The sequence below is a fragment of the Notolabrus celidotus genome, chromosome 10 (assembly GCF_009762535.1).
Source record: "Notolabrus celidotus isolate fNotCel1 chromosome 10, fNotCel1.pri, whole genome shotgun sequence".
Classification (NCBI taxonomy): domain Eukaryota; kingdom Metazoa; phylum Chordata; class Actinopteri; order Labriformes; family Labridae; genus Notolabrus; species Notolabrus celidotus.
The window spans coordinates 22,349,827-22,478,423 of NC_048281.1; the positions used below are offsets into that span (position 1 = coordinate 22,349,827).

Genomic DNA, 128,597 nt, shown 5'->3' on the forward strand with positions numbered 1-128,597 from the left:
TGATTGAAAATAGTAGAACAAACTGATGAACATAAACATGTAAATGTGCTTGATTGTAGTCAAAGACCAGTTTCCTTCCAATGTCCATGGGTGGTTGGTGATACACACATATATATGAGTACATTAAGCATGTACATAATCAAAGATTAAAAAAGATCTGAAATGTAGTGATTGTTTCATAAAATGACATCCCTCTTTGGATTTTTTAAAGATTGTTCTTTCATTTTTATGCAAAATTAAAAGCTTTTCATGTTTACCTAATCTCTCAGCTTCATTTGAATATCCCCCTCCAGGAATGCCACTATAAATGTGCATAAGCTTTGCTTGCAAGCTCACATGAAGACAAACACAAACACACACACACACACACAGAGACATAGACACACATACACAAACAGTAATAAAAGGATTTCTATGCAGGGAAGAAACTTATACCTGACTCGACTTTGTATGGCTGAGATGTGTCTGGGTAAATTTTAATCACCTTTCCAAATTTTCTTTTTTTTTTAAACTCATGAGTCAGACACCATTTATCTGTTGGGTATCAACAAAACACCCCACACACACACTCCACAAACACACGATGATTCATTTTAAATTATCATCAAATACTTAAAAGCACCAATTATTGCTTATTTTTATCAGAAGAAACAGAGTTATGTGTGTGTGTGTGTGTTTTTTGGATAAACATGCTGGAAAACGGCCTCTTCCTGGCTACACAGGCCTGCCATAGAACAGCTCAAAGCTCTTAAAAAGAGCTGAGTCTGTTTTTTTGAGCAGCCAATGTCAACACACACGCAAACACACACACATTCACACACAAACAGAAACACAGAAATATGCTCACAACGGGTTTCTATGGTACCTCACTTTCTTGGATGTACAGTCAAACACAATCATATTGCTGTTTGTGGTAAACATGTGTTTCCAGATGTCAACCCAAAGCAAAGAAATTGGGTCAGCCATTGCCAAAGTCAACGAAAAACGCATGCACGCACACGCACACGCACACACACACACACACACACACACACACACACACACACACACACACACACAGAGGGAGTGAGATTTATTTTCTTTCTCTGCTTAGCGTCAGCAAGGAGAAATGGGACTGTACCTAATTGAAATATACAGTGGGTCTCTATCTTTATGCTGTTCTGCACATTTTCAACTTACACATGAAAAATAGGAAATGTACAAAGCAAGAGTAGTGCAGAAATTTAATAATCACGCCTTTGCTGAAAATGTTAACAAAAACGGGACACAGTAATAGAAACAGTCCAGCAGAGCAGACTATCGCTAACATAGTTTTTTTCATTAGATCTCATTGGGACTAGCCGCAGTAAATTGGATGGAAACACAATGACTTGGAGTTTTTTTCTTTCAAATAAATCTTTAGGAAAGGCTTGTTCATTTTTCTAAACATGGAAACATCCTTTGTTTGCTGTAGAGGTTTGAGAAAAGTGCTTCTTGTTGGAAACACAGATGGCACATGGGCATGAAGACCACCTGGAAATGTAACCCTTTTTGCAACGAAAGGATACAATTTAGTTGTTTAGTTACAATGAAAACAATTTTTAAATGCATGAATAGTTAGTCCGTTTTGATGGTGTAACTAAAAATGACCCGCCGTGCTTAGCAGCCAGTTGATTGTTGTGGCACCTCTGAGGTAATATTTAGCTTGGTTGCCTGTGTGTTTGTGCAGTGGTCAAATCAAACATTCCTCATTTGGATGTGAAAGATGACCTACAGCAGTGATGCATGTGTGGTGTGGTGTTTTGGGTGAGTTGGCAGCACCATGAAAAAGCATCAAAAAGTAAAATGGTGATTATTATCTACTCATCACAATCTTCATCTTTTATTTAACACCCCACAACTGAGGCCAGTTGTTATTCAATCCTAGTACACCCTGACAGCAGTGTTTGTAACATCAGACATAGACACCAACACATTAGACACACCAATCGACATGACAGAAAATATCCACAGAATTCCAAATGAAATGATATTCTTATGTTTAAGACTGACACAGATCTATTTACTCCTGAAGTGCCCTCCGTGAAGTCTTTGTTGTTTGTTAGTCTGCTAACACACTCAAGCTGTTTCTGAGATGTCTACATTTGAACTAAATGTTGAGCACACCTCAAAGAACAGAAACCTGTGATAAAGCAGCGTCCTTTTTGCTACAGCAGTCACACTCACCAGCTTATCTTAACACACACACACAAAGACACACACACATGGAGCTCTGCTGGGGCCATCTCAGGCGAAGCTTATCTTACATCTCTGATGTTTTGGTTGATTTGATTTCACATGGACAGACAAAGAGCTATTGTGACTCGAGACTGTCATGTAGATGACTGAGAAGCTCATACAGCTGGGGCTGGGGTGTATGTATTTGCATGTGTTTCGTGTGTATGTGTCCATTAGGAGTGATACACAACACCTTGAGTGTTCAATGAAAGGAGGAGTAATGAGCACATGGCGTGGGAACAGCAAATTAAAAGCTAATCAACCTGCTGACCGAAGTTTGTCTCTCTCCTTCATTTCTTTTCTTAAGTTACCGGTGTCTGGCAAGTAGAAAACCACTTGAGCTAACTCTTGTGTAAATAAAAAGTAAATACATTAATAATAATAATGCATTTTATTTAAAAGGCGCCTTTCTCAGCACCCAAGGTCACCATACAGGGCAGAGTCCAAAAAAACAATATCAAAATTAAGCTGATAAAATCAACAAGGCATGATCCAGTGCAATTAATAAAAAAAAATAAAATTAACAGGATTAGATACAGTGCAGTGAAGAGGTGTAATCAGAGTGAATATGACAGTCTAAAAATAGGTCTTGAGATATGATTTAAAAATGGAAAGAGAGTTGATGTTCCAGAGGCTGGGGGCAGACCGGCTGAAGGCTCTGGACCCCATGGTGGTTAAGCGGACGGGAGGTGTAGTGAGGTGAATGGAAGAAGACCTGAGAGTGCGGCTGGGTGTGTTGATGTGGAGAAGTTCGTAGAGGTATGATGGAGCGAGGTTATGGATGGCCTCAAAGATGAGGTGCAGGATCTTGAAATCAATGCGGGTCTTGACCGGTAACCAGTGAAGCTGGTTCAACAATTGGAAAAGAAAAATACAATCACTATAAAATATTAGAAAACACCTTTTAGTAATAAAAAGAAAAGAAAAACACAGATCACTTATAAATGTTTCAGCACATACCAAATGAGATACAGTTTGTGTACACAGAAATACAAGATATGTAGGCCTTACACAGCTCTGTATTCAAGAGAAAGTAACAGACATGCATACTGCATGCTAATACAAAGCAAAAATCTTGGACAGATGGGGGCCTACCTCTACTCCTGAAGACACCTTACAGAGCTCATGAGGTGCATTTCGACCAAGAGTTCCAGGGTCTTTTAGCCCCCAGAGCTACTTACTGTGCCCCCATTGTTGTCTGCGTTTCGACCGCGTGCTGAAGTCCCAGGGAAGATTGTGCAAATCAGACCAGTGACGTATGGAGAGAAAAAATTATATTAAGTAATATTTTGAAATCTTATTAAAAAAACTAAACTAGTATGCATTCCCAGGAACTCCCTCTGTGTTTCAACAACTGTGTAAACTCCACAAACCAAGTTAAGTTCAACCTAAAGTCCCAGGACTTTTGAATAGTACTTTACTAGGGATAGTAAAGTCCCTAGTTCTGGGGTAAAGTTCCTGCGGTCTAAAAGCGCCTATAGTGCCCTATTACCCCCATAGAATGCTCCAGCATGCAGGCCTGCTTGTCGTACCTAAAGTATCTAAAAGCAGTATGGGAGGTAGAGTCTTCAGTTATCATCAGGCACCTCTCCTTTGGAATCATCTACCAATCAGGGTCCGGGAGGCAGACACCCTCTCTACTTTTAAGAGTAGGCTTAAAACTTTCTTCTTTGATAAAGCTTATCAAAGAGCCGGCTCAGGATTAGATCAGTTCTTAGTTATGCTGCTATAGGCTTAGACTGCTGGGGGAACTGGCACACTTACACACTGGGATCCAATCTGACCCCTCTCTCCCCTCCATCTCTTACTTTAACTCTCACTGTCCCATTAAAGTTACTAACCATAGACCTTTCTGGAGTCCCTGAGCTCAATTGCAGGTTCCTCTGAGTCGCTGCCGTAGACGGCTTGCTGGTGTGGACATTCCAGACTCCAGCTTCTGCTACTATTTGTCCCATCACTTTCCAACCCCAACTCGTTCGAGGCAGATGGCTGGCTAACATGAGTCTGGTTCTGCTCGAGGTTTGTCCCTGTTAAAAGGAAGTTTGTCCTTGCTGCTGTGTAATGCTCATGGTGGATTAAGATGAGATAAGACTGAGTCCTGTCCTGTCTGTTTTGATGTTGGGTCTTTGTTAATAATTTAACATAGAGTCTAGACCTGCTATGTTTGTAAAAGTATTGAGATAACATTTGTTGGGATTTGGCGCTATACAAATGAAGATTGATTGATAGACAATCAACAAACAAACAGATAATGAAATAAAACTGAATGTATAATAAAACCAGCATTCTATTTCTATCTGTTCTTTATTGAGATTCAAACCAGTGTGATACTTCTAGGAAGAAACGAGGCTGTTCCAGATCTTGAATAAGTTACATTTGAATTTATTTTTAGGATTATTTCTTAGACATGATGCAACATTTCCTTTATGTTTCCTTGTTCTTGTAGTAGCTTGTTTTACGTTACCTTATGGTCAGAGTTCCTTTATTATGGATTGATGATCTTAACCCTCTGTTTTTTTTAAGGGAATATTCTTGAGTAACTTAAACATCTTGCTGGTAGCTTGGCAGTGGCAGGAACGCCAAGCTACCAGCAAGATGATTTACCTGGTGGCAGGGTGATTTATAATTTCCCTTTTATCAACTCAGAGTGGAAAGAGTTACTTTAGATTTATAATAACAGTGGCAAAAATAACACTCAGCTGCTTCAAAGTAGAACATATTCTCACATGTGAGTTCTGTGGAGAAGGAAAGAAATGTCCCTTGAGTTTTCTCCCTTTTTTATTTGTGTACCTGGCACATCTTTAATGCCCACTTATTCCTGCACTGTGGAATGTGTTGCTGCATTGGTAGATAGAGAAATAGTCATGGCAGAGTAATTCGCTTAAGGCTGGATAGCTTTGCCAGGAGAGTGTACACATGATGCCAGCACTAAGCGAGTGCAGGTAACTGGGTCAACAAACCATAATTTTCTCCTTCAACACTTTCCTTCATTCATTCAATGGGGGTAGATTTGGGGGACAAGGTGGACAAGGGAACAACAATCTGAACAGAAACTCGTAGGGAGAAATGATAGTCTATTTCTTTGTGTATGAGGTGACTCAGCAGCAACAACAGCTTCCCCTTCAGCTGCAGAGATTTCTTTCTTGGTTTTTTTCCTTAACATAAATATATCCCCATATTTTCAAACCCTTCTGTCCTCATAAAAATTCAAATTCAAGTTTTCTGGCATGCAAACCTCCTACACCATTAAGAGCTTCAAATGTATGCAGACGTTTTTTTTTTTCACTCTTACTTTGCTAGAAGAGGCGACCATAATGAGACTTGAACTCTCTATCCGTCTTTCTTCCTGTTCCACTTACTTTATATTCAGTCCCATACTCTCCCTGTCTGTCTCCTTTTTGCCTTAATTTCTCTCATCCGCTCTGGGGACTTATAGCTGAGGTATGGGCAAACTATCAAACTGTTTGTGTGTGTGTGTGTGTGTTAGGGGTGTGTGAGTAGGAAGCTGTGCCAACATAAACCTGCTGACCTGCAGCTCTGACAGGCTCTCAGCTTCCTCCCTGCAGATGAGCTGAATGCAGGCTTTCACTGTAAGATACAACCAAAACACAAACAAATGTTTATTATGGTTTTATCACAACTCTGTGATTTGCATAAATAAGCAGCAATTCTTCAGGAGAGGAGCAAAGTCAACGCACTGCTGGAATACCTGGAGAAGTACAAAGCAGCACACCAGCAGCTCACTGACAAGTCCACATCTGATGTTCTTACTGTCTGACAGCGGGCTGAGAACCAGAAGCATCAGTTTGAAACAGAGATCAAGTGTTACTCTGACAAGCTGACAGAATGCCAACCGATCATCTCCCACCTGAGGGCCGAACAGGATGCCCTACGTCAGAATTGCCAACAGATGGAGAGCTTCTATTTGAGGAAGCTGAATGAGTTCAGCTCTCTGCAGCTCCAACTAAAAATCGAGATCTCACAAGAAGAGTCCAAGTGCGAGGTATGAGGAGAATCCAAAGCTTCAGCCATACCTGGAGAAGAGCAGGTATGATATGTCAGCATCTGTGAAAGAGATCTCCCCCCTTTCCTCCTTTCAATATCCCTATCCCCCTCCCCAATCTATATGATTGACCTTTTTTACAGGTGTTCTGAATTTACATAGCATGTCAATCGAAATTATTTGCTGTCAAAAAGGTTTATCTAACATGGCCGGAAAAACATTTTGTCATGTAAGGAGGGCCTGGTGGTGCAGGGGCGAGCACTGTTACCTCACTGGAAGAACCTGCCGACCAGCTGATACCTTCTTGTATTGAGTTTTGTTCTCCTCATGCCTTTGGGTTTTTCTCCAGGATGCTCCGGTTTCCTTCCACACATCGAAAAACATGCAGGATAGGTTCACTGGCTACTCTAAATTGTCTTTTAAATTACAAATTAAAAAAAAAGCATCTAAAGTTGTACTCTCTAGTGAAAAGTCAGACAGTAAAGTCTTGAGACCTTGATGTCAAATGTAAATCTATGTTACAACATTTACAAAAACTACTGAAATAATAATAATAATAATAACAATAATAATAATAATAATGATATGCAAACATTTTCAGATTTGAAACAATTTATTGCCCTTTTTTAATGAACACTATAGTTAATTTCCCATGTCAATGCAAAATATATACATCCAAAAACTATTAACCATGTTTGATCAGTTCCCCGTACCTTCTTATTCTAGACATGTTACAAAAATATATAAGACTTGGTAAGAAAAATAAAACAAATACATCAATTCAGTCAGGTTACAGCCTTTTACACCTCCAAATAATGTTGAATTAAAACAAATCATTGCTTTTAATTTAGGTATATATATATATATTTGTTTTGTGGCGAAAAGTGCATTATCATATATAACATTAGCTGTGATAGACAATACATTGAATGCTGTATGTGACAGACTTTGATTGGCAGTGCTATAATATGTTTGAGTTGTTGTCACTTAGCTCAGACATGCAGAACACGTGTACTGTCAACTCAAATATGGATGTAATGGAGGCAAGGCATTAACTGAATACCGTTTTGTTATTCATGTACACATGTTACATTACACAGCAGTGGTTGTTATAGCAAAAATAAAATCATTTTATCACGCCACACAGATTCGGAGTGTTTACATTCTAGGAAAAGTTGAGTAGTAATACAGTGCACATTAAATTGACTAATGTTGAAATACGAGAAAATACATGAATGATCTTTTTAACTTTCTGCTTGTTGTTTGATTAGGAATTTCAGTTTTTCTACAGGTTTGCTTTAGTCCTGAGAAAAGACTGCTATCAATAGCCAGTAACATCAGAGCTGTACAGTACTGTGAATTCAGATGCTCTCAAAGTAACCTAATCATGTGGTTGTCATATATTTGAACTACAAATTTAACATTCTCTGTGTGTCTTTGTTTATTTATTATATCAATTTATTATGATTACTACTATCAGTATTATTTCATCTTGACTGTGTATTCATGGTATTTGTATAGAAACCTTTGTACAGGTATGTGAACATGTACTCTATTTTTTGTAATGTCCATATGTCTATCCATACATATTTTATAATATGGAAAGAAAAAATATATAAAAATTTGATCACAATCTTTTTTTTTTTTTAACATTCTGTTTTTTTTTATGTCCTTAACAGCAGAGTGTTGTACACCCATTTCAGATTCAAGTAATGAAACTCAATGGGATTAAGAGAAACTTGCTGATACAAGAAAAATATTAGATTTATTATTTTGCTTGAATCACTAATAAGTAAAGAGTCAATTCAGTAACGGTTACCTGGAAACTGCAGCTCTCTAAGGTGCTTAAAAAACCCAAAACAGGATAATGTTGAAGCCAAACTATCAAAGAATGAAACTAAATGTATTAAAAGTACCTTTTCTTGAAGCCTAGCTAAAACTTTAAAAACATTTTTTAATGGATCTGCATTAAAAGACACGTATAGTGTGATAACTGTTGCATATGCATCTCTTATTTCTTATTCAAGTGCAGTAGTTCATAAGAAAATGGTTCAAGTGTTTAAATTATTTCTCCCTCCCTTTAGCTAAACAAAAAAGAAAACTGTCAGTGCAACATTCTCCCTCAGACTTGTTCATATATGCTTGTTTACAGAAAAGCAAAACACAAATGCTACAGAAGTACAAACCATGAAATATCACAAGAGAATTGATCATTAATGCTTGGCTAAACAATGTACCCTAAATTTATCATTGAAAGTGTGCTAGGGTATTTCCCTTGTTTGAGATGTACCGGTAACTGTCCTCAAATATTACCTATTATTATCAAATATTCATACCTGAGACAGTCTGCTTCTTTGACTTCAAACAGCAGCATCTGGCAGTAGTTAAGTAGATTGGTAGAAGTTAAGTTTTCCTAGATCAATAAATATGAATGATTTAAACTGTCTCAGGAGACTGTAAATATTAAAATATCATTTTTCTTTTGAGAGAGTGTTTTCCCTTTCATTACCTGAACTTTTAAAGGTAACTACCATCTGGCTTCAGTACACTTTTTTTTTTTTTGTCAAAGTTGCTTTTCCTGAGATTCGAAAATGTTTCTTTAAAATCTGTTATTTACAAAATACTACAATTCCTGTTACCAGTTGGTCTTAATTTGTTACAGTTTTATGGAACCAGAGTGATTCAAATCAAGACTTTAATCGCCTGAAGTTTCACAGCTGGAGTGCCTGACCACTGAGAAATGTAAATTACTATTCGCTTGTACCATTAGTTACCATCCCTTTACCCACTTTAAAACCTGACCCCTTCTCAGACTTCATCATGGAAGTGCTGAGTTAGTAGAAGAGCAGAAAAAAAGCACACCTCATACAGTGTTCTTACTGTATGTTTCTGATCCTGTATGCACTTTTGTTAAACCCGAAAAAAAGTCCACAAATAGGGTTTTCTTTAAATGCTTTGGTGATGACTGAACTGAGAAATAGAACCCAAGCTGATGTATTTGAAATGTATTACGTCAACTCAGGTCTTACTAAAGAGCCACACAAAAACATACTACCAGAAACTATTCTGCAAAGATGACACTAGTTTTTTTTACCAAAAGTGAGTGATGTGTTGTGTTTTTCACAGAAAAGCAAGAACTTTGGCGTGCTCCAACATACCAAATAGATAGTCTCTTTACCCATTTTTCTGTGTGGTCACATTGTAGCCTTCAGGTGACCTCCAGTGGACACTGGTGGTTTAACTGTTAATGCTCCAACAGCACCTACTGTATATGTGAAGTGCTGTGCTGTCCCTTGCTTTTATTGCTAATTCCTCTTCTGGTTGTTCGTCTCCCTGTCCCCTTTAAATAGTTGACTCGTGCTGAATCTGGATGTAGCAGGCCTGCAGCGGATACATTTGAAATTAACATAAGGTTCAAGACTATCTTGTATAAAAATGAGCTGTGTACAATGTATGTTTTTGAGATTGCTGTCTGATTTAGAAATAATGCTATTACCTGTGTGTATGCTTGTGAGTTGTGAGTGTTTTGAAAGGTCTCACCTTTAGTGTGGTGAACATCAGTCCCAGCTCTCCGTGCTGAACATTGGGATCCATCAAGTCTTCTATCAGACTGACTTCAGCTCCCAGGTTCCTGATCCTGTAAAGCAGAGCAGCAGAAACACAACACTGACAAAACTACATTTACTTTAACAGTTATCAAATTAATCTAAGTGCATATTTGTGTGTGCGTTTGTGCGTGTGTGTGTGTGTGCATTGCAACACACCTAGCCCTGACCGACACATATAGGAAGAGAGGGAGCAGGTCATCCATGCACCACAGGAATTCCCCTTCCTGCATGGGTTTTACTTCCTGGGTCAACTCTTCAAATGTCTTCTGGATGACGAGGAGTTTGTCTGACGGAGTGAATGTGGTGCTGCATGAGAAAGGGTTATACAAATTATATCAACAACAGATAACCTTGGTAATGCCTTGCTTTTCAGTGTTGTACAAACAAATGTAATATTCACCTAAATAGTAATTATAAATATAACTTTTACTGCTTTTTTATCCCTCATAGTTTTTGCATTGTTGTCATAACAAGAGTGTAAGCAAATACTCCTAATATAAAACAATAATTTGCAAGTGAATTTGCCTCTCAGTCAGAAAACACTTGTGTATGTCTGCCTGTATAAAGCCTTTAAAAAGGCACCACTTAGCAGGGCAAGCTTTACAGCTTTCACTAATAAAAGAAAGCAATTTAACGATGGTATCAAAAATGTCATCTTGAATTAAGAACAGTGTATTACCCTGGAGGAACTACTACAAGACAGTTTTTAATTATAGTAAAAAATAAAAAAACAACAACACAGATTGTAGATTAACAGATTGAGAGCTTAGACTTGGAAACCCTACTGTAATCTTCAGTGGCAGTTCATCTCACATTTAGTGAGATCATTTATTATGACATATCAGGTCACAATGTAGCTACCTGATTTGTTGAAGGGTCTCTACAGCTGAAACAAAGCAGGCATCTTTGCTGCTGGACACAATCTGTGATCAAATTAAAGAACACAAGTTAGACAAGAAAACAAAGAAAATGCAACAGCACATTTTAACCTGATGATGGAGCCTGGATAGACTCCACCATGTGTTTTAGAGATAGAGGGTTAAATCAGGTGTTCCCAAAGTGTGGGTCGGGACCCCCTGGGGGGTCTGTTTGCTTGAGTTTGGTTCTGGTTCTGTTTGCTTGAGTTTGGTTCTGGATCTGTTTACTTGAGTTCAGTTCTGGTTCAGCTCGGTTCTGGTTCGGTTCTGGTACAGTTCTGGTTCGGTTCTGGTTCGGTTCTGGTTCGGTTCTGGTACAGTTCTGGTTCGGTTCTGGTTCAGTTCTGGTTCGGTTGTGGTACAGTTCTGGTTCGGTTCTGGTTTGGTTCTGGTTCGGTTCTGGTTGGGTTTGCATAATTTGGTTCTGGTTCTGTTTGCTTGAGTTTGGTTCTGGTTCAGTTTGCATGAGTTGGTTCTGGTTCTGTTTGCTTGAGTTTGGTTCTGGTTCTGTTTCTGTTTGCATGAGTTTGGTTCTGGATCTGTTTCCTTGAGTTTGGTTCTGGTTCGAATCTGGTTCGGTTCTGGTTCGGTTCTGGTTCGGTTCTGTTTGATTGAGTTTGGTTCTGGTACAGTTCTGGTACAGTTCTGGTTCAGGTCTAGTTCAGGTCTAGTTCGGGTCTGGTTCGGTTCTTGTTAAGTTCTGGTTCGGTTCTGGTTGGGCTCTGGTATGGTTCTGGTATGGTTCTGATTAGGTTTGGTATGGTTCTGGTTCGTTTCTGATTCGGTTCTAGTACGGTTCTGGTTGGGTTCTGGTTCAGTTCTGGTACAGTTCTGGTTGGGTTCTGGTTTGGGTCCGGTTCGGTTCTGGTTTGGTTCTGGTTCAGTTCTGGTTTGGTTCTGGTTTGGTTCTGGTTTAGTTCTGGTTCTAACCCTAACCCTAATCACAACCCAACCCTAACCCTAATCATAATCTTAACCCTAACCCTAATCACAACCCTAACCCTAACCCTAAACCTTAACCCTAACCCTATCCCCAACCCTAACCCTAATCACAACCCTAACCCTAATCACAACCCAACCCTAACCCTAATCATAATCTTAACCCTAATCATAACCCTAACCCTAATAACAACCCTAACCCTAACCCTAATCACAACCCTAACCCTTACCCTAGACCTTAACCCTAACCCTATCCCCAAGCCTAACCCTATCCCCAACCCTAACCCTAATCAAAACCCTAACCCTAATCACAACCCTAACCCTATCCCCAACCCTAACCCTAATCATAACCCTAACCCTAATAACAACCCTAACCCTAACCCTAATCACAACCCTAACCCTTACCCTAGACCTTAACCCTAACCCTATCCCCAAGCCTAACCCTATCCCCAACCCTAACCCTAATCAAAACCCTAACCCTAATCACAACCCTAACCCTATCCCCAACCCTAACCCTAATCACAACCCTAACCCTAATCACAACCCTAGGATCAGGGTGGGAATGATTTTGTAACAGAATAAATGCACAGAATGGGGCAATTAAAAGGCTTCTCATAAAAACACCGTACGTAAAAGGGTTTTCAACACACAAACCATTAGTTTTATCAAAGTTAAGGTAAAATATACGGCTACAAAAGATCCTACATTAAGAGCCGTTCAGGAATCGAAAAGGGCCGGCTCTTCTTTGGGGGCCGAGTCAAAAGAGCCGGCTCTCTGAAAAGAGCCCAACTTCCCATCACTAAAGCACATGCTTACTACCATTTGCACTTTTAGTTGCCCTTGGAACTATTTGTATTGTAAAGAGTATCAATGTAAATACTTCAGACCTGGACCATAGTGATAAACATAACACTTCAATTTGAATGAAAGTAAATACCACTTGTATACTTTAAAACAGAGGGTCATTTCATTCCTTGTGGACTCAACATGACAGCATTTATACTTTTCAAGTAATTGATCTTAAACGCTTTCAGAAGCCAAATTAAATCACTTTGAGGGACGGTGGGGGTCTCGAGTCTTTGGCATTTATATTTTGGGGGTTGTGGGCTGAAAAGTTTGGGAACCTCTGGGTTAAATGACAGAGGGTGGAAGTAATTGATGAACAGTAATGAAGAAATTCAACCTTGGCATTTGATGTAAAAAGTACATCCATTGACTGACCTGCTTTTTCTCACCGAGAATCGACATCCAGACAGGCCAGAACTTCCTACAAGAGGAAAAGCAGACAACAGAAAATACAAGTGTCTTAAATTACCAACCAACCAGATCTGCATTTTTTTTATCTTGACACCAATGACTTACTCCTGAACTCCGAGGAAGCTGAGCAAGGACTGGTCCGGCTGTTTGTTGAGTCTAAGGACGCGCTCCCAGTACTGGGCCTCCTCCTGCTCCTCCTGTAGGCAGTAAAGGGTAAAGAGAGGGGGGTAGAGGCGAGGGAGCAGCAGTGGAAGGAGCAGAGAGGAGCAGCTCAGCACCACAACACTAGAGGAGAGAAGGAGACATGAAGTTTAAAAAGTGATAACATGTCTATATGTCTGTATTTGTGTTGGCACTCACCATTGCTCCGCAAAGGACGAGCTGTGTCTACTTTCAGACTGAGAGGCAGGTAGTTCTGGGATGACACAGCCATCATCAGGTAATCCAGGAAATAGAAACCTGCAGGCAAATATGTATGTTGTTCTGTTAAACAACAAAATGTGTTTCTTTAAATATACTAGAATGCTGTGTGACAAGTTAGGTAAAAAAAAGATTAATATCAGCTGCAGCAGAGGCATTGTTTTCAGGGGATGACTACGTTTTAAAATCATCCCCAAAATCTTCTTTATAAATTGAAAAATACACCAGAATTCAGGAAATAAAACCTTTGACCCTCAAAAGCATGATTACATATAACTACTTCACCCCCCAACACAGAACACATACAAAAACTATAGTTCAAGAGACCAGCTGACGACAGTATATTAGTGTTGTGAAATTTTCATCGTCTTACATATGCATGTAAGAATGTTTAACTCTTGTATCTTTCCACTGTGTCTAAGTGTCAGGGGCAGAGTAACTTCATTCCAATATCATCTGTAGCTACTGGGTGATAGGCGAGACAGGGTCAATGTAGTAATCAAGGTCTTTCTCTCTGTTCCTGTCTTTTATTCAATTTAGCTTTATTGGCATGAACAAAGACATGTTGTTGCCACAGCACATAAGATTCATACATATTTTATAGAGGTGAGTATTGGCAAGAACATCACGATACTTGGGTCATGATACGATAGTATCACGATATATCACGATATCACAATATTGTGACATATCGTGATATTCTACACAGTTAACTAAGAAAAAATAGAGATGGTGTTTATGTAAATAACACAATATTACTCAAAATTGAAAGGACAAATTAAGTCAAAACTATTTAAATGATAACAACTTTTCCACTTTATTGTTTTTGAAATACTGAAGTCGTATTTTAGTTCCAACTCGCTAAAATATGATTTTTTTTTTTTACAAAAAAAAATCGATATTAAGAGTTGAATTATCAATATTATAACGGAGGTCAAAGTATCGTGATACATTGCTGTATTGATATTTTTTCACAGCTCTAATATTTTATACGCATTAATAAACAATGGTGTCACCCATACAGCATATCTCCATGTCCTCACTTCATGCAGTATGTTCATAAAACCTTCACCTAAAATCAGATATTATGGGATGGTGCGTCCCTCAGGCTGTGACAGGCAGACACATATTTAGCAGCCAGAGGAGCTGCTGACCCTTCCCTCAGGAAAACTGACAGTTTCTCTTCTGGGGTTAATGTTGGGAAGTTTGTTACTATTTTAGTAATTTCCCTGTAGTGGGAATCTCTCAGTAAAGAGAACTTGCTGCAGTGGAGGAGAAAGTGCATCTCTGTCTCTATGTCCCCTGTAGAGCAGTGAGAACATAGACGCTCCTCTCTGGGCAGCCATGTCTGCCTGTGTCTTCCTGTCTCTACAGTTAGCTGGTGGTCACTCAGCCTGTTTTTGGTCAGGATACGTCTTTGTTTTGTATCTCTGACACTGTACAGATATTCAGACAATTTATAATCACGGTTTAGGGACAAATTAATAAATTACAATTAATTCTACTTGCTTGGTTTGCTTGGTTTTTCCAGTGTTTATCTGTATGTTGTGACCGACTTAGTCTCTCCAGACTAGAGCACCGCTCTCCTTCCCAATTGTTTTGTTTCCTATTGTACAAATATGGGTATCTAACTTTAGTGTTGTCTTTGGGGATAAAGACCCACACCTGAGGGATTGTCTGGCAGAACTGACTTTGCATTGCACTGCACTCCCCTGCCTGTGTACTGTAATCTTATTTCTCCTTGGCCAAGTTCTACATAAACTATTTAAACGTAAGCCGGGAGTCCCCTGAGTCCTGTGTGTCCAGTGTGGGATGTGTGTCAAAAAAGGTTTGAGAGCTTTAAGTTTACCCAGGAGACCATACTGAAAATAAAGGACTAAAGATCCACAAACATAAATAGAAACTCAGAAGTTAAATCTACCGAACGATGTTGAAGAAATGTGTGAGGAAGGCATGAATTTCGTTGACGGCCTGTCTGAGCAGCCTGCGGTTGGATCCCACACCAACGTAAGTCATCCTGTAAACAGTAACCAGCGTCTCCACCAGCCAACCCAGGGGGTGGTGAGGGGTTTCACACGCCTATCAAACAGAGATGAAGACATAAACACATACACAGATATGCATACTTGAAGTATTATAGCCAGGAAACACAACACACTAAACTACTGGATTTCTTATTCCCTTTTATTGGGAATGTAGTTTCTGGTGCATAAAAGTATATCAAAGGAGTTAACTGAGTCCAGGTCAGTACTTCTAATTTATATGTAATGCTTCTGACCAAACAAATTAATGCAGAGATTATTATTAGAATATAGAAGTACAGATAAACCGATTTTTCATCCTAGCTACTCCTACCTTCATGAGGTATCTTCGTATGTTGTCATAGTTGGCTGTAGTGACTTGCTCTTCATAATGAGGAATGAACTCCAAAGACTCCAACACTTTGCTCTGTGACCTACTGAGGTCTGGGCTACAAACACAAACACAAGCCACTTATTTAGCTACACAGCAGTATGTTTAAGTAGGGTGTGATATGATTTGTGTTTGCCTGTTTTTTTGTGCTGCTCTGCCTACCTCTGTCTTCGTGCAGTTGCGATTGTAACAGCAATGTTCTCCCAGGCTGTGGTCCTCTCTCCTCTCCCAGGAGCATCACAGCCCAGCCGACTCCAACATTCATCGAACACACAGACCCATCGCTGCCCTGCAGGCACCACGTACTGACCCTGCCTGCTTTATATGCACATATTGAAACAATTTTAAAATTACAAACTAAACACCACAAAAAGCTTCCTCCGCATGAAAACATCGGATTCAATAACAAATAACATTGGAGGCATTGAAATGGATACAAACAAATAGCGCTCAGACTTTAGAACTGAATGCTTAACAGACCAAATAATACTTACGTCAAGTGTTTTTTCTCTTTGTTCTCGGGTTCTCCATTGGCGGGTTTGGTGTATGTTCCAACCACCTTCAAACCTGTGGTCCACTCTCCACTGAACATGCCATCCAGGCAGTCACCGTTGGCAAAAGATAAAACACCCTTAAAAAAGGCACAATGGGGAAGTAATGAATGTCTATGAATTTATACTCATAGTATATTACATGACTTGTGTTCATGCAGAAGATACTGTTATGAAGAAGAGAACATGAGAAACATTTAGACACAGCAGACAGATCAAAATAAACAAGATTCAGCCAACCTTCCCATTGACAGTCCAGTCATCCGAGAACTCCCCATGGAGAGCTGTGTCATCATCTGACACCAACAGACCTGGACCCTGATAGAAAACACAATTTACATCACATTTTCAAACATACAAAGTTAAATAAAGGGTGAACACTATTTAGGATTGTTTTCCCGTATTACGCTTGTGTCCACTTTATTCATTAGAGTCGGATAATACAGGCTCTTACATCATCTGGATATTAATACTTGACTTACAAAAAGCTGCTGTTTCCACACTCTTGGTGAAAGTAATGAACAGAGGTGTGGATTTGAGTTACGCAACTTGAACTCAAATCAGATTCGAGTCACAATTTTGATGACTTTTACTCGACTTGACAATATCATCAAAGACTTGGAATTCGACTTGGACTTTGGCATCAATGACTCGGGACTTGACTCGGATTTAAGTCTGATGATACAGAAATATGTATACACAATTACAAATATGTATGGATATGATTTCGCCCAATCACCATCTGAAGCAATTTTTGACCTAAAGTTGGTGAAGGAAAATCAAATGCTGGATGGCACCACCTCCTGTCTGAAGGTGGTACTACATACAAACCAATGGAATATAAGCTGCAGTACATCACCTCCTTTCATTAACACTTCAGTACTTTCGAACTTGCTGTGGCTATATATATATCTTGTGCATGTAGCTCAGAATAACTTGAACTTACACTCATCTTGTTGTCTCTGAAGGTCCCTTCAAAGTAAACACCGTTCTGAGTGACAACCACAGCGCTGCCATGCCGCTGCTCGTCCGACCACAGTCCCATGTACTTCTCACCTCTTGAAAGAAAACACGAAGTGAATGATGACCATCTTCCATCTTGTATACATTCTCACGATGCATTCAATTTGGTTAGGATAACAAAATACTATTTAAGTATCTGCCTGTTTGCAAAAACTATTTTCAGCCCCTTCAACTGCTAAAGACTGACGCCTATAGCTGGAGCTTCTGATAACAAACTATTCAAATTTTGCAAATAAATACATTTCTCAGGTTGTATTCAAAAAGTGTTGATTATTCCCTGCAGAGAAAAATATAGAATGCCAAGAAAGCAAGGTCTCGCTTATCCTCAATGTCTAATCATTTCCTGCTCTGGAAAAATACCGAATGGATGTCTTTCAAACTTGTCTCTTATATTTAATATCGCTTCAGAACCAAGGCCTCTGGTTTCCCTCTTGGCACAACCGGAGAGGACGACATGTGCCTGACTCCATTCAATTGGTGCACACTGCCCTTGCCTTCCTTCTACTGGTAAGATGGAAGGATGCTGCCTCTTTTCTCAACTTTCAACTCAATTGAGCTGAAAGTTTTGAGTTATAACAGAAAAAAAGTGGGTCCCCGGGGTTTCAGAGTAAGAAAGAAGCCCTCAAGCAAAACCATTTAACAGACCTTGTGATGTCATCGTAGACTCCATATCCTGTCTTCTTGTCGTGTACCCACTGGCCGATGAAAACACCAGAGGACTTCTTGTCCAGCTTGCCAGAACTCAGCATTCCATAGCCGTGTCGTTTTCCATCACAGAAACATCCCTCATACACCTCACTGCTGGCATACCTAGGTAGAACCCAAAGAGACATGAACACACAGGAACAGAAAGAACCGTAATCAGTGTCTTGGTAATTTTAGACTACAGGCAAATACAACTTCTTTATCAAATCAGATCTGACTACAAATATAAAAACTGTTATTAAGTACTGAATGGATTGGATTTGAGTGTTGCCATGATGCACTTTAATTACTCTGTTGTGGGTTCAATAAAACTAACTAAAACTAAACTCTGTGATGTGCTGAAGTACTCAAGCCTCTATATTTGGTCATTGCTGACTGTAGAGTTGACATGCCCTTTACACGTATAACTTGTGGTAAAGTATTTTAACTCAGTACAAAAAAAACTTCAAGGTACAATTTTCACAGTATTTGCTACCATTGACTTCCTAAACAATAATTAAAATCATCATACTGACTTGTATTTGCCAAAACCATGGATCTTGCCATCCTTCCAGTGTCCTTGATAGATGTCCGGCTTATTCAGGGCTTTGTGAGGTATCATACACTGTCCAAAGCTGTAAAGACAAATAACAGTTGAACAAAAATATTTCTATTATTTTAGCCACCACTATTTTTATTGTCCTTTTCTGTATAATAAAAAAAAAAAAAAAAAAATAATAATAATAATAATAATAATATTTATTTATATAGCACGTTTAAAAACAAATGTTTACAAAGTGCTTTGACAAACAAAGCGTAGTTCAAATAACCAAGTAAACAATTTGACAGACAGGGAGGAGAACATTTAACAATGCAAGCAAAATGCAACGCAAGAGGTTAAAAGGAATACATGTCAATTAAACAGTATGAAGTGGTGGGACAATAGAACAGTAAATTATTGCTGAGAGGTTTTTCAAGGGCAAATAGATTAAATAAATAAACAAATAAATAAATAAAAATAAATTAATAAATAAAAATGGAGAAGTAAATAAAAGCATTAAAAGGACAATAAAAGAGGATTTCAGAGTAAAAGGGCGACATCACATTGGGAAAATTAGAAAAAGTGAAAATGATGAATTAGGAACATCAAAATAATAAAAGAAAAATAATAATAATAAATCAAAACAATAAATAATCAAATAAAATAATCAAATAAAATTTAAGACAATGAATTAGTTGGATAAAAACAAAAAATAATAATAAAATAGAAGTAAAAGCGGTTAGAAAGATAAAGTCACGTAAAAGCTAGTCTGTAAAAATTAGTTTTAAGAAGAGATTTAAAACAAACATTTAATCTCCTTATCACAGGTCTAACTGAAGGGTAGAGAGATGTGTCTTGTTGGTAAAGTACTTACCCGTCCTCCTGTCCACTCTTAAAGTGTCCACTATAGACCCGTCCATCTGGCCACTTCATGGTGCCACTGTTAATGCAAATATATTTTAAAACAGCTGCTTGCACTTGACCAGTTTTTTATTGAGGGCAATTTTATTACATGTTACCATGAAGAGTCAACTTGAGGCTGAATTGTTACACAGTCTGAAGTCAAGGTTGTATTTATAAAAGCTGCAAATGGTCTGCTCACAGTCAATACTAAATCCACTCACTCTGTGCCATGATTTAATTGCCAAGTAATTTACTTGCTAACCATCCCTGTTTTTTTTCACAGGTCTAGTCATTTGAGTGTGATCCTACTTGAGTTATTAAAACTCGAGTTCATTGTTAGATATTTTGGACATAGGCTGGGAACGGTTTATAGCAGCTTCTTGAATGTTGGATTCAAAAATGACACTCAAATGCTAACACACAATTCAGTATGAACCCTCACCCAAAGACATGTATTATTCAGCACAAGACGGCATCTGTTGTATATAAAATAGACACACAAAAAGGAGAGATGCACAAACATGCACTCTTACCTGCCATGAATTTGTCCTGCCAGCCAGCCCCCGCTGTAACGGGCGTCTTTAAACCGTCCCTCACCAGTGAACTTATAGGAAGCTGTGCGAGACATTGCCGTCAAACCCGGTGACGACCCCTGACTTCCACCACCCAGCACATGATCCAGCGTCTGGTTTAGAGATCGCAGCCACTTGTTCTGAAGAGATGGTGAGAGAAAATACTTGTTTCAAAGATAGAATGACCATGTGAGAAAACACTGAGACTAAGTCAAAGATGATTGTTCCTATGTGTTCTGCTACACTGTTTGTGTGTGTGTGTGTGTGTGTGTGTGTGTGTGTGTGTGTGTGTGTGTGTGTGTGTATGTATGTGTGTGTGTGTGTGTGTGTGTGTGTGTGTGTGTGTGTGTGTGTGTGTGTGTGTGTGTGTGTGTGTGTGTGTGTGTGTGTGTGTGTGTGTTTAGGGGGTTTGGGGAGGTTTTTTTTGTTTTTATCAGGTTAGCCTCCAAAATTGTTCAATATTTGTGCTACTGAATGCACAACAAGGAATATAATTAAAATATTCTCAGTTTACATCTCAAATATCCTACAATGAAAAAAGGAAACCTTTTTAAAAGGAGTCCACATTAAAAAGAAGCAAAAGGGAAGGGAATTCTAAATTCAATATAACAACACAAAAGGAGAATTATCTAATCATTTTGCATGCACAGAAATGTTTGAGCCTGACCCAGTTCAACTTGACTTGACAATTTTGCTCTTTAAAGCAATCATGAAAGGATTTAGTAGGATTTGTAATTGTTTACATCTTTACCGACTACATGTCCTGCTTTTTTATCACCACAATAATAATATGTTAACCCCTGTTTGCTTTGGTTTCACAGAACTGGTTAACAATATTGTACCTCTAGTATCTGCATCCAACCTACAAAAATAAGGTGGCTGCAAACGTAATTCACTAAAATAATTGCTGTGTCATGTCATGCTGAGATGAACACTTTTTTAAAAGTATGCAGATAATAGCAAACACAGATTTAAACTGCTTTTATAAGTACATTAAACTAAGCTGTGACACTATTTTGATGTTAAATTGTTACTACTGAAACATTGACCATTCTGAGACTTTGTCATCTACACATACCAGGGCTAATCATAATGTTCCAACACATTTTATTTTAAAATAATATACGTATTTTACCTCATGTAAGCTTGATTTCACCACTTGATTCAAGTTACAGCTTCAGCTCAAGCCTAAAGTTGAAATAAGTGGCTAAGAGTGTATCACTAATAGATGTACCTTCTCTTGAGGTGTTGATGCTACGATGGTGAAACTCTCCTCTGGGCATGTTATTTTGATGGCATAGCTGCAGATACACAAGAGAGACACAAACATTAACTTCATTCATTTAAAATCCATTTCGCCGAAGTGTTTCTACAATAACGACTAGGAACATGGATTGAGGATACCAGCTTTCATTGATTCTTTTTTGAGAGGTTAATCATAAAAAACAACAATAGGTTGACATCATGAAATATAACAACATTTTGAGTAAGAGGAAGCTCTCAGCTCAGAATCTATGTGTCTCAGGTAAATTCAAAGATCCAGCCACTTGAAGCCAGACATTCTTTGTATCAAGTATTTTTTATAAGCCTCTCTTTGATCTCTGATAGAAACATCAAGTGTCAATAATAGTTCCAAAGAAGACCAGCTTCAGCTGAGCAGCAAATAACCATCCAGGTCAACTATTCACCAGTGCTTGAGTGCCTTGAAATACTGTATACCAGCCTCATGATGGTGCAATAGAGGCGACAAAATAAGTTACAATGGCCCCCCTCACTCCAATACATGGCTGTTTTTGAAACAGCCATGTATTTTTTCAGGTTTCGGAATTTCAGGTTTCGGAAAGCGGAAGTAAAAGGTCAAGCTGATAGCGAAACTACTTCTTTAGCATCACTAATGATTTAAAAAGTAAGGAAGTGGTTAACATGGAATTTAATAATGTCCACAGCACCTAAAAACCCCCGTCAAAAAAAGAAGAGAAAAGAAAAATTGGAACAAGCGCTGTGCATTGTGGGAAACAGTACGCGAGGCAGACTGGTCAGATGCATTCTGTGAAATGTTTCCGAATCAGTATGACATCTGGGGAGTTTTGGCATACTGCAGATTTTGCTCTTGTTCACATACTACTTACTACATACTGAATTTTGGCCAAATCCGTACGTACTGCTAGTATAGTAGGCGGTTTCGAAAACAGCCTAGGTCTGTGGGAAATTAGTTTGTGGTTTGTATTGGATGACAGCTATTATGGTTGCTGTTTTCTTGAACTGCCTCAGCTTCAAACCAATGACCTAACATGGATATTTACAGTTTTATATCAAAATCCAAGACTGGTCCTGGGTTTCACAAGACTGCTCCCATGTCCATGGTATCCATCGGCACAGGTAAAGCTATAGAGTTGTCTAAGTGTGTCTTATTTTCATTATTAATTCAACTATTATCATTATTGTCACTTCATTACTTATTATTGTCACTGATGGCCACATCCACAGCCTTTTACTTGGCATGCTAGTTTTGTCATTTATGACACTGATTTGAAAAAACAACAACAACAACAACTCACAGTCCAGTGCTGTCATCTGTGACTGGTTTCACCCACAGACAGGTCAGAGGATAGACGCTATGTGTGGAGAACTGCAAGTGGAGACAGCATATACAGGTAAATCAAACTTTTCACATGAACTCAAATAAAGCAGGACTGATGTGAGCATAGGAGCAAAAAAAGAGATTATTAAGTGACTCACTATACTTTAATCTTAATTCGGTTAAGCTTCACAAATCATTTATATTTGATTTAACTGATAATGCAAGATATACATGTAGAATTTAAAATTAGGTGTAATGCATAACACAGAGAGAACTTCAAACAACATAGAGAGAAACAAGACACGTCTAATCTCTATCACTAATAACACCACACCACACCAAACAGAGGACACAATATGATAGGAAGCAAACATTCTCTTATTGAAATAAACACACACCAGAGGGAGAGAGAGAGAGAGAGAGAAAGAGAGAGAGAGAGAGAGAGAGAGAGAGAGAGAGAGAGAGAGAGAGAGAGAGAGAGAGAGAGAGAGAGAGAGAGAGAGAGAGAGAGAGAGAGAGAGAGAGAGAGAGAGAGATATGTTAAATGAAACCTTACATGTTGTCCTCCCTACATGCTAACAAAGCTGGCAAAGCTACTGATGTGTGTATTTATTAACCAGATGCCTTTGAAAGCCAGCATGCAGTGGCAAGTTGCACCTCACCGCAAGCACCTTTAGGCTCCAATCCACCATCACCATGACCTCATTTATTTTAACCACTGACTTACAATGTCAGTGTTGTTAACATGCTTTAAAAGACATATACTCGGTAGTCTGATGGTGACAGCTTAAGCTCAAGATCAGCCACCGAGAATTAAAGAAACATTTTAACACAGGAATGTAGCAATGTTAAGGGTTGCGTGCAATAAAGCTCTGAAATTTGGTTTAAAAGTAACTTAATAGACCAAAAAATTAGAAATTGAATCTTAATAACATCATACTGAAAATGTCAAACTGAATGTTAAAACTTCACTGAGGTAGGATTTTTTTTTGCAGGGATCTTAGACTTAACAATAGTTTGAGCAAGATCCTATAAACCTAGCAGTGTATAACTCCAAATTCGTACACAGTTGAAGTCTCTTTAACATTTTTTAGTCCTGTGTTAAAATGTATTACCATCTCTGTTCTTGTAAACCTGTCAGTGTAATAGAGGCCAGACCTCCATGCTGCAGCACAAAGCTTAGCGCAGTGAAACTGGTTGGCTGGAGGATAAGTGGAGCAAACTAATGTCAGATATACTCACAAGGCTCTGTGAGGGAATGGCACCCTGAGTGATTGAAGATACAACAAATATTAACGTTGTTTGCAAAACATGGCAGACTTCCAGAAGCAACAGAAAGACAGGCATGGATATACATGAGTGGATTAACTTGTTAATAGAGGAAGGGATGGGTTAAAAAAAGTACACATTTGCACGCACATTTATATTATTTTTCTTGCTGTCATAACTCTAATGGAAATCGTTAGATGATGCAACTCTTGTCACAAAAAAAAAACCATGGTTCCAAGAAAGAAGAAAGACAAACATGCACTAAAAATAATGTAGAAGCTTGGTCTGATATAAATGGGACCAACATGTTTCTTGGTTTCTTTGGCATTTATTCACTGGATGTTTGTATTTCAGCTATAACACAATGTTGTACAGAGACAGGAAACCTTGTGCATATGTTTTGGAATTGTAATAAATTAAAAAACTGCTTGGGTTCAATATTTGGGACACTCAGTGAAATTGCAGGCTTTGAGATCCCAAGTTCACCTAAACTGGTTCTACTAGGTGACACGTCTGACATCCCTGTAACAAGGTGTAAAAAGGTGGGGTTTATAAAGTTGGCCATGATTGCCCGGAATAAATGCATTGCTCTAATATGGAAAAGCTAAGACCCCCCCCTATTCTTTCTATGTGGCTTAAAGAACTTTCCTCTTACATGGCACTATCACATGTTGACATACACTGCTGGACTTGTTTGGATTGGATGGTACTCCTTTTTTTTTCTTAAATTAACCCCTACTTTGCATTATGGCCTTTGTCTTGGGGTGGGAGGGACTGGTCATCAGGGCTTTTGTTTGTTTGTCTGTCTGTTTGTACTTTCTGAATGTATTTTCATTTATATTTCTCTTTCTTCTCATGGTTATTATCTCATTGTTGTATGTGCAAATTACTTCTGACTTCATTTGTTTTTTGTTCTTCGCTATCTATTTAGTTATTTATTTGTCCTTTCCAGTTGTTACATGTACAAAACTAGTTAAGTGTGTTTATCTGTTTGTTACTTTGTCAGAAATGTAAAACAAACAAACAGAAACATAACTATAAAATTAAATAAAAGAACTTATGGTGTGCATTATAAATGTATAGACAAATTGGCGAGCAATCTAAGTCTGTGGTCATCTCGGTAGCGGCCATTACTGCTGTGGGCAACTCAATGTCTGCTGCCTGCTAACTGTGACAGCAGTATGGATTAGAAATGATAGACAGCAGCTGATCAGGGAACATTAATCAGATGATCTAAAGATTATTTAGAGTTATTATATTGAACATGAGTTACAACAGAGGCCTGGTTACAAATGGAGAAAAAGAGAAAAGAATTGTATCTGCCACATATGTGTCCAGTCACATTAATCAATTATCGCAGCAGCATGTAATCAAAATAGACTAGTTGCATGATCAAATGTATTTTTTCTTTAAATTAATAATCACACATTTTATTTCTTAATTCATTTATTCATTTGTTTGCTACCACAGCTAGATTGTAATGATTACATGCAGCTTCTTAGTTAGCTTTCTAGCGAATAGAAGATTGTTTCATCAATCGCTCGGTGATGAACAACAGAATGCCACAACAGGTCACTCAGAAAGGGACAATATAGTTAACAGTAACAATGTCCTTGATTCACTTCTAGTTAATATTTTAGTCTTCTGCTGGTGAATCTATGTTAAGTGTCTGCTCTCATTCAGGGGGACTCTTCATGAAGTTCAGTCTTGTGTGTTGTGCAAAGTGAACTAAGTCCAAGTTTGTCACGGCTGATGAAGCAGCTGATAATACCACAAGTTCTTCAAAATACCACGTATATCATTGTCAAAAGTAAAGTTACATAGAAAGTGAAAGCAAAAGTAGAAAACTGATCACTTCTGAACACAACATTCAAACACAAAGATGTTTTGGGGAGACCCCAGCGCAGTAATGGTGGCTTGTTAACTTCAGGCTCTTTGTCAGATTGGTCTATACTCCTCACACATCCAATAAAAGCTCTTTAATAATAATAATAGCTTAGTTGCATGGACTGTTTGTGAGTTTGCATGTGAGTACCTGCGTGTGCACCAGTGCATCATTGAACAGTATGAACCAGTGGTTGGAAAACCGCCCAGCATTCTGCAGAGTCAGGGATCTGTTGCGGCTCTCACACACCACGCGGCGTTTGGGGAGACGCAGAACCTCCTGATGAACAAACGATAAACATTTCCTGAACAGAACTTTCAAAAATGTTGTAAAAATGCTCTGTTATTTTTGATACACTCTACAAGAATTCCTGCCTCCAATATAAGGGAAAGATTTAATGGGGATACATGCTGACATTATGAAAATACCTTCCTGAAACTTTCTGAACCACTGTAGAAACAAATCTAATAAGACAATGAACACAGCCCCATTTATGATAAAATGTTTAGGTCTGGATATATGCTTTTTCCATCTGAGCACTATAACACACACATTTGTCTGAACCCCATTACCCCAACCCTTTCCTGACCTTAGCTTGTGAGTAAAAGGATGACCTAAGGGTTAAAGCTTGCTTCCAGGACAAGCTGCTTACTTTGAGAATGATATCTGATCTAAAAGAAGCACAGACCGACACTTTTGGTAAATCAAAGTTTTTCTGTATCCTGTGATCAGGAACACTGTTAACCTGGGTGGTGAAATGTATGTCACAAGTTATTCTGGAGCAGTCTTAAAAATTATACTTGTCACAGCAAAATCTCCCACAAGTTTATCTTCTAAACAGCAGAATCAGAAGAATCAGGAAGACCGGTAGCTTGTGTAAAGAACTTAAGACAGAGTTGTCCTCACAGTGGATTTTCCTGGATGGGCCTTCCAGAAGAGGAAGGTGGTTTCAGCCTCTTTTTTCCTTCTGATCAAGGACAAAGACAGAGTCTCATACTGACTACAGCCCTGATGGAGGGACTGATACTCTGTTGTTAACTGCAGAAGAGAGGAAAAGAAGGAAAGTGTTCAATATTTGCTTTTTCTTTTTGTTTTAATAGCAGAAAAAATGTATATCTACTGCATTAAGGCTGTCAACGTTAATGCATTAATAACAAGGTAATGCAAATTATCTATAATAGCACCAATTATTCTGATGCGTGATTAACGCTCACATGTTCTTTGTTCTCTAATATACAGAATACGTTTATGATTTGAACCGTAGCCAGTTGTAACAGTCAGTCTAGCTCAGGGCTGTAAAACATACGGCCCGCAGGCCAAAACTGGCCCGCCAGAGGTTCCAATCCGGCTCCCGGGAGGATTTCGCAAAGTGAAAAATGTGTAACTGCTATTCAAATTTGTCCTCTGGGGGGCACATACAATCAAATGGCTGACAGAGCTGAACGACACTCCAGGACTTTTTTTCTATGAGGGGGAAAAAGAATATTTGCAGTATGCATAATCTGGTTGAATTCCATAGACTTCTTAGAGCACTTCATTTTTCGGAAGGAACCTCATATCGTGCATGTGCTTACCATACATGTAGGTGCGTCATAGGTGCGCTCCTTCACTACTAACACTAGCGCTACAGTGTCAGGTGACTGGGAAACCTGTGTGCTTGATGTGTTCACAGCAGGTTTCAGTCCTTAAAGAATATGGTATTTGGCCCCACTATGAGACTCGTCATGGAAAAAAAGAAAAAAACAGCTGTTTATGTAAAAAGATAGTTCATGTAATGCGAAGGTTTTTAGAATGTACTTGTACTTTTTTTGCACTAACACAAAGGGGTTGGAGTTGTCGTTATTTATAGGGTTATTATGTTATGATTTTACTGGTCCGGCCCACTTGAGATCAACTCGGGCTGTATGTGGCCCCTGAACTGAAATGAGTTTGACACCCCTAGTCTAGCTGATATAATTATGTTTATAAATGTGTGTTCAATTTAAGATCAAAAGCATTAATTGTTTGATAGAACTAATATCTATTTAATACGTCCTAATTCAAAACAATTCAATTGTATTTATTCGATTTTAAATTCAGGTATTGCATTCATGGCTCCACCTAGAAAAGGGATATAGAGAGTGAGCGGCGATATCTAAACACAACAGAGAATCAGGAGATGAAATGTTGTTTCCTGATTTTTTCACAGATATTATATTTCAAGAACAGACCAACATGCCCACGAGTTCACATCAGGCGATGAGATAGTACCAGATTTTCCGAGAATGCAGCCAAAGCCTCTCTTCATCCTGTCTGCTAAGTTTGTTCTCTCTAATCTGCAACTCTTAAGCAGCCACCACAGAGCAGACTGTTCTAATTCCCAGGATGGCAGGCCTCGACTCAGTCATGGCCTTTTGGCATCTCTATTAACAAACCTTAGCATTTGTTGCAGACAGACATATAACAGAATAGAGGGGAAGCCATGTAACCACTCTGTTCCTGAAAGAGGCTGAAAATAATTTTTATATTATTGTTGTATCAAAGTTGAAAAAAAACTGGTGTCTTTACAATCCCAAATTAAAAGCTGACCGAACACAGATACAAACATTTTCTATTTTAATCCTGCCCATGATATAAGACAGAGTTAGATGTAAATATAACAAGGATTAACTTCCTTGGTTAAAAACTAGTTATAATAGTTAGAGCATTTGAAAATGTACAAATTCAACTATAACAATGATAGCAATACGCTTCAAATATCCAACTTTACTCAATCATGGAACTAAAGAAGTTCTGAAAGGTAGAAAGTGAAAGAGACAGGAAAAAGAAGGAACATCAAAGAGTGAACAAGGCAAAATACAGAAAGAAACACAATGACTGAGGAGGGAATTTAGCCTTACCACGTCATAACAGGCAGCCAGTTTGAGCAGGACTCTGCTGTACTGGTGGAGCTGTTGCAGAGGCCAGTATAACATCGAATCCAGATCAACTTCCCCACTGACAGATTTGTCGGATACACACAGCTGAGTGAGCGTTGTCTGCTTAGAGCCTAAACACTCACTGAACAGAGACAAAAGAAAAGCCCAAAGGGAATAAACCACTCCTGGACCACATGTGTCTGCAGCTTTTTCATTAAAAACACTGTTTTCAGTTGATGGAAGAAGAACCACGTGTGCTGTTGCATAGATTTCCCCTTATGCACAGGGGGTGATGTGTTTTCATCATCACAAGGACTAAAAGTGAACCGTATCTGGACGATAAGCTTGCGTTTGCACCACAAGTAACACCAAAGTTATAGCCAATTGCAGGGACAGTCTTTAATGTTTCATTTATGTACATTTTTGTGAAAACTGTGATGGGTAAGCCAAACTACTTGAGGTACAACATAGATTTAAAAAAAACAAAAAACTTACAGTGACAGTTTATGTAATGCCTGGAATCCACCCATCACCTGGAAGTCACTGACTGAAGAAAAATACCTGGAGACATAACAAGAGGAGGACATCTCTATTACAATTTTCATTTGAAATTCAACATTTTGTATCAATGAAACCAAATTCTTGTAGCTATGACTGCACAAATAGGGGAACTTTTTTTAATGTTTGCATAAAGTCATAAAGTGCAGATACAGCACTTCTCTGAGGCAGGGGAGCATCCAGAACTTTTTGACCGGAGTGGCCCGACTGAGGCTCTCACATAGGTAGGGGTGGCCAGTGCATTTACAAATAAATAACATTTACCCTTTCTGTCTTCACAACCTACTTTCATTAAAGTATGAAACAGTTGTTTTATTCCTTTTGACTTAAAAAAAACATGACAAAGTGGCATAAATCTTCTAAGGTTAATTCTTTAAGTTTTTTCAAAGTCACATATGAGGGCACCAATAAAGAAATCTACTGTCAGCCTTGGCAACCCCTCTGAACACACCACTCCTCTGAGGGTCTGTGGGCTTCATCATTGTGTGAAATAATAAAAGCTGGTGTTTAACCAAACTTCATTTGTAATCATACATTTCCAAAGCATGTTTGTATCTGTGAAATGATTTGTGTTTACAGTTTCTCTAAAAATAAGTGTTTACATTTTTTTTTGTTTTTTTTACAGTTTCTGTAAAAAAAAGAAGGGAGGATATTGTTCTAAGAAAAATGACATGAACACGACATAAGCATGACGATCAATCAAGAAGAAGTAAACAGGGACAATGAGTATAAAAAACATACTCAAAGAGTAATGACTGCAAAAAGCAGGAAGTAATAATGAGTGAATATAGTATAATCCAGAATCAGAATCAGAATCAGCTTTATTGGCCAGGTATGCTTGAACACACAAGAAATTTGACTTTGGTAAACTGTGCTCTCTTTGTACAAGGTATAAGAATAAGACCTACAAATAAAAATAAAATAAAAATAATAATAAAATAAGCTATAAATGCAAAAGAACAACAAATAGGCATGACTAATATGTAGAGGCTAAAATAATATGATAAAGTGCAGTGGTGAGTAGAAGATAAAACAAGAATATCTTTAATGATAAATAGAGTGGCTTTTTGGGAGACAAAAAAAGGGACACTTACTCTTTATAAATGTCCACAAAGTGCTCAGTGTGTGTCAGCAGAAGAAGAGAAGTGACATCCTGTCCTTGCATGTTGTGCAGGAAGTAGCTAAGTGATGCGGAGTGGCGACCAATCAGGACGCAAAGACGAATAAAACTCTCACAGAGAGAGAAGAAGAGATGAGTGCATGGCTCCCCTAACGACGGACAGACACTCTCTGTGAAGGAGAGTACAAACACACACATGCACTAAGTACATGCATTCACTATCACAGCACTAAAAGCTGCTGAAATCAAGCTTGTATTATTTCCTGAACTTATTTGTATTTACATTTAGGAGGAAAACATACACAGATTATTTTTAGAACCACAGTTATAAATGTTAGAATTGGACAGGCAGAGTTGATACAGATAAGGAGCCAGTAATAAGAAAATCTCTGACCTCTGTTTCGTAGCGGGGTGAGCAGGAGCTTCCTCATGCTGCTTAACCAGCAGAAGAACTGCCTCTCTCTGGAGGCCAGTTCATGGACAGCTGAGATGAAACCATTCACGTTCTGGTCTGCCAACACTGCACAGCTTGAACCACCACAACACACACTGCTAATATAACCCATCTACACACAAAGACATACAAACAAGAAAGACATTAAGATTGAAAGAATTCTTCAGAGTAAGTCATACACTGTCAACATTGGGCTGATTTTTTAACTTCTCTTTCAGACATCAAGTCTAGTCGTATTTTTACTCAGTTCCTCTTTATATATATTTCTTTACATTACAAAGCTCTCTCTCAGTTTCACCCTTTATTCAATGTAAATCAACCAGATTTCTTAAAACAAGGTAGCTGAAATGGACTGCTGTCTCTGTGTGATGTATGTCTCTGCAATCTGATCACTGGCTCCGGCTGATAACACAGGTGTAAGTTTTTGTAATTTCATCATACAAAACTACTAACAATATAGGAAAGTTAACACTCCGGTGTTACAGTTAGAAAGGCATCCCATCTGTCCTTGTCGCTGTCAGTCCTGGTAAACCACAAACAGTTTTCTTTCTGTACACAAACCTCCATGCAGAAGGGCAGCAGAGTGGGTCTGACTGTGTAACTCTCTGCTCTGTTGGGTGACCTCTGGCATGACCTTTGACCTTGGTTTAACCTCTCACTCTGCACTGACGCTGGCTGGAGCTGCTGACCACAGTACAGCAGGACTGGCTGGACACAGTCTCCATCAGCCAGGAGGAGCGATTGGCTCTGACCCGCTGAGATGTCCCAAACCCGGAGACCATCAGACAGCTACAGTGGCCCATTAGGGACAAAACACAGTATGACATTAAGAGATATATAGGCTTTGCGGGGAAATGTCAAACAAATATTATTACATTTAATGTCAGTAAATACAGAAGTAAAGCAAACAAACAAAACAGAAATTTTGCTGTGAAATAATGTAAATCAGTTGCGCACAAATGACTAATTGGATAAATGATAAACATCAACAACATATTCTGTACCTTAGCAAGTTGAGGAACTGTGACAGGACTGTTGACGTGCCCAAGCTGTCCACACATGTTACTGCCCCATGAGTACACCTGCAAAATGTACAGTTAAGGTATGGATAGTGCTTCGGAGTGTTTGCACACATGTGGTCTATGATGTCTCCTACCTGACATTGAGCAGTGAGAGCCAAAGAGTGGTGTGAACCAGCAGCAACTTTGATCATCTCCTCACCCGTCAAGGTCTTGATACATAGAGGCTGGAGTCTGGACATAAACATAAACATGAAAACACACAAACACACAAACACAAACAGTAACAAAAGACATTTATTGCCTCATTATTTTTGATATAAAGCCATTAGGGTTGCAAAATTCCGGGAACTTTCAAAGTTGGAAACTTTCCATGGGAATAAACAGGAATAAACCAGTAATTTACGGTACTAAATTGAAGGTTGTCTCTTAATAGGGAAGGTAAATATAGTTGGGGAAAATATATTTTAGCATAATCCTGACTTAAACAACCAGATTTCATGTAAGCATTGTTGAATATCTATGCTATTTCTCAATCACATGCACATAGCACACTGCTTACTGCAGGGCTATTGAGACCACGCCCCCTACATACACTGTGCATGCCTCCATCACATGCACAGATGATTTCTAGAATCCTGCAGAGGCTAGGCTTGAGAAACTTGAGGGAAGATGTTTATTTATTTGCATGTTGAATGGGACTTTGTTGGAGGGAGAGGGGCTCTTTTCATTTAACATTTTGAATGGGACTTTGTGGGGATTGCATTTTTGCTAATTTTTGAATGGGTTGGGTTGGGGGATGAGTAATATTTAACTCAATATTCATGTTTTTGTTCTTCAATGAAAGAATTGATTGTTCAATAAAATATTTAATACTTGATAAAGTTCTACTTACAAATAAATCTGTTTTAATTGTATTATTTTGGATGGATGTCTGCTTATAACAAAACAAATATGTATGCTTGGATATGATACCTTCCCATTTAATTACCCTCAAATCCCAGTTAATTCCCATAATTCCCATGGAAAGTTTCCAATTTTGAATATTTCCAAAATTCCCCAGCTTAACTTCCCAAGGAAATTTACTGGAAACTTTCCACCCCTTTGCAACCTTAAAAGCTAGTATCTTTTTTCAGAATAACAGGGTTATAGCACATAATCAATGTGAAATGAATACACCATGGGGTAGAGGTAATTATAAGTGTGTAAATAAGAAAGTAATGTTAATTTATTCTTATTTTGTCTTAATAAGGGGAGTTTAACCAAAGTACATTCTAATTTACTAAAAACATTTTTCAATTAAATGTAAAGTCTAAAATTTTAAGTTTATATCATAATTATTTGTGTGTGTGTGTATCTGTGTGTGTGTGTGTGTGGCAAGACCTGGCTAGCTGATCTCCATGGCCTAGTTGCCCTTCAGACCCACGGCCCCAGCTCCACACTTCTGTCTCAAGAGATGGCATCCCTTCTCCTGCATCCTCTGGTGCTGCAGCTTGCTTCCGACCCACAGAGAATGGTATGCAAGGACAAGGCCTCTGTCGCCTAGGAGACCCTGAAAGAAAAACCCATCACTTCATGTAAACCCACTGTAAGTGTTTTGCTAATAACTGATAAAATTACCTACTAGTTACATTTGAGTTACTAATTCTTTAAAAAAATCTTTTGTCCTGTTTACATGATGGTGCAGCGATTTCTTGCACTATGGTTAAAGCTTCAGCTTTAAAGGGCCATAACACTTTGATGAACTTGCTTCAGTTATACAGCTAGATGAGAAAAATGTCCATATTGTATACCAACCCTCTTAAAATGAAGATTAAGCTAACAGTTATACTGAAAACACTGGGGAAAAGCTAACCTTGCTTCATTAAAAGTTGAAAAGCTAGCAAAGGTTTATTCATTTACTGGTGGTTAAGCAACATTTTGTAGTTTTTTTATTCAAATACAAACCTAAAAGTTTGAAGCATGTAAACCAACAGATTCCAGTTTCTACACTTCAAAGTAAAAGTTTTTAAGTGTTCACATCAAAGTAGGATTATGGCCTCCTAAATACTCTGAACTCAGGTATTAATATTCCAATCTTAGCCTTGGAAAGAGGGTAAATGAGCACATTTCCAATGTGTTGTCATGTTGTTCCCCCTCTGCAGTTCCTACCGCGGGTGGGTGTTCCAGGCAGAGAGCGTCTCCTGTTTGCAGCTTTCCCCCTCTGGTTTATATTTGTGAGACTTGAGCTCTTCTGCCCCTTCAGTGCCTGCTTCTCTGCTGCAAGAAAAAGCTGAACTTCTTCCAAACACGCTGGGGAAGAGGAGTATGGCATGTCTGCTCCACTGTTACTGTAGGATTTAAGATCAAAGACCAAGCAGTAGGTACACTGTAGGTGAGAGTCATTCTGGTATGTGGATAAGGTGTATCTGCATTCTTACATGTAAAATCTCCAACAAAATTTACCACCACTATAATTAAGCAGCAATGTTCTTCAGCTATTTTAGCAGCAAATTGTCAACATTACTGAAACACTAGCTGGTTGCAACAGCTAAATTCTCAAACAGTGCTTGAATGTGAACTAATCCTATATCTTACTTGTTTGTTTGGCTTTTCATTGCTAACTCTTCTTTGAAACTGGAAGTCAAAAGATCAGTGGATGGAGTTGAAGAGACACAGCTGTCTTCTGAATTGAAAAATGGTAAAACAGAAGGAAAATATAACTGATGTTGAGAAAAAATAAATAAAACAGGCAAATAAACAAGCAAAGCAAAAAACAGAACAGGTCTGTGAACAAATAGATTTTTTGAAAAAAGTATTACAACATATACATTTGCCAAATTAAACTACATTTTTTAACCTGACGTGTAACTGCTCAGTGAGTCGGTATCTCCTGGCCCTGTAATGTGGTCGCATGAGAAACTTGAGTTTTTCTGGACAACATTCTGAAGCTCCATTTCATCAAGGGAAGCAGAGTCCTTATTAGCTCTCCAGACAGGCATTGAGTGGGATAAGAGGCTGCCATCTACTTGAGTGAGTGGGTCAGTGTGCTCATGGTGTTCAAGCTTGGTGCAAGAGCTACTGCCAGCTGGCATTCCACCGTGTTGTAGCCTTGGTCTGGGGCTTCTTCTTCTTGGAGGGGTCTGGGAATGCAAACAAAAAAGGGATGTGAACCACACCACAAAGGCTGATCCTCATAAATGAGCAAAATTACTTGCTGAAAGCGACTGTATGAAATAGAACAGCAAGCTGCTGAAAGATCCAGAGCTACTGGATTACAAAATTAGCTGGTTTTAGAAGTCACCCCCATATATCCTACTGCCTCCAGATTAGTCTACAATGTTGTATCCTCTGATAGCAACATGGCACTGGGAAGGCACATCTCTTCCTTAAAGGTGTGATTTTTCAACTATATTTACCACATCTGACATGACTTTAGTGAGCTCCACCCCTAGTGGACAGTAGTGACCAGAGTCAGCTGCAAACAAGTCATCCCTCTCTGATGCAAAGGGCTGAGGTGACTGGCTCTTCTCCCTTTTCTCAAGCCTCTGGGTATTGTAGTTCTTTGGAGGTAAACTCTGAACCAGTGCCAGACTGTGGTAGGCACCACAAGCCACCTGTGGGGATTCAGACAGTATTTATGGACACAGAACAAAGTATGTTTTGTGATTTTAATGAGGCAGTGAAGATATCAGAAAGGGAAACTACCTGGAGTACATGTCTGCCTGCCAAGTGCTCCACCTGTGCAATAGTATGAACATAAGTAAATAATATGATAAGTGAATCCAGTGGTGTTATCTGTCACATAAATAGAAGGAAACAAACCTTATGTGGTTTCCATACAGGGAAGGTACTGGTGACCAGGCCAAGCTGGCAACCACTTCCCCACGCCCAAAGCTCATTCTGGGCTGAAAGAGCCAGGCTGTGCTCCCGTCCAAAAGCCAGGTCCACTACCTTAACCATTGCTGGAGGAACGACATCCCTGTCCACCACGGGGACTGGACAAGGCTCTGAAACTGATACAAGATATCTCATGTTTTCCCTGCATGTATTAACCAGAGCAGTTCTCAGGTTCTCAACTTTTTCAAGTCACAGCCCCGGGAATAAAACTAGTGCTAGCTACTGATAGATAGATTGATGCTCTCAATGAAGAAGATTTAAGAAGGGACATATTTTGGAAAGATAGACAAACAGGAAGAGGGTAAGGATAAATAAAAGGTTGAAAAGGGGATATATGGTCCAACCAACCTGTGATGTTTGAAGCTGCACCACTCTCGGTCAGCCCACACTGTCCAGCAGTGTTCTCTCCCCACATGTAGATGTTGCCCTGGTCACTAAGGGCTCCGCAGTGAAAGCCACCAGCAGCCACAAGGACCATTGTCTTTCCCAGCAATGAGGCCTCCAGCACTGGTGCAGACACTGGGATGCTTACATCCCTCCACAACAGCTCCCCGAAAGAATACACCAGACCACCTAACAGACAGAAATGACTGAGTAATGACCAATACTGACACAGTGTGTTATATCCAGTTCTATAAAACTGACACACACAGACATATGGTGTGTTTGTGAGAAGGACATTAAGTCAAAATAAACATAATAACTGGAGATAATGAGGGTGTTTCAAAAAAAGTTGACCAAAGTGTTTTAAAACTACAAGTAATATTAACCCTCCTGTTATGTTCAGGGTCAGATTAACCCATTTCAAAATAAATAAAATAAATTGTTAAAAGTTTTTTTTCTGTATGAAACTTCTTCAGCTTGGCTTAATTTGCGTAATCAACATACAAAATAAAAATGGTTCATTTCACTTATTTGCAACCCACCCCCTGCATGTTTATATTACATAGATACTGTGTCGGATCAATTTGACCCGGCAGTCAAGTGGAGTCAGAAGTGTCAAATATTAATGTTTACTTTGCAACTGTGTGACATATTTGACCCCACCTTCTCTGTTCCCATGGGCAAACTCCACCCACATTGAGGGGACACTCAGCACGGGAGGGGCAAAACTTATTTATACAGTCTATGGGCAAAACATATCAAGATTCTCTGCAAGGGAGCCCTACCAACATTTTACTAAGTTTTAACATGAATATTCATGAGAAACGAGTGAGTTATAACATCATTGCTGTAAATCTTGATTTAAATGGTTAGTAATGGAGTTGATAATGAGATTTAAAAAATGTTTATTGGGATTTATTGGGGTTCTGACACTTCTGGATAATTGAATATGCCCCGCGTCAAATTAACCCAGGAACATTATTGCTGTTCCAGAGAAATGAACATAACAGGAGGGTTAAACTTTTAAAAAAAATTAAGCAATACTGTTGGGCAGAGGAGCATTTTTTTTTTTACCTACTCACCTTGTGTAAGCAGGAGTCCATGGTGTTCACCAAGGGCAGCCTGTAGGACAGGCCTGGAAAAAAGCACTCTCTCTGGACAAGGCTGAAGACCAGGGCCGGCTGAATGCCAGATATGGAGCAGTCCTCGCTCCTGTTCTAGGGTTTGCTCCCTCACAGGGCTGTGGTTAACAAACCCAAATATAGTGTTACTTTATTCAGTTTGCACATGTTACATTTGAAAAGCTCTTTGCCTGGCAAGTTACTATTTTAACCCAAATAGCTGAACATCAGTACACATATCTCAACCTTGCAAAATCCTCTTGGTGAGTTCTACGAAAGTTACATTCATCCATCTACCCAATAAATGTTTGCACGGCACTTACAGGCCCTGGCATGTACAGAAGTTATGTTTCCAGGGAGGATGGCAGCAACTGTCAACAAAGGACTTATACTGAGCCTAACACATAATGCAGAGGCTTGGCACTCCAAAGCACTCTTTTAGTCTGGGTCTCATGATCCTGGGGTCAATGCAACTGCATATTATGATACATTCAGCCAACTTAAAGGGATGCTGGTTATGAAAGGCAGCAAATAAAAATATTCAGAATACAGAATTAGTTTTAAATGAAGTCAAATCCAAGTGTTCAGCATACTTTAAGGCATACAGAGTAAAGATACCAGACACTGGATTTTTGTGGCTGATACTGACTGAGACTAACCATTTTTAACATAAACTTTTAAACATAACCCTTGGATAAACACCTCTAAAACATGTAACTTTTAAATCACTTTAAAGTATTTAGATTAAAGGTGCTTGATAGAAAAGTTGCATCTAAATTAATAACATATTCTCATATTGCATGAAGATGACTTGAGATGAAAACAATTAAATTGGCATCTAGCGTTACATCAGGATTTTTCCAATGGACATTCAAGAGTGTGGGTGCTTACCCCTCCTTTCTGTTCTCCATCACTTCAGACCTTCCATTTCACAGGATGTCGAAGTCATCTTTAGAAAAGTATTTCTAGTGCACTGAAGAAAAGAAAATCCCCAATCTTGTTTTGACACATCTTTGGTCCATCTGGCTGCAGGTGCCTCCTTACTGTAAAACATAAATAAATAAATCCTTGTTTAACTAACATCTTGTGTTTCATATGCTACAAGACTGGTATTATTTATGTCAGTTTATATTTGGCTCAGGATAATTATATCTATTATCGTGTTTTTAAAAGGTTAAAAAAAAAGTGTAATCAGAGGCAACAGATGTGGTTCCTATATATCTTTCATATCTTGAACACCACTGGATTCTTAATATCTCACTATGGCACACAACTTTATACGCAGAAATGTTTTGACCGTTTTTTTATATTGTTGTCCCATGCTCCCCGGGAGCTTTACTAGGTGAAAAGTTAAGGCCATGCATTATTTCAGTGTCTATGGACAGGGGCGTCGCCGGGAATTCTGGACTGGGCCCCCTGAAAAAAATATCTCACCACAGCCACAAAATAAAGCATTGCTGCTATAATACTGGCTCATCTGCATTAAACAAAAATATATGCTTAAAACTATCCTGGTGAACTGACTCAAATATAAGCTACATGTCAATATTATTTTTCTTTTACAATTTCTCTAAATGTAACTGCACAATATTGACCAGACTGTCCACCTCTTTAAACATGATTATTTGAAGCCAAGGGACATGTTGATTAACAACAAGGGGGCATTATTTGGTATAATCTAACCTCATGAAGTCAAATAAAACTCTAAAAATCTAAAGTTTACTTTGAATCAGATTCCACCACACCTGATGCTATGAAAATATGACAATGACAAGCTTTTTTTATGCATAGACAGCTGTGTAAATCACACTAATAGCCAATTGTATATGTGTTTTTTAACTTATCAATCGCGCATCCACATTGATTGATCAAGGCTCACGGTCTGTTCCACAGCCGCTGTCCACTCAGCAGCTCAGGAGCTGCCTGCTGCTGACAGACAGCTGCGGTCCAAACGTAAACAAAGACTCCCCTTTTTTCCAGAAAGGAATTCTGAATGTTTGTTTATTTATTCAGACAATTTTAGTTATCTTATTGCAGTTATAACAAAACAAAAGAAAAATGCAGTAGAAAACTTTCAGGTGCATTAGGGGGCCCCCTCCCCACTTGGTCCCTAGGTAGTCAGTCCCACTTTTCCCCCCACTATGACGGCCCTGTCTGAGGACACAGTTCCCCAGATGAACATCACACTCCCCTAACGACATCACCACTATGCCACACATGTATACACAAACAAATACTCAGACACTAACACACATATACACAAACTCATACACACACATACACAGTCACAGACACATACACATACACAAACCCAGTCACAGTCACACACACACACACACACACACACAAACACACAGACAGTCACAGACACACACACAATCACATTCACAAACAAAGTCACAGATAGACACACACACACACACACACACACACACACACACACAGATACACATTGACAGATTAGCTCGTCTATCACGGGCTAGGTGTTAGAGTTGTTTGGCGAATGAGAGTAGAAACTCTTGCAACTTAAAAGCCAATCAAACCTATAGTAACGTTTATATCATACACAGGTGAATTGTATTGTATGTATACTACCTCAACACGGCAGGAAAAACGAGTGTTATCAAAGTCTGTGCGCGTAAAGCCAAGTTAATAAAAACAAACGTTGGCTAGCTCAGTGCTAAAAACTGCTAAATTAGCTAACTTAACTTACCTATTGTAAATCTGAGCTCGAGAGGACGCGGTCGAGATTAGTGATGCGGAGACTCTGAACGGATACCGGCTACTTTGCGACACTGTCAATGCAGAGACCCTGAGCTATGGCATGTTTTTGATATCTCAATCACTGCCGCGCAGTGAAAGCAGAAGTTCACTCAGTTCTGGTTTGTTCTGAGGCATCAGCTCCCTGACGGCAGCCGAGCAGGGACAAACATCACGGAGTTGACACACCTGTCGCTACTGCAGTTCCCGAACTTTTCAGCCTGTGACCCCCAAAATAATAATGCTAAAAACTCGCGACCCCCACTGTCCCTCAAAGTGATTTAATGTGGCTTCATTTAGCTGGTCTGCAGAAAATTTGTCTCCCTATATGAGCATGTGGCTGTGTTTCCTGTGCTGTTATGAATCAACCTACTGCTACTAATGCTTTTGATAATTAACTTTTCACTAACCCCAAACGAAGGAGTCATCTGGCAGAAAAAAAGGCAGAAAACTCATTACATTTTCTATTTTCAAGGTTTTATTTTAAGTTTAGCCACTAATTTTGTCGATATTTTTTTTACTATAAATGGGTAAAATGTACTATTTTTAGATATGTTTTGTCATTCAAAGTATTTTATTGCATTTTTTCAGTATTTCTTTGTTCACCACAAGTTAACACATTATTTATGATTAATATAAAACCAACAAAGGGAAGAAAAAAATATATACAAACAATACAAACATTAAAGATAATAAAGGAATAATCATAATTAACAGTACAAAAAAAAGGAAGATAAACATAGAAAACTAGGTAAATAAACAAAAACAAATAATAATATAATAATATCATTTTTTAGATAAATTAAAAAATATATTATGGAAGACATCACACGACCCCCCATTTGTGTCTCGCAACCACCCAGGGGGTGCCGACCCACACTTTGGGAACCCCTGTTATATGCCACAGTCCTATGTCTGGTTCTGGGGAATAATATTAGCGCGTATCTCTCTGTAAAGTTGTCCAAATTCCAAATTATAATTTATTCTCTGCTTTTGCTTGTTTGTTGCTTCGTATACTCTGGTAAATCGAGGCAACACAGAAAACTGTAATTTATTTTCCAATATTTCCCTCTCAGTAATTACCAAGAATTTAAGGATAACTAATAAGCTCAGTTTCAAAAAGACAACAGGTCATACACTCATTGTATTAGGTAGGTCTAGACCCTAGACATGCATGTTGCCCTGTTTTATATTTTTAAAACCAAGTTATCAAATGAGCTGTACAAAACTGGATGGTTTGGTCTTTCCATTATCTTCTCCTTCTACAGTTTCAAGACAATTGTGATTAATTTGCTGTTTCTTTTCTCGTGATTCTAAAAGCCGAAAGATTTATCCTTCTAACAGTAATACAATACTGTTAGTTCAGCTATTGTATCCTACTGTTTGTGGGCTACAATAGCAGTATTTGACCAGTAGATGTCTCCCTGTCAAAACTCTCCTAACCCTACTTTGAGTAAGCATGTAGGGTGATTTATCCATGAATATGGATATTCATAATGGCAGGTTGAGGAATGTGGGCTGGGTGACCATACCTTAGTTGTAGCATAAGAGAAAGAATGCAATCATTATGGCCTAGGTTTTTGTTTTATGCTAATATGTTTGTAAAAGCCTTCCAAGAAGTATTTCTTAAGCCCTCTTTTCATGTTTTCTTGTTGTCTTATCTTCTTAAGCAAATCTACTTTACCGTTGATCTAGTGTCCTCATGTACAGCCAGCCCTCCACTACCTATGGGAATGTTTGTTTATGAATATGTTGTGAATATTCAAATCCTTGCAGCAGTGGTCCCTCTTAGTCCTCATGTCTCACCAAATTCTGCAATTAATAAAGACATTAATAAAACCTTTATTGCCCCTTGTCTCACACTAAGGGCAAAACCACGAAACCAAATAAAATACACGATTAAAGCAACCCATAGTAAGGGACAGTGAGTGCCAACTTCAATAAAGTGTCAAAGGTTCAAATCGTTTTAGAGAGGTTGTTTACACCTGCTATTGTGAGAAGTTTTTGATATTAAAAACTTGACAAGTGGAGGATCACACTTAACATGCACCTAGGAGCCTCCTGTCCTTGAAGGCCACCATCGCTTCTGGAATTTAACCAATGTGTGGGGTGCCAGGGGAGCATTTTATTCCAGAATTTGACAGCTAGGTGTCACTTAATATTCCTATTTCTACACACAGTGCCTTCAAAGTATTTTTTCTGTTATATGTCTGCAAAGTTGAATAGGAATACTTCAAAAATGCAGAATTCTGAGAAATAAAATCTGATTTGCATGATGCATGATTTGAAAATACGACATACAGTTGTGCTCATAAGTTTACATACCCTGGCAGAATTTGTGATTTTTTTGGCCATTTTTCAGAGAATATGAAAGATAAGAGAAAAACCTTTTTTTCCCACGCGGTTAGTGGTTGGGTGAAGCAAAATTTTTATCAAACAACTGTGTTTACTCTTTTTATATCATAAAGACAACAGAAACTACCAAAGAAACCATAAATTCTGCCAGGGTATGTAAACTTATGAGCACAACTGTACAACACTGGTTGTGTGTCTCTCAAGATGAAGGAGCTTGAGTTTACAGAACTGAGATGTTTTGTGATCGAGCAAGTAAACTGCAGAACTACTGCCAGCAGCTGTAATCTTTAATGTCTCATTTTCAGCTCCAAGCACGCAAATATAAAAGACCATATTTATCTGGTTTCCCTGCCCTTGCTCCTTTTTGTTATTTTCCTGGTTTTACTGCAAGCAATAAAAGTTGAAGCCAAAGCCTGCCGGACAAAAAGCACTAAAACAGCAAACAAGAGCTGATCACGAACATGGCTGAGGGGAAGGGAAGGAAAAAGAAAACAAGACAAAAAAAAAGGACTCTGAATCAAGGTTTTCAGTATATAGACTCACCGTAGTTTTATTTCTGTAAATGAAATACAGTTTATGGCAGAGCGAGACGGTCACTGACAACAGGATACATGTGGCTGAATAGTTTTACAAACTGTTATAACAGTTCAGCTTGAAGAATTCAAAACACTGTAAGTGAAATGTAAGGATACCAAAGGGAACTATGAGATTAGGGTAAACATTACAATTCATACATATAAAATAACAATATACATAATATAATAGCATCAGCTAATCACAGCAGACCAACTTACCTTTTGGTCTGGATATGCACTTTTTACTTCATGAGGAATAAAAGGCATTGCATCCTTTGTGCCACATGGCATTCTGTATTTTAACTAGCTCTCTATGGGGTCACTTAGAACTGAAACTAACATGCCACTAACATCTACCTTTAACTAACATGCGTGATCTAATCACAATTGAAGAACTCTAAATACGAGCATTCATGCTTTGCATTATCATGTGTGTCCAAATGAGTCTCCAGTGACCAGCTGATCGGATCTTACCTTCCCTTCCTGTATGCAAATAAAAATGAAGCCCCAAATACAATTTTAACAAGACAGCAGAGAAACATTCAATCAGTCATATGAGAAGAGGGCGGTCTGTTACTCCATGTAATCGTTGCCATGGATATGGGGAGAGTGGTGGCCCTTAATCTGGCCCAGGAGACTTATACACTGCCAGACCAATGTGGACAATTGGGCCCCAGACCACCGCCATATGTTGCCAGAGGGATCGGATCAGTTGGTCCTCAGGGCACAGTTGTGCGTTTACACCTGTAGCTAAGGATGTCCTGTATTTGTCCATTTTTTGCTGCTGTAGAAACACAGTGGTGCAAGATAGCAGCCTCCACTGAAAGGGACCCGCACGTATTGTAGAAATAAAAGGCTCATTTGAACAAGAACAAAACAGTTTTTATAATTGAGTAATTAGAAATATACTTATGAATATTATATTCAATTTCTATCAAGCATGTTCAGCTGAATTCCACCAAATTCTACACACGGTATATTTAAGAACAAGGTAGGTATATGCATCCAAGATGTGACTGTGTTGTTCATAAGCTTTGGTATCAATAAAAGTAAAAGACAAGTATTGATCAAACATGGACTGAATAACTAGGTGAACTCATGAAACTTCTATCTTGAAGACCTCTTACCATAAGATAAACTTATTTCATCAGGGCAGCTGCTCATCGAATTGTTATTCTGTGGAATTAAAACATCATTTTCAAAATGATCTCCCTTTTTAAAATGCATTTAAAGCTCTCTATCATCACACTTCATAAAACCTAAAGGGAGTTACAGGTAAGACGGAATAGGAAGAACTACTGCTAGTGTTGAAAATGAGCCAAAATGTTACATGTATTTATAGAATCTATTGTGAATGGCTTCAAATATGTTTGCTCATACCTTCAAATCAACAAGTGCATGTGCTTACACATGCACACAAGCACAGCCACTCCATGCCGTGACCTGAGTCGCCACTTTTCTCCCACCCCAGCCCTTGTTAAATTAAACTGCTGCTGGAAACAACAAAACCTAGATTTACAAGACTGCAAGGCAGTTTCTCTCTCTCTCTCTCTCTCTCTCTCTCTCTCTCTCTCTCTCTCTCTGTGTGTGTGTGTGTGTGTGTGTGTGTGTGTTTGCAAGGGGGGAAAAACTGCCCAGGGTTTAAGCCAGGCCACAGCAACACAGCAAGGCTAAGAGAGTGGTTTGCTTGACCACAATGTCGTGAGGAGGAATAAGTAACTCATACAAATGCAGAGTGCTCTTTGATTTATAACTTACAATGTATGTATGAAAAACAATGTTTAAACATTTTTTAAGACATATCTGTATTCAACTAATAAAGTCAATGCTGCCAGTAATTGTTGTTTCGGCAAATCTTAGGTTTTATAACTGACAAAGCAGTTCAGTCATTGTAAATGTTTTTCCACTAAGAGCATGCTTATTCATAGTCTACCTAATGTTTTTTCTTCTTCTGACTTCCATTTTCAGTATCTAAAATCAAGCATCTTGTATCATATAAACTTACAAGATGTTGTTTCACTTGAATACAGAATTTAAAGAGTTAAATGAAAAGTTTTAACAACTCATTTCATCTTACTAACCCACGTTTTTAAATCTATGAGTACTTGTTTAATTCCAACATCTGCAGAGTTAACGCTCCAGCCGCCTCAGGGAAATTTCCAATCCAATGGAGAGAGTGCGTCAGTAAAGTGCACTTTATGCCAAACAACATTGTTGCATTTGTGTGCTCGCCACAGGTGAATTTTCCAAAGTTTACCATTCAAACCTGTGTTAGACAGGAACCACTGTTTGTTGGATTGATAAACATCCACAGTCAGCTATGCATCACTTTATTCTCTCTCTCAATATTTGACTCACGTCTTCAGATGCAAAAGAAAAAAAAGTCTCGAAAACAACAAGGGAGGGGTTTCTATTAAACTATCTGGCACTGAAGTACCGTGTGTTTGTCTACACATTTGCATGCTTGTGTGTGTGTGTGTGTGTGTTTGAGTGTGCGTGTGTGTGTGTAGGCGGAATATTTAAAGAACATTGAAAACACATGTTTGGAGTCTGATAAAAAACACTGGATGCACAGGGTGATTTGGCATGATCTTTAGAGACTCACAATCACGCAAGCATGCTCCCTTGAAAGGAGAAATGTTGACCCATTGGAAAACAACATTTCCTTCACCAGACGTATTTAAGGACTTCAGTAAAAATGTATTTTTATCAAGACCTTAAGTTCAACCTTCTGTCGCAATTTCTCACATGTCATAAAGGTAACTGTTAGATTAAGAATTTGCATCAAGCTTCATTAAACAAACTTATTTAGGATTGCAGTTGACATCATGACCAAAAAGATCAAACTGAATGTACTTTTTAGAAGTCCTATCTATGGCTGTATAACAGGAAATAAATGGACATACAGTGCATTTAAATAACAACTCCACCTAGAGGTGATGTGTTAGGAGGTGTTGCTATAATCCAGAAACAAACACTTTAGTCCTGCACACTGCCTCTAGAGGACAACAGTGTAAATGAAGACATATTTGTCTCTCATTAAGTGGAATTAATGCACATAAATGTTGCAGTGCTAGGCTAATGAACTCGCATAAAAAATAAAAAGTTTTTTTTTAATTCAAATTGTCATAGCCATTTAACGTATACAACAAAAATGTAGAGACAAGCTTATAACAGAAATACATTGTGTAATCTCAGTTGTCATTCAAAATGAGTCATCAGGAGTTTGTGGTTACATAACTGTGTCTTCTTACAGTAATACACAGCCTCCAGTGAAAGAATGTTAGTGATACTTTATTGATTGGGCAACACAATTTCTTTTTAAGAGCTCCATATCTGAATTAAATGCTTTTTTTAAGCGTGAAAAACATTGGCTTAGACATGACAGAGACAGCAGTGACCATCTGGCTCAGGTCAAACTCCCACAGACAATCGCAGTTGATTGTGTGTGTGAGTGGGTGTATGGGTGTGTGTGTGTGTGTGTGCTTGCGTAAGTGTGACCAAGTCCCCTGCTGAGAAAGGTGATGACCACAGCTGTAAGTCTGACCTACAAACTGCAGGAAACCTTTCCCCCTACTAATTCTCATCCTTCCCTGTCCTTGTTTCTTTCCTACAGCTCTTAATCGTTCTCCTTCTGCTCTTTTTATTTGGTTATTTCTGTCCTTTTAAGAATTTTCAATCAAAAAAACACATCCTGAGATGAACAGGGGCCATTCAGAAAAAAAACTTTGGGAGAAACTTGGGAGGGCAGCCATTGTTGCTTCACCTTCTCCATTACTTTGCATCAATTAGCACTTCAGCTCAAAGACCCGTGTGTGTGTGTGTGTCTCTCTCTCTCTCTCTCTCTCTCTCTGTGTGTGTGTGTGTGTGTGTGTGTGTGTGTCTCTGTGTGAGTGTGAGCGTGTCTTTTAGTGTGAGTCTGTGTGTGAATGAGACAGAGAGAGAGGGAGTGCTATGGGGGATGGGTAGTAAAGCTTTATTGTAGTCAAGAAAATGAAGGAGTTAACCACTTTGTTGAACTCACTCTGTTCAACAAAGCTGATAAGAGGAGACACGTAGACACATTTAGCATCACTTCTATGTTATTGAGGAATCTTGAAGTTGAATGTAATTGTAAGTGCCCATGACAATTACTTCAGTACTTATTCTTTGTGTGACTGAGAATAAAAACTTCACCAAACTAACTGTGTTATTGTATTATTTGCCTGTTCTACCAATCGGTTCAATGAGAGCACTGATCCCTGACAATGTACACACTTTTGCCTCAAAAATAACAAAGCAAGCACCTACTGCACATTTGTTTTTATCTTTCTACAGAGCACAAAAATAATTTAGACTGTGTTCAAACAGCCATTCCGGTCAGTGCTCAGAAGAAGTGAAATGTATGGATATTCACTTAAATGCAGCACTAGAACACAGCTGAGATATTTGTATTTTACTCAAGTCTTTTCTTTTCATGCCACTTTCTGCTTCATGTTTTTACCAGGTTATTACTTACAAATGGGGAATTTATAACCATTGTTGTCTAGCAAACACAGCTACATCTGCAGCTTCATGCCTGATATTAGTATGAAAATTCAAAGTGGTAATGTGATGCAATAAAGTTTTTTAGAGACTGATGTTTTCAATAGGAATAAATGAGCTGGTACATGATTATGTACTTATATCTTTATTTCTGACTTTATCATCTTTCCTCTTAGCTCACGAATACCAATCACCCAATTTACATTTAAAACTTTCTAAACTAACTTGAATGAAACATTTTCTGAAGCACCAATGAGGTTTAAAGCTCTGTACATGATCACTCCTGTGACATTTTATCTTCAATACAAGCTCCTATACTTCAAACTGAAGCCGTGCTGTTCGCTCAAGTTTCACTTCCGAGCTTCATATGTCCTCCTCTAGTGATGTCCCTTCCTCTCCTGTCATGCCTTTGGGAGGACAGATCATATCTCCATTCATCTGCTCCAAGCATACAAACAAAAACTCAAACAGGACAAACCAGTTCTACATAACAGTCCAGTGTTGAGTGACCAAACAGTTTTTTGAGATTATTAGAATGTTGAGGGACGTGTCTGATGGTAACGGTATTCTGTAACAGTTACTTTGCTGTAAGTTATATAACAAAATACTGTATGTTAATGAAACTGTACCAACATAATGTGTTGTTAGTCCTGACCCAAAAGACTAGAATGTATGGAAAAGTCCATTTCAGTCACTGTTGGGATCCGTTGCCCCAACTTCTTGTGACATGGACCTAGGACTTGACACCTCACATCATAGATTTGTCCCTGTCCACTAAATAGCAATCCATCTAAGGGTTCACTGCCCAAATGACTGAAAACCCATGCATCATGCAAAACAACGGGCTAGACAACTATGCATTCTTCACACATGGGCATTTGATTACCATACATATTTTTGACTGCGCATCATTTCTGAAACAACAGGATGTTTCTCATGAAATTCGGAAATTTCAAAGTGTTTGTCTCTGTTGTCAGCTGTAGCTATGTTACCCAGTCAAGCAATAGGCATTATTAGCGCATGTAGAGAATACACAACAACCCAGGTCTTGGCCCTAACAACACCAAGCCAGCATTTTGGCAGAAAGTCAAATTCCTATTATGTTATGATGAAACCCTCAACTATGCAAAGGGTGCATAACCTTGTAAAAAAATAAGCAATTTCAAATTCTTGGATGCATATTTCTCCACACCTCCAATAGACTTGTAAGCACAGTAATTTTACTTCGGTGTACCCACTTCTTCAGTTTTCAGAAAATAAAAGAAGTTAAGCATTGCCCTGAAAACCCTCATACTTAGAAACTTGATTTAGCACAAGTTATTTGGACATTGTGACCTAATTTAACAGTGAAAACCAAAAGGCAGCAAATGGCCCAGGCAGGAATCTGAGCCGATGGGATAAGGGCTCAGCTTTAATGTATGCAGTCTATTATGTGAACAACCAGGGTGTTCAGAAACTCAGACAGACACTCCATGGATAGCGATGGAATTGGTTACATGATTGCATCTCGTGTTTGGCTGGTCTCTGCTCGCAACTGCAAGACTCTCCAGAGAGTGATGATTACCAAGGAGCATGGAGCAGACTACTGTCTACATGGGAGCTCCATGCCTTTCAGGACACTTACCACAACTTATGCCACCCAGTGCTCAAAAATTTTCCCTGTGACCATCTGGCATGCTATATCAGTATCAGAGCATGAGCTTACACACTGGTCATGTTATACTGTCAGTTCTTGCAAAACGGAAACCTCCGGTCTTAAAATATTACGCCCAGACGGAAGTGCTAAAAACTGCAATTCATCGAGAATCCACTTGAGGCTGGCTGCAGAAACACCGGAAACCACATACACACCCATTCAAAAAAGATGCTCTTTGCAGCAATATTAAACATGTTTATAGCCTGGTTCAAAAAGTGGTTCAGGTCTGAATAGCTCATTTGGCACACACTGTACAGGGGTAATTATTTTTTATAACTCAGTTTTTTTGGAGATATTAAACTTATGAGTTTTAACTTAATAAGGACATGGCTGACTTGACAGACAGGTTGGAACCATAGACTGTATAAAATATGGACGTAGTATCCGTGACGTAACCCATCTGTTCCTGAGCGCTGTTTTGAAGCCAATCGACGGTGGCAGCCATATTGGAAATGCTGAACTCAACCAGGCAGTGTGACGTAAAGGGGCGGAGTTCAAGCCTCCTAGCCAACAGCTATGCGTTCCCGACCGGGAGTCAAGTCAGTCATGTTCTTATTTGGGAAAAAAACTTGTAATCTTAATATCTTCTGAACCGTTGCATTAGAAAAAAATTCACCCCCATACAGTGTGTGCCGATAGAGAGATTAGCTACTGTAGAGCCAAGACACTTTTTGAACCAGGCTGTAAACATGTTTATTAATGCTGCAAAGATCATCTTTTTCCCATTCATGTCTATGTGATTTCCGGTGTTTCTGCAGCCAGCCACAAGCGGATTCTCAATGAATTGCAGTTTATAAAACTTCCGCATGGGCTTCATAGTTTGAGACTGGAGGTTGCCGCTTGGTTGGAACCCTGTAGCTTCAAAAAGGCTAAAGGCCCGTCCCTTTACCTCAAACTAGTTAGACAGATATTAGGTTGCGTTTAACATTTACAATATGGCACCCGCCAACGATTGACTCCCGAACAGTGCTCCAGGAACAGATTGGTGACGTCACAGATACTATGTCAGTTTTTTTATACAGTCTATGGTTCTTACATAACATTTAAGCCCTGCACTCATGAACATGATACTCAAAATACATAAACTATTATGATTTTGCCATTTATCCAGGATGCACATTAATATCATATTGCCCTGTATGAATCTAATTCAATGTTGCATTTTCAACTAAATACTCCTTTATTCGTTCCACATTGGGGAAATTCATGGAGTTACAGCAGCAAACAAGAAGGCGTACAGTACAAGAATTTCAACAAGAATATATATATATATATAAAAAAAGTCCATCAGAGATGACAGCTTGGCCATAATTCTCCTGTCAGCCACCACCTCCACAGGGTCCAGGACTGAGCTGGCCTTCTTCCCCAGTTAGTTCAGTCTTGCTCTCCTGTATCCTGTCCGCCCACAGCAGGTGAAATCCTTCCAATGTGGCGTTCGTGTCCGGTGTTAGCTCTGTTTGCATGATGCTTCTCTGCCAGTATTCCCTCTGGTGCTGGGTTAGCTCGTCCACCTTATCATAGATAGATCTTACATTCCCCACAATGGTGGGTGGAAGGACAGGTTGATGTCGTCTTTTTTAGCTTGCACCTCAATACCAGCACGTCATCTTTGCTTCCTTCTCCTCAGCTCGCAGGGAACATCATCTAATGCTATAGGCAATAACCATTCTAGTTAGTATTTCAGAGCGCCACTATTCCATACAATGATGATTCAAAGTCGTACACTCAGCAAACCTTTATACTTTACTGATTCCATTATCTTTTTTTTAATTCTAGGTCATGCTGGCTCCTGGGAAGACATTCCTGTTTTGCTTTGGTCCACACTGATGTGATTCAACAAGAATAACTTTCTCATATAAAGTCTAGACAATCAGATCCAAAAACTGTAGACCATTTCAGACATGTGGGACACAGCAGGAGTTTTTTGTGAAATGCATTTTCAACTAGTGGAAAAAGTCTGTTTGGTTGAGCAGAGGGTTGGCGCCTTGGTAGTGCGTAGAACAAGAAGGAGTGGTCAGTGCTCGGGAACCTTTCTCGTTGATATCTCTATAACATAAGGATGTATCCATAAAACAAATATAAAGGTTGGAATTAAAACAAACAGGTAGCTGATGCAAGCAGAAAGGGGTATGAAGCTGATGAAACTTAATGAAATTTGAACAGCATTATCAATACTTCCACTCTGCTTTGATTGTCTGTACAATTGAGTACTGAGTTCACACATCAGCTCACCTGTACACTGCACAGACTTCATACCAGGAAGCAGGCAGATTAAAGTAAGTGTTGATGAATCTATTTAGACATTTCTTCATATACCCACAGGTGCAGTACATCCATGTAAAAGGCTAATGTGTGTGTTCCCAGCCAATAGTTTACAACAACAGTGAGGTCATGGGTTATATGAGCACTCCACTGATCTATATTAGGAGAACAACTTGAGAAAACTCACCTACACCCTCATCATCATGCTAACTTTGACTGTTAATTCATAGGATTTTGTTTTCCATTTGATATTCCCACAACGTTTTATTGAAAATTCACTGCATGGAATTTTTCTGGCAAGACACTCATGGATATAGTTTTTGTTCATGCAGTGTAGATGTCAGTCAGTGAGCTTCCTTTTGCCTGCCCATGGACTAAACACACACTTTGTTGGTCGATAAATTCGTTCTTTCATTGCCATATGTATGTATGTATGTATGTATGTGTGTATGTGTGTATGTGTGTATGTATGTATGGTTGTATGTCTGTGTGAGTGAGAGAGTTGTCCAGAACTGTGGGCTCTCTGTGTTGCACTGACAGACACAAACCAGCTGCCAGCATTCCTCTCTCTCTCTCTCTCTCTCTCTCTCTCTCTCTCTCTCTCTCTCTCTCTCTCTCTCTCTTGCTCTCTCCCTCCCCAACTCTCTTTCCGGCAATTTTTTAAGATTGATCTCCCCTCCCCCTATTCGTACAAATCCCATACATACGTCTGCAGTGCTATATATAAACCAATGCATAGCTCAGACACACACACATACACACAGACACACACAAAGAGAACAGGGAGATGCAGCTTAATGAACACATGTTTCAAAAATAGAGCAGAGAAAGTTTTGTTTCTTTGCATAATTTAAAATGTTTAATCTTTTACAGCTTGCTAAAAACTTTTCTTGTTCAACACTAATCATTTATTCTGCTGTGGTGTAATCCATCCTGAGTTTGGGATAAATTACATCATTTTTATTTTCTGTGGCATATCACACCTCTCTCCCACTATAAGCTTCAGCTGCGGGTACTTTTTCTGTTTTCTCCATTGTTGCTGCCATGACTACCTGCTCAGTGGATGGTACTTTCCCTCTTTTCGGAAAAACTATACATTTGGATTACACTTGCAATAACAGATTTATGTCTCTGACTGACATACTGCAGCATTGGCAAATCACTACCTTTAAACTGAAAGGGAAAAAAAGTGTGTTTTTATTCAATGCCAGTCCAACATATTCACATTTGTATATCTGACATTAAAGAAAGGAAAGGATCCTGTGTTATAAGCCAGCTGGTGACTAACTTAATCAGTCTGCTATTTAGTACAAGAACAGTCGTTTGCAGTGCCATAACTGAGACAGTAAAGTTGCTTGTCAGACTGTTAATTAATATGCTGAAAGCTTCTGAGGGTGCCTCAAAGCAGACTCACGGTCATATTTTTGATGTTTGTCACTTTGAGACCACCTTTCACATTCATGTAGCCTTGTGGAAACTTGTTTTTGTTTGAAAAATAGGAATTACACACCATTAAGTTGCATGTAGTAAGACTGAAACACTGAATGTATTGGACGGGTAATGTTCCCTCACATAGTTCTAGTTCAATATTCAACGAAATAAATCAAGAGAATGACTGATAGACATTTAAAGTCTATGATATTATTGTATTTGTTGATAAAAGATGGTTAACTCATGACCAGGCAGGATGGTTTTTCTTCAACATAATTTATAATCTGGTTTTCACATTGTACTAAATCAGGGTTGGAGTGCAGTTCTACATTTTGCATATCATCACCCCATTAAAATAATGGCCTAAGTCATTTTTTTAAGTTTTTGGGAAAACACAAAAAACCTTGCCAAATACAGAGCATAAGATATTTATTAATCATTTCAATCAAAAAGGCCTTGACAGTGGATGACTGTTGACATACATAGAACGTTGTGTGTCAATTATGTAACATTAAAAAATAAATTGACTTAGGCCCATTTTTGAACATTCTAGTGTGACGTAGGCAACTTTAAACCTGGCTTAAACTGCTCTTTCATTCCATAGTGCAAACTCAAAACTGATATTACCCCGAGTTAAATTAAACAAATGTCAGGTAAATCAAATTGGTCAGGAGGCAGTCCCTTTCCTCACTTCTCCAGGTCTTCGTTGTCGGGTTTTTATTGAACTTAACCCATTTCCAACATACAGTGTTGACAACTTTTTGAAACCTGACTATTAACTGTCCTTTAATTCCATAAAGCAAAATCAAAACGTAAATAACTCGAACCTAAATTGAACAAATGTCAGGTCAATCAAACGCTGAGGAGGCATGTCCCTCTCCTCACTTGTCCAACTCATCTTTGCTGGGTTTTTGTACCTATCCCAGTACTATTCAGTTTATCCCCTGAATCTTCATTCTCAGTCATCTTGATTTACCTAACTATGTGGAAAATTGTCAAAGAAGTGATGACATTCGACAGGTGCATCCTAAAGAATCAAAAATGTTGACTTAGGACAAGAATAAAATTGCCTAAGTCACCCGCTTGACATAGGCCATTGTCCTATAGGGCATAAAGAGCATAATCCTTTCAACTAAGGATAAAAGTGATTTTACCAGAGGTGGCCAGAATCATCAAGAGATGATTTAGGCCAAAAACTCATTTTTTTTCAAAAAATGACTTAGGCCATTATTTTAATAGGGTGATGATATGTAATAGCAAAAACTGCTACTAGAGACTTTACAAGAGATAAAAGGAGCTATTAGGAATTCAGACCTTACATGAAGTACATATATAGTCCACATAGATTAAAACATTACCTTTACCTCTCATGGTGCATTAAAATATTTAGCTTACACCCTAAAAGCACTTAACCTTGGTCAGACCAACTTGGTAAGCCATCGTGTTCTGTAAGCTGTCCTCAAATTAAAAAATCTCCCAGGCCAAACCAAAAGGCTTGTGTTCTCAGCCTCTTCTCCACATCTAAATAGTTATTCGGCTTTGGGTTTCACATGGTAGCTCAAATACTTTGTGGTCACACCTCTGGCTATCCCCGAACTGAGCAAGCACAGTCCAAACCATGTTTTTTTTTTTTTTAAATCTTGGTCTTCTGTAAATATACTTGTTGTTTGTGGATTTTATTTTCTACAGTGGATGTCCAGATGCATCAGACTCCAGTCAAAACAGTCACTGACTGTCTGAAAACCAGCTGGACTGCCCACATCTGCTTGACCACTGTGGACACTTTTTACATAAATACACACAGAGACAAAAACAAACAGCCATCGTTAACATAATGAAGTGCAACCATTTGACCTTGTGTGGCCACTAACTGCTGTTATACACCACAAGTAGAAATAAGGGAGAGGGAGAATCATTTCAGACCGCATTTAAACACAATGAGGCATATTTTAAAAAATTCAAATTATGCTTAAATGCATATATCTTCATTGAATGCATTTCTCTTTTTCTTAAGATTGTTAATAGAATAGCTAGTCCATTCATTCATTCGAATCCTGGCAGCCCCTCAGAAAGACACCCACCTACCCAACAACCAATAATTGTACCTTCTGTCCCTTTAGTGTCTAACATCATGGGTTCTGCAGACTGTGACGAAGGGGCTTTGTCTAATGCTCTTATGTCTAATACAACACTCTTTAACTTCAGAAGTTGTAAATCTTAGCTCAGCTGTCCATTAGCTCTCTAAAGCACAAAATCAGTGAAACCAATCTACTTATCAGAAGCAGCAAATCCAAATCATCTCTCTGGTTGATAACTGAGCTAAACACTATGGGTTTGCCTTTATGCAAATGTATTATGTACAGCTTGTTTACGTTATTGTAATGCCTTTTTCTTATCCCTATGTCTCTGAACAACCACAGACCTTGACAAGTTCTACAAAGGACTAGTTGAACATACTGTCCAGAGCAAAGAGTGACCTAACCTCCAATGCCTTTGCACATCAATTCAATTTCAAGCTTCTTAGAGACCAGTGCATTGTAGCAAGGGGATGCGCATTGCTTCAATTTGACTCTCAGATTGAGTATATGGAAAACAATACTGATCTAATGGTGAGGTGCTGCAACTTGCCAGTAAGACTCAAGACTGATTCAGTCCCTTTTTCGAGCACTCAGGAAAAATGGACTTCATCTTTATTTGTAAGCTGTCAACTCAGAATGATCATTTGAAATGTTGACAGGTTCTGGTGGAAGAAAAACGTACTTACATTTTTTTGTGTGCAATATTTAGACTTATTTTTATTTTAGTGGCTGTCTTACCTCCTTTTTTTGAGTACACACACTATGGACAAAAATGTTGCTTAAGAAGCATAGGTAGAGGCTTGGGAGGATAATATGTTATCCAAGATGCATTCCACAATATAGGGCTGTACAACGATGCATTCCCATAGCACAAAATCTGTCACACTTACATTTACATATACAAAATCATATTTTGAACAGAGTTTCCAACCAAGCTAGTAACTGTGAATGTGCAAACAAAATTCAGAGTGCTTAACCTGCATAACAGATCAGAAAATAAGAAAGACTAGATAAAATACTGAAGGGAATGTGTGAAATTACAAAGGGACAAATATGTAAGACCTAAGATGGATATATTTCCTGGTTCTAGTTACAGGAGAGTAATCTGTAATCTGAGAAACACACTGCACAATGTATCACCAAATAGCAAACTTGGATAAACACAAATTTAATGTTGGCTTACTCCAAAAAGACAAATAATGGCTTTACAGTGTGCCAGAAGTAAAATAAGTATGACAAGTTCTGCATGGACACTCATTTTGATTCTTTCTGTGTTACTAGTAATCAAACTAAGTGCTATATGATAAGTGCTGATATGATATGGTTGACTTTGGTTGTGCACAGCACTGTTATTTTGCGAAATGTGACGTAACGAGGACCACATGAAACAAAAACTCAATCTCCAGCAGTTCATACTGATTTTCTTTGTTGTAAAATGAGACCGTTTTAGTCCAGCCCTCTTTTGGTCTTTAAATGGATGTTACAGTCAACAAAAACTCTTTAGGCCTATGGACATTTAACATAAACTACAGTATTTTCTTGATCACTCTGCTGTTGCTGAAGAACTCCAGATTGGCCCACTAACCCTTTTTGATCTTACTTGCCCTTTTCTTTACAGGCTACTTCACAGCTTGGGACTCCTCTGACTTCTCCTTTTGGTTCAGCTCTTCTTCCTGCTCTCTCTACCTCTCTTCTCCCCCCCTGCCCTCTTCAACTTCTCTGTTCTGCCTGTCCCTTCCCCCACCTCCTTTTATCCCACCCAGGGTGGAAACACACCAAATGCAGAGGGGCCACCAAAGGAACCTCCTACACCTCCCACACTAGGATGTCTGTGGGTAGATTGATCATGTGGTCAATCCATATTAATGCTACTTTGACTGTTGATGCTTATATTTCCTAAACAGATCTGTTCAGGGTCTGCATCTGTTTCTTTGCAATGAAACCCTTAGAGAAGTAAACAACAGGTACTCTCTGTGGTTGAGTGGTAAAGGGGCTGGAGAACATTTGGGTTTCATTTGAGTATTTTCATGGTTTGTTCAGGCTGTTGCAAAGCGTTTTAACATGTTTAGCACAGTGAGTGTCTTTAAGTGTATATTCAATTTGGTGACAGGCATAACTTTACACATAAAACAAAACAGTGTCTTCAATACAACTTTTTTGTTGTGAAGAAACAAATTGTTACAGGATGAAATACTGATGTGGAGGACAAAGCATGGCAGAACTGGAAAAAACAGAACAATTCGATTAACATGTGTTGAATAATACAAAACGAACTTTAAGTCTACAAACATATTTAACAAAAATAATATGTGTATTGAATTGTTTCGAAATAAATGACCCAAAAATGATTAAGTAATCTCCTGTGTAATGTAATAACTGTAAGACGGCTTTCTTCCATTGGAAGTGAAGACCAATCAAGAACGATTCCTATAGGAAAACAAATGCTGGGATTGGCTGAGACGCGGCTCGGTTTCAAGGCACCCTGCGTTCCGTCGAAGGGTCTTGTGAATGGGGGGGGTGCCTGGAAACCGGTGGAATCTGCACTGAGTAAGGAGAGTGAGCCTCTGGTCTTCCAGCTGCTCAGCATGTGAACCGACGCTCTGTGAGAAGTCAAGTCGAAAAAGGGATGAAACGGAGAGATTTTTTAAGGTATGCAATGATTGCTGTTTTATTTGAAAGTAGCTGAGGTCGTAGTCGCACGGAAAAACTCCGACTTTGGATTTTCTTTTTGGAAAAAATGGGACTGAAAGTGTTTTCACCGGATTGGGACTGAGAGTGGACTGCTTGTGGAGTCACTTACAAAGACCATGAAGAAGTCATGACACAGCGAACGTTTCTCTTAGATTTCTCTGCGTAAAAGAGACGAAACACGAGTAATTAACTTCGATTGATTCTTTTAGAACACAAACTTAAAGTTGCGAAAGTTCCTGCGCGTATTTTTTGTTTTTCACCCCCTTTTTTGTAACTCGCCCTACTTGGATCAAAGTTTTTTCTCTCCCTCCCCCCCTCCTCCTCAACTATGGCGTCGGCCAGGTCCACCGCTGGCTCTGTGTTACTACGGATCATGTGGCTGGTGTGCGCCCTGATCTCCTCACCCTCTTCTGCCCAGCATTACAACAGCGAGAGTGGAATATCTGTTCCAGAACATGGATTTTGTCAACCCATCTCAATCCCGCTGTGCACAGACATCGCCTACAACCAGACCATCATGCCGAACCTCCTGGGCCACACGAATCAGGAGGACGCCGGACTCGAAGTGCATCAGTTCTACCCTTTGGTGAAGGTCCAGTGTTCTGCAGATCTAAAGTTCTTCCTCTGCTCCATGTATGCGCCAGTCTGCACCGTGCTGGAGCAGGCCATACCCCCTTGTCGGTCGTTGTGTGAGCGCGCAAGGCAGGGATGTGAAGCCTTGATGAATAAGTTCGGGTTTCAGTGGCCGGAGCGGCTTCGCTGTGAGGCTTTCCCTGTCCATGGAGCTGGTGAGATCTGCGTCGGTCAGAACACATCCGAACCCAGCAGTCCGGTCTCCTCATCGTCCCCCTATGCACCCGACCCCGTGACCCTCCCCCCAAACATGGGCCGACCCAACCAACGCCCGCCTCAGCACAACCAGTACCACCAGTTCTCCTGCCCCTTACAATTGGAGGTCCCTACCTATTTGGGCTACCGTTTCATGGGGGTCAAAGACTGTGGGGCCCCATGTGAGCCCACCAAACCAACCGGGATTATGTACTTTAGGGAGGATGAAGTGAAATTCGGCAGACTGTGGGTGGGGATCTGGTCCATTCTATGCTGTGTAAGCACATTATTCACTGTCCTTACCTATTTAGTGGACATGAGGCGGTTCAGATACCCAGAGAGACCCATCATCTTTCTGTCTGGGTGTTACTTTATGGTTGCTGTGGCGTATGCTGCAGGCTTTTTCCTGGAGGATAAAGTTGTTTGTGTAGATAAATTCAAGGATGACGGCTACAGAACAGTGGCCCAGGGTACTAAAAAGGAGGGTTGCACTATCCTGTTCATGGTTTTGTACTTTTTTGGTATGGCGAGCTCCATCTGGTGGGTGATCCTGTCCTTGACTTGGTTTCTCTCAGCTGGGATGAAGTGGGGGCATGAGGCGATCGAAGCGAACTCCCAGTACTTCCACCTGGCCGCATGGGCTGTCCCTGCAATTAAAACCATCACCATCCTCGCCATGGGCCAAGTGGATGGCGACGTGCTCACGGGGGTGTGTTTCGTTGGGATTTTCAACGTGGACTCCCTCCGCGGATTCGTCCTGGCTCCTCTGTTTGTCTACCTGTTCATTGGCACGTCCTTCCTCCTTGCTGGCTTTGTGTCCCTCTTTCGTATCCGCACCATCATGAAGCACGACGGCACCAAAACGGAGAAGCTGGAGAAGCTGATGGTGAGAATCGGCGTGTTCAGTGTGCTCTACACGGTCCCTGCCACCATCGTGATCGCCTGCTACTTTTACGAGCAGGCTTTCAGGGAGCACTGGGAGCGCACCTGGCACATGCAGACCTGCAAGCGGTTTGCAGTGCCTTGTCCAGTGCACAACTTCGCCCCCATGACCCCGGACTTCACTGTGTTCATGATCAAATACCTTATGACCATGATAGTAGGAATCACGTCGGGGTTCTGGGTCTGGTCAGGGAAAACACTTCAATCATGGAGAAGATTCTACAAGCGCCTCAGCAATGGTAATCATGGAGAGACAACTGTGTGATGTTCAAAGGACAGAAAGGTACTAAGACATGGAGTTTGGATAACATAACCTTCTAAACGAGGTCTTTCATTTTATTGGTATTTTGGACATTTTTTTGTTATTCAGACGTTGGACTAACAACTTCAGTTCTTTCTCTTTTTTTTGTGTATCATTGGACTGCCTACACTCTTGTCTTTTCCATCTTTGAGTTACGAAATGGTTTGAATGGCCATACTGGTCTTTGGACTAATGCCAGGCTGGTGAAGTTATTTGTTACTTTTTTTGATATGAAACTGCCTACATGTAATCTTAAATGTTACACTTTGAATGTACTTCCTGTCTATTCTTCTAAAAAGTTTTTTTGTGGGTTGGGTGGGAAAGCAGTCAAAAGGTCAAAGGTTGATCCCTACACCAGCCACAGTCTTGACTGTAGCTTCATTTAACAGAACACCTACAACATATGTTTAATGTTACTCTACGTGTAGCTAAACACTCACCTTCTGCAGTAAATGCGCGAGTAATTGCAGTTAGCAATTAAGTAAGCCCTTTCAAATATGAGAAATATAGCATTAAGTTGCGGCTCCTCCAACTAGTGCCAAGTTGATACTCAGAAATGGAATCTTTTACTTTTTTATTTTGTAATTTTTTTAAGCTTTCAGACTGTTTAAATACTTTCTCCGGGATTGAATGTTCACTCCAAAGGTGATTGAAGTAAAGTGTTGGTTTGCACGGTCAAACCAAAGGTTATAAAGTGTGAAATATCTGATTCACCATAAAGTGACCTGTTACAAATAGTGAGACCACACACACACACACACACACACACACACACACACACACACACACACACACACACACACACACACACACACACACACACACACACACACCCACCCAGGTCCTCTCCACATTGAGGAAACAACAGCTCATTGTTTGTCTCTGTGTGTGGTCCCTAGAAGGTTGGATCCCTCATCAAAAAGACTTTCAACGCTTTTAAGATATCCAGTGCGCCGTTTCAAGGATCCTGATTTAATCCTTATGGGATGGAAGTGTTTAGTGTGTTATTCCATCTCTAAAAAGATGACCGTACACATTGACGCTTGTATTCCACTTATTATAACTGAATCTGTCTTTCTTCCATTTGATCTCTATATGTCAAACATTTTTCAAAGCGGACTGAACAACTTAGAGTTTTATTTTGTGACTGGATGAAGAGAATATCTGGTCCGTGTTCTCAAATCATGATACATCAGAAGGATGTTAAAGCTCAAAACTTTGTGGGGATGTTCTTTACTTGGAGGGATAAAAGTAGACACAGGCTATGCAGTGCCTTGAGAATAGTGTGATTAATATGATGAATCTCTATCTTAAGGCTTCTTCTGTTACACTGTCCTAAGTTTCTATCAACATTGAAGCATGTCATTGAATATTTGATAAATAAGTAGAATTAATGTATGGTATCACAGAAAAGTACATGGTTATTTTAGTTAGAAATCCCTTGAAAATAACTGATTTATTTCCATTGTTAATTCAATGTTAATGACACACTCATTATTTTGAAATAGAGAATTTCTAATTCCTCTGATCAGATTTTGGGTTTACACAGCAGGAAAGTGTCTTTTAATAGCTCTAAGGCAGCATGTAATTTGACATGCACCATTTTCAGACATCATGTTAATGATGGGCTGAAACATTCTGCAGCAACAGGGAAAAACTGACAAACTGTCCTTAACAAACCTGATACTGTAGTTATTTTTACCCTCCAAAGTGTGTCCCCAGCAAGGAATGTCAAATTGTCTGTGAATGTACAACTTACCTCAAACCATGGCTATTTTTAGTGTAAGAATTGGATTTGGGAACAGGGCAACACTCCACCACCCATGAGTTATTTTTTGGCTGTGACATGCATACCTAACAAGGCAAAAGAGTTCTGTGAAATGGTTTTTCAGGAGCTGAGACTGGACAGCCTCAATGGTACCAGACTGATAATGTTTGTCTTGTAACAAGGTTTCAGAAGGAATATAAGTGTGTGTGTGTGTTTTGTGTTGGAACATATGCAACCCACCAAGTAAACACAATCTCTGTTTTTAAGGCATATTGTATTTAAGAGTATTCTCATTTCTGTCTTTCTTTTTTTTTACTTTTATCTTGAATAAGGTAAGACTGTTTTATGTGTACAGTTTGAATAAAAGCAATAAGGTTTGTAATACGCCGACCTCTGTGGTTTCTGTTAATGATTTCATGTTGAGCTTCACAGTTAACCCTTGACTTTAGAGCCAGTAGTTGACAAAACAGCACCAAACTAGGAATAAGTAGAACTTGAGGTGAGAATGTTTTGGCAACATATGCACTGTTTATTGTAAAATAATATTAGCAAAGGTAAAAGCAGAGGTTTCCTGTATATGACATGATTTACAGAGGTGTTTTTAACACCACCTTTACTAATTTGATCCTCAATGCTTTCACTTACTGCCTGATGCTTATGGTGCGTCATACTTGACACATGACAGTATTGAGAGAAGTGATGGCACACAGACAACATTGTGATGCCGGTTAGCAGGGTATTTGAACAACAAGTGAACAACACAAGCCAAATGTTACTGACGGTTACTTTATACCCTTCAATATCTTCAGTATTTTGTGTTATCAGTATAAAAACTATAAGTGCATTTTTAATTTATTTTATTTAACGTTTATTTAACCAGGTTGTCCCATTGAGATCAAAGATCTCTTTTTCAAGGGAGACCTGGCCAAGACAGTCAGCAGCAAAAAACCACAAGTTACAGACATAGACACACAGAGAACCAAAGTACACTTCACAAGCACGTTTGTCGCAGAAAGAGCCGTTACCTAGGAGGAAGTTGTAACAAGATACACTAAAAACCACCACATCCTAAAGATTCACCTTCAAGGTCTTTAAGTTTAGATTTAAAAACATTCAGTGACACCAGCTCCTTGAGTTTAAAGCCATTTTGAAATAAATTCCAGGCTGAGGGTGCAGAATACCTAAAAGCTCTTTTCCCAATTTCTGTTTGAGCTTATTGGGACAGAAAGCATAAAACATTCCTGGGAATGCAGTGAGTGCTGCCCAGCACTTTTCTGTGTGATGAAGACACAGAGGTAGTGTGGCAGCAGACCAAGTATACATTTACTTTTTTAATCCAAAAAGAAAAAGCTAAATACAGTAAAATGGGTCTCTCCATTTCTGCCCTGCTTGTTCATCAGAACTATCTCAGTTCTGTAAAGAGCAACACCACTGTCATAAAATATTTTTTTTATTTTTACAACACATATGTACAAACCCCAGTCAACTTTTGAGAATATCCATGATTCGTTTTTTAATCTTCAGTGCCCTCTGCAGACAGATACATAGAAATACACAAATGGTTCATGCTTGGGGAAAAGGGATATCTGCTTTTGGTAACCTGAAAAAAGGAGTGGACTGTAAACACAGCTGATGATTCCATCCTATCGAGGCAAATCTAATAAGTAAACTGCCTAGCAGTAAGAGGGAATAGACAAAATAATTGTAATAGTTCAGAGTTTTGATGACACCAGGGATTAATATTTGAATTCAAATAAATTATTTTATCCACTGATTGCATGTTGCTAATTCAAAACAACAAGAGTAAATGATCGGGTTGACCTCCAATCACTTTAAATGACTTTACTTTCACCAATTATTGTACTTGTCAACAGATGTTACTTTAAGTGAGTACTGTATTTCAGGTGCTTTCTGTGTCAGTCTTTTCCTAGCTACAGTAGTATAGTGAGCGATTTATGCTTGCTTAAATTCAATATTAATAGGGATGAAAAGCAGCCCCACTTTTGAGGGTAGATGTTTCAAGGCACTGATTTGGCAACATACTCCTGGAAAGGGAAATGCTTGAGGAAAGTATGATATGGATAATGCAGAACCAGAGACCGTTTATTTCCAAGCATGCTCTATCCCCATCAACATTTGTATACATACTCTGATTATCTTCTTTTACAGCTAACCAACTGTTATTTGTTCAGTACAATAAACTCAATATTTTTCTCTTTTTCTTTATTCCAAACAAAAGGTTTTCATTTTGCATAGTATAAAGTGTTTACTCTAACTTTAACAGGGACAAACTCTTACATGTAAAGTTTATGTTAAATATGATGAAGGCTAACAAAAGAAAAATTATATATATTAATGTAGGTAAACAAACAACAGCTTTACACTTCAGATCAGTTTGTGGTTAAAGTACAATGTATATTTCCTGTACTTTACTGCAGTAGACTTGTTTTCTATCAGTTCACACATACTGGTAATAGTTTGAAAAGATCTGTGAATGATTCAAATTTTCAGCACTCACTCAGATCTGACACTGACCTCTGGTGGTGAAATTAGCAATAAGTACAGGCATGTTTGCTGCGTTTTTTTTTAGCCATTTGGAGTTCTTTTAGGTCAGTTTGTTTTTTAAAAATAAAATAAAGGGGAGGGTTGTGGAAAGTAAAAATAAACAGAATGAATGGGGCTGCATTGTCTTCCCTCTGTGGTCTACTACCCTCTAAACAGATACTTAAATACACAGAGAGCGACCTGTGGTCTGCATTTTCATCTGTTTAGAACCACTTATATTTGATCATTGCAATTAGCACAAGTTTTTATTATCAAAATTTTGGTTTGTCTATATTCTGATTGTTTAAGTCATATTTAATCATCAAGAGTTAGATAAGAACGCGTTTGAACTCTGGATTTAATGATTTATCTCACTGAACTTACATAAATAAAATACAAAAAGTCATTGACTTTATTAAGAGACCAGCAGAGGCAAAGTGGACAGGGCTGCTACCTTTCAATGCAAGGGTCCTGGGTTCAGATTCATACATATAATAATACATTTTCCTCACACTATAGTTTGAAATTTTCACTTTTTCCATGTTTTTTTTTACTTTGGAAGCAAAAAAATCACTTTCTCATGTTTTTCTGGTTCAAAAACAAAATTTAAAATCTAAAAGAAAATTTTGCTTTGGAAGCAAAATCTCCACTTTTTTCATGTTATTTCTCTTTGGAAGCAAAATTATCACCTTTTTTTAACATGTATTTTCGCTTTTCCCTTTGCATAATGGACACGTGAGCCAAAGGAGTCACCAGCTCTCTACTTACAACAGTAAAAGTATTAGTTTCAGTGAACATATCCTATTACAAGGATGAAACCCGCCTGTGGTGTAAGTCTGCAAACCTACAGAGAAAGAGACAGAACAGAGGGGTATAGCTTCCGTCAAAGGCAGGTAAGCAACATTTTCTTTCTTTCTTTCTTTCTTTCTTTCTTTCTTTCTTTCTTTCTTTCTTTCTTTCTTTCTTTCTTTCTTTCTTTCTTTCTTTCTTTCTTTCTTCTAGTCTTGGGCGGACTAGTATGAGCAACAATTTGTGTAATTTCTTGCATAATTTATTTCATAAACATGCTTCGTTTGAGTGTATTTACTTGCTACATATAAACAGACATGGCTTTATTCAAGCATAAGAAGCTTTGTATTGTTACACACCCTTCTACGTATATACTTACATTGTATGATTACAAATACAGTTGCATCTCATCAAATTAGAACATCATGGAAAAGTTCATTTTTTTCCCATCAGTTAAAAATGTGATATTCTAGACTTATTGCACACAAACTACAGTTCTTCAAGCATTTTTCTAAAACAGGTAAAACAGCTGACTTGACAGCTGTCCAGAAGATGATCATTGACACCCTCCACAGGGAGAGTAGGCCACAGAAGGTTATTGCTGTTAAGGCTGGCTGTTCACAGAGTGCTGTGTTGAAGCAAATTGATATTACATTGACTGGAAGGGAAAGTGTCAGGAAAAGGCAATTTGAGAATTTTGGAGCTTCAGAAAGAATGGTACAAGAACTGATGTTGGCCATGCACAAAAGTCACTCCCCATATCCTTTTTTAAAAAATATCTTTTTAGGGATGGGACATTTTTGCCTTTGTTGATAGGACAGCTGCAGGAGACAGCAAATGTGGGGAGCAGAGAGTGGGGGAAGTCATGGTGGTTAAATGGTTGTAGCCGGGAGTCAAAAGTATCAAGACATTTCTGAACCAGAGACGGCGCCCTCTTACCGGGGATAAGGAAGAAAAGAAAAGAACTGGGGTTGCTCCTCTGTTGGTCCTCTGTTTTATCCAAAGTCAATGCAGCCATCTACCAGTAGATTTTAGAGCACTCCATGCTTCCATCTGGTTACAAGTTTTATGACGATGCAGCATTATTACCAGCTTACAGTACCAAACCTCCAATTAAATGGATTGAAATGACTGAAATGTTTGATTGGCCAGCCAACTGGGCTGACCTGTACCCCTTAAACACCTGACCCAAAAACACAGACGACCTGAAGGCAATGCAACCTGGGGCACAGTAATATTTCAGCACTAATGCAAATAATATGTGGTAAAGGACTAAAGCCAAGTTCTGTAGATATGTACATACTTGTTTAGAAGTTTGTAATTTCTGTATTTTAAACCCTTTTTTCCGATTGATCTTATGGAATATTATGATAATTTGAGATAGTGGATTTCATGAGCAATAAGCCATAATCAGCCAAATTTAAAGAAAACAGGTTCAATTTACATGTCAAAACATTTTTTTTCTGTTTTAACAAGTGATGTTTTATTTATTTTTTTACTATTTTCAATTACATATAAGGTTTAAAATTATTTGAAAACAATCAAATTCTGTTTCTATCAACATGTTACACAGCATCCTATCAATCTATCAGGTATCAATCAATCTTTATTTGTATAGAGCCAAATCACAACAAAAGTTATCTAAAGACTCTTTTATAAAAAGAGCAGGTCTAGACCACTCTATGTTAAATTATTAACAAAGACTCAACATCAAAGCAGGATATGTTCCAGTCCCCTCTTACTGACAGGGCTCAATCTTATCTCATCTTAATCCACCATGAGGATTGCACCTCGCAGTATTTAGCTAGTTACAGCAGCAAGGACAAACTTCCTTTTAACAGGCAGAAACCTCGAGCAGAACCAGACTCATGTTAGACAGACATCTGCCTCAACCGAGTAGGGGTTGGAAAGAGGGGATTGTATATGAAAATGTACCTTTCTTTAAATTAAAAGACAGAAAAAGATAACTTTTTCACAATATTCCTTGAGATGCACCTGTGCAATGTAAGCCGAAAGTAAATAACAACTTGTCTTCTTTTAGAGATAGTCCGGTGAAATCAAGATGTCCAAATTGGATAATCCACCATCCTATGAGGATGCACTGCACCATCCAAAGTATGGACCTTACCCAAACCAGCAACAATATGGCCCCCCTCTTCCACCACCTCCATCTTACAGCCCTGGTCCTGGCTTGAGCCCTGGCCCTCCTAGTTATTGGAGCCAGGAGGGGATGTGGGACACCCCTGGATTCTCTCCAACCAGGGTACGCAACGGAATACCGACTCTGTCTGCTGGAGTGCCTACATCAAACCCAGGTTCTCAAGAAATGAGAGAGCACATTCTGCATTATTATTTTGATTAACTCCCAAGTTTATACATATAAATTACTAATTTTGCAGGAGACATGGAGGATCTCCTGAGCACTCAATGGGAAAGCACTTTAATCAGGCATGCCTTTATCAGAAAGGTGCGGTTTTCACTTCATATCTTTTACACATGGTTTAGATATCATCTTTATAATATCTTCAAGAAATGTGGTTAATGTCATCTAAAACTACAGAGATGCCTGACTGCATGTTCAACATAACTGCTTTGTTTTATTTTTGTTGGCAGGTTTACTTAATTTTAGCAACACAACTAGCCGTCACCTTCTCAGTTGTTGCTGTCTTTACATTTGTGTAAGTGTAAATTTTATCCAAGTCTAACATTGTTGGTGGGTGAGGAACAGTCTGCTCTTTAGTGATCAATTATGTCTGCTTTGACAGTACTCCAGTACGGCTGTTTGTCATCAGATACCCTGGCATCTACTGGGCATCTTTGTAAGTTATACCCAGAAACTTCAGAATCAAATACAATCAATCAATCAATCAATCAATCAATCAATCAATCAATCAATCAATCAATCAATCTATCTATCTATCTATCTATCTATCTATCTATCTATCTATCTATCTATCTATCTATCTATCTATCTATCTATCTATCTATCTATCTATCTATCTATCTATCTATCTATCTACTATAGATTTTAATTATTTTCAACATTGTAGATTAATACTGAAGACATCAAAACTATGCAATAATGTGGGTTTGCTAAGGATTACAATAGAGGTCAAATAGGGCTACCCATTGTGTACTAACCCTACCTCTGAACAACACAACTGATGGTCTCAAACACATTAAGAAGGCAAGTCATTCCACTAATTAACTCCTGACAAGGCCTCACCAGTTAATTCAACCATTCGAGAAGACCTCACAAAGCTGAATGAGAGAATGCCAAGAGAGTGCAATGCTGTAATCAAGGCAAAAGAGGGCTACTGTAAATAATCTAAAATATAAAACATATTTTGTTTTTTTTAACACATTTTTTGGTGATTTAAAAAATTCCATATATTTTCTGTCATAGTTTTGATGCCTTCAGTATTAATTTACAGTGTTTAAAATAGTGAAAGGGGACATATCATGCCCTTTTTAAACCATTTAATACAGCACCTTGATGTCTAAATGTAACATCCTTGCCATGTGTCAGTCAAAATGTTATATAAATCAAGCTCCAGAGGAGGTTTTGGACCACCTCTACACCCTTTCTACAAACGTTCCGTTTTTGGTGTCTTTTTAAATCCACACGAGCTCCTTTTCTCTTCTGTGAGGTGTGACCTTGTTCATATTAATTACTAATTTTAAAATTTAAGTATGATTTTTTTGGGTTAATCTTTAAATGTTTTTTTGTGTTTCATTGCTGGTAAATGTTAGTTGTTAAGCAGATATGGCTTCAGAGCTTCTATACAAGAGTTTTATATGACCTGAAGAATATTACCAGCCTAACTGGCCGACATAACAGACAAAAAAACCAACCATAAACTCAGCATCCAGCTCAGCTACGAATCCTGCTCAATAGAATAAACCCTGACAGGCTTTTGGGTGTCCCTGAAGGTGTGGCTCTGGAGGTGACAGTGGAGATGCCAGGTGAGGAGGCAGGTATAATTAGAAAAACTTGCATTGTGACGGCACAAGACGAGCAGTTCCTGAACAGAGCGTCTGATTGTGAGTGATCAGACTCAAGTGGAATACTAATTAAGGACTGAGTGGGCTTATTTCACATTTTGTGTGTGAGTTAATACTCCAGACACCCACGGGCATGTGCAAAATACTGAAAAGGTTGGTTTTCATGATATGTCCCCTTTAAAATAAATAAAAACCCTTGAATGAGAAGGTGTTTCCAAATGTTTGACTGGTAGTGTATATATATATATATATATATAGAGAGAGAGAGAGAGAGAGAGAGAGAGAGAGAGAGAGAGAGAGGGAAGATCATCCAGTACCATGTTTCTCAGTGCTGGTATTCTCATGAAATACTGTGGTGGTAACCATGTGTTTATGTCTCCATAGGGTGGTTTATTTTTTGGTATATTCCATACTCATCTGCTGCAAAAAAGCAAGGTAGGCTATAGTGTCTTGAACAAGTTTGATAATAGTTAAACATTTACAATTTAATGTTACAGATTAATATCAAAACACGATGTATGATATATATATACCATAAATATTTCAAAATGTTGTTCACTATCTGTGCTTAGGAGGAATTTCCCAGGGAATTTTATTCTGCTTGGAGTATTTGTAAGTATCATTTCATAGAGTATGAGTCAATCTATACAATTTGCTAAAAATTAAGAGCCTATTATGGGACAAAAATTAACACTTGAGTTGAGGCCTGGAAAGGGGTAACAAAAACAGCCAATGAGAAAGAGCAAAATCTCCAAAGGTAAAACCTATTTATGACACATTGTTTTCATGTTTTGTCTTGTAGACCCTCGCCTTGTCTTACATGTCTGGGACCATTTCAAGGTTTGCTATTGGCCCCTCAGGCAAAACACAACAATACACTAAGATAAAACATTTTGATCATGATGTGTTAAATTATGTGATTGTTTAACACTTTGTTTCTTTTTACAGCTATTATGACACAAAAGCAGTGTTTCTTGCCATGGGAATAACAGCAACGGTTTGCGTGATTGTCACAATCTTCTGTTTTCAAACCAAGGTAGGTTGAGATGTAAAGTGTAGCTCAGTAGCCAGTGGCTTGTCAGAGTGAAAATACTCCTTTATCTCACATTACAATGGGGTACTGAGGTTCTTAAAATATTCAAAATGTTTTGGGATAAGATGTAAATCCAACTTCTCTGATGCAACAGAAGATGGCTAAGCTACCTTTCATACAAGCCACACATACCCAACATTATAAATTATCTTGGCCTCTCTGTCATGTATCCTGAAGCACAAAACGTCCCTTTCATCCTGTTAATGACTTGTGTCTCATCACAGGTAGACTTTACCTCCTGCGGGGGGTTCCTTTGTATCACATCCAGTTTGCTCATGATCATTGGGATTGTTACAGCCGTTGTCCTCGTCTTCCAATGGGTAAGACCCTTTAGTTAAACTTTTAATATATTCTTTCAACTCCAGTTTCTCAGTGTGAGTATCAGAAGCTTCGTAGAGTATATGTGTGACTGATTTAACATTTAAAAGCTACTCTTATGCAACTCACCAGGTCCCTTGGCTGCATATGCTTTACGCTGCTATTGGAGCCATTGTATACACTCTGGTGAGTCCACAGTGATATGATTTTAAGGGGAGTAATTTGAGTTTGTTACAATTTTTTTTTTTATAACAATAAGCATGCTGTTTGTCTCATGAGGAAAAAAATACAAAATGAAAGCATCATAAAGAACAATTGTTGCCCATGACCCTGTAGCTGGTTTGCTGGCTTTCCTTCCTTGGACCACCTTTGATAGACATTGAGATTACAAGTCTTCCAATGAGAGGCACAGCTGACTTGATTGACAGGCAGGAACACTTCAGCTCTTGGCTAGGAGGCTCAAAGCCCGCCTCTTTACGTCACAATTGCTTGACAGCAGCAATATGGCTGCAGACGACAATTGGCCTCAAAACAGCTCTTCAGAAACAGATAGGTGACGTCACGGATACTACGTCCATATTTTATACACTCTATGGTACTGATCCTTGCAGACTGGAAACACCCCACAAGAGCTGTAGATTTGAAGATGCTCTAACCCAGTCATCTAGTCATCACAGATTGGTCCTCATCAAAGTCGCTCACCTCTTTACACTTGACTAGTTTTTCTACTTCCAACACATCAACTTCAAGAACAAAATGTTAAGACAAGACGTGACTTGCTGACAAGATGGCTGGACAAGACACGGTTAGAGTATAGTTAAGACGCAGTCAAAACCTGTACTTGTAACTTGGGTTGTGTTTGCTTGCAGATGTGCAGTGGATAGCAAAAGTCTACACACCCCTGTTAAAATGAGATCAAGATAAATCATGTCAGAACTTTTTCCACCTTTCCACAAGGTGGAAATAATTCACAAAATTTGACTTATTTAATAAAAAACAGGACAAAAGTTTAAGCATTGTTTTATTCTCACTTCTCAATAACCCCATGGAAGCAAAGAAACCAATGTTGCCTATCTTTTTCTCCCTTTATCTCTCTCATGGTGTTAGTTTTTAGTATACAACACCCAGCTTCTCATTGGAAATCGGGAGGTGTCAATCAGCCCTGAGGAATACATCTACGGAGCTTTGTCCCTCTATGTGGACATCGTCCACATCTTTCTCTTCACCCTACAAGTCAGTGGAGCATCTATTGATTAAGCCCATGCTTAGAGCTCATGTTATTGTCAACTACTTTTCATTTCCAGGGTATTATTTGTTATTATGCATAAATACTACATACACACAAGTCTGTCACATAAGTCGTTTATTACCAGCTGTCAATGTTGAAATTAAAAACTATTGATTTGACTATGATAATTTTTTTCCCACCAGTATTAAGCCTTGCCTTTTTTAGAATGTGGTACTTGTGTTTGCATGCTTGTTGTAGCCATGTACAATAACATTGAGACACTATGTAATGGGCATAACATTTGTAAATAAAAATTCATGAATGTATTACGCTTTAGACTGAACTAGTTACTTGTATCATGTGTTAGCGTTAACAAATTCTGAAGAAGTACATGAGCAAATCATTCAAAAAAGGAGACAAAGTAATTAAAGATTCAAGAATTCTTCCAATTACTTGTGTTTAATCCTCAAATGAGTTACAAAACATGTGTAGTTACAGCCATACAGCTTGTGACCTCTATTATTAGTCCTCAATCTGAAAATAAGTGTGACTAAAAATATGTACCAAGAGTAGTTTTTGATATTCCCATAGAAAAGAACATAGATACACACTCAATTAAAAGATGGTTAAATTGCCCACAGTTTTACAACAAAAATGATGGTAGCAAAATCCTCTCTGTATTATGTTATTTGTTATAGAAGGAGAACCAACCATGTACACCGAACACTATAGTACACCCTACTGCTGATACAGCTCAAGTCCCTGGTCTTGATGGCTATCAGTCTGGTACATTACCTTTGAAAGGGTGGCACTAGCTCTTATTTTCTGTAAATTTCTGTACTCAGTATTAGTATTGTGACTAATCACCAGGATTTCCTTTTGTAGTCCAGTGAATTCAGGTGGTGCCCATGTGATTGAGGGTTCAAGGTGTAAGGCGCTTGGGGTCACGTGGGAACATGGAGGTTTGACGCACGTTGTGGAGGCCAAGGTAAAGCATGCAGACTCTCTCCAGGCCTGAAAAAGAAGACAGTGCAGTCACTATTACTATTGCAACTAAGAGGCATCTTAAGTCAAATTCAGATGCAACATTGTGACAGAATTTTTTTCAAAGAGGTGATTTTTGCTTTGTGGGGAGCCCAAAAAGACAACTTCTTCTTACCAATGCCTCCACCTCCATGTGGGGGAGCTCCGTACCGGAAGGAGTCAATGTAAGACTTTATCTTCTCCAGATCTGTAGTAGAATAAAGAGTAAGTGCTTAGTTGTTGTAATTTACACTGGACATGACAGAGGGACACAAAAATAATATGTCATGTACATCAGTTAACCCTCTAGATGCCAATATACTTCTAGAACAGTGGTTCCCAAACTTTGCCATGCCAAGGGCCGTCATAGAGCATCAGCCTCTGGTGGGGACCCCGTTGCAAAATGTATAGAATTCCTTAAACATAACGACAGCAAATATATATAAAACATTTATAATTATAATAACAGTCTTTGTAATTCCCTCTCTACAATATTAAACAAGAATAGTAACAGCAATCTCGCAACCCATCGGTAACCGTTGTTTACTGTCTGACGGCGACGGGTCTGGTGCCTAGAAAATATATCCAAATCAGAAAACATAGCGGGGCTGGAAACAGGCGACTATCAGAGAGACCACAGTTCCCCCTAAAGAGTTTTGGCAGAGAAGTATAAACCAACCTTAAGTCATCACATTAAGAGACTGACAACAAAACAGATCATCTATACGATAATAATGTGCTTTCAAAATTGTATCATGTCAGGATGCTTGATGGTATAGTGGTTCAAGTGAGCGCCCCATGTGCTGAGAATATAGTCCTAGTCCCAGCGGTCACTGGTCCAATTCCTGGCCACCACCATTTACTGCATGTCATCCCCCAGTCTACTCCCCACATTTCTTGCCTCTCTTCAGGTATCCTATCTAATGAAGCTAAATATGTCCTAAAACAACTCTCTTAGTTTTCATACGTTGGGACATATTTTATAAATAAGAGCAGATGCTTCAGGGAGCTATAGGGTCCAGAGGGTAAAATTCACTGTAACAAAGAAATTATTATTCTCAGCAGTCTTACCAATCTGGTGATGAGTTGCCCTCTCAGTAAGCAGCTGAGCATCATGGATTCTCTGAGCTCCAGAGAGGATCTCCTCACCCCTCATGAACATGTCATATGAGTTGGAGTATTTCTGAACAGAAGCATAAAGAAATGAATACTTAAATACTGTTACAATTAAGAGAAAAGAAGAACTGCAAGTTGAGAGTGGTTCAAAACTAATTTTCAAAATTGAAATGACATTTGTGACAGTGAAATTATTTTTAACGATGCAGCTATCCTTGTATTGTATTAGCAAGTGAAAAGACTTACAGAGTTGGTGGGATCGGGCATTGTGTAGAAGGGTCTTACAGCCAGTGGGTACTTGTCCAGCACATAGAAGTCAGTGTCATACTAAGGGAAAAAAAAGGAGTTATCTTAAGAACTACATGTTTTGACATTTGACAGAAGTACACAACACTCTAACAGGCAAAGAACAATGATATTGACTGGCCTGATCATATCATTTGATCAGATATACTATTTTTTTTAATGCAACTCTAATATTTGTTGAACAAATTGTAAACCATACATCGTGGCTTCTTCAAATGCTGACAGTTAAAGCAGTGTTTCCCACACATAAGCTACATCTGTATAGGCTGAACATTTACATTTTTTTTTACACATATCCATCAGCATCTAAGATTGATAAACCAGCGTGTGATCAGAGAGGTGTGCTGGTCTGTCTCTCCTTAAATGCACTGAACGTAGTATAACCTCTCATGTCAAATATGAACCTTCTAATGCAGTTGTTTTATATCTTTTCATGCAGCCTGTTGCTGTTCATGTTATTTTGCGCTCTCAGATTTGTTACGTCATTAATAACAAGTCTGTTATGATAATAAAACTGTGTGTAAAATATTTGCTTTTTTCCAGTTGCTAAATATAGTAATTTAGAAATCAGGGTTTGGAGAACATTCCTTTATCTCCATGTCTTTTTGCTGTTTTCCTCCTCTTAAGCTTCATACCAGTCCTCCTCAATACTAATAATATTTTACCTTTTAGGAACTCAATTGAGAGCCCAGATGCTTTGAGAATACCTTTTTTTCTTTACCAAGATCTAGTCCCAAATATTTTAAGGGAACACTCTAAGGTCTAGTCTCGATGTCGGCTGTGCGACATGTCTCCCAAGCACTTTTTTTCTCTGCCGCCAGACTGCTTCTGACTTGGTTGCACTCCCGGCTGACAGCTGACCACATACACATCCTTATTTTTCTCATTAATAATGAGTTGGCAGAAAACTGGACACTGAGTCTGAAATATGTTTCTGTTCAGTTCTCTTCTTGCAGTACATCCACATGTTGAAATCTGAGCCTTGGCTTTATATTACTGTATGTCAGCGGAGATTATTTTTATGAGCCTGCTTCACACATTGATATTCAGCATGTTTAACATTTTGTACACCTCAATATGATCTGTAGCTATTTGATACTGTCAGTTACATACATTGTGTTAAAAAGAAACATTTGATCTAGGGGAAAAAATGCATTTGGCATTGATTTTGACATGGAAAATGTCTACGTTTCTTTCAATGATTAATCAATAATTGATCATTAATATTTCCAAAGATCAATCACAGAGAATACTTAAAATTGCCATCCTTAGCACCAATCTGTTGCAATTAATCTTTCAGAATCAGCCTTTGATGCAAAAACAATAATCACAGAATCAGAGAAGAAAAAAATATCTATCAGAAAAACAGCACTTCTACTACTTTCAAGGATTTTTAGGCAAAACGAGATGAAAACACAGAACACAACATCGACATATGAAAACAAAATATGTCAAAAAAAATATAAAAGCTGCAATGGAGAGCTGTATACTTGAGCTGGAAGGTGCAAGATAATCATTGAATATCTTCTTCACATAATGTATTCCAAATGTGATTTTATTTTCACATGCTAACATATTTTTGTAGTCAGAGAAAAATCATGCAACATATGCGTTTTTTTTTTAATACATTTGACATGATGATGATCATACCTTTTCCTTGACAAGACGGCCAAGCAGCTTTTCATTGGGTGTACTACAAGGAAAGAGGTATTAGATAAAACAGATAATTCCATCTTAAAGATCCACATTGTTAATCTGTACTATATATTGAATCAGAATCAGAAATGCTGGTTATTTATGTTTTTTTTCACCTTGTACTTGTGTTAGAGCTGTATGAATAAACTTTGCAATTAAATAAATCAAATGTATTCCATGCGTTTTTTGTATTTGAAGTAACATGTCCACTTTATTTTTTTACACCCTTGTCAAAATGTATCTATATTTTTGGCATAATAAATCTGACAAAATGAAGCTGGTGTGAAAGACAGTTTGTGATGGATTCCAACCTGAGGTCCTCCTCGTCACCCATCTGGATCCCAGCCTCCCGAAGCATGGCCAAGCCCTCAGTGTACTCCAATCTGAGAGTGGGCTCCAGGAATTTGAAGGACTCACTTGGAAACTGCTTGTTCACCATCTGGATCTCTGTCTGAAAGCTGATGGACATGTGTATGCACAGGGGTAAACAAACAAACAAACAAACAAACAAACACATGAAAACTAATATCTTCAAACCAGAACTAAAACGCCAAACTAAGTTTCCCAGTTTAGTTAATTTATCACTGGTGATTTTTGTTATAGACTTGTAGAGTTCTAAAACACATTCAAGCAACAAAAGGTAGTGAAGGCAGCACAATTTGGCACAATCATTACCTTAAAGCCTCTGGTAACCCAAATCAACAAAAACTTTCTAACTATGATATTTATAGTCATCTTTATAAATAATTTTAAGCACCAACCAAAAGTTTGGACATTCAATGAAATGTGAGAGAATGCCAAAAGTGTACAAAACTGCCATCAAGGCAAAAGTGGGCTACTTTCAAGAATCTAAAATATAAAACACACTTTTTTGTTAATTAAATAACTCCATATGTGTTCTTTCATAGTTTTGATGCCTTCAGTATTAATCTACAATGTTGGAAATAATTAAAATAAATAAAAATCATTGAATGAGAAGGTGTGTCCAAACTTTTGACATTTACTGTATATCTGACAATATTAGAATTGAACTTAATTCCATTCTTGAAATATTATCTGTTAAAATTTTTGATAACGTTCTGACCCTAGATTAAAGTGGGCCCAAATAAAACACTAAGTAACGCCCACACATGATAAAAAAAACGACTGCTCCTGCGCAGTCCATCTCCTCAAGTCTGACCGAACTTCTCTCTTCGCCACCTCTGCAATTAGCCTGTTCCCTAATCACGTACTGCCTGTAATCTGTCTGTACAGCTTTCTACCTGCTCTTTGTCACTGTGGTTGTGTGTGCTGTCTCTGGCTACACATCCACCGGTGAAGATGACAACTTGTTGTCAGTCTTCTATTTTCCTAACTCCAGTGGATTCGGCCTCAGCTGCTCTGTGCATCACATGTTCTCTTATGCCCTGAACATGGAGACTATGTAGTAATAAATTAATGAATGATAAGTATTTTGTAACTCAGCACTCAGAAACTGTTTGAAATTAATCATTTTCAGATGCTGGAGTTTTTGGGTCTTCAGATTGGGAGTCAAACGGCTTAAACATGTGGGCTTTGAACACTCTGTGCTGCTCCGTGTTGTGCTGATTGACGTGTCACTCAAAAAGTTAGCTGCCATGCCCAAACAGCCCTGAGAAATGCTCTTAGCTGGAACATTGTTTTTTCACAATTTTCACTCAGATTTTTATTGATGCTTAATTACACATTCAAGTTTGATATTCTATATAAATTCTAAATAATCCAAGTCATGTTCTCAGAAGCTTTAAGTAAAAGAAAAAGAGCTTTAAAAAACATGAGAACAGAAATGCCAACCTATTCCTTTGAGGTTAAGTGCATAAATCCACATCTTACTTGTCTCTCAAGCCCTTGAAGATCTGCACCATTGTGTCAGTGATTGAGTCAATTACTTCATGGTAATGGTAGTTGAAAGCCATTTCAATATCAAGACCCACAAACTCAGTCAAGTGACGGTGGGTGTTGGAGTCTTCAGCCCTGAAAACTGGAAACACACAGATTTAATGTAATTTCAAGGACTGAAAAAAATAAGCAAAACAAGAAAATATAGCCTGTTTAATTGAACCCATCTTTCTGTGAAAAGGGTCAGTGTGCCTACAATCTAGCCACAAAGTGTATCCGTCTTTGATACATTTTTATTGTGTGTTAAAATAAAGTGGATGTAATCAGGAAAGGCTGAGTAACCAGAAGACCAACTTTCAAGAGGTGCTTTATATTGAATTTTGATGCTCTAACGCAGGGGAGTAAAAGGCAAAATAAGAGGTTTAACCCATATGCAGGATTTCTGTGGATATAACGTCTGAAATCTATGCACTGTTCTATAAATGAGACTAAATTAGTCAACATTTTTACAATTACTATATTACTCAATGTTCAAGGGTCTTCAGAATGTTTTAAGAAATCCTATTGTGTCACATAAAAACAAAGCTTTTATTGCAGCTCTGACAACATTGGAAATCAACAGGGGACATTAATTAAAGTTCAACAAAATATATTTTACAGTTCTTAAGACACCCCTTTTCTCCCTTTTTTCACTGTTTCTTATCAAAAAGGGAAATGTGTGAAGTTAGAGGACCATGCAGACTTACCTGGGCCAACACAGTAGACCTTGTCAAAATCGGCACAGATGCACATTTGCTTGTAGAGCTGGGGAGACTGGGCCAGGTAGGCGCTGGTTTTGAAGTAAGACACAGTGAAGACGTTTGCTCCACCTTCACTGGCAGCTGGAAGGATACAAAAACTACTTTAGTCATTTGTTAGGGATTTTTGGTCGATCCGAAGTTGAGACTCAAATCTAAAAGGGAATTGCTCTCTCCATCAGAGCCCCTCAAGTCTATGACGTCTTTTAAACCTCTTTTAAGACCCATTTTTACAGAATTGCTTTAATGTGACTTCATCCTTTTAACTGCTTTTTAACCGCTTTTTATTTGTATTTATTATTTTCAGTTTTCATCCAACTAACTAATCGTTTTAATTTTATTTGATACATTTATTTGATCATTTAATGTTTCATTATTTATTTTTATTTTAATGTTCCTAACCTATGGTTTACAATTTTCTTTTTTCTCCAATGTGATGTCATCTCCCTCTTAAAACCTTTTTATTCTCCTTTAATGCTTCTATTTACTTACCTATTTTTATTTGTTTTATTCATGTCTTTTTTTGAAAAACCTCTTTAACAATGATTTATTGGTTTACTGTCTCACCACTTTATTCTGTTTAATTTGCATTTATTCTTTTTTTTTAGCATTCCTACACTGTTCTGTCTATCAATGGTTTATTTTGTTTTCCGAATCCTGCCAAGCTTTGCTTATCGAAGCACCGAAAACATATGTTTTTAAAGGAGCTATACAAATAAAGTTATTATTATTGTTATTATTGTTATTATTATTACTACCTGTTAAAAAAAGTTTTCACTGACACTGTAGCTTGCTAAATCCTGCAAAGTGCTTTGCTCATGGTGGATTAAAACGAGATTTAATCTGATCTAATCTTGATGTTCAGTCTTTGAAAATAATACAACAAAGAGTAAGGTTTAGACCTACACTGGGTTGAACCAGCTATGCTTGAGTTCAAACATAGCATAATATGAATGTAATTTCTAATTAAGGACAGGGTTTACCTCCTAATGTTTTAGTGACTGCTTTACTTGAAACTCAGGCCTAGCGTGTAAAGTCCTCCATAAAATGCCAGTTGTCACAGTGCATTGTTTTGAGAGATGAGATGATTTGGAGGAGGAGAAGCAGAGGGTTTTATCAGCTGTTTTGTGTGTTTTTTTGTCAATGAGCGAAGATGATTTAATCTGCACAATGATAGATTACAGATATGTTCACATAGGCTGTGATTGAAGATTTTACCACTAGATGTCACTGTTGTAATTTAACACCATATATTAATTCATTTTGTCATAATGCATTGTCATGCCTTTGTATGGCTGTTATTTGATTTAAAGAAGTTCACAGCAGTTATTTTGAGCGGTTAGCCTTTAGCCTGTATAACTGCTATCAGACATGGGAGCTAGAACGTAAACAAACACCCCTTTTTTAAAAAAAGATTGTTATTGGTTGACCAAACAGAGGGGAAGCTTCATTTCCGTGACAATATTTAGTTTGGATTTTTCTCTCTATCTAGTTAAGATGAATGGATTATGTTAAGATCTTTGATTTCTTCTACTAAATAAAACTCTACCATCGTCAAGTGTAACTCTGAAGCTGTAACAAGAGAAGAATTGTACGTCACTAAGTATGTACATCTCGAAGTTAGGCATGCCCAGAAAGAACCCAGCCGGCAGACAACCAGAAGCACTGTTTATATGGGACATTTTATATTGTACTACCCCTCTGCAACCTAATGAGATATTTGATTTGGGCCTGTTTATCCTGATTGAGGTGTTTATATAGAGCATCTTGATTTTAAATGGAATATTGTGCTCCATATTAACAGAGCTTTTGACAACTTAAGTTACAAACAAGCTAGTTTCAACAAATGGCTGAGTGTGGACTTTTCACCCTTAATAAAACACTCAACATATACAGAGAGGGTGCAACAGGCCATGGTTTGGTATTTAAAGTGTCTTGAGATAACATTTGGTATGAGGAGACGCTATGAAAATAAAGATTGATTGATTTTACTAATGCTGCAAAGTGCATATACACATTTTTGACAAAGACAGCTAACAATGTGACCACTTTCTATGACATGTAATTTGACAAATTGGGACCATATAATAGTTCAGCAGATGTTTCAGATGGAACACTAGATCAGCAGCTTAGGGGGTGTGTCCACTGCCGGCAATTTTGGCACAGGCAACGCTGGTTTTCTATTCAAACTTTAATGTGATTCAGCATTTTCAGCGCTCAGCGCAAAAACATTCTCAGCGTCAGCTGATTTTTGTCGCATTGCTTCGAGCGCTCTCAGTTGAAAATAGTTCAACTTTTGGAACACCGCCGCGCTCATCAATGTCACTTCTTGATCACCGACCAATCAGAATCAAGAAGGGATGGGACTTCTGCTATCACGGCAGAGGTCCGTGTGGAGGAGAAAAGTCATCACATTCGTTTTGTCGAGATATCATTTCCTGATTTAGAGCTGCTGCTGATGCTCTTACACGATTTCTGTCAATATTTTTTAAAGTTTCATGTTAAAATGCCATTGAATGAAAGCATGTATGAAGCATACAGAGCATTTTAAAGGCCTAACGGGCCGCGGAAGTGACTACTTCTGTTACCTAGTAACAATAAACGCTGGTGATAAGTGCTCTAAAACTGAGGTTATGGGCGCTCCCAGCACATAAAACGGAAGCAGTGGACACGCCACCTAAATAAAGTTTAATATAACAGCTACCTGACCAACATAACTCTGCCCTAGACCTTCTGACTACAAATTGGTGAACACCAAAAGTCTGTTAATGTATTTGCTTTTAAACATTCATCTAATCATTGATCAGAACAACAACAGTTGTCAAGTACATTTTCAAAAACAAATGACGCCTAACATTATATAAGATGGGCAAGACTTACATAACCCATCTGTGGTTCCCTATTTTAAACAGAAGGCAAAGGGCATTATCTCATTCTCACATCGTCGTCAGAAGGGTGGAGATTCACACAGCACAAACTGTTTGTACGAGTTAAGGGTGTTGGCAGGAAGGAAGATGTGGTTTTCGCAAAAAAAAACGACAGTGTTGATATACAAGTGCCATCAAAATATAAGAAGTGGCAGTTTTGAATGTTGAACCGCCAAGCAGGCTATGCCTGTTATTGGTTTATCAGAAAAGAGGAAGATCGTAACAGGTTTCACAAGAGTTCATTTCAAAACTGAGGCATGCAGGAGGCCAAAAACATAGAGATTTGTGTTTACGTTTTAAAACGTACTGACCCCTCGTCTATTTGGACTGAAAATGGACTGAAAATGGACTAAAAATTGTAAAGCGGATCCTGTTTCCATAATTTGATGTACTACTTACACTTAAGATTATTTGCTCAATGGTAATTCTTATGGGCTTCAAATGAGTCCATCTTTTAGTGGTTCTTTGGAAGCAAGCTAAATGGAGTTGTCTGTTGTGTGAAAGAAAGGCGTTTGGCTTTTTATTACTCACCATAACAGTTTCGTTAGCTTCAACTAAATTTCATGTTTTGTTCCTGATTTGATTGAGTAGAAAACCCAGACAGGGTGTAGCCCTTGCAACTGTCACACAATGACTAACAGGACACATGCGGGGGCTGATATGGAAACAAGTATGAATCTTGAAATAACTCGTTACTTCTGCATAACATACATGAGTCTTACTATTCTCTGGAGCAATGCGGAAAAGAGTCTCTGTACCTGATATGATTTTAGGGGTCTGGATCTCCACAAAGCCCTTATTGGAGAGGGTGTCTCTGAAGAGCTGGCACACTCCAGACTGCAGGCGAAAGATGGCCTGGCTGGTGGTAGTCTTGTGGGAGATAAGCACACAAACCATCAGCCAAACATTAAGCGGCATCAAACAGATCATTTAAAACAAGAGTGGTATTTTCTTTTCATGGAGTTCATATCAACATAAAGGTTAAAACAACCTGAACTGACTCATCTGAAATGACTACAGGATTCCTAAAAACAAGCTTCACTGGCTTTAGATGTCAGTTATGATACAGTCTTGGCTGACAAATAGTTTGCAGATTCTAAAAGATTGAATGTTTAAATACTTGTAAGCCTATTAATCTGCGGACAATGCTTTAAGGCTGTGTGGCGAAGACTCTTCTGTCCATTCTTATTAGAAACATTTTCAAGACAAAAAGAGTGGAGAAAAAAAATAAAACTTCCATTTTCATAACACTTCAACCAAAATGTGTAAAATGCAGTGCACCAGATCGATCATGGTAGCCGCAGAGCTTCTATGGCGTCTGTGTTTGTCTCATGCACTAGGTTCTGCCGTATAGTTGGTGTACCTGACCTATCAGATCAAAATGCAAAAACTAGAAAGAACTTAAAAGCATGTCTCTAGCAGACAGCCTCTTTTGCACATCCTGTTCAAGGCCAGAATGTTACCCAGTATTTGTTGCTTTGTATGTAAGGTACAGAGGCAGAATTGTTATTGAAGTGTCACTCTGTTACAGTTGAGCAAGGAGCAAAGGTAGTTATAAATAAATAAAAATGTTGGTTTAAATTGATCTCCAGAGAACTGATGAGCAAAAATTAAATGATCAACTCTTACTTTACAGCACACCACACCTGTCGCCAGTGCCCACCAGCCTATCAGTGTGTAAAATCCACAAATATAAGTGGGTTGAAAATTGATTCAATAAACTTATTTTGTGGCATTGAGTAATTATATGGGATGACCCGCTCTTTTTTTTCTTCACAGCTCTGGCAATGCGTAGGTGCCTTCCTGTCTGCTATCTCAAAGGTGAGAGTAGCAGATCAAAAGAATACACTTGGTGGTTTAGTCTCTATAGCTGCTTGCATAGATTTTGACATCTCTCATGCAGGATGTTAAACTTAACAGTCACCCTCAAATCAGAGACTTGATTTTAAGATAAGATAAGATATCCTTCATCCGTCTTACAATGGGGGAATTTAAGTGTTACAGCAGCAAAGTAGACAGTGCAAAACAGTATAAAGCAAACAGTAGCCTATAAAATAGCAATTATTAAAAACTTATTAGCAATTAAAATTAAAGTTAAAGAAGTAAAAACCAACATATCTTACAACGTATATACACAAATAAATAAGTACATTTACAAAATCAGTGGCGCAGTGAAAAATGTGCACAGACTTTTTTTTTTTTTTAGCTTTTTTAGCCTTAGATGGACCACTTTGAATCACATATTCAATACAGACATTATCTGCTTTCAACTGTATTAAATACAAAATATTTCCCCTTATAAGAATTTGTGATTTTTGTTTTGTTTACTTTATCAGAGGATAAAATTTTAGAGATTATCTTAACTTTGCCATTGTTGTTGTTATTGTATTGCAACCTTAAACAGGTGCGACATCAAAATTGTAACAAACAAAAAAATGCAATCCAACCACAAAACTACTCATGCCTCCACTGTGAGAGGGCAGACCTTGAAGATCATATATAACATAAGATATTACTTTATTGATTATTCAGTTGTTACAGCAACCCAGACATAAGTACAATCAAGAAGAAATTTCAATTAGTAAAATAAAAATAGATAAATAAAGATAGAATACAATCTAGATATATACAATGTTACCAATGGAATTTAGATTAAATAGCAGTAGTTACAGGCAGTATTAAAAATGTGTCAGTAGTGACAGGTTGACATGGTGCGAATACGGTTTGGTAATGATAGATTAAGCAATAAATAAATAAATAAATAAAATAAATATGGGTATGTAATATGACCGTGAGTTGTATTAACCAATAATAATTTCATATAACATAATATAATATAACAAAGATAATTATATAATACAATGTAATATGCATTATAATAAGACCGATTAATTAATGTCCTTAGTTCATGAAGAAACTTACCCTGAGATCAATCACCCTGTTGTCCAGCTTAGTGTCCTGGTTGACTGTGGCTCTGCCTTCCTGAGGGTGAACAAAAAAACATTCATATTAGCAAACACTCTCCAGTTATTCAAGAATATTCTGCTAATACTCTATTTTCCTTTGAATGACTGTTTGTTTTAGTGATGGTTCATTGATAAATTAGAACTTTTTCACCACCCATCAGGCCAGCCTGACAAACTCACAAGTACATTAGGGGGAAAAAAAAAAACCACACACACCAAAACCAGAGGGAAAATCTCAGCATTTCAAAAAATATGTTCAATTCATAAAGATATTTTTAAGGATATCACTTGGTGAATGTTATAAAGGGCTCCTACAATCTGGAACAGCCTGGCAGACGAGATCAGATATGCAGAATTATTTTATGTCGTTACTCAAGACACATTTTTACAGAAAAGCTTTTATTGTCTGATTTTATCTATTTGAACTCTGTTTTTTAAGGGTCTGTTTTATAAGCTTGCATGCTTCTTAGTTTATATTTCATTTTATTTTTTATCACTCCATTCTGCTTTGCACTTCTTGTTTTTATTGCCCACTAACCTGTATTAAAAAGTGCTATATAAATAAAGAGTTATTATTATTATTTTTTTATTTTTTTTATTGCAAGTACAGCATTACACTGATATAGTAGCAGCACTGTGTTACAATCAGGTGCAGAGGAAAAGACGCCGCTAAAAATAACTAGAAGGGAAAATATCGAAAAAAAGAAAAACTGCAGAAGGGAACACTTTTATAAAACAGCTGGCACCGTTTGTCTCAGTCAACAGAGACTCCGTACTAGCAGCAATATCTCTGCCTGTGAAGACCTTTAGGTGCACAGCAATGATGACTGCACGTGTTACCTTGCAGGTAACCATGGTTAACAGAAAGAGAACAATAATTTCAAGCACCATCCTCCTTTAAAGCTTCCGGTTTAACTCAATTAGCATGACCAAGTGATCTTCAGCCTTGTCCTGGTAAACCCACTCACCTTTGACTGAAATGCAGTGGAAATTGATTTTTTGGGAATTAAGTTCATTTTCATGGCAAAAGGGGACTTCACAACTCACTGCAATCCATCTGATCACTTTTCATAACATTCTTGAGTATATGTAAATTTCCTTTATACAAACTGGGGCAGCAGACTTAATTAATGAAAATGAAAATGAATATTTGGGTCATTCTCAAAACTTTTGTACAATCATTCAGCTCTGTAAAAAATTAAGAGACCACTGTATAATTATCGGTTTTTCTTATTTTTTACAATTTATAGGTATGTGTTTTTCCCTTTTTGTTTTACTCTATAAAACAAAAATGAATTCTGTTGTAGTGGTTGACTTTTATCCTCGCACCCATCCCTTAAATCATCCTTACCTCCTCCCCCTCTCCATCAGGCCTCACAGCGTCCTCCAGTTGAAGAGGGAGACGAGCCTCTGCCTGGCTGATGACAAAAATCTGTGAGGAGGAAGAAACAATTCATTACAATTCGGACAGTGACAAGTGATAGATGTTTTCCATTCATTCTGACAACGGAAAGTAACAGGAGTCATGGAAAGATTTAAAGTCAAATCAAAAAAGTGTTCACAGCTTTATGTGTTTTGACTTCATCTATTCCATTATTCATTGTAATTATTGGAGCTTCAAAGTGAGTGGTGGGTGAGGAGAGACAGCAGGATGGACTGCTCCTCCCTAACATTTCAGGCCTACATGGATGATATGACACTTGGTGTCTAAAAAAAGTTATGACAGAGGTTAAAGGAAAATCTCAAATTGACTGGGGAGAAGACTATGGCTGTTTTCAAAACCGTCTACTATACTAGCAGTACGTACTGATTTGGCCAAAATTCAGTATGTAGTATGTAGTATGTGAACAAGAGCAAAATCTGCAGTATGCCAAAACTCCCCAGATGTCTACTGATTCTGGAAAATTTCACAGTATGCATCTGACCAGTCTGCCTCGCGTACTGTTTCCCATAATGTACATCGCTCCTTCCGCTTTTTCCTTTGTCTTCTTTTTTTGATGGGGGGGAACTCCGTTTTAGGTGCTGTGAAAATTAGTGATGCTGAATAAGCAGTTTCTCTATCAGCTTCGCCGTTGTTTACTTCCGCATTCGGAAACCTGAAATCCAGTGACGTCTGGCCCAGCGTACTGCAACACAGATCGAACAGAACAGCCATACTACAGACGAAATTCAAACACAGTATGTAGTAGGCAGTACCTAGTGCCTAATACATTAGTAGGTAGTATGTAGCAGGCCGTTTTGAAAACAGCCTTCGTCCATAATGTTGAGAGGCATTTCAGTGTCTAGAGAACTAGGGAAGGTAATTAAGAGAAAGTAGGTAGTCTCTCTCTCTCTCTCTCTCTCTCTCCCTCTCTCTCTCTCTCTCTCTCTCCCTCTCTCTCTCTCGCTCTCTCTCTCTCTCTCTCTCTCTCTCTCTCTCTCTCTCTCTCTCTCTCTCTCTCTCTCTCTCTCTCTCTCTCTCTCTCTCTCTCTCTCTCTCTCTCTCTCTCTGGTGTGGTTAACTGTGGTTAAGCACAGTGAAACATACTAATACAAAATTGCATTGATAAGTGAGTCAACAGGAAGCAATGCGAAAGATAATCAACACTCAAATAAATGGGACGTACTAACGAAGACTCTCAAACCAACAACATTAAAGGTAAAAAACAAAGGAAGCAGTCACAGAGGAATAGTCCGTCACGGATCAAAGCCATGTGTGTGTATTACTATGGGGTGATACATCCAGTATGCACAGTCAAGAGCTGGGCCTTACTGTGCTCAGACCTGGTTTGGCCTAGAGAGCAATGTGAGTGCAGGCCAGTGGTTATGAGAAAGCAGTGACTATTTGTTGCCAGTAGGTGGCCTTGTGTTTTTTGAAATTTGTGAAAAGATGGGTGTGTTCAGATGTGGACTTGTGAAGATTTGCTTATGTTTAGCTGAGCTAGAATTGTATGTACAAAATGGCCAGTTATGTCACTATTGAAATTTGATGAAGTACCACGCCCTGGGTAGAGGGATGCTCTTGTGAACTCTTGTATCTAAAAAAACATTTGGACATGATTTGTTTACTTTAATACAAATGACAACTTAAGCTCAATTGTGTGTTTTGTACCTTAGTGTAGTTCACCCTCAACCCCATCTCTTTGCTTCTTGTTATGTCAAGCAAAGTCACCATTTACAATATGGGGACTGCCATCCACAGCATTCAAAGCTCTGCATCAGAGACCAATGGGTGACGTCCTCGAAACTACATCCATGTTTTATATAGGGTTAGTGGGAAAGCGAGGTACTCTACCCGAACTGCCACATAGTTTCCTTGCCAGTTGGGATGTTTTCTGGATTTTTTTTAAGAAAGGATGTTTGTGGACAGTGTGTAGTAATATTGATTTAGTCGGCATAATGCTTTCAGTTTTACTTTTTACCTTTTCACTATGAATTATTAATGTACTCGTTCTTTCATGTACATTTGTTGCACAATGATGGTTAAAGACTTTCTTCTCACCTCCCTATGCTCATGTTTAGAGTAATTTTAAAGAGATGAAGAGTAAAGTCATCAGACTGATAAATGTTTCTGAATCCCATGTACAGCAGTAGTATATACTGTAGATTAGCTTCTGTGTAGGTCCTGGGTGTCTTCTCCAAACAGTAAAATACTATTTGTTAAGTATCTCATACAACTCTACTTAAAGCCCCCAAACTATAAAATATCTACAATGTTTTTTTGTTTTGGATTTGGAAAATAACACCCCCAAAACCGCAGTAAAAAGTATACACACCCTCTCAATGTGAAGCTCCACATCCTGCTGGGAGCAACTCTCGATCTTCTGCTCCACTTTCTTCACCAATGCTTCAACATCGACAATGCTCTCCTTGTTGATGCTAGTGGAGAGGGAAACAAAAGGAGTATTAAAAAAACAAATACGAAGCATTTTCATCACGTTTGATACAAAAGACACAGGCTAGATTTGGATAAGGGTAGATTATTTTGGGAGTGAGCATGAAAAAAGAAACACTTTTATTGGAACCATCATCTATATCAGTCTACACGAGTCAATCGCTCACCTCTCTGCCTTACCTAATGTCTTGCCCATAACACTATCTGATTCACTAAACATTACACGAGTAAGAGCTAATCAACATAGAAGCCTGGATACCACCAACATGAAATAGTCTAAAGCAGTCTGCAGCAGGAGGAAATTCTTCAGTTGAGTTTTGAAGGGAATAACACAGCAGATATTTCAAAAGTTAACTTTACAAGCCCCAATTCTGAAGTCGCAAAAACAACACTACACGCTATATCCGTAATGACAAGCCTACCCAGCTTCCCAGTTAAACAACAGAAAACGCCTCTGTTGCTAATATCAAGCATCTTATTTGAATATGAATGCATTAGCAAGTGTCCAGAAATTAATCAGTTGGTTCAGTATTTAGTTAGATGACTGAAATTATGATAATGCCAAAGCCTTTCATTTTTTCTAGTTTCATTCCATGACTAGCTAAGTTACCTGTTAATTTGCAACGTTGCTGAAATGTCCAGAAGCTGTTTTTTGTAACATAAGAGGGAAATTGCTCTAATATTCTAACATTTAAACTGAGGAATTCTATCATACAAGTTTCACAGACAATATCAATAAAACAATTAGACAATTATCAATACATACTCTGTCCATGAAAGTAACACTTGAAATTTCAAACACAGTTGCTGATCCTGCAGGCAAACTTTTGACCAGTTTGTTTCTGTGGCAAACAAAAGGACTGACAAAAACACAGAATCTTTAAGCACACTAAGTTTGATCCTAATGGCAATACCCAATCCTTTCTTGGGAAATTACACTACAGTTGGACTTGCCTAATGTAATTTAAGACCATGTTGCAAACTCTTTCAAAATCTGTAATGACTCTGTTATAAGATGGTAATGTGTTGCAAAAACTGTTTGACCACAGTATTGCTAACATAATTGGGAAAGTGGTGCATTTAAAATAAAGATCTGATAATTGGATAGTAGGTTGTGTTCTAGACAACATATTTTGTGACTTACAGCAAACACCTTGTGTTTAACAACATGACATGTGTAATTCCTGTCCTTTCTTGTTAGTGCACATGTTTAGTGCAATTTTAGCTGTTGCATTGCATTACACTTTAACAGGGAGGAAATCAAAACAATAAAACCCTGGAGCAGGAGGCGTAAAAACTCAGGGGAAGAATTGCTTTGTGATACAGAAACTTAAAAATAAAAAGGGGAGTTAGCATGTTCAGGCAGAAAAGTTCAAGACTTGAGGGACCAATGAGGATTGGAACATGAAACTGTGTTTTGCGAGTTTGATGGAAGTTAAGCTTTTAAATTAATGCAATTTAAGGTTTATCAAAATATTAGTGGCTTCTGCTTGTTAACATATAAAACAGGCCCCTCTCCTTTGGAGGCAGACGCCCTCTCTACTTTTAAGAGTAGGCTTAAAACTTTCCTTTTTGATAAAGCTTATAGTTAGAGCTGGCTCAGGATTGGACCAGCTCTTAGTTATGTTGCTATAGGCTTAGATTGCTGGGGGAACTGGCACACTGACACTAGGATCCTATGTCACCCCCCTCCCCCCAACCCACCCATCACTTACTTTAACTCTCCCTGGTCCATTGAGAATTAAAAACCATAGACTTTTCTGGAGTCCCTGAGCTCCATTGTCTCGCAGGTTCCCCTGAGTCGCTGCCATAGACGTCCTGCTGCTGTGTACGTTCCAGACTCCAACTGATACGGATGTGCTGGACTCTAGCAGCAACAGCTACTACTGCTACTACTACTACTACTACTGCTACTACTACTACTGCTACTACTACTGCTACTACTACTACTACTACTACTACTACTACTACTACTACTACTACTACTAATCATCTCATCACTGTCATCGCTCTCTCTCTATCCTATTCTCCTCTATCCCTCTTTCCAACCCCAAATCTGTCAAGGCAGATGGCTGTCTAACATGAGTCTGGTTCTGCTCGAGGTTTCTACCTGTTAAAAGGAAATTTTTCCTTGCAGCTGTAACTAGCTAATTACTGCAAGGTGCAATGCTCATGGTGGATTAAAATGAGATAAGACTGAGTCTTAGACTGTCTTGGTGTTGGGTTTTTGTTAATAATTTAACATACATTATGGTCTAGACCTGCTCTATTTGTAGAAGCGTCTTGAGATAACGTCTGCTATACAAATAAAGATTGATTGATTGATTGAGATCTAGCCTGGATTGGAAGCATGTCTTTCCAGAGTAGCACACGAACTACAGGAATATTTGGTTGAAGATTTTTTTTTTTGAAGGAACTAAAATTGGGAAATACAGGCATTCTTTGTAGTAATTTTTTTGCAGCTTTATAAGTAATAAGTCAGTTCGGTTAAAAGTTGAAATGAGCCACATCTTTTTTTTTTTTTTTTTAAATGAACTGGGGAAGATGAAACAGCATAACTCTGTTCTTTCTTCAGATCCAAAAATAACACTGGCAGTTTCTTTTGGCGCTCTAAGACTATGATAACTGTTACTTCAGAGGGGGTTTGTTTTAAATACTGCTGTAATCTCTCCATTGCTTAAGTTCCGTATAATGCAATATAAAAACAGGGTGGGTGTTGCACACTACAAGTACTGTAGTGGTTGTTTTTCTAAAGATAACAATATACAAGGAGGTTCCATTTAAGTAACACAAATGATTGAGATCTATGGTAGTACTGCATAAAAAATATGTTTTCATGTATAGTATATCAAATTAACTTTGCATTTAAGTAAATTACAGTATTTCATAAAAGTAGTTTTTAAAAGATTTACAACCCTTTCACAAAGTCATCCCCTTGAAAAGATCAGTTTTAAGTGGCATTATCATCAGCTTTCTTAAGCCCCTTTACTGGAGTGCATATCTGCTGATGGTTGTGTCTATTCTTATACCACCAATTTAGCTGCTACTGTGAGTAATGATTGCTCTTACTTATTTCTACCTCTTCTATTCACGCTTCTGTTTCTGCCTTCCTAACAGGAACAGCACAATTATAACACTGCTGTATTCCACCCTTTAACAGCTAGCTGGTTTTTTGGTGTCAAGTAGAATATGATTAATTCCCCCCAGCCTCCACCTCAGTCAGAAGAATGTGTGAAAATGGATCAGGAGACGATAAGGGCCAAGGATTTTCCCACCATTGTTTGTGCCCTCCCGAACAGGAAAAGCATTACTGAAACTCACTTTGCTGCAAACTTGACCATCTGCTTGCTGGCACGGTCTCCCACTGCGACCAGTGCCTGCACATTAAACTGCTGTTGACGCAGGACCAAGAAGCATTGTTTCCCTAAAAACAAGGCAGAAACAATAGATAGTGTCAGGCTTTGAAATTTATTTAACAAAAAAAGCATTGGCACTCTGAAGTGTATTTTCCTTCAGTGAAAAGTGTATGCATAACTGAAGATAAAGAAGTATTGGGTCACGTAGGGATTGTTCTTGTCATGCACATGTTATGTTTAAAAAATGTTAACTGTGTATACTGTCTGAAAGAGCAATGTAGGTAGATAGGTTGGGAGTTTCCCTTTGGATGAACAAAAACACCACACAAGCTAAACTAGGGAGAATGATAACGAGTTAGCCAACAGAAATTCAAGGCAGAAGAAAGTTTGACCAAAGAAGTATTTCAATGTCTGTTGTAGAGCTGGGCGATATGGAAAAAAGATGTTATCGTGATAATATTTTTCATATCAGTCGATATCGATAATTTTCACAACAAATGTGAAATAATTCTTTCATATCATTTTAAAAGGCAGATTTTTTTTCTTATGAGTTAAAGTTGAAGAAAGTTTTGATAGCTTGTACCTGATTTAGTAGTCTAGTAAATAGCCAAAATATCTGAACTAATGTAGTTTAGTGGCCTTTCTTGTTGAGCATGTTTTCACTCTGCTCTGAGCTGGTAGGTTTTGCGTTTTCTTCAGTGTCACTGTCGCTCGTTTCAGCTGTGTTAACATTCCACTCAAAACATCTATAAGCCTGCCTACCCATAGACAAATAAAGAGTAGACGCTGCATCGACCGCTACTACCTATTGGCGCTGACGAGCCGTGGGGCCGCCATCTTGGTCTGGTCAACCGTTCCACTCAGTGTAATCTGTTTGGCAGGCGCAGCTAAGTGTCAGCGCATTTAATCAATCATAACTCGCTGAATACTAAACTGATTTTCATGCAGGGTTTTTTCTGCGAATGTCATACATGTAGGTATGATACAGGAGACATGGTTGGCGTATTTTAATATTCATAGTGGGCTTAACTGTAATAGAATATTCTGATATGTGATATATGTGATGTATGGTAGGTATTTTGCCTCATAGTGCTCAGGCATCTTGAAGTCTCTGCTGCTTCAGTTTACATTTACATCATGGGTAGGATGACCGGACCAAGAAGGCGGCCGTATTTCTTGCACCCCAGCAGCCAATGCAGCGTCTACTCTTTATATGTCTATGTGCCTACCTCTTACCCTGCAACATGATTGGCTGTTCCATGCCGTCTTCTTCTTCTGTTTAATGTTGGGTAGGAAATAGCGTTTAGGACACACTAGCGCTTCCTCCCTTTCCAGTGGTTGGGGGTGTGATTAGAGGTTTAATTACATCAACGTTTTATCGTACATTTGTTATAATTATATTGAGAAAAATAATACGACGATAATTATTGTTATTGTTTTGTCACCCAGCCCTAGACTGTTGCATGTGAAACAGGTTTGGGTAGTGGGGATGGGAGTAATGCAAAAATTATCAGTATTACCAGTATTCTTAGGCCTTGCTGTCTGTTTAAAAAGCCCAGAGGTGGAATGGTGCGTCCAAGCCATTATGTGGCTAAGATTTTAATGGAGGTAGTAACTGAGGTGCAACAGTGGCAAAACAGTAAAGCACTGTATATATATGTGAAGTTACATTGTTGTTTACACATAACTCTGCTCGGGACACTGTGTGGTTTGGTATAAAGGCAGAGAAGCAGGGGAGCTTTGCTACACCACTGTGGCAAAAACGTTGTGCAAAAAGAGCTGATGTGGAAGTAATCCTAAAAAACTTTAGAAGAAAATTCACTGATACCTTAATTGAATCGCAAGTTTAACACAACAGAATGGACTTGTGTATTTATAGAGGTGTTATAACCTGGAAAAGACAAGTTGGTTTAATTCTAATGGTGCAGTTCAATGGCAACAAACTGCCAAAACCCGACAAACAGTGGTTATCTAAGCATCCAGGTAAAATCAGCACTTCATATATAGGTACTGTTTGGTTGATGAACAATAAAACTGTTATTTTCTTTTTGTAGAAGTTAGTTTTTCAGCTCAATGATAATCAAAAAGGCCAGTTTGGGCAACTGGTGTTCTTGTTTTCCTCTTTAAAGAAAGGTGTGAGATGGATAAGTGGCCCAAGGGCTGTATTTTTTGTCAGATCTCTTGGCTTAATCCACAAAGGGTTAGCAAGTAGATCATTTGATCTTGTCTAGTTATTCACTCTCAAAGGAGATACTTATTCTGAGCTGAAAAGGAGAACAAAGGGGTTGCCCTCACCTTTGGCTCTGCTGGTGTGGACTCTGGCCCGGATCCAAATCAGTTGGTCGGCCTTCTCAGGAGTAAGGTCTTGGATGCGCACCAATTCCCTGTCTGGCTCACACAAACAAAAACAGTTTTACACACACAGTCAAACACAAACAGTTTTGGGCACAAACACGCACAAGCACACACACACATACAAACAGTTTTACACACAAGCCCACCCCCATCCCCCCACCCCAACACACACACACGCACACGCACACACACACACACACACACACACACACACACACACACACACACACACACACACACACACAGGTAGTACTTCAAAGGACCGAAATGCATCTCTTTTTCCACCTCACGGCAAAACATCTCACTCCCTTTTACTCCCCCTGCAAACTTTGAAAGGAACAAAGAAATGTGAATAAGCATGTATGTGCGTGTGAAGACTAATAGACAATAAAAATGCTCAAATTACAGATGTGCTTAAAAAATGAGACACAGTAAGAAGCCTGCGGTAAATGTGTCTAACTCGCCCATTCTCTGAGGGCCATATGACTAATTGACTCTAGTTTCACCTGTGTCACTCAGGGGCAATGCTTTAAACATATTATCAGCCAGCAGGAAGAGCTGACACAAAGGCTACACATATAAAAACAGAGCCGCCCCTTGGCTGAGAACTCTGGATCAACCCACATGAAAGTCCCCCACCCCCTACATCATAATGGCTGGGTTTGGCATGCAAGTGAGATGCCCCACTTTGTTTTCTGCCGTTCCAGCTGAAAGAGCAACTAGAAAGATGAATGGCTCCAATAAGTCTGTCTGTTCTCTTGTATGTTTAGAGAGATAAAGCATACTACTGCAAATAAAACTGCTGCTACAGTGCTTGTGTTGTCGTATGACAACCAGACAAAGGTTATGTAAGAAGTTCAGGGTGAGACTGACTTCTTATATCTAAACGACCTTTGACTGTAGTTGTAAGTTCTCCATTTCATGACGTCATGTTGTTTCATTTCCTCATCTAGAGAAAATGATAAAGTGGAACATTCCATTAAATCCTTTGTTAAAAAAAAAAATAAAAAAAAATACTTGATTCACTTAACTGTCAAACATGCCCGAGCCATCTAAATAAAACACTTGATTAATTCAGCAACCCAACCCTGATCTTGAACATAACCTTGCTAATCGAGCTTTGTTAACAGTCATGTTTGAAACCTACAAAAAAATAATAATAATTGAACAAACCAAAACTGATGAAAAAAGAAATACATAGACAAAGCTAAGCCAATCCAAAAAACAGGACAAAAATGGAAACTAGGAAATTTAAGACAAAAGAACATGACGCTAATTAAATGCTAAAAAAAAAAAGATTACTCCTCCCCCTCAATCAGTAAGCCATGGACATAAAATATTCATACTTTTCTTTAATTCCATTTTTTATCTATTTTTTTATTTTCAAATATCTTAGGGTGTTTTCAGGTGAGCAGAAATGCAATAACAACAACAACAACAACAACACAAAACACTACACATCACCACATGTCACATAAAATGATAAAAAAGAATAACCCTAGGAAACATTAAGATCATGGCCCGGCTATTTTTTTAACTGTGAAAGGGAGGGTGGCTGGCCGTTCCGTTGTCTGTTGAGTAATAAAAGTAGCCTCCATACTAACCCAGCTTTTGTTGGGACTGGACCATGGCCGGTACACCATATTGGTCCTTGGCAAAATCCTGAAAGAACAAAAGAAGGAAAATTAACTTGAGATCAGATCATTCATCAGCTAAATAGAACATTACACTACTTCTGACGATGAAAATAAACTCTTCAATTATCTGTTGGATAGATCTGCAATAAAAGAGAGACTGAACAATAAAGAGGCGTATAATAATAAGAGGAGAAAAGGCAGTAACAGTAGGTGCATTTCGACCAAGAGTGCCGGGGTCTTTTAGCCGCCAGAACTACTTTCCCTTGAACTAAAAGGTTCCTGTGCCGCCATTGTTGTCTCTGTTCTACAGCGGGCTGAAGTCCCGGGTAGATTGTGCAAATCAGGCCAGTGACGTATGGAGAAAAAAAAATGATATTAAATAATATTTTGAAATCTTAATAAAACTAGTATGCATTCCCAGGAACTCCCTCTGTGTTTCAAAAACTGTGTAAACTCCACAAACACTGTAACGTTCAACCGAATGTCCCAGGACCTTTGAAAAGTACTACCTAGCTGGCTGAACTGGGCTTTACCAGTTCAGCCAGCTGGCAAAGACCTTTCATAGTGTCAGTTTAAGGCGTAGTATTTACACCCCTGCAATATCTCACTTTCAATATGACTGAAGTGATCGTGGGACCAAGCTGTTCCAACGGTGTGCCAGTATCGGAGGTAGTAGACATGGGCAATATTGCAATTGAAATATTGTGATGTCATTTTGAGGCCACAACGATATATATGACGGTACAGAAAAAAAATACAGAACAGGGTTTTAACAGTGATTTTAGCTTTCAGGCAAACAAAATGACTGGTGTTTCTTTTTTGGTCCATCTGCCACTGTGGATTGTGCATTCCATAACCAACCAGCTACTCATTACTTTTACCATCCATTTTTCTAAGCCAACAACATTTTTTATGGTCATAGACTGTGAAAAAAAATGGACGTAGTATCCGTGACATCACCAATCTGTTCCTGATTACTGTTTCTGAAGCAAATTGTCGGTGGGTGCCGTATTGGAACTGCTGAACACAACCAAACTTCATCCGAGCTAGTGTTAGGTAAAGAGGCAGGCCTTTAGCCTTTTCGCTAACAGCTACAAGGTCAGGGTTCCCACTCTTTTCCAGAGATCATTTTCCGGGACATTTCCATTGATGATCAAGCTGGTATGACCGTCTAAATTTAGTTCCTAATTTAGCTCCTAAATAGTCTAATATGTTCCTCTCAGTGGAAGTCTACATTGAAAGACATGTAGTCTATGGCTATCAATGAAATCATCTGTTACATACTTAAAAATGATGGCAAATTGATAATAGAATAATGCAACCACAGATGTACAGCACTTCCCTTAGTGCAACCAAGTAACAATGATGGGCAACTCTCATCTCAGCTTTCTCTTTTCTCAAAAGATATAAAATGAGCTAAGAAAAAAACTAAAGAGCCTGCAAAGGACTCAGGAAGCTGCCTTACTGAAATAAATAAATAATAATAATGATCAGAGGATCAGTGCTTTAATGACCTAAATAGAACTGAATGACAAAAATGGCCACAAATGTTTCTCAACTCAACTCAAAATATACCTGCTTCATCCTGATATTCATCCTGCTAAGTGGTCGATATAAAACAAAGCAAATGTCACATTTTTTTATTTGAGTTACCGTAAACTCTGAAAAAATCGCACCGGTGTAAAGACGCACTCTGTATTTGAAGATCTCTCAGAGATTTAAAAAAAGGTTAAACTATCTTCCTGCATGGCGATGTCTATTATGATCAGCGATGTCTACAACGTGGAGTTTCTGTGCAGCTGTGTCGCTCTTTTTGTTCCATTTGTTTTCACTATTGGGAGTTTGCACTCCTACTAGCTAGAGCAGGGGTTCTGAAACTTTTTGGAGCCAGGGACCCCTTACAGGTGAGAAAATTGTCCATGGCCCCCTCATAATTGTAACACAGATTAAGCACATTAGTGATGTGTCATGATCAAAAGCTGCGGCTCTGAGAGCCGATGCTTTATAGGGATCAGAAGAGCTCGCATCAAGAGAGAGCCGGCTCCCAGTTTTTTCCTTTCGCTGCTTAGCTCTCACAGTGCTCAGCCCCAGCTCTGCTCACAGCAGAACTTGTTTTGATTGGTCAGCATGGCGGCCATGCGGCCAATCATATGTGAGGATATAGGATTCAGGTGATGGAGGGGAGGCTGTGTATCCTGGCTTCATCTGTTCCTTCAGAGAGAGTCTTCTTGAAGACCGGGCAAATACTCACTGAGAGGAGAAATCGGATCAGCCCATCCAAGCTGAGGCATCAGATTTTTCTCAATGCCAACCTGAGGACATTAATAATGTTTGCTTGAGTTTGGTTCTGGTTCTGTTTGCTTGAGTTGGTTCTGTTTCTGTTTATCTGAGCTGGTTCTGGTTTTGGTAGCTTGAGTTTGGTTCTGGTTTTGGTTCAGTTTGCTTGAGTTCGGTTCTGGTTCGGTTCTGGTTCTGTTCTGATATGGTTCTGGTTCGGTTCTGTTCTGGTTCGATTCTGGTTCAAGTCTGGTTCGGTTCTGGTACAGTTCTGGTACGGTTCTGGTTCGGTCCTGGTTCGTTTCTGGTATGGTTCTGGTTCGGTTTGGTTCCAGTTCTGGTTCAATTCTGGTTTGGTTCTGGTTCATTTCTTGTAGGGTTCTGGTTCGGTTCTGGTTCGGTTCGGTTCTGGTTGAGTTTGATTCTGGTTCTGTTTGAATGAGTTTGGTTCTGGTTCTGTATGCTTAAATTTAGTTCTGGTTCTAAACCTAACCCTAATCCTAATCCTAACCCTAACCCTAATCCTAACCCTAACCCCAACCATAACCCTATAACCTTATCACAACCCTAACCCTAATCACAACCGTAACCCTAATCACAACCCTAACCCTAATCACAACCCAACCCTAGCCCTAATCACAACCCCTAACCCTAATCACAATCCTAATCCTAACTCTAACCCTAATCACAACCCTAACCCTAATCACAACCCTAACCCTAACCCAAATCACAACCCTAACCCTAACCCCAACCCTAATCACAACCCAACCCTAATCACAACCCAACCCTAGCCCTAATCACAACCCCTAACCCTAATCACAACCCTAATCACAATCCTAATCCTAACCCTAACCCTAATCACAACCCTAATCACAACCCTAACCCTAACCCAAATCACAACCCTAACCCTAATCACAACCCAACCCTATACCCAACCCTAACCCTAATCACAACCCCTAACCCTAACCCTAATCACAACCCTAATCCTAATCCTAACCCTAATCACAACCCTAACCCTAATCACAACCCCTAACCCTAACCCTAATCACTACCCTGACCCTGACCCTAATCCTAACCCTAATCATAACCTTAACCCTAATCATACGCTTAACCCTATCCCTAACCCTAATCACAACCCTAACCCTAATCACAACCCTAACCCTAATCACAACCCTAACCCTAATCCTGACCTTAACCCTAATCATAACCCTATAACCTAATCACAATCCTAACCCTAATCACAACCCTAACCCTATCAAACCCTAACCCTAAACCTAATCACAACCCTAACCCTAATCACAACCCTAACCCTAATCATAAGCTTAACCCTAATCACAACCCTAACCCTAGTCCTAACCCTAATCATAACCTCAAACCTGTACCCAACCCTAACCCTAATCACAACCCAACCCTAACCCTAATCACAACCCTAACCCTAATCACAACCCAACCCTAATCACAACCCTAACCCTAATCACAACCCAACCCTATACCCAACCCTAACCCTAATCACAACCCTAACCCTAATCACAACCCTAACCCTAATCACAACCCAACCCTATACCCAACCCTAACCCTAATCACAACCCAACCCTAATCACAACCCTAACCCTAATCACAACCCAACCCTATACCCAACCCTAACCCTAATCACAACCCTAACCCTAACCCTAATCACAACCCTAACCCTAATCCTAACCCTAACCCTAATCACAACCCAACCCTATACCCAACCCTAACCCTAATCACAACCCTAACCCTAACCCTAATCACAACCCTAACCCTAACCCTAATCATAACCCTAGGATCAGGGTGAGAATGATTTTGTAACAGAATAAATGCACACAATTGGGCAATTATAAGGCTTCTCATAAAAACACCGTACGTAAAAGGGTTTTCAACACACAAACCATTAGTTTTTGCAAAGTTAAGGTAAAATATATGGCTACAAAAGATCCTAAATTAAGAGCCGTTCGGGAGTCGAAAGAGCCGCCTCTTCTTTGGGGACCGAGTCAAAAGAGCCGTCTCTATGAAAAGAGCCCAACTTCCCATCACTAAAGCACATACTTACTACCATTTACACTCTTAGTTGCCCTTGGAACTATTTGTATTGTAAAACGTATCAATGTAAATACTTCAGACCTGTACCATAGTGATAAACAGATAACACTTCAATTTGAATCAAGTAAATCCCACTTGTATACTTTAAAACAGAGGGTCATTTCATTCCTTGTGGACTCAACATGAGAACATTTATACTTTTCAAGTAATTGATCTTAAATGCTTTCAGAAAATTAACAGTAACAAGACTCACATATCCCTTCGAGCCACCAAATGGTATCATAACAATGGTGTATATGCTGTTTTTAATGACACAGCACAATTTTATGATTTACTAGAAATGTATTCAAATTATTTCATGGACCCCCACGCTATGGTTCGCAGACCCCCAGGGGTCCCAGGACCCCACTTTGAGAACAACTGAGCTAGAGTACGCTAATTGAGCCAAATGTACCATAAAACATAAACAATATACCCCCGTTTTCTGTGAATGCATGATTATGAAGTGAAGGAGAAAAGATGTGAAAAAAGTTGCGCAGTGTCGCTGTTTTTTCCAGCACAGCGTGCACTCAACTTTCAATGAATGGGGATGTGTTTTGTTAATCAGGTCAGGTCAAACGCAGCCATGTTGGAATAATTTTCCAGGACTATATGTGATTTTCCAGGACATTTTACTTTTTCTCCCATTTTCCAGGTTTTTTCCAGTACTGGAAAACTGGTCAACTGTTTTCCAGGCTTTCCAGGTTTTCCAGGACGCGTGGGAACCCTGAAGGTGCTTGTCGTCAATCAAGTCAGCCATGTCCTTATTTGGGCAAAACTCGTAAGTTTAATATCTTCGAAAATACCGAATTACAAAAAAAAATGCCACAGTACAGTGTGTGCTGATAGAGAAATTAGATACTCAGACCTAGAACGATTTTTTAACCAGACTGTAAACATGTTTATTAATGCTGCAAAGATCGTCTTGGTTTTTTAATTGGTGTGTATGTGGTTTACGGTGTTTCTGCAGTCAGCCTCAAGCGATGCTGGTAATGGCGTATGAAGTATTAGAAATAGAATATTTGCAGTTTGAAGTATTAGAGTGACAGGTTGAATTGTAAAGATTAATATTTCAACTTCTATTAAATACTGACATGCTCTTTACTCCACTCGCAAACAGAAAAATCTGTCAATTTATTTTAGTTTATGAGTTTGAGGCTGGTTAGCTCTTCCTATGCAGCCATGGAGGCAGCTGTGGCATTTACCATGTTAATCCTGGCCAAGAGACATTACTACTGATTTGAAAAATAAAATTCAAGAATTTAATACCTCTTTCTGACTATAAGGAGGACAAAAAGCTCAGAGAGTTACCATTATCATACACGTTCAGCTTGCCTTTCATTCAGCTTGCAAGTTTATGTAATGGTTGGGTAACCTGTTAGCCCTGCTTCGGGATATTATAGCATAGTTCTCATACACATCATTCAAGTTGCCACTACTGTAAGCTGAGTTAGCAGATCTTTTGATTTATGTACACGACAGAAGAGAGTAACAAGTCATTCCTACAATACCCAACCAAAACTGTCTCATCTATTCTATACTCATATTACTTGTCCGCAGGGGTGTAGTGGTATTGGTAGTAGCACACCTATGACGTACGCACATGCATGCATGCGCACGATTGACATGGGGCCCCTTTCGAAAATGTTGTAGGCATAAGAACTGCTCCTACTGTGACAAGTTCACATAATATTAGCTTGTCAATAGTCTAATCAAGTTAAGTCTCTTAGCATGATGATGATGTTATGAATCTATAAATATAATCTGTGATGGTGCACCTGAGGAAAAATATGCACATGCACATGCACATGCACATGCACATGCACATGCACATGCACGTGGATTCTTCTCATCTGTGCAGTGCATATGACATGACCAAGCATTCACCCATTAAACGGCACCTAGGGGATGATGGACACAGACCGAGGATGCTTTGCATTTTTACTACCATTAGACTATAAGATTCACTGTACCGTTGTCATACAGTGTATGGTAAATTTTTTTTCTTCCATGTTACTCAGTGCATGATTAGATATCTTGAATAAATCAAGCCACCTTAAAAGTTTAAAATAATAAATGACCACTGCGTACGTTCTTATCGTATATCTTGCATGACATAAACTTTAAGAGTCAGTATGAAATACAACCGGATTATCCCAACTGCAAATATTCTATTTCCCCACTTTGAGAAAAATAGTCAGTTTTATAATATATACATATAATACATTTTGCAAGCATTTTATGAACATACAAGCTTGAGTTTACAGAGAACTCTAGCTGGAGTAACAGCAGTGAAGGGCTGAATCTCAATTTCCTCCCTGAACCCTCAGGCCCTGGACCCTGAAGGACTTAATTGAAATTGCCTGGAAAGCAATTGAGTGACAGCACTTTGGGACCTTCATGACATAATGTATCTCAACTTAGCGGCATTAGGAATTCTAATTGTAGAATTTTTACTTTCCCCAAAACCAAGGCACTTAAGGGACTAACTTGTTGTGTTAAAAGTGATGAACCTCAGTATTAAGAGAAACATACAAAAATTATGAATATTCACATTTTACCAACACATGTTGAGAATTTTATTGTGGATTAAGGCTGTTTTATATATTTATAATTACAAGGCAAGGCAACTTCATTTGTATAGCACATTTCATACACGAGGGCAACTCAATGTGCTTTACATAAAAACATTAAAAGCATTGGAAATATTCAGACAAGCATAAAAGAACCCAATTAAAATGAAAAATATAATGAAACAGAAAAGAAAAGGATAATTAGAATTATATTAAAAGTAAGTTTAAAATTTGCATTTAAAGCAAGTTAAAATAAGCTAAGATAGGAGGGCACCGGCAAATAAAAAGGTCTTAATCTTTGATTTAAAAGAGGTGAGAGTTGGAGCTTTCAGGGAGTGTGTTCCAGATATGTGGTGCATAATGACTAAACCCTGCTTCACCATGTTTCGTTCTGACTCTTGGGACTAAAAGCAGACCAGTACCTGATGACCTCAGAGGTCCAGATGGTTCATACAGTAGCAGCAGATCAGCAATGTATTTTGGGCCTAAACCATCAGCAAGATTTTAAAGTCTACTCTCTGACAGACAGGAAGCCAGTGTGGAGATCTAAGAACTGGAGGAATCTGGTCTACTTTTTTGGTCCTTGTGAGGACTCGAGCAGCAGCATTCTGTATAACAGGCAAACTTCTTTTTTTTTTTTTTAAAGAAGCACCTTCCATGCTTGTCTTGTTCACTGTCACTTTCTTTTTTATTTCTGTGTTATGGTTTGTTTACCCTTCTTGCTTGTGGGCTTTCCCTAAGAAACCCAGGTTTCACGTCACAAGGCTATGGACGATCGGTAAGTCCCTCACACAAAGTCTGCAGATATGCCCACTTACAGGAAGGATGTATGAACAGCTCAGAAAGTCTGCAAGAGTTACCTTGCACACTAGACGATTTGACAGCCCTTAGCCCTGATTTAATGGGCCTTAAAGTCAGTGAGTATGGACATCAAGATTGGGCCAAACTGTCAGCAGTGGCTACACTCAGCTATGACACGTGCCACAGGCACATATAAAACATTGATGCTGCAGCAGTAATGAACACAATGACAAGAATCACAGACAAAACCCAAATATCAGAGGAAAACGTTGTGAAAGTATGTGACATGATCTCTTATTATCAGTCTTTCTTACTGATCTTCCAGTTGTGTAAGATGCTTGATTCTGATTGAACAAAACCCCTTGACCACCCCTTAACAACGGTTGTTAACTTTCACTAATATGAGCAACACTAGAGGCAAACTGGTCACACGTCATGTCAAATCAATCTGCGGTTCAGAGTTCTGGCACATTTTGCTTCTGCTTGTTGACACCATAGACCGTAAGGTGAGGTAAAACTGTCAGTTTCCCTGCGGAAGTGCTAAAAACTGCAGTTCATCGATGATCCCCTTGAGGCTGGCTCCGGAAGTACCGGAAACCACATACACACCAATTAAAAAAAAGACGATCTTTACAGCAGAAATAAACATGTTTACAGTCTGGTACAAAAGACGAGTGTAGTCTGGATAGCTCATTTCTCGATTGGCACACACTGTAGGGGGGGGGTGAATTTTTTTCTAACGTGGCAATTTCGAAGATATTGAGATTACGAGTCTTCCAATGAGAGGCACAGCTGACTTGATTGACAGGCAGGAACACTGTAGCTGTTGGCTAGGAGGCTCAAAGCCCGCCTCTTTACGTCACACTCACTCGACAGTGGCAATATGGCTGCCGCCGCCGACTGGCCTCAAAACAGCGCTTCAGAAACAGATGGGTGACGTCACGGATACTACGTCCATATTTTATACAATCTATGATATTTACATCTTGGATCATGTCCAGCATTCCTAGAAACGAGGGGAGCAGGCTTTGCGTCGTGGTCTTGTCCACCCTGTCGGGATTCTATTTCCCATAACTACCTGCTCACCATACATTATCCCCTTACGGTGTGATCAGGGATGGTATGATATGGCACAGAGGCAAAACAGAATCACTATAACTGGCTGCTGGAACAATATGAAAGTACAAAGGCTTGATGATGGCTTTACATCACTGTTGCAGAATAGCAAAATGAAAAGGGCTCAAGAAAGAAAGATAGGCAGGCAAGTGGAAGATAAGATGTAAATCCTAAGGTATACTTACAGGTTCCTCTGTGCTCTGTTGTTCAGCAGCCTAAAAAACAGAGGGGTGAAATATATTAACAGCATTGAAAACGCCAAAAAATAACATGGAGCTATGAATGAACTTTAACCATTGAAACATTAAGATGTTACAAGTTTTTTTCTACAACAGCTTTATATATTGCCTTTAAAATTGAGAGACATGTGATCCATTGCCCCCCTAGTAGTAAGTGTAGTTAAGTATTTCATTATTCATTGGGATGAAGGGAGAAAATCAGCAATTTTCATATTAGTCCATATCGATAATAATCACGATAAAAATCAAATCATTTCATTTAAATTTAATGACAGATTTTTGCCCCTGAGTGAAGGCTGCAGAAACCAGACGGTTCTTTAGCTTGTATCTGGATTTAGTTTTCTGATAAGCTTCTTGATTTCCTAATTTTTTGACAGTGCTAACAGGAAGTAGGTCTTTTGTGTAAGTCAACATTTTTGGGAAGATAGATTCTTATTTTTGTCAGGTTGAGATAATTTGCACAATTGGATTTATTTACCCACATCCTGAAAGTGTATTTAATTAAGTGTATTAAGTCAATAGTTAACGCAGAGTCAGCACAGTGTTAGACTAACGACTCTGCCTTAAGCCGGTTTCGCGTTTTCTTCAGAGTCGCCATTGCTCGTTTCAGGTGTTTACATTCCGCTCCAAACGTCTTTAAACCCACCTACCTCTTACCCTGCGACATGATTGGCTGTTCAATATCGTCTGTCTAATGTTGGGTGGCATCTTGCGTTTAAGAAACCCTCCCTTTCCAGTGGTTGGGGGGTGTAATTAAAGGCTTAAATATATCATATTTTATCGATCATTTGCTATATCCATATTGAGAAAAACTATATCATCATAATTATTGTTATTGAATTATCGCTTAGCCCTAGCTGCACTGAATAAGCTACTGTTGAACCACATGAATCTGCTCAACATGCTGCTTACTAGGGGTGAGTATTGCCAAGGACCTCTCGATACGATACGCATCACGATACTTTGGTCACGATACGATAGTATCACGATATATCATGATATCATATATTGTGATATATTGCGATATTCTACACAGTTAACTAAGAAAAAATAGAGATGGTGTTTATGTAAATCACACAATATTACTCAAAATTGAAAGGACAAATAAAGTAAAAAGTATTTGATTGAAAAAAACTTTTCCACTGTATTATTTTTGAAATAGTGAAGTTGTATTTTAGTTCCAACTCGGCTAAAATGTGAATTTTTATTATTACAAAAATATCGATATTAAGAGTTGAAATATCAATATCATATTGGAGGTCAAAGTATCGCGATATATTGCTGTATTGATATTTTTTCACACCTCTACTGCTTACATATCTTTCATTCAGTTATGAAGAGAAACCTTCTTTGGTTTATTATAGGTAAAATTAAAGGTTTACTTAAATAATGAAAGCTTTTGACCTCCTTGTAGCTAACCAACCCGCTTGGACCCACAGTGCCCCCGAGAAACAGTATGGTACAGCTTTATCAGCTACGTGAGGGGGCAACGGATGTAAAAGAACAAAAGAAAGAAAATAAACACTGACGAGCTTGGTCTGTTTCTCAGCCTTCTTTGCAGCTTTCTCGGCCTCCTTCTGCTGTTTCTTCAGGCCTTTCTTTGACTGAGCCTGCTGCTCCTCCCCCGTTGCTCTAAAACAGGAAGACACACAAAAACAAACATTTTAGTCAACTTCCACCTACTATTTTTTGTGCTTCCCTTAGGGCATTTTGACTGCCTGGGAATATTTAGTGTTAGCCATTGCCAAATCCGGATTGTAAGTCTTTGCTAATTTAATCCCATTGTTGTGCCCTTGCCTCTGTGATGAAATTGCTGACCACTTGGAGACTAGAAAGATAAACATTACAGCTTTGAGAAGACAGCACTCTAAGTCTTTGTGATTCATTATAGAATGTGTAAAGAATAGAGGGAATGTGTGAAAAAATACTTATAGAGGATAACATGTAGTCCTAAGTGTCTTTATTTGCTAATTATCACACTTTACATACAAAACACATTGTATGAGCTGATAAACATGGAACATTTGCAAGTTTGTTTTATACTGTTGAAAAGCTGCAAAATTATTCATTATTTTCTAGGCTAGGGCAAAGCAGCCTATCTGTACACATTTCCATACAATTATTTACAGTCATACAGGTCAACACAACAGCACAGGCTCTCATTTGGTATTTGACAATCCTAATCTTTTGGCAATTTCATTCATTTATTTATTACAAGTAAAACATACATCAGGACCTGCACCTGACTAAGAAAGATATATACATATATTTTATGTCCGAGACTTAAAGGATGTAAAAGATACGGCTGTAATAAAGCGAGCGGTTTAAAGACTTGGTGCTCTAAAGACTACGACCTTTCCACTTGTCTTATTGGACTTGTTTATGTTGTAAAAGTGTTTAGTGGTTGCAGGTAGTGCTGGGCGATACTGAAAAAGATGTTATCACGCTAAAAATTTTCATATCAGTCGATATCGATAATTTTCACAATAAATGTCAAATCATTCTTTCATATCATTTTAAAGGCAGATTTATTTTCTCTTGAGTGAATGTTGAAGAAACCAGACGGTTTGTTAGCTTGTATGAAGGATTTAGTAGTCTAGTAAATAGCCCAAATAACTTAGCTAAAGTAGTATAGTGTCCTTTCTGGTCGAGCATGTTTTCACTCTGCTTTGAGGGGGTAGGTTTTGTGCTTTCTTCAGTGTCGCTGTCGCTCGTTTCAGCTTTGTTTCCATAAGCCTGCCTACCTCTAACCCTGCGACATGACCTGCTGTTCTATGCCGGCTTCTTCTGTTTAATGTTGGGTGGGAACTAGTGTTTAAGACACTCTAGCAATTTTGGCCAAAATTCAACATTATGGAGTTTACAAACAAGAGCAAAATCTGCAGCAAAACTCCCCAGATGTCGTACTGGTTCAGGGAAATTTCTCAGTATGCATCAGACCAGATTCCCTCACGTTCTGTTTCCCACAATGCACAGTGCTAACCCTCTGCTTTTTGTTTTTTCTTCTTTTTTTTCGGGGGGGCACTTTGTTTTTAGGTGCTGTAAAAATGATCAAATTCCATATAAACCACTTCTTAACTTTCTAAATCACAAGTGATGCTATAGAGGAGCAGTTTCACTCTCAGCTTGGCCGTTCTTTACTTCTGCTATCCAGAACCAGAAATCCAGTGACGCCTGGCCCAGCATACTGCAGAACAGATCCAACAGAACAGTCATACTACATACTACCTTCAAACGCAGAATGCATTGTAGTATGCAGTACATACCGCATACTACATTCGTAGGTAGTATGTAGCAGGTGGTTTCAAAAACAGCCACAGACTAAGGTATGTGGAGCCAGGGATGGTGCAAGCTAACAGTAGTATAGACTTGGGTTGGGCCAGCATTAACACAACACAGTAAGTGAGAAGTTTGAGAGTTCATTTGGAAGCAATTGCTAACATTAGCAAAACTAAAAAATTACTGCAGCTCCACAGTGTGGAGTGCTGTGGGTTTTTTGACAGGGGGTCGTTTGCTTGAATAGGATGTGAAGAGATGTGACATCATTGTTTGTTGTCAGACTGATCCACTGATAGCTGTCAGCTGCTTCCTAAACACACAGTGCTGGGAAGTGTGCCTGGATTAATTGTTCCCAGTCGGCCTTGTATGTGAAATAGCTATTGTGGATGTTATTGTTTCCACGATAAAGACATTAATTCAATAAGTAAACATTCTGAACCAAAGATTGTGCTGTAAAACTCTAAATACAACAAGCACTTAAATTCACGCAGGCAAAAACATTGGCATCTTTTAATCTATAAGTGCATCTTAGGTCTACTTCCCTCTCACCTCCTCACCTACATTGCACAAAAGAGCTCAGGATCTCATAATCTTCGATCTCAGGATCTCTTATTACTATGTGTTCTGAGGGTCAGGACTGAATTTTGGAAAAAAGACCTTCAGGTTTGCTGCTCCATCAAACTTGGAATGCCTTACAAAAGGATCTGAAATTTTGTGGTCGGATAACTTTGAATGCTTTTTAAGCAGTCCTTAAATGCCTTGGAGGCTGATGCAACTGTCTGCAGATGTTTTCTTTAAATGTCACTTATGCTGATTTTCTGGAGGTATTTGTTGTGTAGCTGTTGTGTAGCTGTTGTGTAGCTGTTGTGTTGCTGTTGTATGCGTCTGCTATTTGTGTATTGTCAATTTGTAACTCTGTAACTATGCTGCTGCCTATCTTGGCCAGGACTCTCTTGGAAAAGAGATTTTTAATCTCAATGAGCATTTCCTGGTTAAATAAAGGATATAAATAAATAAATATAAATAAAATTAAATATTATTTTTATGGTTAAATTGTTACATCGTGTTGCATTAGGCAACTGCCTTTACTGAAGAAAACTAGTCATAATGACACACGTCAATCTTTTTTGTAATAAGAAAATACATGGGTTGGAACCAGTTGGAACAGTTGGAGACACACAAACATGTCAGTCTTCTTTAATGAGACACATCAAATCCAAAGTACATCTAGATAAGACTGTGGAAAGAGGAACAATCTGACCTCTACGTAATCCTTTTCAGGGATTTCACTATCTTACACAAGGAAACTTTTCTTACTTGGGATACTTCTGCATGGGTTTTCTATTATTCTAATTCATTCCTATCCCATCAGGGTTGGGTCGAAAGGAAACTTTTAGAGGGAATGTTTGGAGGACCATTAACTCAAGTTAGGAATTATAGGAAGCCGAATAACAGCTTTGCATTGATAAATATACAAGAAGTACGAATTGGAAAGAGTAAAAAAAACTTTTTGACGTTTTGTTTTCTCTTTTTCTTTCATTAAAATAAATGTTTAAACATGTCAGTAATTGTCTGGGCGATTATTCCATATATTTTAAGAATGGGACGTTCAAAGCCCATATTAAGATTGCAGCGAACTAGCCAATAATCCTCCTGTTATATGAGGTAGGCTTTGTATAACTAATAATTCAACATTCTGTAGACAGGTGCACTCTCTCTGTTACCTTCACTGAAACCGTCAGATGATGCAATCTGCTGCATGACAGGGTAATGCTAGGTAGAAGCTATCGGCAGTACAAGACAGCTGAAGCGTTTTTTATAATATCAAAGATACTTTTAGGCATTCATTTTGGCATCATTCTTACCCCTCGACGGTTTCTTTAGTCATGGTGAGAAATGTTCTTAGCAAATGAGGAAAGAAAGTTTCACCGCTTGCTGACAGAGACAACACATCAGCTGTTCACAGCATGGACTTATGCAGGAAGGACTTGTTTTGACGGGGCACAATGTACCGGATATTTTGCGTCCGGCTAGAAACCAATGACAGAAATGTAGATCCGGCTCGCTTTTTTTCCCATGGGTACATGGCTTTCACCGGAGGCAGAGCCGACCCTAGCCCTTTTTATTTACAGTCCATGGCCCTAACCGACTTGGTGCCCTGGGCAAGTTTTTAACTGGTGCCCCTTGTATTGTCACCAACTCCAACAATCACATCACTTATACACTGAAAGACAACTGACATACAGCTTTATGTTTTACTGGTTTCCTTTGTTGTAAAATAAAAATAACCTCTAAAAGAACATTAATAAAATGGTAATAACACTGATATTTAGCAGAAAAATAATAATAATGCAATTTCATATTGTAAAAGTAGTAGAATTTATTCAGTCATTATATAACACAATCATTTTCAAAGTAGAGACACTTTAAACAAAGCAACAGCAACATGTATTAAGTGATGACTGAAAAGGCAGAAGCAACATGCTTAATTAAGCCTAGCCTACATTTTCTATCTAATTAAGCTAACAGCTTCCAAAGTGTAAAGGAAAACAACAACAACAAAACAAAAAACGGTAAATCGTGAACACTTAAAGACTTCAAAAACTGATTTGCATACCATTATTTTTAAAAACCAAAAGTGAATCAAAAGCTTTTAAATGTTTACTGGCATCATTCTGCTATTAAATCCAAAATTAAATTATATAAAACAAAATGTTTTTCCCACTGTCTTCAAATTTTCTTCTTCACTCATTTAGCGGCGCCCCCTATGGATGGCCGGCGCCACTTAGCATTTGCATATACTGCCTATACCACAGGCCAGCCCTGTTCATAAGAAATATAGTCCTACATTTAACTATGATCATGTTCATACATTCTGCTACAAGATGGGATCCTTTAATGCCAAGCACTGTAAACTGTAGAAGACTTGTCAGCAGTGGCGTACTCAGGCTGTTTGAGTGGCAGGGGCGGAAAAAGGGCACCTCCTTTAAAACCATGGTACTCAGTTTATGGTTAATTTAAATTTACTGATGCAGCGGTGACAAAGCAGCTAAAACTGAATTTCCTGCACCATGGTGAATATTTATGTGACCATCATGTGCTGGAAATTTAATTATGAAAAAGGAAAACTCAAAACGATTCATTTATGTCTATATTCTTGATTATAGCACACAATTAACATAGCATAACATAATTAACTACAAGGGCATCAATAGGGCACTTTTTTTGCAAGTTATACATTTAAGGGGCATCCACTTATTTTTACATTTTCCACTGAAAGAGCACCAGATAAGGAATACAACAGGGCAATTTAGCCTGTTTTCTTTTGGACATGATCACCCCACCTTACTAACAAAAGCCATTCAAAATAAATGATGGAGCATTGAATATTGCTTAAACTGTGATTCATAAATGTATTGCCTACAAACACCAAATCTGAAACGACCTTCTATGCAGACTGGACAGTGCTTTGAGGTTGCTGTTTGAAATTTTGAAGCACAACTGGTAGTCCTATAAAACAAATGTCATAAGCTTTATACATTACTGATCGAACAAACAAAAGCCATTCTCTACTTGACCCTTACAAAGGGAGAATCATTTATATTGTGTTTTTGATGAATGTTTCTCTTTTTGGAAAAAGAAAACAGTTTTTTTTGTAAAGAAGGGAGGATGCAATTTATAGGTTAAGCCAAAAACTATAATTCCTGAAGGGACATGAGAACATTTTGTGATCCTATATTGGTGCACAACTGGAATAGAAGAGAATGATAGTGATAATGATTAAATAATGTTTCATTAAATACATCTACAGAAGCCTAATGCTCTGTAAAACTTTTGAGTCCAAAATGTTCACTCATTCATCACTCATGTTGACAACAACATGATGTTATGAAGTATATGATCCTTAAAATGTGTCTTGCAATAGCATCTTCCCCTCTTTACTGTAAAATATGCAATTAAAGAAAATCTGTCTTGATTAGTCTATCAGTCTTTTATACAGATCATCATTCGCCGAAGCAACACAACTGCTATGCTAATTCTGAGAAACATGGGATCATTTCCAATTGAAAAGGCTCTCTTTGTTTTCTCCTGTTTCATTAGAAGGGACCAGAGAAGCAAAATGTCCATTCACCTTGTGACTGGATGGGGACACTTCACACCTTTCTTCTCATGTAAAGACATGGAAATGCATTGCCAATGGAGTCTTGAATGGGAAGACTACTGTGACTTGATGGCCGCCCTGACTTTCATACGATGGCTGAATTCTCCAGGACATCCATTGTTGTCTACTTCCTTTGGTCTCCAACTTGAACATTACTGTATCAACACTCTACACCAGGTTCAATGTATTGAGCCGAGAGAAATATTGATGTGACCAAAGTGTTTGAAACTTGTCGGTCGTTTTTCAGTTTCATGTCACACTCACACTCACTCACACACACACACACTCACACACACACACACACACACACACACACACACACACACACGCACACGCACACGCACACAAAAGACCGAAAGGCTCTATGCAGCTTTTAACCAAAGTGGACTTCTCTTGATTTGAATCTTCAAAATATATTTACTATATTCTGAATACTTTAACTTGTTTTGCTCATCATAACAGTAACCCCATGTGCTATTTTCTTTTTTAGGTCAAACAAAGATTTTAGGAAAGTTAACACACTATGTTATTAGCTAAGGAGCCATGTGGGTGCTTATTGTGGAAGAGGGTCTAAGCTTTTGTGTCTTGGAACAGTAGGATGTAAAAGCCAACAGATGTTCTTGTAATTACAGGGGCCTTCAGTTCAGTCAACCTTCTGCCAGATTAGGGTGAATACATTTGTTAGAAGACCCCTTCAAGACAAACACACATAACCTTAGGTGAAGAGCTGGTGATAGGCGAAAAAAATGCAGAGCCATAGTTGTCATATGAAACAGTGTAATATTTTATTTTTTGTACAGATTTCTTATTTTATCAGAAAAAAATAAAGTAAAAAAAGCAGCATGCAGTTTATTTCTTTATCAAAACCTCCAGTGTCAATGACCGAAAATAAATAAAATCACACAACTTAAGTGCAAACACACAAATGCTTGAACTATTTACAGGCTTAGAAGACCATCCTTGGAAACGGCATTAAGGTCTCCTATCCAGGAGCTTTTATACAGCAATGCAGGTTGCAAAGATAAAAACAAGAAAATTTAAAAATCTTGACTGCAAGTAAAATCCTTATTTACCACACAATTGCAGTTAACGAGTAAAAAAATCAAATGTTTTAAAAACTCTTTGTACATAGAAAAACAAGTAGAGACCATGCAAAGTTGAGCTTAAGACAGTTTTGCTTTACATCCTCAGAGACTGAAGTAGCAAGCTTTGAGTTTTTAACTTGACAAAACACTTGAGGACTCGGACTCTGTCGAAACGGACGAGATTGGACCTCTTTTTTTGGTCATCAGATTCACTTTCTGACTTGATCTGCTGCTGATTGTCAGTGCACTCCTTGCTGATTTTTTGAACTTTACTCCCAGGAAAGCATAGAGGATAGGGTTTAGACAGCAGTGAAAGTAGGCAAGTGCCTCTGTTATAGATATCCACCTCTCCACAGCTTGTTGCAGTCCACAAGATGCAGAGACCACCTTGAGCATTATGAGGGTATCCAAAAAGATCCCCACACAGTAGGGCAGCCAGCAAGAAAAAAAACACAGGATGAGGATGACTGTGGTTTTTAACGCTTTCTTTTTCAGCGCCTGGCCCTTGGTGCCTTCCGACAGCTTGGCAATGATGATGCAATAACATATAATGATGACCAGGCCAGGAAGAATGAAGCCCACCAGGATGTGCTGGAAACGAAAAACAACTGTCCATATGAGACTGGTTTCCTGCGGGTAGATGCGCTGGCAGATGATCCTGGAGTCTGCAGTCTCTATGCCTTCATCTGTGAGGAGGAAGTTCGAAGACCTTATGCTTCGCACCCTTGCAAACACCAGGTCAGGTAAAGTCAGCACAGCTGCAGGCAGCCAGACACCCACGTAGATCACCTTGCTTGCCAGCAGCTTTCTTGTGGCTTGGCTGTTAGTGGCCCTTACAACTGCCAAGTACCGGTCTAGACTGATGAAGGCCAGGATCAACACGCTGCTGTACAGGTTGATTGTGTAAATCAAGTGCACAAATACGCAGAGGAAACCTTGAAAGTACCAGGTGCTGGCTGCATCCACAGCCCAAAAAGGCAGCGTGAGAACAAACATCAGGTCAGCAACAGAGAGGTGGAGCCGGTACTTGTCCGTCATTGTCTTCACTTTCTTCTGATAGCCAATAACAAGAAGGACTAATCCATTACCAGTTATACCCAGGATGAATATAAGTCCGTAAACTGTAGGCAGGAAGATCTTGTTGAAGTTGCTGCTGTGTGAACTGCCACATGGCTCTAGGTAGTCCATGTCAAAGTCTCCAGACTCCTCAGAGATATTGTCAGTACTGTTGTCAAACAGATCAAATGTAATAAACTGAAAAAAAGAGATTGAAAGGGTTAAAAACAGAGTAATCTGAAGATTAAATCACAGTTTCTTAGTGTAAATACGGATTACTTTGTCTCTGAAATTGTTTTGTTGCAAAGACAGAGTTGCCGATTTTTAAATAACAGACATTAAGTAATTATGCTGAAATACAGTAGGCCTACTATAAACACGGACGGCAATAGTTTATAATACGCTTCAATTGAGAACTATTAAAAAGCAGCTTCTAAAAAAAGCACACCTGAGAGTTACACAAAAGCATCAATAAAACACACTCACCTCCATGTTTGTCATGTGTTGGTTTCTTCAGATGTGAGGCTGCACGATGAGTGTCGGGTGTAGGGCAAACATCTAACTAAATACCGCCGTGCCGAGACCCCTCCCCCAGAGGAGGAGTATCTGCAGTAGGATGCGCTCCTCCAAACTGACTGTGGAACTTGCAAGTCGACTTCGGCCCCTCCTACGTAGTGCGGTCGCCAGTCTGTGAGACTTTTGGCCGTTTATTAAAAAAAAAAGTTTCCGCATGCTCCTTTTGGGAAAAAACGTGGGTAGTAGAGTTAGTTTAATTTGGCTCCTGAAATGTAAAGATAATAAGCGTTTGTTTCCTCTGAAAGGATTGACACCAACTACTTGTGATATTTGCTCATCTCTGCATCAGATTAGACTTAGACTTTTTTTTTATTATTATTTGAATAAAATATGAAAAAAAATGCCAACAAAATAAAATCTCTTCTGATACAATTTGTTTTGGAGGGACTAAAATGATGCACAATATTGTACATTTGCAACTACTTCATAATAGAGCTAAACACCTTTGGGGTCATACACACAGATAAATACCTTGGATGATCTTGACAACAATACTGGTCTTATGGTTAAGAGTTTCCATTTAAAGAACAAGAATAGACTGAGCATCACTTAGCAATTTAATTGCAATAGAATAAGAGATGGAAACGATACCAATGATAACTAATATTGTGATGTTCATAAATAAGTTAAAATAAGTGCACCTGTAATTGATACATATGAAGCTTCATAGGATGTCCATCCTGTGCGATTAGAAATATACCTAAAGAGTCTATTGGCAACACTGATTATGCTGTTGTTTTTGATTAGAAAACTTGGATATTCCTTACACCCAAGGCCAAAAGGAAATCACCAGATTGGTGGCAAAGGAGAAAAAAGAAACCCCTTTTAGATGTACTTTTCCATTTCATGTATTAATACCTCCAAGAGTATTAATATCTACAATACTTAATACATGTTTTTAGAGATGGATCGTGTGTCTTTTTATGTCTTGGGTTTGTAACACAGAACACAAATAGAGGTCAGCTTGTTTGAGACATAATAAATACAATTTCTCTGTTAAATAAACGATACCTGAAAACCTAAAAGCCTCAGAAACACACGCACACGCACACACGCACACACACACACACACACACACACACACACACACACACACCCACACACACACACACACACACACGTACTAAAACACAAACACAATAAAATTGAGGAGGTTTGGGATTATCAGAACTGCCGTTTGTTGTGTTGTGCTCCGAATATGAAGTAAGACTGGCAATGACTGGAAACACTAAGGAGTTTTCTTTTTTACGCGAGATATGATCACAGCTAGCATTTTGTTGTTCTAAATACATTCTGTTAATGTTACAGAGAATGTTACTGTAATGTTTTCAGCAGGAAGTTTTTTTTGTGTTCAAACAATGTTCTTGGATAACATTCTCTAAAAACATTCAGAAAATCTTTGGTAAAAACCTTCATGAAATGTTAAGTGAAAACAGTGCTTGAATATTATGCTCTAATGTTCTTGAAATGCTGTCAGCGGGAAAAACATTCAATAATCTTTGACCAAAAGAATGATATCAAAACTTCCTTTGAATAAAGTTAAAACTTTCTGTCTTTGTTCCAATGAAATATCACCAGAATATTCTTAAATAAAACATTTTGTGATTTCAGGCTTCAGAAACATCCTGAAAACATTTTTTAAATGTTGCTTTGAGAATGCTGTTTCTTTGTTACTAAATACAATTATCGGAACTTTCTATAGAAAACATTCAATAATCTCTTATTAACTATTATTATTATTATTATTATTATTATTATTATTATTATTATTATTATTATTATTATTATTATTATTATTATTATTATTTAATCTACTAATAACTTTTAACAAAACATTATCTGAAAGTTAGATCAAATGTTCTTCTTTCATAAATGGTAAAAAATAAAGGAACATTATTTAAATTGATAAACATCCTTAAGATGTTCTTTGAATATTACACTCGAAACCTTGTCTTGAAACATAATCAGAACGTATAGGGAATGTTAGCCAATGTAGTGGGAACATTCTCTGCTAGCTGGGATGTCAGTATTTATAAAATTGCACATTTTCTACAATGAGTTGAAAACAGATTTAAAGTTATGTATCCTCCTCTACAATGTATTGACAGCAATGTTACAGTCTGAAGCCAACTCATAAAGGGTTTTCTGTTTCAAACTCGGATACAGAAAGAACATGTTAAATGTGCGGTGCTTGAATGATTGCTGAGTCAAAATGTAGTGAAAAAGAAGGAACTAATTTTGGTATTACTTTTAAATTATAAAACAACTGGAATCACTTGTTGAGTAATTATAAATTATGTAGATACTAATATCTAGACAGATTTAAATAAAAAGAGTGAGCATCTAATGGGTGCTTATGAGAACAGTTGGAGATTTATCTTAGGTGTCTGCCATCTGAAGAACCTTCTGTTGTAAAGCTCCTGGGGAGAGGAACAGGGAAATCTGGAGCTAAGAGAATGGCCACTGTATTGATATAAAGCTTATATCAACAGCTGAGGAAGTTGCTTTTATCTTAATGCAAGTAGAATAATCAATCCCTGAATTCAGCCTGCTTTTTGGTTTTATACTACAGTTAGGCATCTCTGTGTACACAAACCTAGTTATTTATTAGTAATTCTACAAAAAGTCAAAGTCCTTATGAAAAATAAGCTTTCTGTCTTTGGCAGGAAATCTGCAGAGCCCATTGTCAGGGTTTGAATTCTATTGGTCTGGAATACAAAAGGTTTTTGAGCTACTTAGAATACAAATGACTACAAGTGTGAACGGCAGCTCAGGGGGCTCTTTGGTAAAGAATAGCTTTGAAATGAGGGATAGGAATGCCAGTGAGATAAAGACAAGAATGGGCAATGCTGATCAGTCAACATCAGCCAGTTCTAACTCATCCTAACCCCCTCAGCGAGTCGATACAGGATAACTTTTCATAATGATACCTTTGTTCAAAACTCCCTTCTTTTTTGTCTGTATAATTTATCACATCAAAAACAACACTTGATCTTCTTAGTTGAGGCTGACTTTAAGTAAGGCATGTAACAAAAACATTATATTTCAGGTTACTCAAATGCCTACAAGGGGAAATTCTAAATATTAGATTGTGGGTTTCAACTCTAAACATACACAGAACAATATCCTGACTACACATCTGCTCTATTGTGAAGGGAAGAATGGTAGAGATTCTGTGTGTTAGTGTGTGTGTGTGTGTGTTTGTGTGTGTGTGCTTGTGTTGGATTGGGTGGGTTTAAGTATAAAGTTTGTAGTTTGTTGTTTTTCGTGGTATACTACTAAGATTATCTGAATATCTTTGCATGTTTTAACTAGACTTCATTTTATTGTGCACCATGCACCTATTAATCTTTAAACCAAGGCGCCATCAGATTCTTATAACTCCTGTAAAAACTCTGAGGTCTGATGTTCAGTGAGAGAGTTGTGTAAGATTCACCTCTCATATCCTCGATCCTAACCATTTTTGGGCTCCTTGAGTCAAGATAAAATAAACTTCACTGACTAATAAACAACATCTGATCATGTCCCACAAATTATCACTTTGCTTTTTAGAGAGTATTGTCCCAAACAGTCATGTAGAATCATCCACTACCACTGCCAACTATTTTAAACAAGGTGGGAGAGGACAAATGTCATTGGTATTTTGAGTTCAAATATTAAAAGATGTGGCAAAGATCCATGAGGAAACCACTGGGTCAGTTGAGAAATGCAGCTTGTTGTTGTTGAATAGGAAGTGTGTTCATGATAAATGCAACTCTTTCCTCAGTCACCAACGTCTCCATTGTGGTTTTGGGTTCAAACAGTGTTAAGGGGAAAAAAAGCCTTAAGAACATCTGCTATATGTGCATGAACACAATACAGTTTGGTCAGGGTTTTTTGTTTTAAATGTATTGATTTGCAAAACAGGTTAGATTTTGAATCGAGAGCAGGAGGAATATCAATGACTTTCTGAAAAAATACTCAAATTAAAATTTTCCTCAGATTCTGGGAGAACCCTGTGCTGCTTTTGTGACAGAAGATCACAGCAAGTGTTCTTTCGGGGTTTCTGCAGGTGGAGTTCCACCATCTGGCCCTTTTGGATGGTGGAGCACCAATAAAAACAGAGACTTAGCTCAGGTCTGATCACCTCAGATAACAGGGACAATAGGTTTGATGACAGCAGATAAGATTATAAGAGTCCAATGACCACAGGCGATGAGGAGGGACTAAAACTACTTCAGTAGAAGACCACCTCATTACTTCTACCATCAAGATTACTGGTGAAACTACAAGCCAGCATGTTACTCTCAATATGCTAGAAACATTTTTTTCAATGCACTAACTTTTTCACATCAATGATAAGAATGCAACAGCTGATTGTAACCACAGAGAATGAATGAGAAAACATTTGGTTGCCTTGGGCAATTTGATTTTAGTGTTGGTTTATAGTACCACTCATCACAAGAGTACAGGATTCATTCATTATTCAAAAACTGTGATGGAAACAGACAAATTTGCTTAGGCCTACATAGATCTGTAGAGATGTGTGTGACAAGTGACATATGGCTTACAGGGCTTTGGTCTGGAGTGAGGGGGCAAAGTGCTGACCACCAGACTAGAACATAACAAGTGGAAGAGCGTGTAATTATTTAAGTGCTGGCCAGGGAAATGTTTTTCTCCACCTCTTCAGGGCATCCTTGTCTGAGAGATTACATCCTCTGCATTGACCTAAAAGTTAACACTTGCTTTACATTACTCTTTTAACAAGCAGTGACCCAGCTAGCAGGGAATGTTCCCACCACATTGGCTAATATTCCCTATAAGTTCTGATTATGTTTCAAAACATGGCTTTGAGTGTAATATTCAAAGAACATCTTAAGGAGGTTTATCAAGTTAAATAATGTTCCTTTTTGTTAGCTATGAATGAAAGAAGAACATTTTGTCTTTAACATTCAGATGATGTTTTGATGATAGTCTTTAGGTAACAGACACAGGTTTCAGTGTATTATTCAAAGAACATCTGAAGGATGTTTATCGATTTAGAAGATGTTCCTTATTTTGTTAACAATTAATGGAAAAATAACATTTAGATGATGCTTTGATAATATTCTTAAAGCAACATACAAGATTTTGTGTGTAATATTCAAAAAACATCTGAAGTACATTTATACATTTAAATAATGTTCCTTTATTGTTAACTATTAATGAAAGAAGAACATTTTGTCTTTAACATTCAGATAATGTTTTGATAATATTCTTTAGGTAAAAGATTATTGAATGTTTTCTTTAAAATGTTCCCATAATGTTACTTAATAACAAAGAAGCGACATTCTCAAAGCAACATGTAAAAAATGTTTTAAGGATGTTTCTGACGTCCAAATCACAAAATGTTTTATTTAAGAATATTCTGGTGATATTTCATTAGAACAAAGACAGAACGTTATCTTTAATATTCAAAGAATGTTTTGATAACATTCTTGGGGTCACAGATAATTGAATGTTTTTAAAGAATTTTATCTGAGAGCATTATTTGAACAATAAGAAAACTTCCTGCTGAAAACATTACAGAAACAACCTCTGTAACATTAACAGAATATTTTAAGAACAAAAGATTGCTGGCTGGGGAGTAGCAAAACTGTCCCTATAAAAAAAAAAAAGATTTGTTGTCTGCTTCTACCCACAGTTGATGAGTGATAAAATAAATCCAGAGCCTATTGTAAAGTAATTCAAAATGTATGATAAGTATTCCTAGTACAACAAATAAATTCAGGGTATTCATTTATTTGCTACATTTTTTCTCCAAAGCAAAGAAAATGCTAAGTTTTGGATGGAGCTGAGTGATGGAAACACAAGCCTTTTTCATGTTGTCAGTAAACCACAGCACCATAATGAAGCCATCATCATACTATGTACTTTTATATTAAATTCGGAACAGCATAATATAGCATAGCATAGCATAATATAGTGTCCTAGTATACTATTTTACATTGTGTTACACCCTTGCGGAAGCACAAGAGGCAAAACATGTAAATAAACAGCACAAGCTTCACATTCACACACATTCAGATGCACACACAGCGCTGATTCCAATGTTGTTACATTGATCCCTGTGTAATCTTTTCCCTGTCACAGCTCTGTCTGATGCCAGCACAGGGGATTTCTTGGTCCCACCATTACACCTCTAGTACATTAACATTGAAGGCAACAATTACAGGGGTGTAGAAGTCCCACCTTGAGCTGGCAACATTAGAAGGACTGTAGATAAATCTGTCCTCCATCTGTCCTGCTTTAGAAAGAGGAATACCATAATGCCAATGAAATGAGCCTCAGATTGTTTCTCCTTACTTTTGTGTCAATCACAAAGTGCAGTCTTAATGTTTGAAGAAATACAAAGATTTGTGTTTAACCAAACCAAATCTCTTAATAACATCAGCCCTATTAAAAAGTGTCCTCCTTTAGCATAAAGCCTCTACAAATCTGAACTCATTGCAAACACTGTAGATCCCTCCATTGATTCAGAACAGAATCAGCAAAAAACAAAATGAATACATAGAACAAAATTATGATTTGATAAATATATTTTTTCGTCTTTTGTATTGGTAATTTGTGGTTATTCAGTTCTTTGTTAGTGTTTTTGTGTTTAGGAAACGCAATCAGAAGAAAGTAGCAATATTAATAAGCCCAGTTTCAGTGAGCTGTCAGAGTGAACGCTCCAGACAGCCATTACTCAGTTGTTTGCCACTCAGGCTAAGGACAAAGACAGTTACTGTCACACTCCAAATCAAATCAATGTCTGATCCATCATGGATCCCTCGCCTTAAAGGCAGCATTAGATGCTTTGGAGCTACTCTCTGCCATGTCCACAGGCTGCTGGTGTCTTGGAGTGATGTGCTTATTTTCGTGTAATTGCAAATGTGTATAGGGAAATAGGATTAGAGAGGACCCCCATACTCTCAGGAACTCTCTATCAGGTTAGTGCTGTTTTTGGCTTGTGTTGTTTAAAAACACTGGCATGGTACTTTAATTATACCAACGTTCTAATCATAATAAACAAGCTCCTTTTTCCTTTCAGAAGAACTTTATGGAGTGACTTTCAGCTAATTGCCAAGTTGTGTGGCTTGCTTATTGCTGTTTTGGTTTTGTCTTACACCTTTCAGAGAATGAACAGCTACCTCTGAATATTCCCAACAGAGTCCCTAGATCCCTGAAAACCTTCTGCTGTTGTTCCAAAACTCCTTTGCTGAAGTTGTACCACATATTCTGATCATAATTTTCTAGGCTGGCGATTGTTTATAGTTTAGGGACTTTCTCAACTTGTGCTCTATATCATGAAATTGTACTTATTGACAATTAAATGTTGATGCCCTTGCTAAAAGATTACACTCAATTTAGCATTTTTTTCTACACCTACCATGTTATCCACAACTAAAAAGATTGATCATGTACTCATTATCAATGCTATTATCAATGCATTATCAATGCTAGCACATTATAGATTTTCCTTGGAATCTTTATTAACTTGTTATTTTCTGACAACCGAGGAACTCTATGGATCACAAGGTTTGATACAGAGACCTTAAAATGAATCACAGAGGAAACCAGAATACTCAAAAAGAACAAGTTCATTGATTAATGCTGATTTTCACAGACCTTTGTGCCTGTTTATTAAATCAGTCACAGCTATTAGCAGATTTCTTCATATAACATATGGTTTCCTTCTTCCTCCAGTCTTCTGGCAATGAGCTTATCGCCTCCTGGCTACAACTCCATACCAAACACATGTCCTCTTGTCTTGTTAGATCAAATTATTATACCACCCTTAACATAAACAACCATGTTCCTTTCTGAATACGACTCAGGTTTTTTGGCAATTTACTGATAGTACAAAGAAGAGGTGCTTGTTTCTTTGTTGTATCTTTGCATGTAGAAATAGATATAACATTATTTTATAGGAATGTACAAAGTAATTCATCTTTTTTACACGAGCAGTTTATTGTACTCAAGGCGTGTATTCACAGGTACTGAGCGTATTTAATGTCAAGGTAAGCAAAAAGCAGCAGACTTTCGCCTGTACCTGTAACATGATCTCACTCCCCTCTCTCCTGTTCAAGCCCATTGTTTGTGTTACCAGCCTAACTTCGTCTGTTGTTCCTTGAGAGAGTATAGGTGTCATTCAACACCCACTGCATTTTATGTTGTATGGAGAGGAAAGGACAGATAAAAAGGGATAAACAAGGAGAAACTAAAAAAAACTTGCTTGTCTTGGACTATATAAGGGAAACAGAGTGAGCTCTAAGTGAAGCTTGTTGCTGTCACACACACACACACACACACACACACACACACACACACACACACACACACACACACACACACACACACACATCCATAAAATCACCCAACTTTGCCTCACTTCACTGCTGATGAGCAACTCCACTGATAGATGCCTCAGATGTCGATGGAGACTCAAATAACCTTCTTCATCACAACCCCCACTCACCAGAGATGAGAAGTCTCACTTCACTCATATCAGATTTCGTTGGAGGTTTGAAAAGGTAAACTACGGACTGCAGGGAGAAGTTGTTTTTTGCCTCCAAATGTAGCCGCTCTAGCGTCATTCATGTGTTGAAATGTATTGCTCATAAAAGCTACAATTAGTACAGTCACCTTGAGGCAGACTGGGCAACACAGATACATGTCTATCAGTTAGGGAACTACAGAGGCTGGGGGTCTTTAGACAGAAAGTGACAGCACATTATTTTTTAACATCAGAAAAGTCATTTTATGGTCATTTATGGTGACCTCTGATCCAGGCATTGTGCTGCTGCTGTTCCTTTGGGCAGATGGCTGCCCCTCCCCCTGTAATGGGGGAGGGTGTGTGTCGTTAGCCCTTTACAGATTGCCTGTTCAAAGTGGAATATTTATGTGATTGACAAAACTTGCTGATCTGCAACAGTCCAATGATCTTCATTAGAGTCTGCTAATTTAGAAACACATGCAAAAATCCCAAACAACAGCAACAATAGAAATGACTTCACATAGGTTTGCTGTTTCAAATCAGAGTTATCTATTTGATGATCAGGATTCAGGGAACACGCCTTATGGGAGCACAACACCTTAAAGAAGGAAAAACCTTAAAAAAAAGCAAACTGAGAAAGAGCAATTTGTAAGTTGACATGGACAACTCTCTGCAGCTTCTGTCCTTTTAAAAGAAACACAGTGTCCTGAGGTTGATTTGATACATTGCAACTAAAATAATTACGATGGAATTTATTTTTTAGTTAATGATAGCAACTGACCTATGCTCAAGGCTCCAGCTCTGATTTTATCGTCTAAATGAACCCCCTTGTTTGGACTATTATAATCTATGATAAGCTAAAAATCAGTTTCCATCTGAGTATTTCACCCGTTCTATTAAAAGACAAGGAACATCCCTAAAGATGTAAAGCTATAAGACTCCTCCCACCTGCTCCAGTGTCACAGTAAAGCCTGATTACTGACAGATAGTCTGTAGTAAAATGTTCAAATGAAATAAATTATGAAAAAGTGTCAATTAAGGCCACAAAAACAACCACCAGATGATATCTTATCTCACTCATTTACAGATAAAAAAACACACAAACTTGAAACTTGTTAAAGGCAGTTCAGAATTTTGCCACCCCCTTCCACTTAAGGAAGACAATGACTGCCAACATTTTTGTTTCTGGGGCTGCAGGTCTGTCTGCTTTAGTGATTTATTGATGGTTAAGAGCCTTTTATGTTCATGGGGCTTTCCTGCCCCCTTGGTCCAGCTGTGCCCATGTCTAAAGTTTCGCCACAGACTTTTTACTTTTTAATCATCCCTTCAGTCTAACCAACCAATTGCGTCGACAAACCACATCCATACTTGTGCTACTTAAAATTCTCATGAGGACTCATTTATTTAACATAAAAAAATCTGAGGGAACGTAGAACAGCTTGTATTACGCTATTGAGTCTTATTTTTATAATAGACTTATTGCATCTTACTTTATTCATTTATTATCTAGTTCAAGTTTTAGTCACATTTTAAAGTCATATACTGTGTTAGTTTAAATTATTATAAACATTTATAGTATTTATTCAGTTAATTTTGAATTTTTATTTTTAAATGTATTGTGGATTATTTCATTATTTATTTAGTTATTAATTAGATCTTATCATCTTATTATTTTTACAGATTACCTCTCAATATTTTAATATTTTATTTGGTTTTACTTCTCTGTATTTACTTTTAGTGTAGCATCTTAGTTCCTTTCACTGGTTAAATCTTTTAGTGTTTTATTATCCTAGTAATTTATTTTATTTTGGTGAGTTTAATTTCCTGTGTTGAGTTTTAACATCTTATTTTACCTCCAGTGTTTCCTCAGTTCGTTCAGCAACTTTCTTTTTATATCTCTCTCCATGTATTTCTTCTTCTTCTTCTTCTTCTTCTTCTTCTTCTTCTTCTTCTTCTTCTTCTTCTTGCATATATCATGTTCCTAACCTTACATATGGATGGTGGGTAGGGTTTGGGGTCAGGGCTGGGATTAGGATGGGGGGGGTCTCCTTTTATTTGTTTAACATTTTTAATTTGTTCTATTTTTTTATTATTTTCTGTACAGCACATTGTGTTACAATGTCATTGTATGAAAAGCACTTTACAAATAAAGTCTGATTGATTGATTGAAGAGAGATTTACGTGGGGTTTCATCAAACAGAAGAGAAAATAGAGGAGGTTTATTTGGTGCTAGAAAGTCAGTGTGTGAGAAATAAGTTGTAAACTAACCCAGCCGGTTTGAAGTCCAGACAGCCAAAAACGCCTGAACACATTGCCTACACACCCTACCCCTTGGCAAATTACATTTTGGATTTGGACAAAGCAACAAAACCACATCCTTCACTTTCAGTTATTTTGCTCATGAGCAGGCAATAACAATTTGCTTAATAGTATGGTTTCAACATCAAGCGTTCAAGAGGATTGCATAATGAGCAGGCCAGTGAGACAACCCTCTCTTCTTCCTTGAGCACATGTCATATTTGTGTTGTTTTCAAGGAAGCAGGCTATGTCTAACTATTTCTGTTGTATTGGATTTTTACATTTTTCTTAGCAGGATAAAAAATATCCCACAACTTAAAGTAAACAATTACATGCTGTATAGTTTTCATCAGTAAAGACTGGCCTGTAGAAGAATCTATGTTATTTAAATGGACACCATGCCCAGATTTCTAAACATGTTTGAGTCTCTTCCTTTAAAAATCCCTTTAACATGTTTTGGTCTCTTAATAAAACTGTCAAACTGTTAATGGCATGGTAAAGCAAGCCAAACACTCTTGTACAGACATACTGACTCTAAATTGTGACTCCACAGCATGCTGGAAGGCTACTGTGCCTGCAAAAAGTACTACACCTAAACATCCAGCAGGTGACATTGTAGTACCATCCATAACATGAACAGTCTATGCCTTGACAAGATTGACAATGACTATTTTGTGGCCTTTGTGGCATGTATTTCTATGTTATTGAATATATTACATAATTAACATAACGTGATTTACTACAAGGGCATTCAGAGGGCACTTTATGCATTTTCTCACTAAAGCAGCAACTAGAGCACCTTTTTTTACCTGAAGTTTCCTAGAAAAGGCATTCAGAGGGAATTTTTCCACAATCAATTCTTCATAGGGGCATTCTAAGGGCCCTTTTTTGCATGGAAATTAATAAAAGGGCATACACATGACACTTTCTGAAGTAATTTACTGAAAAAGTCATGCACCTTTTTTCTTTTAACACAATGGAGAGGAACATTTAGGGCAATTTTTTTTGCAATTGAATTGACTGTAGCAGTATACAGAGGGACGACACTCCTCAATGTCATTCACTGTTTTCCCTTTAATAGCCGTTAATAGTTGTAAGCACCAGTTCTAACTACAGCCTCTCTCTGGTCATACTCTCTCTCCACCTGTGCGATATGATGCAAATACAGCAGATCCCACTTAACACAATTTGCAACTTCTTTGCACTCTCAAACTTTGTTTTGGGTTGATCTGAGCTCCTGATGATGACGCATTAAAGTTTAACAGCTCCTGGGTACTCCCCAAACAGGGAAATGCCCGGTATGCAAAATTGCTAGTCCAGACCTGATAATTGTAAATGTTGAGGAGGGTTGGACTGAAGCTGTATCCCTGTTGGTATTGGAAGAGGGATAGAGGGAGATGCAGAAAGAGACACAAAAACAGCCACAACAACAGCTCATACAGACTTATGGTTACAGTCTCAATGATAGTATAGTCTCAATAGTATCTATCTATCTATCTATCTATCTATCTATCTATCTATCTATCTATCTATCTATCTATCTATCTATCTATCTATCTATCTATCTATCTATCTATCTATCTATCTATCTATCTATCTATCTATCTATCTATCTATCTATCTATCTATCTATCTATTATAACATCATTAAGGTACACCATGCACATCTGCCATGGAAAACTTCTCAGCACTAGCTCCATCATGTGCTGAAATGTGGCAGATGGGTTGGTAATACCCATTGGCATGAACTGTCACTCGTAGAGGCCCCCTGCTGGTTGTGTATCTTCTTCATCTATCTTCTCCCTGTCAGCCTCAGCAACCTCAACCTATCAGTAGCCATTAGAGAAATCTAGTGTGGTGTGCTAACCACAGGGAGCCTGCTAACGCATTCAGGGTGTCGTCCACCTTGAAGGGGATGAAAGTCTTTTACCATTATACTGTCCGGATGATGATAATCATTACAAAACCTCCATCACCATTCTTCTTCTTCACTAGGACAACAAGCGAGATCTCCTCAATGACCCCATCAGCTAACAGGGTTGCCACCTGCCTATCAATTTATTTTCTCTCTTCTGGTGAAGTGTTGTAGGCATGCTGCCAGGATACATTTCCAAGATGTACAGTGGCAGTTTTGATGCCCGGTGTGTCCAGCATCACACGGTTAACAGCCCGTGCAGCGGTAAAGTCAGCATTCAGGGGTTGCTGGCGCAGTGCTGGGAATGACATGTGAAAATCAGCACTGATAAAAGACTCTGTTGAGCCTAAATCCACTTATATGGGGATTTCTGTCCCTTCAGTGCTCCCTCTCACATATAAGGAATACACTGTCGACATGTCGTTTGTGGTGTGCATACCTCACATGTTGATAAGACAAACAATCCTCTCTTCGCATGGCCCTTAGATAAGGAAGCTGCTGTCTGGGCCGCGTAATCAGCTACATATCTTTTCCTGACTGGTTGTTTGGATTTACCCATTTTTGGAGAGAGAAAACTCACACCTCTCTTTCTCTGTGTTTCTTTGCCTAAGGGGCTCCTGTGGGGCCCCACCAATTTGGAGAGATTGCTTGGGTACCATAGGGCATTAAATAGTCCTGTCTCTCAATGCTCCCTGTTCACAGCAGCTACAATCAAGTCCACCTGTTTTGCCAAATTTTACACCAAAAAACTTACTGGAATTTAAAATGAGCATTTACGGTGACTACAGGTTTTTGAATTGTTTTCTTGGTTCCTGCTGTGGTTTGTGTTATGAAAAAAACTGAAATACAAGACCTTTTAATATTGTTATCAACATATTAAACGTGATTCAACACAAGCTTTTGCACAGAAAGCACAAAGTTGTTCATACTTTCGATTAGTGTTTAAAAACTTAATGGAATTATTTATTGGAAAAATTGAAGTTTGTCAAAGCAGGAACTTACGAGGCAGTTGTTGGAGCCACATCAGTCATTTATGCACAACATCAGTAATTCATGCATAACGTGCACCCTTTCGTTGTTGTTCAACATCACTGATGGAACCCTCCTAATGAATACATATGACTACTCCCATCTAAGGTCCCTCAATGGCCACAAAATGATAATGCACGTTAACCCATCAGTTCTGAATGTGTTTACCCATAAAAACATTATATGTCGAGATGTAAAAACTCTAATAACAGTTTTAATGTAGTGTGGACATGTAGATTTTAAA

At 38.4% G+C, this 128,597-nt stretch overlaps 5 protein-coding genes and 1 long non-coding RNA gene across 8 annotated transcripts; 2 read left to right on the forward strand and 4 right to left on the reverse strand.

Moving 5' to 3' along the window:
• Positions 1–2,684: 2,684 nt before the first annotated feature.
• Positions 2,685–6,622, reverse strand: LOC117820605. Its single transcript, XR_004632787.1, has 4 exons — positions 6,528–6,622; positions 6,125–6,290; positions 5,778–6,041; positions 2,685–3,102 (listed from the first exon to the last, which is right to left on the reverse strand). It is a non-coding gene; the product is annotated as an uncharacterized LOC117820605 (long non-coding RNA).
• A 231-nt stretch (positions 6,623–6,853) lies between these two features.
• Positions 6,854–40,195, reverse strand: LOC117820522 (alsin-like). Of its 3 annotated transcripts, XM_034694336.1 has the most exons (40): positions 39,967–40,170; positions 38,145–38,296; positions 37,215–37,372; positions 36,097–36,321; positions 35,674–35,864; positions 35,557–35,589; positions 35,268–35,465; positions 34,709–34,991; positions 34,447–34,534; positions 34,021–34,199; positions 33,253–33,421; positions 32,007–32,103; positions 31,855–31,932; positions 31,412–31,639; positions 30,791–30,962; positions 30,371–30,566; positions 29,214–29,279; positions 28,701–28,860; positions 26,728–26,859; positions 25,972–26,100; positions 23,910–23,933; positions 22,645–22,715; positions 21,321–21,387; positions 20,048–20,226; positions 19,486–19,551; positions 18,607–18,705; positions 18,032–18,196; positions 17,310–17,421; positions 16,604–16,681; positions 16,307–16,443; positions 15,975–16,130; positions 15,756–15,870; positions 15,322–15,479; positions 13,341–13,439; positions 13,086–13,265; positions 12,945–12,990; positions 10,729–10,790; positions 10,024–10,173; positions 9,800–9,896; positions 6,854–9,640 (listed from the first exon to the last, which is right to left on the reverse strand). In XM_034694336.1, the coding sequence occupies exons 2-40, from the start codon at positions 38,162–38,164 to the stop codon at positions 9,602–9,604; spliced, it is 4,902 nt and encodes a 1,633-aa protein (XP_034550227.1). In that variant the 5' UTR covers positions 38,165–38,296; positions 39,967–40,170; the 3' UTR covers positions 6,854–9,601. The 3 variants fall into 3 exon arrangements, with proteins under 3 accessions (XP_034550227.1, XP_034550228.1, XP_034550229.1); XM_034694337.1 differs by lacking the exon at positions 23,910–23,933 and having other exon boundaries at positions 39,967–40,195; XM_034694338.1 differs by lacking the exon at positions 23,910–23,933 and having other exon boundaries at positions 15,975–16,127; positions 39,967–40,179.
• Positions 40,196–57,461: 17,266 nt separating this feature from the next.
• On the forward strand, positions 57,462–61,848 carry LOC117820266 (frizzled-7-like). Its single transcript, XM_034693988.1, has one exon. It carries the CDS (start codon positions 57,954–57,956, stop codon positions 59,658–59,660), a length of 1,707 nt encoding a protein of 568 aa, XP_034549879.1. The 5' UTR covers positions 57,462–57,953; the 3' UTR covers positions 59,661–61,848.
• A 2,904-nt stretch (positions 61,849–64,752) lies between these two features.
• On the forward strand, positions 64,753–72,450 carry LOC117820207 (protein lifeguard 3-like). The gene is made up of 12 exons (XM_034693916.1): positions 64,753–64,901; positions 66,839–67,112; positions 67,197–67,264; positions 67,411–67,475; positions 67,563–67,616; positions 69,187–69,237; positions 69,375–69,414; positions 69,605–69,642; positions 69,751–69,838; positions 70,120–70,215; positions 70,346–70,399; positions 71,321–72,450. The coding sequence occupies exons 2-12, from the start codon at positions 66,860–66,862 to the stop codon at positions 71,468–71,470; spliced, it is 957 nt and encodes a 318-aa protein (XP_034549807.1). The 5' UTR covers positions 64,753–64,901; positions 66,839–66,859; the 3' UTR covers positions 71,471–72,450.
• On the reverse strand, positions 71,562–109,750 carry dars1 (aspartyl-tRNA synthetase 1). The gene is made up of 18 exons (XM_034693915.1): positions 109,601–109,750; positions 105,986–106,088; positions 104,403–104,432; positions 95,318–95,375; positions 93,654–93,746; positions 91,324–91,426; positions 87,884–87,986; positions 85,480–85,560; positions 84,085–84,144; positions 81,921–82,032; positions 78,185–78,319; positions 77,433–77,580; positions 75,893–76,039; positions 75,537–75,579; positions 73,827–73,907; positions 73,536–73,647; positions 72,601–72,672; positions 71,562–72,455 (listed from the first exon to the last, which is right to left on the reverse strand). The coding sequence occupies exons 1-18, from the start codon at positions 109,621–109,623 to the stop codon at positions 72,364–72,366; spliced, it is 1,596 nt and encodes a 531-aa protein (XP_034549806.1). The 5' UTR covers positions 109,624–109,750; the 3' UTR covers positions 71,562–72,363.
• Positions 109,751–112,660: 2,910 nt separating this feature from the next.
• Positions 112,661–114,644, reverse strand: cxcr4b (chemokine (C-X-C motif), receptor 4b). The gene is made up of 2 exons (XM_034694768.1): positions 114,525–114,644; positions 112,661–114,236 (listed from the first exon to the last, which is right to left on the reverse strand). Exons 1-2 carry the CDS (start codon positions 114,537–114,539, stop codon positions 113,115–113,117), a joined length of 1,137 nt encoding a protein of 378 aa, XP_034550659.1. The 5' UTR covers positions 114,540–114,644; the 3' UTR covers positions 112,661–113,114.
• Between the last annotated feature and the right edge of the window lie 13,953 nt (positions 114,645–128,597).

Coding starts and splice junctions, on each gene's coding strand:
- LOC117820207 (XM_034693916.1), top strand. CDS start 66,860: ATGTCCAAATTGGATAATCCACCATCCTATGAGGATGCACTGCACCAT. Junction 67,113..67,196: donor AGTGCCTACATCAAACCCAG/GTTCTCAAGAAA, acceptor CTAATTTTGCAG/GAGACATGGAGGATCTCCTG. Junction 69,238..69,374: donor ATCTGCTGCAAAAAAGCAAG/GTAGGCTATAGT, acceptor ATCTGTGCTTAG/GAGGAATTTCCCAGGGAATT.
- dars1 (XM_034693915.1), bottom strand. CDS start 109,623: ATGACTAAAGAAACCGTCGAGGG. Junction 93,747..95,317: donor CCAGTCCCAACAAAAGCTGG/GTTAGTATGGAG, acceptor TGTGTGAGCCAG/ACAGGGAATTGGTGCGCATC. Junction 82,033..84,084: donor ACAGGGTGATTGATCTCAGG/GTAAGTTTCTTC, acceptor ATCTCCCACAAG/ACTACCACCAGCCAGGCCAT.
- LOC117820522 (XM_034694336.1), bottom strand. CDS start 38,164: ATGGAGAACAGAAAGGAGGG. Junction 34,992..35,267: donor CTAAAGTCATGTCAGATGTG/GTAAATATAGTT, acceptor TTGCATTCCCAG/ACCCCTCCAAGAAGAAGAAG. Junction 31,933..32,006: donor CTCTCACTGCTCAATGTCAG/GTAGGAGACATC, acceptor TACATTTTGCAG/GTGTACTCATGGGGCAGTAA.
- LOC117820266 (XM_034693988.1), top strand. CDS start 57,954: ATGGCGTCGGCCAGGTCCACCGCTGGCTCTGTGTTACTACGGATCATG.